Consider the following 134,160-nt stretch of genomic DNA (forward strand, 5'->3'; position numbering starts at 1 on the left):
ACGATCACGTCCCTCGATCTGCTCACTATGCCCCTACTTATACATCCCAAAATGCCATTGGCCTTCTTGGCAACAAGGGCACACTGCTGACTCATATCCAGCTTCTCGTCCACTGTCACCCCTAGGTCCTTTTCCGCAGAACTGCTGCCTAGCCATTCGGTCCCTAGTCTGTAGCGGTTCATTGGATTCTTCCATCCTAAGTGCAGGACCCTGCACTTATCCTTATTGAACCTCATCAGATTTCTTTTGGCCCAATCCTCCAATTTGTCTAGGTCCTTCTGTATCCTATCCCTCCCCTCCAGCGTATCTACCACTCCTCCTAGTTTAGTATCATCCGCAAATTTGCTGAGAGTGCAATCCACACCATCCTCCAGATCATTTATGAAGATCCGTAAATGAGAGTGCAATCCACATCATCCTCTAGATCATTTATGAAGATTCCATAGTGGGGGGCCCAAAACTGGACACAGTACTCCAGATATTGTCACACCCCAATGGCCCCCTCTCTCAGGGGGTCCCCTGGGAGAGGCAGATCAGCATTGTATATTGCTAATGCTGTTGCAAGCTTTGCAAGGCATTTTGGGAAGGGTCAAAGGTGTAAGTGTGGAGTGAAAAATTCCTTTGCAGGCTGTGAGAGGCTAAAGGGGGAAGGAGGAAGAGAGCAGAGAACGGGTTAACTCAACACTGCAGCTAGCAGGCTCAGTCCAAAGTTAAGATGCTGGCCCCAGTTCTAGGTCATGGAGCCCAAGAAAAGACTGCCTCTGTATTCATATCTTAGCCAACCCCAGCCAGCCGTAAGAAAAGGAGAACTAAGATGAGCAGGACTGCAAAAATTACAAAAATGAACAAGATGGTGAAGGCCAGTAGAAGGGGTTGGGGGGAAACAAAGTTTCACTTTCCTGGAGCCAATGTGTTTTGGGAAAGCTGAGGAGACCACAGAGACCCAGTTTGGACTGGTACAAGGAGCACAGGGAACAGAGGTTGCTGAACAAAACACCCGCAAAAGAATCCAGGACTTAAAAACTCTTCTAAGAGCCAAGGCAAATCGGAGATCAACAGCAGATCCTGGACGACCTGTGCACACAGAACAGAACTCCCATCCACTCCTCCCCCTCTTCTTCTTACATTACACCCAAGCCTGGCCAGCCTCGGGTAGTGCGGGTGTGAGTATGAAAGTAGGTTAGGGCTTGAGGCACTCACGCTTTCTTCCTTGCTCTGAGTGACGTGGGGAATGCCCCCACCAGCACTCTCCACTGTTATTTTATTATTTTATTAATAAAGCTTTAAAACTTAGACACTTGGTGTGTTCTGTCATCTCCTCCACCAACGATCCCGTGGCCTCAGCCTGATCACCTGACGCCTCAGGCAGATTAGTAACAGAAATCTGTCACAATATGTCCTCACCAGTGCCAAATAGAGGGAAATAATCACTTCTCTCGAACTTCTGGCAGTGGTCCTACTAATGAAGCCCAATATGCCATTAGCCTTCTCCCTCAGCACCCTCGGATGCATGGACTTGTGCATGTCCAGTTTTTCTAAATAGTCCTTAACCTGTTCTTTCACCACTAAGGGCTGCTCACCTCCTCCCCATACTGTGCTGCCCCGTGCAGCAGTCTGGAAACTGACCTTGTCTGTAAAAAGAAAAGGAGTACTTGTGGCACCTTAGAGACTAACCAATTTATTAGAGCATCAGCTTTCGTGAGCTACAGCTCACTTCATCAGATGCATATCGTGGAAACTGCAGCAGACTTTATATATACACAGAGAATATGAACCAATACCTTGTCTGTGAAGACTGAGGGAAAAAAAGCATTGAGTACTTCAACTTTTTCCACATCATCTGTCACTAGGTTGCCTCCCCCATTCAGTAAGGGTCCCACACTTTCCCTGACCTTCTTCTTGTTGCTAACATACCTGTAAAAATCCTTCTTGTTCCCCTCACATCCCGTGCTAGCTGCAACTCCAGTTGTGCTTTGGCCTTCCTGATTACACCCCTCCATGCTCGAGCAATATATTTATACTCCTCCCTAGTCATCTGTCCAAGTTTCCACTTCTTGTAAGCTTCCTTTTTGTGTTTAAGCTCACCGAAGATTTCGCTGTTAAGCCAAGCTGGTTGCCTGCCATATTTGCTATTCTTTCTGCACATTGGGATGGTTTGCATTCTCTGACATTGACTGTAGTGTAGACAAGGCCTTAGACAGATCTATAGAACCAGCTACCAAAGACAGCTTTACAATACGCTCTCATTTAGTAGCCAGCCTATATACTGTTAGGAGAACAGAAGTGGTTCTTCCGCTAATCCTGGTGCAAAACCCTTCTAGAATCCAACCCCCTCGATCTAACAATGTTAATAAAATGTTATTACAATCTCAAGCAAAGGAAGAGAGAGCTTTCCTGTCAGTGTAGTTAATCTACCTGCACGAGAGGCAGTAACTCTGTTGGTGGAAGAAGCCCTCCCACTGACATAGGGCTGTTTACATTGGCGCTTTGGTCGGTAGAACTGCGTTGCTTGTGGGTGTAGATTTCCCTGAGTGACATACTTATACTGAAATAATTCTGTAGTGTAGACCAGGGCCAAGTGTTCTTTGCTAACCTCTCAAAAGACACCCCTAATCTATCTGATTGGCTTAGCATTGATAGATTTTTTTTTAGTCTCACTTTTATAGTAAATGTAAGGGAGTTGTGAAAATCTAAGACTTCTAGTAAGGGGTCGCCCCCTTGACAAGGCTGAAAACCACTGGGCGAGAAGCACAGTTCAAACACGGAGTCTGAAGACCTGATCCATACAGGGATTTCTAAGAAGTGAGTCCAGACTGCGAGTAGTAGTAGAAGAGAGATCCACATTTCCACCTGCTTATCTAAGCATTGCCCTGTCATCCATTATGTGAGACAGACTTCAGGTAGAAGAGTCATTGCCATTTGATGCCAGCTGGTTCCCATGAATAGTTCTGCCAGTTACAGGCCGGTCTGTGCTACACAGTTAGGTTGGCTTAAGTGCATGGTGCAGGGATGAGAAACATTTCAAGTCCTGTGCAATGTAGTTAAACCAACCTAAGCCCTAGTGTAGATGCAGCTAGTGTTGGTAGAAGAAGTCTGTCATCCTAGCTATCCCCTCTCAGAGAGGTGGATTTACTCTGCTGATGGAAGAACCACTTCCATCACGGTAGTGTCCACACTAGTGCTGCAGCTGTGCTGCTGTAGCATTTCTAGTGTAGACACAGGCCAGGTCTACACTTTGATATAACTACGCCGCTCAGGGGTGTGAAAAATCCACGCTGCTGAGTGACCTAGCTATACCGAGCTTACCCCTCTGAGTTGACAGTGCCATGTTGGAGGGAGAGTTTCTCCCACCAATATACACACAGCCTCTCACGGAGGTGGAGTAACTAAGCCGATGGGAGAGCTCTCTCCCATCAGCTTAGAGCATCTTCATCAAAGCGCACAGCTGTATCAGCTGCCCATAGCCTCAGGCTCACTCAGCCTTGGTCATTTCACGGAATCAGAGACTTAAAGATCTGTTAGCTCATCTCACTCCCCACTGGGCCTGGGCAGAACTGGCCCTGGAGGACATTTGCTGGTGCTGTTCTTGGAGGATTGGATCATTTCATTCCAAGTGCATCTTTCTCCAGATTTGATATCGCCCCTCCAGATCCCTGTGCACTATTTCTCTGGACTCGCTGGCATTCTCAACACCTCCCAATTTAGTATTGTCTATGAATTTCATTAACGTGCTATTTATTTTCTTTTCCACATCATTTATGTAGATGCTAAATAAGACTGAACAGAACACCGGTCCCTACAAAGCCCTCCCACTACATCTAGACATGGACATACATCAGAACCCTTTGTTTGCGCTCCTTCAAATGGTTTTTCAATCCATATCCTCTTTGCCAAGCCAAACTGAATTATTTTTGTGAGTAAGATTTCATGCGAAACTGTTTCCCATGCTTTGCCGTAATCCAAATAGATTACCTCTCCAGCATTTCCTCCATTGAATTTTCAGCTCTGTGCAATCAAATCCATTTGGCAGAATGTGTTCTTTATTGCTCCACATTTGGATAAGGTTGCCTGACACTTTGCATAATAGGGCCCTGTTTTCAGTCACTTATAACTACCAAATTGTAACCATTTGGGCTGAAATTGTCCATACCAGGTGTCAGCCTTCAGCTGAATGTTTCTGGAAAGTTTCAGCTCAAGTGGTTTAGCCATTTCCAAACATGAGGTTAGGGAAAGAACACATTGTTTTGCCCATGGTAAAAAAAATACTCACAACTGTTGCCGGCACCCAGTGCTGAGAGGCTGAACAAGAGCTTGAGTGGTTCATTACCCGGTGTGCTACACCCAATAATCACAACGGGGTGGAGAAGCAGAAAAGTTTATTTGAAGCTTCAAATAGGTACAGGGAGATTTGAATCTCATATCCTGTACACAGAGCAGGAAGTTACACAGGCTTTTATACATCCTTTTTCCCAGCATACTTATCCAATAGCAAGCTGCCCCAAGTATCCTTATAGCCAGCCAATCCAGTTCCCAGCTAGTTCCCTGGTTCTCTGTATCATTTATTAAACTATACATAAAGCTGCTTTATTCAGCATTGTTCTTCCATATCTGTCCTGTGTGGCCTTGCTTAGTTTCAGGCAGTCTGACTCTGCAACATATTGTTGCAGATTCTCAGCATAACTGCTGTGTGTGCCTCCAGGCGGGGGGGGCCAAGGACACTTGGGCCTAGTACGCAGAGCTGCTGCGAGTGCATCCAGGCGGGAGGGGGGGCCAAGGACACCTGGGCCTAGTGCGAGGGGGCTTCTTCGACACTCGTGGTCTTCCATCCCCTCGAGTTACCTAGTGGCCATGCCCCAGTGTCCCCAACACAACTGTTTTATCGATAAGCTCTAGTGCCTCCATGTTTTAGAGCAAGAACTTGAAATTTGGCAGGAGGGGTCTGCATGGGCAACCTTAATTCTGGCATTTCCTAACTTTTGGGTGCCGGACTTTGCAGACTTAAGGTTATTTTCACACATGTTTTGTGGGTGTAAGAGATCCTTATGCTGTGTATTGTGGGGCACTGCAGAGACACAACTCTGGTTGAAGAGCTGGCTGTCTAATGTCCATGGTACCATCATCTTGGAGAGTTTTAGTGATTTGATTTTTACTGTTTATCCCACTATTTTACTAGGGATAGAAATTTGCCTTAAGTGATTGCTAGGATCACCATGTGTTCTCTTCTTGAGGAGCAGCTCCCTTTCTGCTTCTTTCCACGCTTCTAACACATCCCCACTTCTACAAGACTTTTCAGAAACCAGTCAGAAAGTCAGTAAATCAATTGTTTAATCGCTTTAATAGGCTCCAATACACTGAGGGGATCCAGTGGCTAATGAGCTGGTCTAGGATTCAGGTTCTAGTCCTGGCTGTGGGCAAGTCACTTTGCCTCTGGGTGTTTGTTTTCCCTTTGACTTGCGTCTGTTTAGACTGGAAGCTCTGTGGGGCAGGGACTGAACCTTTGCAGTATTCAGCACAATGGGCCTTGATCTGCATCAGGCTCTCTTGGTGCCAGCTAATAATGGTATGTATGTCAATTAGCCTGCGGCTGATTCACCTATGCCCAAAGGTTCCCTGCCCTTCATTAACAGCTGTTCTGACAAGGTCTCCATACCTCCGAATCCTCCAGCTCCGTTTTTAGCTGGCTCAGTGAGCTCGGGTAGCTAGACTCGCTCTAGTTCCGCTCAGGCTAGTGTGCTACATGTAGCAGGGTGGATGTTAGGGCACAGGTAGCAGCTCAGGCTAGTCATGCAAGTCCGAGCCCACCTGACACTCTGGTCAGACCTTGACTGGCTAGCCCAAGCCACCATCCCTGCTGCACCATCCACACTGTTATTTTTAGCAGGCTGGCTTGAGCGGAGCAAGTGTGTGTCCATGGGCAGCGGGTATAATAGGCCAGGGGAGGCTAAGCCTCAAACAGCTAGGCCATGGCCCTGCCCAGGCTCCGCCCCGAGGCCCTGCTCCCACATCCTGCTCTTCCCCCATGGCCCCGCCCACACTGCTTCTCTTCCCACCCTTGCTCCGCCTCTCCCCTGAAGCCAGCAGGGGCTCGGGGCTTGGGCTAGCCAGCAGGGTGGTGGCAGCCGGCAGACTGGGATTTGGAGATGCTGGGGCGGGTGGGCAGGCCGACGCTCAGGCCAACTGGTGGGCTGGGGCTTGGGCCGGCTGGCAGGCCAGGACTTGGGGCGTTTCAGGGGTGTGTGTGTGTGTGTGACCCAGGACTCGGAGGAGCCCTGGCTTTGCTGCCCTAACTGCAGTGGGGGGCTTGGGGCTCCTCTGGCTCCAGGAGGTGAAGGTGGGTGTGGAAGGGGTGGGGTAGAGGCAGGGCAGGGGGCTAGGTGGTTTCGGTGCCGCCCATGTGTGTATCTTTCTACCCAGGCTGGGAGGCATGCTCCCAGCTGCAGTGTAGGCATAAAAGCGGCAAAGAGTCCTGTGGCACCTTATAGACTAACAGACGTATTGGAGCATAAGCTTTTGTGGGTGAATACCCACTTCATCAGATGCATGTAGTGGAAATTTCCAGAGGCAGGTATAAATATGCAAGCAAGAATCAGGCTAGGGCAAACAGGAGGTTAGCTCAATCAGGGAGGATGAGGCCCTCTTCTAGCAGTTGAGGTGTGAACATCAAGGGAGGAGAAACTGCTTTTGTAGTGGGCTAGCCATTCACAGTCTTTGTTTAATCCTGATGTAAGTGGGGGAATAGTACCGTTATTGTGGGGAACTTTCCTGGCTTCTGCACTACCCCAGTGAAGTGGGCTAGCGAAAGGATCTGAGTCGTCACTCCCACTTCCTTTACCCAGTGGCCTCCCTGTCCTTGAGGACTCCCCTTCCACTCTCCTGTCTGGCAGAATTCTCGTAACCCCAACAAGGCTGGGCCCAGGATTCCTGGGGGGCTCGACCTCCAACCCTGCTGTGGTCACCTAGGACAGGGGCTCGGGTGTCCCCACTCTGGGGTACTCTCTCTGCCCTGGGCACTTCTCTGACCCCATGACCATTACATACAAGTTAAAGCAAATGTAAGTTATTTAATCAACAATTAATTTTAAAAAGAATAAGGGGAAATGGGAAAGGTTAAAGGAAACACATCAACCCACTCTGTGGCAGGGAACATCACAAACAGAGTCTCTGAAACGTCAGAGCAGTTCATAGTCTGTTCCTTGTAAGTCCCAGGCCCCTTCTCAGGCCCTGGCTGTACTGCAGGGATGCTGTGTGTTGGACACTTGCTCTGTTGGTGGCCACCCGCTCTCAGGCTCTAAGTGGTAGGACCCTTCTTCCCAGTGTTGCCCCCGCCCTGTCGGGGTTATGATCCAAACCTGGCCTGCAGAGCCTCTTGGCTGAGGCATCTCCCTGTGCTGGGCCCACTGCCCAGGGTCCCCCTCGCTCTCCCCAGCTGCTCACCGCACCCAGCTCTGGACTGCTCCGGCTCCACCACTCTGTCTCAGCGCTGCTGCTGCTCTGCCTCCAGCTCCCTGGGCTGCTTCTTTGGCCCCTCTGCCTCTGGTTGCTGCAGCTCTGCTCCCAGGACAGGTCTGCTTTGAAGGCTGCTTCTGTGACTCTGCTCCCAGCACTGACCTGCTTCCTGGGCTGCTTTTCTGGCCCCTCTGGCTCTGGTTGCTGCAGCTCTGCTCCTAGGACAAGTCTGCTCTCTCTGTGTCTTTGGCTTTGGGGCGGCAGCTCTGCTCCCAGGACAGGGTCTGCTCTCTCTGGGCTGCTTTTCTGGTCCCTCGGGATCTGGCACAGCTCTGCTCCCCAGCTCAGCTTGGGCCCCTGCTTTCTCCTTAGCTCGGCCCCACTCTGTCTGACCCAGGCAAAACCAGCTCACACGGAGGACAGGACCTCCCTGGCCTCCTGACTCCCTGATTAGCCTGCCCGCCCTGTCATTCAGGCTGACCTGGAGCATTGGCCTCTCCCCATTGTTCCTGGGGACTGTCAGTCTCAGGGTCCTGATTCCCCATCGACCCTTCCCCATTTTAATACTGGGAGCTAGCAACTAAAACACTCCCCCTGAATGTTAGTAAGGGGGCAACAGTCCCCTTACACGGAGCTGATGGGGTCAAATTTGCAAATGAACTGAAGCTCAACAGTTTCTCTTTGAAGTCTGGCCCTGAAGTTTTTTTGCTGCAGGATGGCTACCTTTAAATCTGCTATTGTGTGTCCAGCGAGGTTGAAGTGTTCTCCTACAGGTTTTTGTATATTGCCATTCCTAATATCTGAAGGTGGTGATTTGTGTCCATTTATCCTTTTATGTAGGGACTGTCCAGTTTGGCTGATGTACATAGCAGAGGGGCATTGCTGGCACATGATGGCATATATTACATTGGTGGACGTGCAGGTGAATGAACCGGTGATGGTGTGGCTGATCTGGTTAGGTCCTGTGATGGTGTTGCTTGTGTAGATATGTGGGCAGAGTTGGCACCGTGGTTTGTTGCATGGATTGATTCCTGAGTTAGAGTTACTATGGTGTAGTGTGTTGTTGCTGGTGAGAATATGTTTCAGGCTGGCGAATTGTCTGTGGGTGAGGACTGGCCTGCCTCCCAAGGCCTGTGAAAGTGAGGAATCATTGTCCAGGATGGGTTGTAGATCACTGATGATGTAAACATACTCAGAGTGCCCCATTGCCTCATCACCCACCCACAAACACACACACCTTCCAAACATTTGGGGGAGGCAGAGTGGCTGGAGTCTCTGCATCTCTGGTAGCTGGGCTGGAAGACTCTTGTGGTGGGGACTGGGAAGTTGAAAAATTCTCTTTTGAGCCCCCTGCAATGGGAACTTCTCTTGAATCCCTTTCCATAAAACATGTGGCACTTCTGAAGTTTCATCCTGGATTTGGATCTCAAAAATTTTTTAAAAAAAGAAGAAAAAGTTTTGCAGAAAAAGATTTTCATTTTCCAGCCAGGTCTAGTGCTATCGAAGCCATTAGCCCTTGGATTCTGGCTGGGAAACTGCACCTCTCAGTGGCTCTGCAGGTCCCCATCTTTCTCTGACTCCTTCTGCTTCTAGGCCTTAGGGTGGTGAAAAACCCCAGCACTGACCACCCCCCACTGCCCCAGCCTGGGAGAGGGGAAGATTTACTGCAAAACATACCGTGTCCTGGCATGGGGCCCCCCCAACGACAGGGGGCCCCAAGGCTGGGCACTCAGGCAGCCCGCTCTGCAGGGGGGGATTAGGGGGCAGAAGCTGTGGCGGCAGGAGAGCAGGGAGGGAAGCTCACCTGCAGCCTCAGGGGACCAGGCGGGAGGTATGGATGGCAGCGAGTGCTGTGAATGTGGGCCAGAAGATGCAGGAGGCACACAGGGTGGCTGCACAGCCGGCTGGAGAGAAGCAGTGCTTTGAAGGGGAAACTTTTGTGCCATGGCTGGGCACAGCCCATGGTGGGGCCGGCGGGCAGGGGGGGCCAGCTGGGGGATGGGACTGGCCACAGGAGCCTGCGCAAAGTCCGCAGGCGGAGGGGCTAGCCAGGGGAGGTGAGCAGAGACGAGCACACAGAGGCAGCAGGGCGCTAAGGTGACCACTGATGGAACCGTGCCCGCCTCTCACCTTCAGGTGGGTGTTCAGTACTGTTCTCATTCACCCCTGCCAGGGCAGCCCAAGAGAGCAGAATGCAATTCTTCATGCAGTCAAATGTCTGAACGTAAGAAAATACCTAATGTGGAAAGGACACAACAAAAGTAATTGATTCCATGCTTAGCAGTGCAGAACAGGGGCTGCTTGCCCCACAGCCTGACCTATGTGGAGTTTCTCCAGAGAACAGAGTGCATCCTTCCTATGAGTAAACTGATTGTCTTAGTGCTTGTCTACACGGGCACTTTACAGCGCTGCAACTTTCTCGCTCAGGGTGTGAAACCTCCCCTCCCCCGAGCACAGCAAGTTTCAGCGCTGTAAAGCGCCAGTCTAGACAGCACACCAGCACTGGTAGCTACGCCACTCGTGAAGGTGGTTTTTTCCGTGCACTGGGAGCTCTCCCAGCGCTCTGCCATGACTACACAAGCTGTGGATTCGCTAGATACAATTGAAAGTGCCTCTTTTCAAAATATTACTTATGATGACTTAACTGATGATTGTTGTAAGAAAAAGTATAAAAATAATTTTTTTTCAAATTGAATAAGTTTCTTCAGAGGAAGTTAACTTTTATTTTTCCATTCATGCATCATCTATACTTTTTATTTTTACACATTTTTCATGTTAGCATAATGCAAATACAAGCTTTAATCTAGACCAGAAGTTCTTAAACTGTGGTCTGAGAACTCCATTCAGGTGGACCGTGGAAAGGTCATGATGATTTTTTTATAAAGCGCTCTTATCTTTACAATAGTTAGCTAACGGTACAAACAATATTTGGAAAGATCATTAAGTGGTCTGCCAAGATCCTCAGCACTTTTCAAGTGGTCTGTGAAAAAAAAGACTACAAAAACAATCAAGGTGCCTCACTTTATTTTCATTACTTATAAAATAGGAGGAGGATGAAGAAAAAAAGAATGAAAAATAGGGGGTGGGGGAGATAAGAGAGAATGTTCTTTTTCTTGGCTGGGTCCCGGGGCGGGGGGGGGAATGAAGCTGAGCACAGGGCCCCACTAACTCTAAATTTGCTGCTGCCTGGGAAGGGGGTGAAGAGGTTCCCCTGGAGCTGCCCCCTGATGTAGGAGAGGCAGTTGAAAAAGGACAGGCAGAGCAGCAGGAGCAGAATTGGTCCTCTTGCATGGGGAAGATGATGGCTGTTGCAGGTGAAATACCAAAAGGACACCACCACAGCTAAGAGATTCCATCAGCCACGTCTCCTGGGCATAGTCAGGATTTGAGAAAAACAGGCTGGTACCCCAGATCTGACATGGGATACATAGGGCACTGGGGTGTGAGGCAGTGTTAAGGTTGTTGAGGGAATCTGCACTTTACATGACCAGCTTGTCTTTTCTCCTGGCTTCCAGGCATAGTGGGATCAGATGGGAACTCCTTGGGGGCAGGGATGGTCTTTTCGCTACATATAACCAGGAAACTGCCCCTGTCCCAAAGCACTTACAATGCAACCTCTGCCCCCTTGAAAGCCTGGGGATGGATAAGCATTAACGGACCTGGATGTGGTATGTCCTGGTCTGCCAAACAACTGGTGTGGGCAGGTGTTGGTTTGTGGGTGGGGCTTGGAAGAGTCCGCCTGCTCCCCCTACAGGTCAATTCCTGCATGTGTGTACAGCACCTGGCATAATGTGGTGGGGGGTCGATCTTGAGGGGAGCTATTGCAATACAATTAATAATGATCACACCCCAGTGTTCCTCCCCTGTGTTATTCCAGTTCTGGGCCAGTGTCAGTCAGGGAAACAGGTGAGGTTCTCCAAGGGTAACGCAGTGGAATCTGGCCCTGCATTTGCCCCTGGTGTTATTGAGATGCACTCTGAAGCATGAATTCCTTAACGGACTAAGGGTGTATCTCTACTGCCCTCAGCGGTGCGACTGCAGCTCAGAGAGACACACATGCACCAGAGTGGTGAGGCTGCAGATGCAGTGCTCTTAGGGTGACCACAGCTGTTAGATGGAAACAAGGGAAAAGCACACAAAACAGAAGAGACAAAGCTTTTATTTGAAGGGAAACTCCCTTTCCCATAGCATTTGACTCTCTAGCCTGGGGTTCTCCTGCCCTCTGCCATACAATGCAATTACCATGAGCTTCAATAAAAAGAACAGGAGGACTTGTGGCACCTTAGAGACTAACCAATTTATTTGAGCATGAGCTTTCGTGAGCTACAGCTCACTTCATCGGATGCATGCCGTGGAAACTGTAGCAGACTTTATATATACACAGAGAATATGAAACAATACCTCCTCCCACCCCACTGTCCTGCTGGTAATAGCTTATCTAAAGTGATCATCAGGTTGGGCCATTTCCAGCACAAATCCAGGTTTTCTCACCCTCCACCCCCCCCACACAAATTCACTCTCCTGCTGGTGATAGCCCATCCAAAGTGACAACTCTTTGCACAATGTGCATGATAATCAAGTTGGGCCATTTCCTGCACAAATCCAGGTTCTCTCACCCCCTCACCCCCCTCCCAAAAACCACACACACAAACTCACTATCCTGCTGGTAATAGCTCATCCAAAGTGACCATTCTCCCTACAATGTGCATGATAATCAAGGTGGGCCATTTCCAGCACAAATCCAGGTTTTCTCACACACACCCCCCCACCCCCATACACATACAAACTCACTCTCCTGCTGGTAATAGCTCATCCAAACTGACCACTCTCCAAGTTTAAATCCAAGTTAAACCAGAACATCTGGGGGGGGGGGGGGGGTAGGAAAAAACAAGGGGAAATAGGCTACCTTGCATAATGACTTAGCCACTCCCAGTCTCTATTTAAGCCTAAATTAATAGTATCCAATTTGCAAATGAATTCCAATTCAGCAGTTTCTCGCTGGAGTCTGGATTTGAAGTTTTTTTGTTTTAAGATAGGTCGAAACAGCAGACTGGACTTCTACATAGAGTGCTTCCGCTGACGTGCACGGGCTGAAATTGTGGAAAAGCAGCGTCACTTGCCCCATAACCTCAGCCATGCGGAACGCAATGCCATCCACAGCCTCAGAAACAACTCTGACATCATAATCAAAAAGGCTGACAAAGGAGGTGCTGTCGTCATCATGAATAGGTCGGAATATGAACAAGAGGCTGCTCGGCAGCTCTCCAACACGAGTTTCTACAAGCCATTACCCTGTGATCCCACTGAGAGTTACCAAAAGCAACTACAGCATTTGCTCAAGAAACTTCCTGAAAAAGCACAAGATTAAATCCGCACAGACACACCCCTGGAACCCCGACCTGGGATATTCTATCTACTACCCAAGATCCATAAACCTGGAAATCCTGGGCGCCCCATCATCTCAGGCATTGGCACCCTGACAGCAGGATTGTCTGGCTATGTAGACTCCCTCCTCAGGCCCTACGCTACCAGCACTCCCAGCTACCTTTGAGACACCACTGACTTCCTGAGGAAACTTCAATCCATCGGTGATCTTCCTGATAACACCATCCTGGCCACTATGGATGTAGAAGCCCTCTACACCAACATTCCACACAAAGATGGACTACAAGCCGTCAGGAACACTATCCCCGATAATGTCACGGCTAACCTGGTGGCTGAACTTTGTGACTTTGTCCTTACCCATAACTATTTCACATTTGGGAACAATGTATACCTTCAGATCAGCGGCACTGCTATGGGTACCCGCATGGCCCCACAGTATGCCAACATTTTTATGGCTGATTTAGAACAACGCTTCCTCAGCTCTCGTCCCCTAAAGCCCCTACTCTACTTGCGCTATATTGATGACATCTTCATCATCTGGACCCATGGAAAAGAAGCCCTTGAGGAATTCCACCATGATTTCAACAATTTCCATCCCACCACCAACCTCAGCCTGGTCCAGTCCACACAAGAGATCCACTTCCTGGACACTACAGTGCTAATAAACAATGGTCACATAAACACCACCCTATACCGGAAACCTACTGACCGCTATTCCTACCTGCATGCCTCCAGCTTTCACCCTGACCACACCACATGATCCATCGTCTACAGCCAAGCTCTGCGATACAACCGCATTTGCTCCAACCCCTCAGACAGAGACAAACACCTACAAGATCTCTGTCAAGCTTTCTTACAACTACAGTACCCACCTGCAGAAGTAAAGAAACAGATTGATAGAGCCAGAAGAGTTCCCAGAAGTTACCTACTACAGGACAGGCCTAACAAAGAAAATAACAGAACACCACTAGCCGTCACCTTCAGCCCCCAACTAAAACCCCTCCAACGCATTATTAAGGATCTACAACCTATCCTAAAGGATGACCCAACACTCTCACAAATCTTGGGAGACAGGCCAGTCCTTGCCTACAGACAGCCCCGCAACCTGAAGCAAATACTCACCAACAACCACATACCACACAACAGAACCACTAACCCAGGAACTTATCCTTGCAACAAAGCCCATTGCCAATTGTGCCCACATATCTATTCAGGGGACACCATCACAGGGCCTAATAACATCAGCCACACTATCAGAGGCTCGTTCACCTGCACATCCACCAATGTGATATATGCCATCATGTGCCAGCAATGCCCCTCTGCCATGTACATTGGTCAAACTGGACAGTCTCTACGTAAAAGAATAAATGGACACAAATCAGATGTCAAGAATTATAACATTCATAAACCAGTCGGAGAACACTTCAATCTCTCTGATCACGCAATCACAGACATGAAGGTCGCTATCTTAAAACAAAAAAACTTCAAATCCAGACTCCAGCGAGAAACTGCTGAATTGGAATTCATTTGCTCAGTGGTTTGAGCATTGGCCTGCTAAACCCAGGGTTGTGAGTTCAATCCTTGAGGGGGCCATTTAGGGATCTGGGGCAAAAATTGGGGATTGGTCCTGCTTTAAGCAGGGGGTTGGACTAGATGACCTCCTGAGGTCCCTTCCAACCCTGATATTCTGTGATTTGCAAATTGGATACTATTAATTTAGGCTTAAATAGAGACTGGGAGTGGCTAAGTCATTATGCAAGGTAGCCTATTTCCCCTTGTTTTTTCCTACCCCCCCCCCCAGATGTTCTGGTTTAACTTGGATTTAAACTTGGAGAGTGGTCAGTTTGGATGAGCTATTACCAGCAGGAGAGTGAGTTTGTGTGTGTATGGGGGTGGGGGTGTGTGTGAGAAAACCTGGATTTGTGCTGGAAATGGCCCACCTTGATTATCATGCACATTGTAGGGAGAGTGGTCACTTTGGATGAGCTATTACCAGCAGGAGAGTGAGTTTGTGTGTGTGGTTTTTGGGAGGGGGGTGAGGGGGTGAGAGAACCTGGATTTGTGCAGGAAATGGCCCAACTTGATTATCATGCACATTGTGCAAAGAGTTGTCACTTTGGATGGGCTATCACCAGCAGGAGAGTGAATTTGTGTGGGGGGGTGGAGGGTGAGAAAACCTGGATTTGTGCTGGAAATGGCCCAACCTGATGATCACTTTAGATAAGCTATTACCAGCAGGACAGTGGGGTGGGAGGAGGTATTGTTTCATATTCTCTGTGTGTATATAAAGTCTGCTGCAGTTTCCACGGTATGCATCCGATGAAGTGAGCTGTAGCTCTCGAAAGCTCATGCTCAAATAAATTGGTTAGTCTCTAAGGTGCCACAAGTCCTCCTTTTCTTATTGCGAAGACAGACTAACACGGCTGTTACTCTGAAACCTGTAATGAGCTTCAATGTAATCTTTAAACTGGCACTTAGTATCAGTTGTAATCCATTTCAATGCACCTTGACATAAGGGACGGGTGGTCACCCTAAGTGCTCTTCTCCTCCTGCTCCCATCAGCAATCCACCCCATCCTTACAGGAGGGGAGGAGGAGCAGAAAGAGCCTGGTAACTCAGGGCAACCCGGCCCCCTCCTCCCCTCCTGTGTGCTGAGGATGACTCCTTTGCTCCCCCCCCCCCCGCAACAGCTTGGCTGGGGGGGAGGGTGAAGAGCCTGTGTAGCTGGCCCCCCTTGCCTGGAGGGGGCAAAGGGGACCCCGCTGCATCCCTTCAGGTCTGGGAATGGGGGGTGAAGAGCCCCTGGAGGAGCAGAGTTGGGGTTGGGGGCAGTGAGCTGATTGTGGTGGGGGCTGGGTGGAGGCAGGGTTAATTGCTGGGCAGGGGCCAGGCAGATGTGGGGGGGGGGTGAGAGCTCCTGCAGCAGGGGCCATAACCCCCCCACCCAGTATGTTTGGGAACAAGGGCAGCACTAGTCGTCGGGCCAGGGTGTTCAGTGAGCAAAAGACACACAAAACCCCATGAGACAGTCTTACCCCTCCGCCCCTCAGTCTCATGATGTTTTTTGCCAATCTCCTGATTCTTTTGCTCTGATTCATGATTTTTGCTCATTTGAGGCTGGCAATGCTGTATGTTCCTCGGTGCCCCAGGCAGCCCCCTCACCAGGGCTGTACGGCTTCCAAGCTGCACTAGCGGCTGGCTGGGGTCCCCCTCCCTATGGCTTCTGACCAATGAGGCGCACAAGAAAGCCCCACGCCTGGTGATGCAGAGGGGCTCCCTGTCCCTGTGTGGGCCTGGGGTAGCTCAGCTTGGAACCCCTAGATCACCAGGGAAAGCTTAGAGTGCCGGGGAAGGACTCATGCCTTGTGGGGGGCAGCAGTGGGGGCAGGCCCTGGATTGCACTGGGTAGCGCCCAGCTTGGGAATCCCCCAATCCCTGCACTTTCCATCTAGCCTCCTGCGTGGGGAGGAGGGTGGAGCCTGTCATTCTACCAGATACAGGAGCTGTCACATGCAGTTTCTGGGAGAGAGACCGGCTGGAGCTGGGCAGGGAAGGGGAGCCGGGGCCAGGGCCCAGGGAAGGAGCAAAGGGGCAGGTGGGAGCTGGGTGAACAGCCGGAGCCAGGTGTGTGGGGCAGGCACGGGGGCTCGGCTGGAGCAGAGTACAGAGGAAGGAACTGGCAGAAGACTGTGGGGCGAGAAGGGAGGAAGTGGGAGACAGTGTCAGGGCTCAACAGGACCTGAGGGACTAGGCTGATCTGGTGCACAGGGAGGGCGCAGGGGGAGCTGGGCGTGCAGGGGGAGCTGGGAGCGCAGAGGGAGCTGAGCGTGCAGAGGGATCTGCGTGCCAGGGCCATCACTGAGGCCAGGTGCCTTGATTACACTTGGTGGATCCCATCAGAGAAGGAGCAGAGGCAGGGACATAAAAGAGGAGCTGGACTGATCCCCTGTCCTCCGTGGACTGACCCCCAGAAGCAGGGGGAGAAGCAGCTCCCTGCTCCAGAGATGCGGAGAACATGGCAGCCCTTTGGGGTCTGGCGGCTGCTGCTCCTGCTGGTAGCGATCCCACTCACACCGGTAAGTGCAGTGCCAAGGCCGCAAAATCTCCCTCCTGCTCCCACCCCAGGCCAGTGCTCCCGGCCGAGGATCCTGGCCGCAGGAGGCAGGGGAGGGCCTGTGATGGGTGGGAGGGGCAGCACCTACGCTGGCAGACGGAGTTGCGTTAGCCACCCACTCTCAGCACTGAGTGGTGTGGTGCCACAGGGCAGCCAGTGCCAGATTGGCTTCCATTTCTGTGCCTACCAGTCCCCAGGGCTTAATTTGTGCCAGGGCCTGGCAGTTCATAGCCCCAGCACCTCTGGGCCTGGCAGTTCAGAGCCCTGGCACCCCTTTCAGTCCCTCTTGCTGTCCCACAGGGGTTCTTCAGGCTGTTTCCTCCCCAGAGCAGCACTTAAAAGTGGATGAGCAAGGAGAGCAGGGCTCGCCCTGGGGCTCCCCAGTGGGATGGGAGAGGTCTGCATGCCCTGGGGCAGTTCCCCAAGAGCCCTCTGCCAGGCGGGGCCTGCCCCGCTCTCTGATTCAGTTGCCCACTGTCCCCTCCCTGGGCATTCTGGAGCAGGTTGCAGTGATGGGCTAGCTGGGAAGTCTCTGAAATACCAGCTCAGCAGCAGGTTTGGAGCCGGACAGGCAAAGAGACACTTTCAGTTTCGCCCTGCAGTGCGCAGAGAGTCTTCTCTTTCAAGGAACAAAAGACTTCCCCCTCCCCTGCCCCACCCCACTAGAGAGGTGATGAGCCCGGAGCTGGGCTTGCCAGGGCTAGGTGCGCGCCGGGGGCTCTGAGCCAAGGCTGCCCCTTTGTGCGCTGGCTAATGTGATGATGGTGAAGTGAGGCGGAATTCACTGGATGGAAACAAACCTACCGCTAACGTCTCAGGCAGGGGCTGCCAGCAACGTCCCAGTGAGCTCGGGAGCCGCTGGCCCCTGGGCCCAAGGGAGGGGGTGGAAGGAGTGGGGCAGTGAGTAGCAGCTGGCACTGCCAGGCTCCTACAGAAAGCCTGTACTGGCAGCTGCTTCTGCCCTCTCTGGAGGCAAGCCCTCTGCTCCTGCCTGAATTACTCCTGACCCTCCCCAGGGACTTCGGGAGTCATAACTTGAGACTCCTTTGACCCCATCTCTCATCTGATCCCCATCCTGGAAGTACCTGGGCATCTTGTAGACTGTAATGTATTTAGCCTCACCCTCCCATCCCCACCCCGGGGGCCAGCAAGGGTGTTCTCCCCATTGCATAGATGGGAACTAAGGCCCAGAGACACCAAAGCAGGTAGGCTCTGAACTCCCACCTAATTAGGCACCTAATTACCTTTGGCTCTGGGCCAGAGTGACTTGGCCAAGGTCATGCAGGGAGTCTGTTGCAGAGTGGGAAACTGAACACGGGTCTCCTGAGCCCTAGGCTAGCAGCGAAATCCCAGCTTCTTCTGTCCTGTCTGTCCCTGCCTCCCTCCCAGGCAGAGGTACTTGAGTTCACCTGAGCAAAGGACAGCCTCTCCTGTCTCACCCCCCAACCCCGTCAACCTCCATAGCCCTGCCTGGAGGAGGAGCAAACTGGGAGGAGAAGGTTCAGCACAGGCATCCTGCACACCAGAGGGGCGCTGGATGACCGGCTCCACATCAGCCCAGCTCTGCCTGCCAACCCTCCCCACTTCGCCCTTTGGGATGGCCCCCAGGCAGCACCTGCCCGCCCTCCCCCATAGGGGCACAGGATGGGGAAGCACCATGGACCCCCATCCTGCTGGCAGCATCCACCCAGGTCCAGCGCAAAGGACACTACGATTCCAGGGCTGGCCAGGAGAGGGGGATGCTGCAGCAACGGGCATGACTAGCTCTCTATTCTCAGCTTGGTTTGGGCTCCTCAGGCCTTGGGCAGACTCCCCTGGGAGCCAGGACCTGCTTTACTTTTCACACAGTCCCCCTGCTCCTGGGGCCAAGTCCCCCTTGGCCTAAAGCCCCTGCAAGCTGCTGTGGTGGTGGAGAGAGGAACGCCCCTGGGCGAGGGGGGTCCCCCACCTTCCTGTCCCCACCTACTCCCAGGCCCCAGCGCAGGGGGCTGTCAGAGTGGATGGAGCAGGGTAGGAAGAGGGCGTGGGGAGACACACTGCAATCCGGAGAGTCTCTGCTCCTCAGTGTCCATTGGGGCCCTGGGAAGCAGCACATCAGCAAGAGCTGCCCTGACATGCTCTAATGGCACCAGAGCCCGCGTTAGACCCCAAAGGGGCGGCATGAAGGTGCCCCCTTAGCCTCCTCCCCAGACGCCCTGTGAACTGGGGCCCCTGCGTGTGTCAGCACCACAGCTGCCTGCTTTAGGCACAGCCTCACGGTAACCGTGCTGAGCCGAACCATGCTGTAGCCCAGCCCAGCCAGTGCTAATGGGCAGGGTTGTTACCTGCAGGGCCAGGTCTGGAGACCATGGGCCACCTGGAATCTCTGTTACAGGGGCCAACGTGTGGAGCAGGAAGGGCCTTTCTTGGCTCCTGGCTCTGCCTGGCTATTGCTGCTGCTTCATTCCTCAGCGCTGACCCCGACTCTCACGGTGTCCCCATCCCGGAGCCCATAAGGGAGGGCAGGGTCCCAGGCTGGGAACACAGTCAGGTGGTGTGTTGAACGTCTGAACCCTAACCCTGAACCTAGTGCCCCTGGCAACCAGGGACTCCCCTGCCCCCAATTCCCTGGTGCTTCGCCTGCACATTCATCCCCCCAGGGAGCAGACCCTGCCCATCACACTGTAGTGAAGCTGTCTGTGGGGTGCAGATGGGCTCCAGGGGCAGACTGCACCCCCACCCCTTGCCTAGAGATACAGGCACTGCCAAGGGGGGGCCTGGAGTGGAATGGAAGAGGGGGAGAGGAGAGCACTGAATGGAGCCTGCTGTCTCCAAATGGGGCAGATTCTGCAGTGGGGTCAGTGTCTGAATGTGGGGCTCAGGTGTCCTATCTGGGTGCCTGGCGCAGCAGCTAGGAGACCAAACAGCCTGATGGGGCTGTCCCATGTGCCGCTGCAGAGGTGCTCCCTGGCAACCCCATGTGCCTGCTGTGCCCCTTTAGAGCAGGTGGGGAGGAGTGCGGGGGCAGAATCATGGCTCCCCCCCAGCTATGCCAGTCAGCACAGCTGTGGTGTTCTGCTTCGCTGCAACTCTATGTCCCCAGCACACAACTAACACCAGAAGGAAGGCACAGGGAGGGAGCCATGCCATGGAGGCCTGTCTCTGAGGTGCAGTGTCTTACCCATCATGCTTTGCTCAGGGCTGTGACTAAAGGCCCAAGCTAGCTCTTGGGTACCCAAGGCCACTAGACCTGAAAGCAGTCTCTGAGTTCAGGAAAGTCCAATGTGAAGTGCTGTCAGGTCCTCTTAACCCTAACCGTGAAACCTAAGGTCTCTTTGACTCCAACACTAATCCAGCTGGAGTTACTTTAAAATGACCCGAACCCGAACTTTCTCAGTAACCGTAACTCTGCCTCCAGCCAATAACTCTGCTGCCATCCTCACCCTGACCTTTATGTTTTAGTAACAGAGCTGCAGAGGTGACTCACAGTTATGCATGGCTGATGCTGAGAGCTGGGATCACCTCTCTTAGGGTGATTCCCCTGCTCTCCTTTGGCGAGAGAGAATTCAGCCCCTATGCCAAACTATCGCTGTCAGGATGAGGAACCCCAGGAGCAATCACAACAGCGGTTGCTGCCAGCCCTGAGAAATGTGTGCTTGCAACAGCCGCATGTCTAGACTGCACAGCAGAACACGGAGAGCACTAACACATTCCTGGAGGGAGGGCAGTTGTATTGCATTTGCAAATTCCAGCTTGGTTTCCGCACCTGACAATCCCAGCATTAGAGACAGAGAATGTCGCCCCCCCCCCCCCCCACCGCAAAGGGACACTTGCTGAATTACCCCAGGGCAAACTCAGCAGCAGCTCCTTCCCGGAAATGACAGTTGAGAGCAATTGCTAATAGAAAGAGAGAACAATCTTCCGAAGCAAGGCCACTGGGTGCTCGCTGCCTCTAAGACTTGGAGCAGTCGCAGCAGGACGTGTGCATGTAGGTCAAGCAGATGCCATGGTGCTGTACAATGTGGGGAGTCCTTCTAGGGCTGGATCCCACGGGGTGCTCAGCAGCCCCTGGCGGTGCTGAGAAGTCTCAGCTCCCATTGGTTTAGGTGCAAACTGCGGGAGCTCAGCACTGTGCAGGATCAGGCCCGCGATAAGGAAGACCCCCACCTGACTTTCCCCCTCTCTGGAGTCTCTGCACAGCTGGGTTGAGATGAGATCAGAGTGACAGCTCAGCCCAAGCCCCATAGGTCACGTTGTGAGAGCCTGTCGGCTGTCTGCTCAACGTGCTGACACAGGGCTCTGAGCAGGCTCTGAAGCTCTGGAGACAACTTCCATCCCCATGAACAGAGATGGAAAATGCTGAGCTAGTGAAGGATCCAGCCACATATTTTGAACACACCCATCACCATGATGTCTGGGAGCAAACAATTTCACCTGTGCAAACCTCCCAGAAGTCCACAGGGCTTAACTTAATTCTTTATAAGCAAGGCTGGGTTACCTTCCTGATCACTGTAGTCTAATCCCAAAGGACACGTTGCAAGGTGTGGTTCAGCATGATTCAGAGGATCATTGAACTCAACCATTTCCCCTGCCCCCCAAACATTAAACCATGGTTGAGGTTCCATGAACCAGTCCAGCCTCCCGTTCACACATGCAGACCACTGAACCTGAGCATTCACCCACTAGCATACAAAGACCCTGTGACCAAAAGATAGCTATCCACTGCGACTAAACTGTAGCTTCCTCTCAGAACCATGCGCAAGCACTTTATGCCAGCCTCTCAGTCACGCGGAGTTGTGAGAATCTGGTTTTTCACACAGCTGTGCACAAAATTCACCAGTTCCTTCCAGACTACTGGGATCTAGCAAGAGACTCGGAATCTGCCCTGACATGCACACAAAGCACGATACTACCCGCTGCTTCCAGCAGGCAAACAGAAAGGCAGGTTGAGAGCACAGCTGCACCCAGAATATGCAGCACCTGCCTAGTGGGTTTGAACTCCTCGTCCTTGAGTCCTAGGGAGACTGTGTGCTCCCAGAAGCCACCAAGGGAGTACATGAGAGTTCCTGAGAGTGCCCAGCTTTGTACCATAGAAACATGTCCAAACTACAGTATTTTCCTACTGAGCAAAATAATTCCAGGCACTGATAATTAGACAAATATAATGAACATTGACTTAAACAGACCTCTCACACCAGATCATAAAATGACAGCTTTTCTATAAAAGCAGGAATTGTATGTGCCATAATGAACGAGGCAACTGGATGCCACAGAACAAATAATGTACTCAGACTGTAAGCTCTATGCAGAAGGACTGTCTCTTGGTTTGTATTTGGACAGCACCTCACACAATGGCATCCTAGTCCATGGTGATACAACTAATCATGTAGTCAGCTATCCATATTTGCCATGCTAAAAAGGCACATAGTATAAATGCCTGGTCCAACTCCCATTAAAGTCAGCAGAAAGAGGCTTATTATTGATTTAGGTGGAAGCTGGATCTGCCCATAAAATACTAGAGCAGGGGCAGAGTTAAGGTTGTTTGGACGCTGCTCAGAGAGATGGTGTCTCTGTGTGAACTGGAGGCTAGACTGGTGTCAAAACTGTTGATGGAACCTTATGATATCCTTAGTCTTTAATGTTTGAGGGAGTTCATGGCTGTGCTCAGTGGCCCCATATGTCTGCTCCAGAACTGCACACAGCAACCATAACTGTAGCTAAGTTTTTGCATGAGAATTGCCTTTGTTGTTTGTAAAGTAGCATGCCAGGTGCCTCTTGTTTTGAGTGTGTGTGTCTGCAGGAAGCTTGAGCACTGGCTAATGCTTTCTGCGTCGGGGTGCAGAGGTTTTCCTAGAGCAGCTATGATGGTTTAACCCAGGGGTTCCCAAGCCTTTTCTTTCTGAGCCACCCCCACCTCCCAACCATGCTATAAAAACTCCACGGCCCAGCTGTGCCATAACAACTGTTTCTCTGCATATGAAAGCCAGGGATGGCATTAGGGGGTAGAAAGCAGGGCAGTTGCCCAGGGCCTCATGCCACAGGGGGCACTGTGAAACTAAGTTGCTCAGGCTTTGGCTTCAGCCCCAGGTGGTGGGGCTTGGTGCCCCAGGCAGCAGTCCCATGCAGCTGGACTTCAGCTTCCTGCCCTGGGCCCTAGTGAGTCTAACACTGGCCATGCTTGGTGAACCCCCTGAAATCTGCTCACCGCCTCCTAGGGGGCCCCAGACCCTTGGTTGAGAACCATTGGTTTAACCAACTCCTCAGCTCCTCAGTCTCCAGTCCTGGCTCCTTAGCTCTGTCTGCCTCCAGGCCCCAGCCAGTCTCCTTTTTCACTGGCTGCAGCCCACCATAGCTGTACACTCCATTCTCCTCCCTTTGCGAAGGTCTATGGGAGGGAGTCCTGCGCAGCCCGGCTTTCTAAAGTCCCCAAGCAGGTTTCCCTTGTGATGGACCTTAGCCATTCCATGTGGTCAAAAGTGCCTCCACATCAGAACTTCACTGTCTCTGGCTCTGTCCAAACCCCCAGTTCAGCAGCCCCCTTGTCCCAATGACCTCAGCTCCCAGCTCCTGGAATGCTGAGATAGTGATTCAGTGTCCCTGGATACCGCCTGCTGGGAAACGTTTGGAATGTCTGAAATGCTGTACGAAAACCTGCTTAGCAGGATTCAAAGAGGGATTGGACATGTCTATGGATCCCTGAGCTCTCCTGTGTTATCGCAGTTAGTGCTAGCACAGAGCATCCGCAGGGAGCTAAAGACTCCTGCTCTAAGATCTCATAGAATCATAGAAATGTCAGGCTGGAAGGCACTTTGAGAGGTCAAGTCCAGCCCCCAGTGCTGTGGCAGAACCAGCTAAACCTCAACCATCCCTGACAGGGATTTGCCCAGCTTGCTTCCAATAGTTGGGAGTACACTATCTCCCTTGGTGGTCCTAGTTACAACGTTTTCCCTAATAGCTAACCTACACCTCCCTTTCTGCATTATGTCTTGTCCTACCTTCAGTGGAGATGGAGAACAATTGATCACCATCCTACTTATAACAGCCCTTAACACATTGGCAGACTGTTATCAGGTCCCTCCTCAGTCTTCTTTTCTCAGGACAAAACATGCCCAGTTTTCTCAACCTTTCCTCAGAGGTCAGGTTTGCTAAACCTTTGATCATTTTTGTTGCTCTCCTCTGAACTCTCTCCAATTTGTCCACATCTTTCCTAAAGCGTAGTGCCCAGAACTGGATGCAGTACTCCAGCTGGGGCCTCACCAGTGCCGAGTAGAGTGGCAGAATTACCTTCTGTGTCTTACATACAACACTCCTGTTAATACATCTCAGAATTGTATTCGTCTTTTTTGCAGCTGTATCACTTTGACGACTTGCATTCAGTTTGTGGTCCACCACAAGCCCCTGACCCTCTCCAGCACTACTACCACCTACTCAGTTATTCCCCAGTTTGCTGTTGTGCATGTGGTTTTTCCTTACTAAGTCAAGTACTTTCCCCTTGTCTTTATTGAATTTCATCTGGCTGAATTCAGACCAATTCTCCAATTTGTCAAGGTCATTTTGAATTCTAAACCTGTCCTCCAAAGTGCTTGCGACCCCTCCCAGCTTGGTGTCATCTGCAGATTTTATAAGCATATTCTCCACTCCATTATCCAAGTCATTAATGAAAATATTAAATAGTACCGGACTGACCTGTCAGGGACTGACACCCCCACCCCGGGACCCCATTAGATACACCCTCCCAATTTGACAGCAAACCATTGGTAACTACTCTTTGAGTACTTGTGGCACCTTAGAGACGAACCAATTTATTTGAGCATAAGCTTTCGTGAGCTACAGCTCACTTCATCGGATGCATACTGTGGAAACTGCAGAAGACGTTATATACACAGAGACCATGAAACAATACCTCCTCCCACCCCACTCTCCTGCTGGTAATAGCTTATCTAAAGTGATCACTCTCCTTAATTACCAGCAGGAGAGTGGGGTGGGAGGAGGTATTGTTTCATGGTCTCTGTGTATATAATGTCTTCTGCAGTTTCCATGGTATGCATCCGATGAAGTGAGCTGTAGCTCATGAAAACTTATGCTCAAATAAATTGGTTCATCTCTAAGGTGCCACAAGTACTCCTTTTCTTTTTGCAAATACAGACTAACACGGCTGTTACTCTGAAAACTACTCTTTGAGTATGTTCTTTCAACCAGTTGGGCACCCACCTTATAGTAATTTCATCGAGAGCACATCTCCCTAGTTTACTTATGAGACCGTCATGCGGAACTGTGTCAAAAGCGGCACTAAAATCAAGGTATATCACGGCTACTGCTTCCCCCCCACACACTAGGTCATTGATCCTATCAAAGAAGGAAATTAAGTTGGTTTGACAAATCTATGCTGGGTGTTCCTTATAACTGTATTATCCTCCAGGTTCTTACAAATTGATTGTTTAATAATTTGCTCCATGTTTGCGCTTCTCTAGTCTTCTGAGACCTCTCCCATCCTCCAGGACTTCTCAAAGATAATTGCTAAAGGCTCCGAGATTTGCTTTGGCTAGTTTCTGAAGTAACCTAGGATTAATTTCATCAGGTCCTGCTGACTTGAATACATCCCACTTATCCAAATATTCTTTAACCTGTTCTTTATGTATTTTGGCTTGCATTCCTTCCCCTTGGTTGTCAATATTAATTTTTAATAAATATATTTGTGAGTCTCTAAGGTGCCACAAATACTCCTGTTCTTTTTGCGGATACAGACTAACACAGCTGCTACTCTGAAACCTGTCAATATTAATTGTGTTGAGTATCTGGTCACAATTAACTTTTTAGTGAAGCCTGAAGCAGAATAGGCATTAAGCACCTCAGCCTTCTTGATGTCAATTATTAGTTTTCCTAAGTAGAGGACCTACATTTTCCTTTGTCTTTCTCTTGCTCCTAATGTATTTAAAGAACCTCTTCTTGTTGCCTTTTATGTTCCTGGCTGGGTGTAATTCATTTTGTGCCTTAGCCTGTCTGATTTTGTCCCTACATACTGGTGCTGTTCTTTTATACCCCTCCTTATCAATTTGGCCATGTTTCCACTTTTTGCACAGTTTCCTTTTTCATTTTAAAAGTCATTAATGAAATTTCTAATTGTTTCTAATTGTTAGGGATTATGATGAGATCTTCCTGGGGGCAGATTATCCCACATGTGCTAGGGAGGGATCTCCAACGCCTTTCTCTGAACCATCTGCTGCTGGTGCTGTCAAGAGACAGCATACTGGACTGGGTGGACTTCGGCTCAGATCCAGTCTTGCAATGCACATGTTCCTGTGTAAAACTCAAAAGAAATGAATACTACTTGAAGAGGTGAAATAATTGACCTTATTGACCGCCTGTCCTGCCGTGTGAGTGGCTAATGGCTAGGCCAACACACTAGCTATAGAAACAGAACAGGAGAAAGTCAAATGGAGTCACACTGCAGAACCAATTAGCAGATGTCCATATGGCCTTAGACCATCTTCCTTTCAGTTTCTGCTGAGTGCAAGGGCTAATTCACTATCTATCTATCTATCTATCTATCTATCTATCTATCTATCTATCTATCTATCTATCTATCTATCTATCTATCTATCTATCATCTCAAGTACTTCTATTATTACTGTTACCATAGTATCTGAGTGCCTCATGCTCTGTACCATATTGACCCTCAATTTGAGGCATGGCAGGGCTAATCTGGGCACTCAGTTTGAGACACCTAAGGACTGATTTCCGAAGCACTGAACCCTGGCCTCTCTGACATCATGGGAGCTGTGGATGCTTTAGTGCCTCTGAAACACTGGGCCTGAGGTGTCTTGGTTGAGGGGGCAGAATTCTTGGACATTTTTCAAACATTGGCCTTACTCTTTTTGAACCTCAGTTCTCCCACTGTAAAAATAGATGGGGAAAAATCAGGGCAATCATATTAATAAAGATGCAAGTGCCCAAGGAGGTTGAATGGGCATTTCCTATCTTCTGCGTGCTTAACTTCGCAACCTGCCTACTGTTCTCTCCTTTGGCGCAGAGCAGATTTTGTGAATTGCTTTGGGAGGCTTAGGGATGTGGGAGGCTATGTAACTGTACAATCTCATTAAAGGTTTATAACCTTCCTGTCCTTTAAAAATATGTACCAGCAATGGACTTTCCTGGAATGATCCTGAAATCCAAATGTGTCTGAGCGTTCTCTCCCAGATGTCTCGCTATCCTGTACATTCAGCACTTGTCCAGATGACAGAGGCTGAAACTTTAATGAATCCCCTGTGCCTGCACTGCAGAGACACTTTCCCACTGGTTTGTCTTGGAATAAGAGAAAGGTTTTGCCTTCCTACAACCACGCAGGTGTCTCCTCTTCAAATCTGTTAAAATGGACAGGACCAAGAACTAGGAAATCTATTGCAGGGAACAACCCTGTCCTGGCTGACAGAGGAGTGCAAGAGACATGTCCTAATAGTTTTTTCTGTCTCTAATACATTTTGTTCTCTTGTTCTGTTTCAAATACTTTGCTGTCTGTCCATCCCCCGCACCCCCGTCCCCCCGGTAAGGGGCTCAAATGGCTCCATATTGAAAGCACAGTTCGTCTGTATGGCACCATGGATCTCAGAGGAGACTTCTTAAACACAGTGCTGATAATAGCTCACCTTAATTGATCACTCTCGTTATAGTGTGCATGGCAACACCCATTTTTTCATGTTCTCTGTGTATATATATATCTTCCTACTGTATTTTCCACTGCATGTATTCAGTGAAGTGGGTTTTAGCCCACGAAAGCTTATGCTCAAATAAATTTGTTAGTCTCAAGGTGCCACAAGGACTCCTCGTTCTTTTTGCTGATACAGACTAACACGGCTACCACTCTGAAACCTGTCAGAGAGGATTGTAAATGATGATTGCCATTTTTGCCATGTTTGTTAACAGTATTCACCAGGCAAAAACCGTAAAGCGTATGACAAAATCAGGGCTAACAGGTGCACCGCGAGGACTGCCTGGGGCTGGGGCTAGCGGAAATATGACACACAGGAATATTTTGTCCTTGAACAGAAGGCACAGGTGTGTTAAGAGTGAAAGCCCTTTAACACCCTGTGTTCTGGTGTCTGTGCATTTCCTCTTGAAGGTGCAGACGACCCACCCGGAGTGCTCCATCATTCTGCATTTACAGGAACGAGAGGCTGAGTGTCTGGAAACAATCAGGAGTGAAAACCAAAGCAACGAGTCTCCAGAGCCTTCCAGCTGGAAAGGTGAGTGAGTTCCAGCACCACTGGGCATTCCTGAAGCCTCTCTGACAGGGGCGAGGTCTCTAGTGGAGAAGGGAGGGACTTGATTCCAATGCTTAACAAATGCTTGGGGAAAAGAAAGCCTCAGTGAAAGTTTCACCAACACTGGCCCCTGGGTGAAGATTTGCAGTATACGTTGGAAACTCCAACAAAGCCTCCAGAAAAGCAGGGTGAAACAGACTTGACATTCCAGATATTTTAAAGTAAAAGAACCAAGGATCTTATAGTGCTGATTTTTAACTCCTTAAACTTCAACAAGGACAAGTGCAGAGTCCTGCACTTAGGACAGAAGAATCCAATGCACCGCTACAGACTAGGGACCAAATGGCTCGGCAGCAGTTCTGTAGAAAAGGGCCTAGGGGTTACAGTGGACGAGAAGCTGAATATGAGTCAACGGTGTGCCCTTGTTGCCAAGAAGGCCAATGGCATTTTGGGATGTATAAGTAGGGGCATTGCCAGCAGATCGAGGGACGTGATCGTTTTCCTCTATTCCCCACATTGGTGAGGCCTCATCTGGAGTACTGTGTCCAGTTTTGGGCACCACAGTACAAGAAGGATGTGGAAAAATTGGAAAGAGTCCAGCGGAGGGCAACAAAAATGATTAGGGGACTGGAACACGAGTTATGAGGAGAGGCTGAGGGAACTGGGGATGTTTAGTCTGCAAAAGAGAAGAGTGAGGGGCGATTTGATAGCTGCTTTCAACGACCTGAAAGGGGGTTCCAAAGAGGATGGCTCTAGACTGTTCTCAGTGGTAGCAGATGACAGAACAAGGACTAATGGTCTCAAGTTGCAGTGGGGGAGATTTAGGTTGGATATTAGGAAAAAAGGGTGGTGAAACACTGGAATGCGTTACTTAGGGAGCTGGTGGAATCTCCTTCCTTTGAAGTTTTTAAGGTCAGGCTTGACAAAGCCCTGGCTGGGATGATTTAATTGGCGATCGGTCCTGCTTTGAGCAGGGGGTTGGACTAGATGACCTCCTGAGGTCCCTTCCAACCTTGATATTCTGTGATTCTATGATTCTTAGGAGAAAGAAAGCATTTATTTGCTCTTGGATTTGGGTTCAAGTGTTCATGTTCTGCTTTTTAAACAAACACTGCAAACCAGGCGGTAGGAGGCAGTAAAAGCATCTGTCTGTCTACTGCAGAGAGGGTAGGGTGCATAGACAGGTGCCCTTTAACCTCCAGACCATGGGCGGCAGGTGAAGCTTCCACTCCGGGAGGCTAGCTTCCCATCCCACCTCTTCCACCCATGGCCCCGCCCCACCCCAGGCTCCACCCCTTTCCCCACTTGGCCCCCTCTCCGCTCACTGTGTGCGTCCCTCCTCTCCGCCCAGGGCTGATTGTTCCAGCATTTGTTTGCTAGCAAGGATTAAAACATGAACAGCTGTACTAGTATATTGGGCTGGTTACATTATTTATAGTTTTCAGAGTAGCAGCCTGTTAGTCTGTATCCTCAAAAAGAAAAGGAGGACTTATGGCACCTTAGAGACTAACAAATTTATTTGAGCATAAGCTTTCGTGAGCTACAGCTCACTTCATCGGATGCATGCCGTGGAAAATACAGGGGGGAGATTTTATATACACAGAGAACATGAAACAATGGGTGTTACCATACACACTGTAATGAGAGTGATCAGGTAAGGTAAAAAGAAAAGGAGGACTAGTGGCACCTTAGAGGCTAACCAATTTATTTGAGCATAAGCTTTCGTGAGCTACAGTTTCATCGGATGAAGTGAGCTGTAGCTCACGAAAGCTCATGCTCATATAAATTGGTTCATCTCTAAGGTGCCACAAGTCCTCCTGTTCTTTTTGCGAATACAGACTAACACGGCTGCTACTCTGAAACAGGTAAGGTAAGCTATTACCAGCAGGAGAGAAAAAAAGCCAACACCTTTTGGAGTGATAATCAAGGTGGGCCATTTCCAGCAGTTGAAAAGAACGTGTGAGGAACAGTAGGAGGGGGGGAATAAACATGGGGAAATAGTTTTACTTTGTGTACCCATCCACTCCCAGTCTCTATTCAAGCCTAAGTTAATGGTGTCCAGTTTGCAAATTAATGGTAATGTGTGCATTGCAAACCTGCCTGGTGTGTGCTACTATGTTCACCTTCATCCCCAATGGGCAGCCAGGCCAGTGACCCTCAGGGCAGCGGGGCCCCACTCCCTCCCCGCCCCGCTCACCCAGGCAACCCAAACACAACAGTCCCAACCTGCGCTCTGGCTGGATGCCTGCACGCACGCACCACCTGCCCCTTCAGTGCTCACACTCGCCATTGCCTCGGGCGAGCCCTTCCCGGAAGGGAGCTGCTGCCTTGGGGCAGATGGGAGGTGAGTGGGGCCCAAAGCCGGGGCATGCATTGACCCTGGGGCGGGGATGTCCAGAGCCATTATGGGGGGTTAGGGATAGTACCACGCAGGGATCTGTCCACTCCATGTGTGTGAGAGTGGGGAGCTGTGTCTCCTCCTGCTGGGTGTTTGGGGGAGCTTTGGTTCCCCTCTGGTCTGTGGGGTGTGCTCTGCTCCTAACCTGTCACTCTAGCTGCCCCCCCCCACTGTTTTTGTGTAGGGGGCTCTGTCCCTGGCCATCCCCCCATCAGTGTGTCTGTTCAGAGAGGGCTCTATCCCAGCCCCTCAGTGGATGTGTAGATTGGAGGAAGGATTTTCTCTGTGACTGCTCCCTCCAGTGTGGTTTTTATGGGGGTGGAGTGCTGGAGAGGAGCAGCCAGGCAGTGGCGGGCTGAGAACGCTGAGCTTTTATATGCGCCATACAGGTTCCAGGGCGGCTGAGGAGGTGGTGTCTGCTACTCAGCTTCCCAGGATCATCAGCAATCTCCCTGGGGAATCCAAGGGACCCGGGAAGCTGAGTAGCAGATACTGCCTCTTCAGCAGCCCGGGAACCTGCATGGCGCATGATAAATAAGCAAAATCTTCCGGCAGAAGCCCACTCCCAGGAGGGAGGGGAAGAGGCGGGGCCACCATGGCCCAGGGGTCTGGCGGCAGGGTCAGTGGTGGCTGCACCAGGGCAGGCTTAGCCCCTCCTGGCCTATTATACCCACCGCCCATGCCCCGGACCCCAGCTCTGTTCCTTGCTCTGGGGACAAGATCTGGCATGTCTGCAGTCCCTTCTCACCAATCCTTCCTCGCACTGGAGCACGGATGCTCACACTTTCTTGGCCTGGGGCGCTAGTCACGGTGACAGTGTCTCAGGGTGGTGCTAACCCAGAGGGGATTTTACTCACGTCAAGGCATATTCTCATCCCACCCCATCCCTGTGGTTCCGAGCGCCTTGCAGTTGTGCACTACGTGACATGACTAACCTCTGTCCCATGTAGTTCGTCCCCTCCCCATGTGGATAGCAGGAGGGAGGTGGAGTGGGTCGTTCTGGTAGGCCTTTGTTTCAATGTGTCCATGCTGCTGTACGTGTGTCAGAGAAGGCCGGTCAGAGAGGCGTGGCTGGTGTTCAGACCAGGAGGTGGGGAGGTTTCTCTCCTCTGGGAGTTCATTCCAGAGTCTTGGGCTGGCCCCCGAGAGCATTCAAGCTTCCCCCTTGGGGCAGAAAGTTCTGTGGGACCAAAGTAGCAGAGCTATCCTGTGCTGTCTTCATCCCAGAGCTCTCAGCTCTTGTGGATATGCTGGTCCCAGGCCCTGTAGCGCCTTGAAGGTAGGGACTGAGACCTTGAACTTGACTTGCTGTTCTGTGGGAAGCTGATGTAAGAAGCACAGGATTGAGATAGCCCATGTGGCTGAGGAGACGCACTGCAGGACTCTGTGCTAGCTGGAGGATGGCATGGGGACCAAGGGGGAGAAAATACATTTGGGAGGAGGACAATCAAGAGGAACATTGGACTGTGAACAAGCCGATATGAGCAAGAGCCTCACAATCTACTCTGTTACTAGTATTACAACAGCTGCAGCTGAGCCCAGGGCCCTATTGTGCCAGGCGCTGCATGGGGTGAGACGCAGGCCCTGCTCCGGCGAGCTCACGGTCTGAACCAACAAAGAGCGGGAGGAGAGCCAGAGACAAAGCAACTTGCAGCAGGTCACCCAGCAGCAAAGCCAGGCTGAGAACGCGAGTCTCTGCAGTACTGCCCCGTGCACCAGATCACACGGCCCCTAGCGAGCAGTGTGAACTCAACCAGCAGAAGCCCCAGCCCTGCAAACTAACCCAGGCCAAAGGCTGCAGAACATTTTAGGCTCAGAAATGGGGAAGTGGGGGGTCTGTCCTGGGGTTGCACAGAGAATAAGGGTGAGATCTGAAAGAGAAATTCCTAAAATGACCTCACTGGCTTCTCCAGAAAGGGCCCTGAAGTTCCTCTATTATGAGCTGGATAAAAATTAGATACATTCCTCAGTGTCAGCAAGAGCTCTGGCCTTTTTCCTCTGGGTTTCCACATGGCGGATTCTCTACCCCCAGACAGAGCCTCATTTGGCTCCGACCTCCCCCGCCTTCCTTTGTCATCAGTGGGGTGGTTGAGCTCCTCCAGTTCCTGCCCTCAGGGAGGGAGAGTCACGCGGGTGACGGCCTTGTACAATGGGTGTACAGAAGAGGAAAATCGTGGTCTGGTGTGAATGTCAGAAAGTTGCCTGCTGAGCCAGAAACGGCCAGACTGCTTGGGGCCTCTCTGAGTGAGCCCAGCCTATGCCTAGAGCGAAGAAGGTGAAAGGCCAAAAGGAAATGCAGCCTCCTGAATCCATCTGGAGCTGACAAGAATCCAAAATATGATCCACTGTTTAGGCAGATTTATTCCTAACCTGTCAGCAGCGCTGCGGCCTGTGAATGACCTCCTGGGGCCGTGTACTCCAGCACAGCTCATTGCAGGGAGACAGCTGAGGACACAGATTCCCAGCTCAGACCACAAGCGCTTCCCTGTGGGTCATATTAAAACCATGTCCTGCAGCCTGGCACAGCCCTACACCACATCCCACAGCCTGACATTGATCGACACTACGTCCTGCTGGCTGACTGACCCTTACGCCATATCCCGCAGGTCAACACAGCCTCATGCCATGTCCCAAAGCTTGACACAGCCCTACGCCACGCTATGCAGCCTGACACCGACCGACGCCACGTCCTGCAGGCCGACTCAGCCTTATGCCGTGTCCCAGAGGCCTACTCAGCCTTACGCCATGTCCCAAAGCCTGACACAGCCCTACGCCATGTCCCGCAGGCTGACACTGACTGATTGACGCCACATCCCGCAGGTCACCACAGCCCTACGTCACGTCCCGCAGGCTGACACAACCCTGCACCACGTCCCGCAGCCTGACTCCGATCGACACCATGTGCTGCTGACTGACTGAGCCTTATGCCACATTCCGCAGGCCGACACAGCCCTACGCCATGTTCCATGGGCTGACACAACCCTGCACTATGTCCCGCAGCCTGACATAGCCCTACGCCACATCCTGCGGGCCGACTCAGCCCTATGACACGTCCTGAAGGCTAACACAGCCCTACGACACGTCCTGCAGCCTGACACAGCCTTACACCATGTCCTGCAGCCTGACACAGCCCTACGCCACGTCCTGCAGGCCAACTCAGCCCTATGCCACGTCCTGCAGGCCAACTCAGCCTTACACCATGTCCCGCAGCCTGACACAGCCCTACGCCACGTCCTGCAGGCCAACTCAGCCCTATGCCACATCCTGCAGGCCAACTCAGCCTTACGCCATGTCCCACAGGCCGACACAGCCCCATGCCACATCCCACAAGCTGACCAAAGAGGGAATGTTGTCTCCAAAGGGCACTTCCCTGAAAGCAGTGAGACCAGGGCACTGTCCTGAGCTGCATACTGGTGAGAGATGGTGGATGATGCTTCCCCTCATACAGAGCTATTTAAGGTTGCCAGGGTCCGGTTTTCAACCAGAATGCCTGGTTGAAAAGGGACCCTGGCAGCTCTGGTCAGCACTGGACCAGTCCAGTCAGTGGCGCAGCACGGCTAAGGCAGGCTCCCTGCCTGCCGTGACTCCACACAGCTCCTAGAAGCAGCGGCATGTTCCCTTGCACTCCGAAGGGGCAGCCAGGGGGCTCTGCACCATGGCTAATGGGAGTTGCTGGGGTGGTGCCTATGGACAGGGCAGTGTGCAGAACCACCTGGCTGCGCCTCGCGTAGGAGCCAGAGAAGGGACATGCTTCTGCTTCCAGGAGCTGCTTGAGGTAAACGCCACCCGGAGCCTGCACCCCTCACCCCCTCCCGTGCCCCAGCCCCCTGCCCAAGCCTTGATCCCCCTCCCACCCTCTGAATCCCTCAATCCCACCCTTCAGCACCCCAAAACCCTCATCCCCAGCCCCACCCCAGAGCCCACACCCCCAGCCAGCGTCCTCACCCCCTCCCATACCCAAAGCCCCTGAGCCAGCCCAGTGAGAATGAGCAAGTGAGTGAGGATGGAGAGAGCGAGCGACAGAGAGGTGGGGAGAGGAGTAAGCAGGGGGTGGGGCCTCAGATAAGGGACAGGGCAGGGGCCGGGCCTTGGAGGAGGGGTGTGGCAAGGGTGTTCAGTTTTGTGCGAGTAGACAGTTGGCAACTCTAGAGCTAATTCCAGATGTCAGAGATGAGAACCATTGAGACCGAGCCACAGGAACATTCAGGAAAGAGAGGAGACACCTGCCCTTCATCCTGGGCTTAGGAGATGGTGCTGGGCAGCTCTCTGTTCCTGGTTCAACATCACCCAGAGGCTTGAATGGTTCACAGGGGCTAGTGGCGCCCAGCTCAGCCTGTCCATGTACCCTGCTAGGCCTGCTGCAGGGGCTGAGGGGGGTTGCCTCCTTGGTTCTAGCTTTGACCCCCCCAGCACAGACCAGTGTAGCCTCAGGCCTGTGACCCAGATGCCATGGTCTCTGGGCCTTGCTGCAGCCAGGAAATAGCTGAGGTGCAGAGTTGCCCCAGCCATGCCTCCTCCTGCCTCCAAGCTGCCCCCGCCTTCCTCTGGCCAAGCTGCCATCTGCCCCAGGATGCCCCCGTTGTGTGTGGGGTTTCTGCAGGGCCTGCACAGAGCTGGAGGGGCATTTACTGGGGGGCTGAGTGGCTGCTTTGTGTCCCCTTGGCCCTGGCGGAAGGGGGCTGCAGCGCAGCCGTGGGTGGAGAGCAGCAGCAGCTGTGCAGGCAGCATCTGGGGAGACAGGGTGCCTTTGTTTGTCACTAGGTGAGTGAAGCCGAGTTAACTCCACTCGGATAAGCCTGCTGTAATTGATGCTCCGGTGCCTGTTTTTGTGTCGAGGGAGAGGGGGCTCCCAGAGTCTGCTCTGCAAATGGCAAAGAGGGGGAATCTAGAAACACAAAGAGTGCCTAGTATAAATAGCTCATGCTAGTCCCCTCCCCCACTGCACCCCCAAGGGCTCACCCTGGGATCACCCTGGATGGAAAGGGGAGAATAGCCCAGCTGGGGGTGGCTTCCTTGGGGGCTCCGCTCCCTAACAAAGCTCCAGGGGTGCTGTGTCCTGGGTTAGTTCCTCTGTCATGGATGCTTGGCACTGCCGCGGCCAATCCCGTTTGGCTCAGTGAGGGGTCCATCCCCTGATTGCCTCACCAGGCTGACAGATGAGGGCAGCGCCTTGGGGGAGTATTGCCAGGCTCTGCTCAGCAGTGTCTGGGTGCCTGCCATGACTGGCCTATGCAGCTCACCCACAAGCTTCGTGCTCAGCACTGTGCCTTGCCTCGCGGACACAATCTGTCTATGTAATGGGGCCGGCTGGGTGGGAGCGTGTGGTGCTGATGCAGGCACTGGGATCTTAGTGATTTCTGACCCCTGCTAATGGAGTGGGCATTAGTGAGGGGCCCCCAGAGTGGAGAGGGCTAACCGGGCAAAGGGCCCACCCTTCCCCGAGTCTCGTATCACTGAATGACACATGCTCACACATGCATGCATGTATGCTTACACACAAGTGCACACGCATGCATATACAGAAACACGTGAACATAAGTGCATGCACACATGACACACAGACACAGACACACAGTGTTTGTCTGAGTTCATTGTCTCCTCTCCTTCCTTAACCATCCTCCCATCACTCACAGAACAAAGACCAGGCTTATTACGGCAACAAACCTGTCAGCCTTCGCTTACTTGCCCACTGCCTTCATTGCTCCCTGGTGCTCTCCCCTCCCAGCTGTGCAGGCTCTTGGTGGCCGAAGGAAGTGCTGCAGCCGCTTGAAGGGCAGTGATGTCATGGAGAAGGGTCCTAGACAGATGGAGGGGAATTCCTAGGCTCTGTCAGAGCTGCCCCCCTCCCCACCGGATCCTGCTGAACCCTCCCTGCCCAGATTGCCAGTTGCAGGGCTTATGACCCTTCCGAGAAGCAGTGTATCTGCCTTTGGCACAGACCGGATTGCATCCAATGGCAGGAGCTCAGAAATCACCATCCCTGGCCAGAGCCAAGGCCCAGCCACTCAGGCTCCTGTGCCCAACAGCGCCCACAGCTGGATGTGATGGGATCCCCAGGGTGCAGCCTAGGATGGTGGGACTGTTGTGCCCCCTAAACTCTCCAGCCTGGCTGTCTCTCACAGTGCCTTGCTAGTGACCAGCAGCAAACCCCTCCAGGCACTGTGATCAGTCAGCACATCTGCATGTGGAGCCCCACACCCAGCTACATTGCATGAATGCTCCCAGAGCCACTCATGAATCACACAGAGAAAGGTACCAGCCAAATCCCCGCAGCTCCCAGCACTGTACCTCAGGAATACACCATCTTGCACTGCTCAAGACAAGCAATGCAGATTTATTAAGTGGTTCATCACTTCATCAAAGGAAAGTGGATATGCACCAGCCTTTGCAAACCTGAGCAGATTTACCGCACACTTCAGGCAAACTCACTGGTAAAGATAAACAGTTAAACAAATGTATTGACTACAAAAGATAGATTTTAAGTGATTATAAGTGATAGGCAAAAAGTCAGAATGGTTACCAAAATAAAATAAAGTAAAATATATACCTTTATTCCATGTGCTTGGAGAACACAAATCTAGGCATATCTGGTGGGCATTGCTGAGTCCCCAGGCAAGGTTGAGCAATTCCCTGGGTGTGACCCTATGCAGGTGAGTCATTGAATTGTAGCTCCCTTGCTGGACAATGGCTGTTAATGGTTGTTCAACACCTGCCTGGACGTTGGTTATTCCCCTGGCTATTGTCTTTGGGGAGCTAGTATCTGGGTGCTTCCCAAACCCACAGCATATTTTAGTGACAACCATATAACACAATCTCATAACTTCATATGCATGAATGATACACATATTTAGATGGAACAGTGGGTTTCAGTAGATCATAACCTGTTCTGTGATACCTTACAAGGCATGCTTTGTATGCAATATCACAGTCATATGCAAATGATGAAGATGGAGGTCAAAGGGTGCTTCCCTGGGATGTAGAGTGTCACACAGGGTACAACAGAGGAGGGTGCAAAGACCAAATGGCCCTGGGTGAGCAGACTCTTTCCCCCTCTCCAAATGCCATGGGGCACCCATGATGCTCTGCTCTCCACACACAGCTCAAAGTGTGGCCACTGCCAGCTGGGGAGTCTCTTTGCCAAGTTGTGCTGCCTCCTTCTGGGGTTATGCAGACACTGGTTGGAATAGGGAAAGGAATGCACAGATTGCCCTGTTACTCCCCATTCCCTGCTGCTGCACGGCAAGTCACCCCCCACCATCACAGGCCAAGGAAGGATTTTGGTGGGAGGGTAACCCTTGTAGCAAATTTCTGGTGCAAACCCTCTGCCTGCCATTAACAAGCTGCTGATCCATGCTGCAGAGCTCAGTGTACAACACATGTCTGGCCCTTCATTTTCACTTTTTATTTTCTTTAAAATTTCCTGGGAATTTATCAGTGTTTACTACAAAAATTAAAATACAGGTGAAAATTGGCGCAAACAATTAACTGAGCAGTTTTCTGGGTAAATAGCATTCGCTTTTTCCCAAACTTAAAAAAACCCGCTTATATTCTGAAATATAGTCAGATCCACATTTTCATTTTTGACCCATGTTAGCATGAAAATCAGTTCACTGACTTTTATTTGCTTAACTGTGGATCACCATCCGTGATCTCTGGAGCCAGTATGTGGTGGGCATGTATTGACAACTGTACCTAGACCAGCCTCGAGTCATTCCAGTATGTCTGACTTGAATCTCTGCTCAGGAAGGAGAGGTTCCTGAGCTGCCATCTCTCCTTCCAGAGCTGGGAGCTGGGTCTGAGGAGTTCTGGCATGTCGAACATTTGGGTGAAAATTGAATGAATAATGGCTTTTGTAAAACCTGGGACTTTTTTTGGTAAAAATCAGTAAAAACCGAAAATGAAGCACCTTAAAGAGATGTTACCAACCTCCTCCTGCTTGCCAAGGTCCCAGTGTTGTTAGGAAGAGCTCTGTGCAAAGGGGGCCTTTGTTGAGGCCGCTGGATGCAGAGAGACACCGTGGCTCTCTCTAGCCCCTAGGTGGACTGACAGCCTGCACTTCCCAGTCTCACAACACTGGGCTCCCTAAATCCTGGCCTGAGGGGGTGGGCTGCTGACAGTACAGCAGCAGGTCACCTCTGGATGCCCCTTTAGGTTGATTTAACTGTGCCCGTCTCTCCACTCCCAAATTCCAGAGCTTTCATGGCATGTGCTGAACCGTGAACTCACTGGAGGAATCAGACAGGGGGTGGATCTGACTGATTAAGAAGGGAAAAGCATCCCAACAAAACAGCTCAGGCTGGCTTGGTGGGAAAGGGGGTCAGGAACACAGCCAGTTTAGCCCTGAGCCAGGTGAGCAAGGGGCTAGGAAAGGCCCTTGCCAGCTGCCTGGAACAGGTGTGATGGGGGAGTGCAGGCAGGGCAGAGCTGGTGGGAAGCACTCCAGCGAGGGTAGGAGGTGAAAGCATGTCTGTGGCAGGGACTCTCATAATCAAGGCCATGTCATAGTCGAGAGATGGTATCGTGCACACTGTCCATTCAAAATCATGCAGGTCTTCTCGCCCCACTTGCTTACTGTCATGTGGCCCCATGCCCTTTCCCATAACATGCTGCCATGAACCAACAGTCTCAAGTGAGGATGCCACGTACTTGCACTGTTTTGCAGCTGGAAACAAGGAGAAGCCAGCACCAGGTGGCCAGCCACATAACACTAACACTGATAGAGAGAGTTGCACAGCTGTTTGCTCCCCAGGTATTAATCACTTACTTTGGGATAATTGATAAACAAAAGTGATTTTTATTAAGTATAAAAAGTAGGATTTAAGTAGTTCGAAGTAATAACAGACAGAACAAAGTAAGTCACCAAGTGAAATAAAACAAAACACACAAATCTAAGCCTAATACATTAAGAAACTGAATACAGGTAAATATCACCCTCAGAAATGTTCCAATAAGCTTCTTTCACAGACTAGACTCCTTGGTAGTCTGGGCCCAATACTTTCCCCTGGTACAATCCTTGTTAGTTCCAGCAGGCACCTTAGGTGAAAAGCAAGGGATTCCACATGACTGGGCCTTCTAAAGCCTCATCCACCTCATCCCCCTGGTCCGGTGGTCTATAGCAGACACCCACAGGAGTGATGTAGTGGTGGGAGTCTGCTATAGACCACCGGACCAGGGGGATGAGGTGGATGAGGCTTTCTTCCGGCAGCTCGCGGAAGCTACTAGATCGCATGCCCTGGTTCTCATGGGTGACTTTAATTTTCCTGATATCTGCTGGGAGAGCAATACAGCGGTGCATAGACAATCCAGGAAGTTTTTGGAAAGCGTAGGGGACAATTTCCTGGTGCAAGTGCTAGAGGAGCCAACTAGGGGGGGAGCTTTTCTTGACCTGCTGCTCACAAACCGGGAAGAATTAGTAGGGGAAGCAAAAGTGGATGGGAATCTGGGAGGCAGTGACCATGAGTTGGTTGAGTTCAGGATCCTGACACAGGGAAGAAAGGTAAGCAGCAGGATACGGACCCTGGATTTCAGGAAAGCAGACTTCGACTCCCTCAGGGAATGGATGGGTAGGATCCCCTGGGGGACTAACATGAAGGTGAAAGGAGGCCAGGAGAGCTGGCTGTATTTCAAGGAATCCCTGTTGAGGTTACAAGGACAAACCATCCCGATGTGTCGAAAGAATAGTAAATATGGCAGGCGACCAGCTTGGCTTAATGGTGAAATCCTAGCGGATCTTAAGCATAAAAAAGAAGCTTACAAGAAGTGGAAGGTTGGACATATGACCAGGGAAGAGTATAAAAATATTGCTCGGGCATGTAGGAATGAAATTAGGAGGGCCAAATCGCACCTGGAGCTGCAGCTAGCGAGAGATGTTAAGAGTAACAAGAAGGGTTTCTTCAGGTATGTTGGCAACAAGAAGAAAGCCAAGGAAAGTGTGGGCCCCTTAATGAATGAGGGAGGCAACCTAGTGACAGAGGATGTGGAAAAAGCTAATGTACTCCTTGCTTTTTTTGCCTCTGTCTTCACGAACAAGGTCAGCTCCCAGACTGCTGCGCTGGGCATCACAACATGGGGAATAGATGGCCAGCCCCCTGTGGAGAAAGAGGTGGTTAGGGACTATTTAGAAAAGCTGGACGTGCACAAGTCCATGGGGCCGGACGAGTTGCATCCGAGAGTGCTAAAGGAACTGGCGGCTGTGATTGCAGAGCCATTGGCCATTATCTTTGAAAACTCGTGGCGAACGGGAGAAGTCCCGGATGACTGGAAAAAGGCTAATGTAGTGCCAATCTTTAAAAAAGGGAAGAAGGAGGATCCTGGGAACTACAGGCCAGTCAGCCTCACTTCAGTCCCTGGAAAAATCATGGAGCAGGTCCTCAAAGAATCAATCCTGAAGCACTTACATGAGAGGAAAGTGATCAGGAACAGTCAGCATGGATTCACCAAGGGAAGGTCATGCCTGACTAATCTAATCGCCTTCTATGATGAGATTACTGGTTCTGTGGATGAAGGGAAAGCAGTGGATGTATTGTATCTTGACTTTAGCAAAGCTTTTGACACGGTCTCCCACAGTATTCTTGTCAGCAAGTTAAGGAAGTATGGGCTGGATGAATGCACTATAAGGTGGGTAGAAAGTTGGCTAGATTGTCGGGCTCAACGGGTAGTGATCAATGGCTCCATGTCTAGTTGGCAGCCGGTATCAAGTGGAGTGCCCCAGAGGTCGGTCCTCAGGCTGGTTTTGTTCAATATCTTCTTAAATGATCTGGAGGATGGTGTGGATTGCACTCTCAGCAAATTTCCGGATGATACTAAACTGGGAGGAGTGGTTGATACGCTGGAGGGCAGGGATAGGATACAGAGGGACCTAGACAAATTGGAGGATTGGGCCAAAAGAAATCTGATGAGATTCAATAAGGATAAGTGCAGGGTCCTGCACTTAGGACGGAAGAACCCAATGCACAGCTACAGACTAGGGACCGAATGGCTAGGCAGCAGTTCTGCGGAAAAGGACCTAGGGGTGACAGTGGACGAGAAGCTGGATATGAGTCAGCAGTGTGCCCTTGTTGCCAAGAAGGCCAATGGCATTTTGGGATGTATAAGTAGGGGCATAGTGAGCAGATCGAGGGATGTGATCGTCCCCCTCTATTCGACATTGGTGAGGCCTCATCTGGAGTACTGTGTCCAGTTTTGGGTCCCACACTACAAGAAGGATGTGGATAAATTGGAAAGAGTCCAGCGAAGGGCAACAAAAATGATTAGGGGTCTGGAACACATGACATATGAGGAGAGGCTGAGAGAACTGGGATTGTTTAGTCTGCGGAAGAGAAGAATGAGGGGGGTTTTGATAGCTGCTTTCAACTACCTGAGAGGTGGTTCCAGAGAGGATGGTTCTAGGCTATTCTCAGTGGTAGAAGAGGACAGGACAAGGAGTAATAGTCTCAAGTTGCAGTGGGGGAGGTTTAGGTTGGATATTAGGAAAAACTTTTTCACTAGGAGGGTGGTGAAACACTGGAATGCGTTGCCTAGGGAGGTGGTGGAATCTCCTTCCTTAGAAGTTTTTAAGGTCAGGCTTGACAAAGCCCTGGCTGGGATGATTTAATTGGGGGTGGGTCCTGCTTTTGAGCAGGGGGTTGGACTAGATGACCTACTGAGGTCCCTTCCAACCCTGATATTCTATGATTCTATGATTCTTTGTTTTGTTCTATCCCCTTTGATAGCTTTGGCACAAGGCAGGAATCCTTTGTGTCTCTCTCTGCGTCCCGTCCCCCCCCTTCTAAATGAAAAGACACCAGATTTAAGATGGATTCCAGTATCAGGTGACATGGTCACATGTCACTGTAAGACCTCATTCAGGTAAACAGCCATTTACAGTCAATTGTCCTAGTCAATGGGAGTCATCAAGATTCTACACCACCGTTAATGGCCCACACTTTGCATAATTACAATAGGACTTCAGAGTTATATTTTATATTTCTAGTTTCAGATACAAGAACGATACATTCATACAAATAGGATGAATATATTCAGTAGATTATAAGATTTGTAATGATACCTTACAAGAGACCTTACAAGGCCTACATGGCCTACCAAACCATTTCATAAGGCTCACAGCCTGCTTCAACACAATATACTAACAGCTGATTCATTAGCATTTTTTCATCATGTTTACATTTTAGTTTACACAAGTGTGTTAATAGGTTGTTTCTCTGTACAGTATTGTCTATCTAAATACAGATGAAATAAGCGGAACTTAAAATAGATATCAATACAGGTGACTTTAAGTATTAAAGTATGTAGAATCTGTTTGCTACATGTATGCATAACACAAGGTTATGCTTAGATTTATGAGGCTTTCCTGTGTAATAAGGTTGGGCAACACACATGTATAGGAATAGGGTAATATCACTTTAAATAGATTGTGAGCCCTCTTGTGGTGCTCACAGTGTTCTGTGGATTTTAGAAGCCTCCGGAAACCAGTTGCATCCTGCTGCTCTAGGTAGCTAGGCCTGCCATGTTTGCGTAGGGTTAGTAAACACGAGAGTTGGCTTAGGATAATGATACCTCCTTTATGAAGCACTTTGAGGGCTACTAATGAAATGTGCTAGATAAGTGCTAGGTTTTATTATTATTGTTATGATTATTGTTATTATTTTTGATGGAAAATACAGTTTTCACAAAATCAAAATTTTCTTCAGAAAAATTTCAGTTTTGCTGAACTTTTTTGATTTTCCTTTGGCAAAATCCAAATATACCATTTTGGTTTAGGTTGGCCCAAATTGAAACATTTCAGTTTGTTGAACTAAATCAAACCATTTAGTTTCGAGCCAGTTTGATATTAATCTGTCTGCATGAGCTATCACGGTACCTCATGGGAGTAGTAGTTTGGGCTTCCTGTCTGGACTACATCTCCCATGATGCACCAAAGTCTCCCCTCTGATAAAGTGACAGAAGTGCATCATGGGAGTCCCATAACTTTGGTGCATCATGGGGGATGTAGTCTGGCCAGGGAGCGGGGCCCATATGACTAACTGCAATATATCAAACAGATGCAGTTTAATGTTGAACTGACTTGTAACAAAAAATTTTAGACAGACAAGGTGGGTGAGGAGTATCTTGTATTGGACCAACCAGTTGGTGAGAGAGACAAACTTTTGAGCCACACAGAGTCCTTCTTCAAGTCTGGGAAAGGTACTCAGAGTGTTACAGCTAAATGCAAGGTGGAACAGATTGTTTAGCATAAGTAGTTAGCAGACATTGTAAGGGCCCATTCAAGGTAGAGTGGTCCATTAACACCTCTGCAGACCTAGGACAAAAAGAGGGGGTTAGTGGGTTACAGATTGTTGTAATAAGCCATAAACTGTAATGCTGGGATGCTGTAATGCTTTTCCAGCCCCAAACCCCAAGAAGAGCTCTGTATGGCTGAAAGCTTGTCCCTCTCACCAATGGAAGTTGGTCCAATAAAAGATGTGACCTCACCCACCTTATATCTCCCTAATATCTGGGGACTGACACAACTACAACTATACTGCGTACAACAATTTTTTTGTCATTTATGAATTTAAATTTTTCTGAGCAATTTGTTCCATGGAAAGTTTTACTGTTTCATTTTTGCCCTGATCTGGGACCAAAAAACTGTTTAAATATCAGAGTTTCTCCCAGGACAGAGACTTTGCTTTTCACAGAGCTCTGGTACATATGGTTATGTGGAACCCAGCTGTACACTGTGATTTCTTCGCATTATTTATCTGGTGTAAAGAGCATGAGACACAACACATTGTCAGTGGGAACCATGGTATCAAACAAATAGGACAGAATTATTCTTAGCGCCAATCAAATGGGACCAAACCCAACCAACACAGAGGACCTATAGGAAAGTGAATGTGATCTTGGAGGAATCTTGTAGCTTAGCTGTTGGGAGGGAACCCTATTTGACTGTATGACTTGCCTTCCCTTTGCAAACAGGAAGCTGTTTTCCACTCCAGAGCTATGGTCTAGCAGAATACACGTAACAGTGGCAGGTACAAACTCCTCAGTTCTAGTCCTGGCTCTGCCACTGAGTTGTTGTGTGGTGTTAGGACAGTCACTTAACTGCTGGGTCTCAGTGCCTCCATCGGCATGATGCGGGATAACAATACTTGTCTATTGCACTGGGTGGGCTATGGGGTGATTGCCAAGGGCTGCATGACCCTGACTTAGCCGATCCAGCTGTTGTCAGACTTCAAGAAAAGAAATGACTGATCCTTTGAGCAGAATGTATTCACGTTGGCTTTAGGGGATCTGTATTTTGTCTGGCTTCCTATGGAGCTAGTAATCCTCATTGCATAGGTGAATGACCCAGTCTGCTGCACACCCCCTGCGCTGCGTGCATCCTAATTCCCACAGGGGGTTGCACAGACGAGGAAGGAGCCAGGGGGATCAAATCTTTAAAGACTAGCTTGCTTCAGTGCAGCTGCTCTCTTCTTATAGAGCAACTGCACCCCCGCTCGCAGAGATGGGCAGGCACCATGCAGATTCTGAGGCTGCTGCAGCCTCACCTGCCTTTGGCTTTCACTTTGAACGACAGCATGTTGACGCAGTAATGTTTTTATTTCTAACACCTAACTGAGGATCTGGTGTGAAATTTCTCCTTTACTGACTGCAGTGAGTCGACCCAGGACTGGGGAGAAGGGAGGTGTGGTTGGGTAACCTCTCTGCAGGTGGGGGTCCTGAGTTCTGATGAGGGAGGCCATGGGGTGTCAACTGATGAGGAGACCCCTTTCTCTTTTGGGGATGACTTGCCCTGGTGCCCACCAAATGATGGCTACACTCTCCAGATGCCACCTGATGACTTGCTCATTTCCACCCCCAACGCTAACGTTGTTCTTGGTTTTCCCAGGCTGCCTGAGGGAGTGGGATGGCGTCAGCTGCTGGCCGGCGGTGTCAGTTGGCCAGTCCCAAGCAGTGACCTGTCAAGAGATCCTTCAAGTATTCAAGAAATCTCAAGGTGTAGTGCTGGCACCCCACAGCCCTCTAGTAAAGGGGCCGGTATCCCTCAAAGCCACCGCGCTGGGGGCTCTGTGCTCGGGTAGCTGGTTCCTCACTCCCACCTCTTGCTGGGAATGGAGACTAGAGCTGGGGGGTGAATCGTTTTCAGCAAATAGTAAATTTGCACAAAAATGCATTTCACGGGACTCTGAAACTTTTCCCAAATTCGGGAGGAATTCGGTGAATAGAAAAAAAAGGAAGAATATTTTTGAAAAGCCGAAAAGCTTCGCTTTGGCCATTTCAGTTTCTGATTGAATGAAACATTTCAATCAGTGATTTGCTCAGTTCTAGCGGAGGCTGCTCCTATGGCCCTTGGGGAGGGCAGCGTCTCAGGAATCACCCCACCCCTTATTCAACAGAGACACAGCCTGAGTGCCCCTTCAGCATCTGTCACCCATCCAACAGTCAGGTGCCTCCTCCCCTTTAGGCTCTGGCAGATTCTGGCTTGCGGCGCCATGTAGAGCAGGCCCACAGGCTGCTTCTGGCACCAGTCCCCCAGCCCTGAGCCTCTGCAGCTGCACATGCACCCCTGTCTTTTTCTCCAGCACCCCTCTTTTCCTGGGCTGGAAGAAGAAGTGGGATCTCTAATCCTGCCAGCTCCCTAACTAGCCAGGCCTTTCCCACTGCTGATACCTGGAAAGGGGTTGTCTAGCCACCCAGCAGCCTACTCACAGGGGCTGCCCTAGAGAAGGAGAGGGCTTCTCCCATGGGTAGTCCCTCTGTCTGCCTGCAGGTGGAGTGACCCTTCTGGACAGAGTCAGAGAGAGAGAGAGGGCACCAGGCTTATAACAGGGTCAGCAGAGGCTGTCATGGGATTCAGAGTAACAGCCGTGTTAGTCTGTCTTCACAAAAAGAAAAGGAGTACTTGTGGCACCTTAGAGACTAACCAATTTATTTGAGCATGAGCTTTCATGAGCTACAGCTCACTTCATCGGATGCATACCGTGGAAACTGCAGAAGACATTATATACACACAGAGACCATGAAACAATACCTCCTCCCACCCCACTGTCCTGCTGGTAATAGCTTATCTAAAGTGATCATCAAGTTGAGCCATTTCCAGCACAAATCCAGGTTTTCTCACCCTCCGCCCCCCCCCCCCCCCCCCACACACACACAAACTCACTCTCCTGCTGGTAATAGCTCATCCAAAGTGACAACTCTCTTCACAATGTGTATGATAATCAAGGTGGGCCATTTCGAGCAACAAATCCAGGTTTTCTCACCCCCCCCCCCCCCAGACGTTCTGGTTAAACTTGGATTTAAACTTAGAGAGTGGTCAGTTTGGATGAGCTATTGCCAGCAGGAGAGTGAGTTTGTGTGTGTGTTTCCGGGGGGGGAGGGTGAGAAAGCCTGGATTTGTGCTGGAAATGGCCCACCTTGATTATCATGCACATTGTAGGGAGAGTGGTCACTTTGGATAAGCTATTACCAGCAGGAGAGTGAGTTTGTGTGTGTGGTTTTTGGAGGGGGGTGAGGGGGTGAGAGAACCTGGATTTGTGCAGGAAATGGCCCACCTTGATTATCATACACATTGTGAAGAGAGTGGTCACTTTGGATGGGTTATTACCAGCAGGAGAGTGAGTTTGTGTGTGGGGGGGTGGAGGGTGAGAAAACCTGGATTTGTGCTGGAAATGGCCCAACTTGATGATCACTTTAGATAAGCTATTACCAGCAGGACAGTGGGGTGGGAGGAGGTATTGTTTCATGGTCTCTGTGTGTATATAATGTCTTCTGCAGTTTCCACGATATGCATCCGATGAAGTGAGCTGTAGCTCACGAAAGCTCATGCTCAAATAAATTGGTTAGTCTTTAAGGTGCCACAAGTACTCCTTTTCTTTTTGTCATGGGATTGAGTCACCCCTTGGAGTAAATTCATGCACACTCTAGCCCTGAACACGCTAGGGTGCTGTGCACCGTTAGTAGCTGGACACTTGCAGTGGACAGTGGAGAGGCTGCCAGTTGCGCTGGGCCCTGGCAGTGCCAGCCTAGTTCCCCACACCTTTCTGGGCAGCCCTCTCAAATTCCAGCCCGCCTTAAAGGGGCAGGGGCCAGGGCAGAAGGAGGTCATTCCAAATACCATCATCACAGTGAGTTGGGGGCAGGAAGGTCTGATGTAAAGGCCACCAGAGAGCAGTGCAATGCTCTCAGCCTGGTGCAATGCACATATCTCCTGACATGTGCAGTGTGGCTTTCTGGCTCTGGGCAGCTGCACTGATGGGCAGTAGTGCCCTGGGCATGCACCTTAAAATAGTTACCTGTAGGCAGCAGTGGGGCGTAGTGGAGGGAATGTTGGCCTGGGACACAGCAAGCTTGAGTTCTATTCCTGGCTCTGCTGCTAGGTGAATCATGTCCCTGCTCTGTGCCTCAGTTTCCCCGTCTGTAAAATGAGGATAATGATGGTGACCTCCTTGGCAAAGTGCTGTGAGATCTACTGCTGACAAGTGCTAGATATGAACCGGATATTATTATTATTTCGAAGCTGTTCTTTCCTGGTAGCAAAGCAGGAGTCCCTTATTGGGCTTTGACTGCAGCCAAGCTAGGTTCTGAGTGCACTCATTTCAGCATTGTCAGAGCACAAAGAAAACTGACCAGCCACAGGGGCAAATAAGTATAATTTACTAATGCTCTGGGGCTTTGATAAACATTTGCCTTGGGTCATAGTGTAGGCCTGGGACAGGTCAGCTGAGACGGAGACTTGCTGAGAATCTTACCAGCAACTGAGGCTGTGATGACATGATCTTTGGGATGTATATATGTGATATGATGTATGTTGGGGCTAATCCATAGACAGTACACGGAGGGCTGTGTGATGACCTCCAATCTAGTTCTTTGTGCTGGGTGGGATTCCCAAAAGCTCTCGGCACTGGCTTTACTGCTCCCAGTGCCACCAGCTGGAGCAGGGTTAGGCCAGTGCTGAGTGGTCTGGGACCTGGCATGAGTGGCGTCGAGTCCCCTCCACATCCCTCTTCTCCAGTTACAGCAGGGTTGTCAGTGCCAGGCATCCAGGATGGGGCCCCCAGCTTCAAGCCTCAGGGCATGGCTGAGAACCAGAAACTGACATCGGAGCCCCTTAGAACAGAAACACTACAGTGCAGCCTGGGAGCTGGGGCAGAGGGTTGGGGGCTGGGGCAGGATCTGGGGTGCTGGCAAGGAGGTTGGGGGTTGAGGTCCTTGTAAGAGCTTCACTTTGTTGATGCAGTGTTGATACGCAAGAACTGCACAGAGTCTGGCTGGAGCAGCCCCAGCCCTCCGTACTACGCCTGTGAGCTGGATGGCAGCAATAAGGACACAGAAGCCAAGGCAAGTGCAGCAAGACTGTGCCAGGGAATGGGGCAGGGGCTGGTCTCCCCATTGCAAGGCTCTGCTGGGGAGTGGGGCGGGGGCTGGTATCCCCATTGCAAGGCTCTGCTGGGGAGTGGAACGGGGGCTGGTATCCCCATTGCAAGGCACTGCTTGAGAGTGGGAGGGTGTCTGGTATCCCCATTGCAAGGCTCTGCTGGGGAGTGGAATGGGGGCTGGTATCCCCATTGCAAGGCACTGCTTGAGAGTGGGAGGGGGGCTGGTATCCCCATTGCAAGGCTCTGCTGGGGAGTGGGGCAGGGGCTGGTCTCCCCATTGCAAGGCTCTGCTGAGGAGTGGAACGGGGGCTGGTATCCCCATTGCAAGGCACTGCTTGAGAGTGGGAGGGGGGCTGGTATCCACATTTCAAGGCATTGCTGGGGAGTCAGGTGGGGACTGGTATCCCCATTGCAAGGCTGCGCAGGGGACTCTGGGGTTTGCCACTTAATGGAAGAGTTGTTTAAAAATGAACCAGCCTAGATTTAATTAAACACTGATGAGGGCCCACATCTGCACCAAACTGAACTCCACTAACTGGGGCAGGCTGGGTCCCCTGGGGCTGGTGGGCAGGTTGTCGGGGGCTCTAGGGAGTAGGCTGGGTCCCCTGGGGCCAGTGGGTGGTTAGCCGGGGTCTCTCTGGGGCAGGCCGGGTCCCCTGGGGCTGGTGGGCAGGTTGTCAGGGGCTCTAAGGAGCAGGCTGGGTCCCCTGGGGCTCATGGGCGGTTTCTGGGGGCTCTAGGGGGCAGGCCTGGTCCCCTAGGGCTGGTGGGCAGTATGCCGAGGTGTCTAGGGGGCAGGTCGGTCCCTTGGGGCCCTCATGGATGGTGGCATGAACACCACAGGACCCAAAGTCTGTCAGCAGCATGTCCTCCCCCACCCCACATTTCCACCCCACTGAGGGTCCAGAGGGTCGGTGGTGCTCCCAGCTGTGCGGCCATACTCTAGTGCCCGCACAGCTTCCTGGCACTGCCGTGCTGACCTGCTAGCTCAGCTGTGCCTTTCTCTTCCAGGGGGCCTACTTTGCCACCGTGAAGGTGCTTTATACCTGCGGCTACTCCACCTCCCTGGCTGCTCTGCTCCTGGCCATCGGCATCTTCTCCTGCTTCAGGTAGGGCTGTGGCCCCGACAGCTCCGTGCGCTGCGGGAGGGCAGGAGGTAGCTGAGCCCCTTGCCTGCTGCCAGGCCAGATCTAGGTCCCAATTGCTCACAGCCACTGGCGTCCAGGGGTTTGCCATGAAGTGACGGAAGCCAACTAGAGCAGGGGATACAGCAGGCGGATTTGAGCCAGTGGGAGCGTGGGGAGAATGTGGGAGGTGGAGGAGACCCTTACTAATGGGAGGAAACAGGAGTGCTTACTGGCAAAGTGGAATCTGCCCCCCCATTCGACCCACCAACACACAGATACAGAGTGGGGACATTGAGTCTGCAGGCTGCTGATTCCAGGTGTCAGTGGCTTGGTTGCAGTCATAGGTTGCTCCCAGTAGCAGGGGAAGCTTCCTAAACGTGGGGGGGGGGCTACTGTTGCCCGAACTGTGGCCCCACCCCTGCACTGCCCCTTCCTCCCTGCTCACTCCTCTCTGCCCCCTTACAGCCGGTAAAAAAAGGTTTTAAAAGTGGTGGGGCCATGGCCTCCTGCCCCCGCTCTGTTCCGATGCCCTGGTTGCTCCCGTCTGCTGCAGGCTCAGGGACCATCTACACTGGAGCTGGGGGGATAATCTCTACCTTGGGGAGACATACACATGCTAGCTTTGACTGAGTTAGCATGTTACAAATAGCAGCATGGCCACGGCGGTGTAAACAATGCCCTGGGCTAACTGCTCCAGTCCATGCTCCTCCAAGACCCTAGGTATGATCAGCCCTTCCTCTCTATACAAAGTCCAAGATGCATTTGCTACAAAGGGCCCCATTCTCCACTGATCTGCCCTTGGAGCTGTCATTCACCCCAGTGTGAAGTGCAGGTGAACTCCAGCGTTCTGATCTGGCAGCTTTTCTCACTTGTCTCCATGATGGCAGGAGGTGCAGGTAGGGTAGACAGGGACACATTTCACTTAAATGCTATTTGAACAACAATAAATCCCCAAATAACACTGCCCAGCTTAGACAGGCCAGTCTACAGAAGTGGAATCTGGAACATTTGTTTCTTCTTCAGTGTCATGTGAGTAGCTCCTGTTGCCACCTCCTGCAAACCCAGCTGATGTTACCCTGACACTGCCAAGCGTCAGTCACTCACATCACGTCAGAGATGAAAGAAATTCATGTTTTTCTTCTCAGTTCTAGCTGAAGAAGTGAAGCCCCTCTGCAAAATGGCCTCTAGGGGAACAGGTGTGACCTGAATTCTGCAATCTTTATGGGCAATGTTTCATAGAATCATAGACTATCAGGGTTGGAAGGGACCTCAGGAGGTCATCTAGTCCAACCCACTGCTCAAAGCAGGACCAGTCCCCAATTTTTGCCCCAGATCCCTAATGGCCCCCTTAAGGATTGAACTCACAACTCTGGGTTTAACAAGCCAATGCTCAAACCACTGAGCTATCCTCCCCCCCACCAATGTTTGAATGATTCTGTACTCACAGTGCTCTGTCTGTTGTAGTTGTGGGCTAACAGACATTGCCCTGGCAATGAGGGGCGATCAACAGGTTATCTCAAGTGCTTATATACAAATGCACAAAGCCTTGGAAACAAGCAGGGAGAACTGGAGGTCCTGGTGATGTCAAGGAACTATGACGTGATCGGAATAACAGAGACTTGGTGGGATAACTCACATGACTGGAGTACTGTCATGGATGGTTATAAACTGTTCAGGAAGGACAGGCAGGGCAGAAAAGGTGGGGGAGTAGCACTGTATGTAAGGGAGCAGTATGACTGCTCAGAGCTCCGGTACGAAACTGCAGAAAAACCTGAGTGTCTCTGGATTAAGTTTAGAAGTGTGTGCAACAAGAGTGATGTAGTGGTGGGAGTCTGCTATAGACCACCGGACCAGGAGGATGAGGTGGATGAGGCTTTCTTCCGGCAGCTCACGGAAGCTACTAGATCGCATGCCCTGATTCTCATGGGTGACTTTAATTTTCCTGATATCTGCTGGGAGAGCAATACAGCGGTGCATAGACAATCCAGGAAGTTTTTGGAAAGCGTAGGGGACAATTTCCTGGCGCAAGTGCTAGAGGAGCCAACTAGGGGGGGCGCTTTTCTTGACCTGCTGCTCACAAACCGGGTAGAATTAGTGGGGGAAGCAAAAGTGGATGGGAATCTGGGAGGCAGTGACCATGAGTTGGTTGAGTTCAGGATCCTGACGCAGGGAAGAAAGGTAAGCAGCAGGATACGGACCCTGGACTTCAGGAAAGCAGACTTCGACTCCCTCAGGGAACGGATGGCCAGGATCCCCTGGGGGACTAACTTGAAGGGGAAAGGAGTCCAGGAGAGCTGGCTGTATTTCAAGGAATCCCTGTTGAGGTTACAGGGACAAACCATCCCGATGAGTAGAAAGAATAGTAAATATGGCAGGCGACCAGCTTGGCTTAATGGTGAAATCCTAGCGGATCTTAAACATAAAAAAGAAGCTTACAAGAAGTGGAAGGTTGGACATATGACCAGGGAAGAGTATAAAAATATTGCTCGGGCATGTAGGAATGTTATCAGGAGGGCCAAATCGCACCTGGAGCTGCAGCTAGCCAGAGATGTCAAGAGTAACAAGAAGGGTTTCTTCAGGTATGTTGGCAACAAGAAGAAAGCCAAGGAATGTGTGGGCCCCTTACTGAATGAGGGAGGCAACCTAGTGACAGAGGATGTGGAAAAAGCTAATGTACTCAATGCTTTTTTTGCCTCTGTTTTCACTAACAAGGTCAGCTCCCAGACTGCTGCGCTGGGCATCACAAAATGCGGAAGAGATGGCCAGCCCTCTGTGGAGATAGAGGCGGTTAGGGACTATTTAGAAAAGCTGGACGTGCACAAGTCCATGGGGCCGGACGAGTTGCATCCGAGAGTGCTGAAGGAATTGGCGGCTGTGATTGCAGAGCCACTGGCCATTATCTTTGAAAACTCGTGGCGAACCGGGGAAGTCCCGGATGACTGGAAAAAGGCTAATGTAGTGCCAATCTTTAAAAAAGGGAGGAAGGAAGATCCTGGGAACTACAGGCCAGTCAGCCTCACCTCAGTCCCTGGAAAAATCATGGAGCAGGTCCTTAAAGAATCAATCCTGAAGCACTTGCATGAGAGGAAAGTGATCAGGAACAGCCAGCATGGATTCACCAAGGGAAGGTCATGCCTGACTAATCTAATCGCCTTTTATGATGAGATTACTGGTTCTGTGGATGAAGGGAAAGCAGTGGATGTATTGTTTCTTGACTTTAGCAAAGCTTTTGACACGGTCTCCCATAGTATTCTTGTCAGCAAGTTAAGGAAGTATGGGCTGGATGAATGCACTATAAGGTGGGTAGAAAGCTGGCTAGATTGTCGGGCTCAACGGGTAGTGATCAATGGCTCCATGTCTAGTTGGCAGCTGGTATCAAGTGGAGTGCCCCAAGGGTCGGTCCTGGGGCCGGTTTTATTCAATATCTTCATAAATGATCTGGAGGATGGTGTGGATTGCACTCTCAGCAAATTTGCGGATGATACTAAACTGGGAGGAGTGGTAGATACGCTGGAGGGGAGGGATAGGATACAGAAGGACCTAGACCAATTGGAAGATTGGGCCAAAAGGAATCTGATGAGGTTCAATAAGGATAAGTGCAGGGTCCTGCACTTAGGATGGAAGAACCCAATGCACAGCTACAGACTAGGGACCGAATGGCTAGGCAGCAGTTCTGCGGAAAAGGACCTAGGGGTGACAGTGGACGAGAAGCTGGATATGAGTCAGCAGTGTGCCCTTGTTGCCAAGAAGGCCAATGACATTTTGGGATGTATAAGTAGGGGCATAGCGAGCAGATCGAGGGACGTGATCGTTCCCCTCTATTCGACATTGATGAGGCCTCATCTGGAGTACTGTGTCCAGTTTTGGGCCCCACACTTCAAGAAGGGTGTGGATAAATTGGAGAGAGTCCAGCGAAGGGCAACAAAAATGATTAGGGGACTGGAACACATGAGTTATGAGGAGAGGCTGAGGGAGCTGGGATTGTTTAGCCTGCAGAAGAGAAGAATGAGGGGGGATTTGATAGCTGCTTTCAACTACCTGAAAGGGGGTTCCAAAGAGGATGGCTCTACACTGTTCTCAATGGTAGCAGATGACAGAACGAGGAGTAATGGTCTCAAGTTGCAGTGGGGGAGGTTTAGATTGGATATTAGGAAAAACTTTTTCACTAAGAGGGTGGTGAAACACTGGAATGCGTTACCTAGGGAGGTGGTAGAATCTCCTTCCTTAGAGGTTTTTAAGGTCAGGCTTGACAAAGCCCTGGCTGGGATGATTTAACTGGGAATTGGTCCTGCTTTGAGCAGGGGGTTGGACTAGATGACCTTCTGGGGTCCCTTCCAACCCTGATATTCTATGATTCTATGATTCTATGATTCCTGTAGCTAATTAGCAACCAGAGCTATTCAGTGTTGGGGCCTTGCCCGGATACAGCTGCCCTCTTGCTATAAAGGCTGAGAGTTCAAGCCCCCTGGGTATAGATCTAAAAATTAACTTAGCAATTTTCCCCCTCTCAACTTGCTTATACGGTGGAATCATTAATGGCATCTAGCACTTATGCCCCAAGTATTCCCCAGGTGAAAAAGCTAAAGGAGGAGAAGGCTGGGTGATTTCTGAGAAGCAACCTTGACAGACAAGGGCAAGCCAGGGAAACAGGATACAGTTTGAGGGACTGCCTAGGAATCTGGGGTGTGGCAGGTTGAATCAGACCAGTGTCCATCTAGGCCAAGGTCCTGTCTTTAACAGGGCTAGAAGCGGCTGCTTGAGAGGAAGGTAAAAGGTGGGATAACCTGCCCCTAGGAAAAGTCTCCTCCTCACCCCTTGTAAGGAGCAGCAGGTCAAGAAAATGGGATTGCAGAGTCCTTGGCAGCAGCCATCTCCACGCCAGCACCTAACGGCTGTGGCAGTGGACGCACTTGGCAGGGGGCTGACTAACATGACATTCCTGGTTGCTGATTGGCCTGGACATACTATTTAAGCCTGGGGAGGGTACAGGAAGTTTGTCTGTGCAACTAGGTGGATCCCCAGCTAGTTGCTGCTACAGACCTAGCTTCCTCACTCTGGTTCCTGACCCTGGCTTTTCCCTCCTGGCTCTGATACCTAGTTTCTGATTCGGCTTTGTGTCCTGCTTCTGACTTCTGGTTAGTGACCTCGCCTTTACCACCTGGCCCTGACTCTTGGCTCCTGACTTGGCCTCAACTCCAGATTCTGTTCCTGATCCCACAGAGACCCACAATTCTGATTACTGATGTCTGACTCTGGCTCTCGCTGTGAGGCCGGCGGCCCATGACCTGGCTCTGACAGCTTGCACAGACCATCTAAACGCAGCCCATGCAATGCCCTGGTGAGGGAAGAAGGCGTTTCGGTGCCCAGACGAGCCGAAGGGTCTCTGGATATGCCGGAGTGGATTGTTGAAATATAGGCAGAAAATCAGGCTCCACGTGCTCGTGCAGATGTTGTCAGAAAATCAAATCTGGCGTGACCAGGTAACCTATGTGCAGGAGGGAAATGCTTCATTCCAAACTTGGGGCACGAGCCTGTTCCCGGAACAAGGCCCCACCATGCCTTTGCCTGAACGGTTTGACAGGGACCAGCGGAAGTTCAGAGGTGTCATGAACCAGTGCCGCTTCCTCTTCATCTTTTGCCCTCAGGCCTTCCCCGCTGAACAGGCCAAGGTGGGAATGGTGATAAGACTGCTGTTGGGATAGGCCTTAGACTGGGCCTCTCCCTTTCTGGAGCAGGGCAGCAAAGCAATTGTCTTCCTAAGAGCCTTCTCTACCATCCTTAACAAGCTCCATCTCACCCATTCAGAAACTCCATTCAGAAACTCCAGCAAGGGTCAGAGCCGGCCGCCACATATGCCATTTGATTCCCTCAGCTTACTGAATGTACAGAGTTGTATGAGGCAGCCCAGCTGTGCCAGTTCAGGGCAGGGCTGAGCGAAGAGATCAAACACGTGTTGGCTCAGGTGAAGGCTGCCATGGACTTAACTGCGTTCATGGACTTGATTCTTCACATTGATAACTGTCTGCATGAGTGAAGAGAGAAGAGCGGTCCCACTCCAACACCTCCAGACCAGAATCCTGAGGCTACGCAAGTGGGCCTGACCCAAAGGTGGCTGACTGTCACATCGGAACCGTTCTCAACAATCTATTCTGTTACTATGGTAAGGTGCGCCGCACACTTGCTTCAAGTCCCTTAAGAACCCTTACTCAGCAGGGGTCAGGAACAAATGAGCCCAGGCCCCGTAGGCGGGCTAGACCTAGGCAAAACCTCAGAGCTACCCCTTGGAATGCCCCCCAAACCCTGCCTGGGACCTGTCCCAGGTTACTAAGACTCTCACCACACCACTAGCTGCCAGTTCAGCTGTACATCCCAGACAAGGCCCAGAGAATTCTCCCACAGTGGGCCATCATTGACTTCGGTGCTCCTCACAGCTTCATGAATGCAGAGATGGCCTGGGCTCTGCGAATTCTTGTCCCAACAGAAACCACACCTGGTTTTGCGGTGACAATAGATGGGACCCTCCTGTCCTCAGGACCAGTGACTCAGGAGACCATGTCACTGTGACTAGAGGCTGTGTGTGATACAGAGGATCCAAGAAGTATTGCAGTTCAGTATAATTCATTCCCCTCATTTCCCTTTGATCTTTGGCATAACCTGGCTGGCACGTCACAATCCACGCATCCATTGGTGAGACCAAAAGGTTATCTTCTCTTCCACGTACTGCAGGCAGGTCTGTCTGTGCACTGTGGACCACAAATCCCTGGACCCTGGGTCTCACTGCCAGACAACAGCAACTCAAGCATTGTCTGGACCCCATGCCGCAGCCATCAGCCAGAGTATATGCTCCTCAGAGATGACCCTCCATGTTCCCAAAAAATATCAAGACTATGCCAACATCTTTGAAAAAAGAAATGCAGATGCACAGCCCCCATATTGAGACTGTAACTGTCCTATAGACTTGCAGCCCAGAGCCAAAGTTCCATATGGCTGGATCTCTGCGATGTTAGAGCTGGAACTCATAGTCCTCTGTTGGTATATCCAGGAGAACCTTGTTAAGGGATTCAACTGTCACTCAACATCTCCTGCCAGAGCTCCTGTTCTTTCTGTAAAGAAGAGAGATGGGTCCCTTTCCCAGGTATCTGGCTCGTAGGTCTTGCCCACATGCTTAAGGTCTAACTGATTGCCATATTTGGGATCAGGAAGGAATTTTTCCCTGGGTCAGATTGGCAGAGAGCCTGAGAGTTTTTCACTTTCCTCCACAAAATGGGGCATGGGTCACTTGCAGGTTTAAACTAGTGTAAATGGTGGATTCTCTGTAACTTGTAGTCTTTAAACTATGATTTGAGGACTTTGGTAACTCATCCAGAGGTTAGGGGTTTATTACAGCAGTGGGTAGGTGAGGTTCTTTGGCCTGCAAAGTGCAGGAGGTCAGACTACATAATCATGATCATCTCTTCTGACCTTAAGGTCTATGAGTCTCTGTTTAGACTACCAAGCGCTAAACCAAGTGATGGTTTGGGACTGATAACCTCTGCCACTAATCCTGGAACTGTTGGACCACGTCTGATCTGCTCAGGTGTTCACCAAACAGAATTTTTGAGGGGCCTACAATTTAGTACACATCCAAGCAAGGGACAAGTGGAAGACAACCTTCCAAACATGCCATGGACACTTTGAATATTCAGTCATGCCATTTGGCCTCCCTAATGCCCCAGCTACATTTCAGCACTTCATTAACAACATATTCAAGGATATTCTAGACCAGAGGTAGACAAACTATGGCCCGCAGGCCACATCCTGCCTGTGGGACCCTCCTGCCCAGCCCCGGAGCTCCTAGCCTGGGAGGCTAGTCCCCGGCCCCTCCCCTGCTGTTCCCCCTCCACTGCAGCCTCAGCTCACAGCACCGCCGGCACAATGCTCTGGTGGCGGTGCTGCGAGCTCTTGCCAGGCTGCGGCTCTGCAGCTGCACGGTGGCATGGCTGGCTCCAGCTGGGTGGCACGGCTGCCTGTCCTGGTGCTCTGGGCGGTGCGGCTGTAGCGGTGCCAGCCTCTGGTGCTCCAGGCAGCATGGTAAGGGGGCAGGGAGCAGGGGTAGTTGGATAGAGGGCAGGGGAGTTTGGGGTGGTGGTCAGGGCTGTGGATAGGGGTTGGGCCGGTCAGAGGGTGGGGAACAGTCAGGAAGGAGGGGGGGTTGGATGGGGCAATGAGGGGCAGGGGTTCTGGGGGCGGTCAGGGAGAAAGGGTGGTTGGATGGGGCAAGGGTCCCAGGGGGGCAGTCAGGAGTGAGAGGAGGGGTTGGATGGGGTTGCGGTGGGCAGACAGGGGTGGGGGGTCTAGGGGCTGTCTGGGGACAGGGAGGGATGGATAGGGCAGGGGTCCCGGGGGGACTGTCAGGGGGCAAGAAGCAGGGGGGGTCAGATAGGGGGCGGGGGCCGGGCCATGCCTGGTTATTTGGGGAGGCACAGACTCCCCTACCTGGCCCTCAACAATTTTGGAAACCCGATTTGGTCCTCAGGCCAAAAAGTTTGCCCACCCCTGTTCTAGACCAAGAGCCTAGTGGTAGCCTACCTGGATGATATCCTCATCTTTTCAGAGGACTAAAACAGACTGACCAGCACATCTGTGGCTTTGTGGATATGGGGGAAGCAGTGGATGTGATATATCTTGACTTCAGCAAAGCTTTTGACACGGTTTTCCACAGTATTCCTGCCAGAAAGTTAAAGAAGTATGGGTCGGATGAATGGACTATAACTGGGATCGGCAGCCTTTCAGAAGTGGTGTACCAAGTCTTCACTTATTCACCCTAATTTAAGGTTTCACGTGCCAGTCATACATTTTAACATTTTTAGGGGGTCTCTCTCTATAAGTCTATAATATACAACTAAACTATTGATGTATGTAAAGTCAATAAGCTTTTTAAAATATTTAAGAAGCTTCATTTAAAATTAAATTAAAATGCAGATCTTATCAGTTTAATGTGATCCTTGCCCTTGCTTTTCCTTGCTGAGTTTTCCAATGTCTGGCACGTATTTGGATACTTTAAGCTCGGCACACAGGCTTCTGAGTGATCAATTGTTAACTGGCTCTGAGAGGGACGGAGGACAGATTTCATGTGTGAAAATACGGTATGTGGATCCAAATGCTGAAAGCATTTCAAACCAATTTTCTTCAAACAGTTAAATTTCACTGGCAGGGATGTCCAGCAGGTCAGAATAGAGGCCTCATGATCTCTCTCGGTAGGTTCAAGTGCACTCCACAGATCTCCAAACTTTGATGCCCACAATTCTGAGCTTTTTAACTGAATGAGCTGCATTTCGAAATCTTCAACACCCATCCACTGATATACAGACAAATCCAAGTCGCTTTCATTGAACTTTTCAGGTTTAATTAGAAAAGAAAGCACTGGGCCAAATCGCTGGAAATCTTGAAATCTGTCAGAAAATTCTGATTCCAGTTCTTGCGTGTACATTCCAATCTCATTGACACTGACAGTGCAACGTGTTGATAGCTCTTTTATGTGTTGGATGTAGTGGAAAGTCGAAGTTCGAATATCCCGAGAAAAAACTGCTAAACAACAAATGCCTTCCAGGCTTCATAAAGATCCAGAACCGTTTGCCCTGCACCCTGGAGACAGAGGTTGAGTTCGGTTAGGTGAGTGGTGATGTCAGTTAGAAACATGAGCTTACACAGCCATTTGTCATCATCCAGTTCGGTGTAGTTTTGTCCTTTTTCCAACAAAAAGGCCTTGATTGTATCAAAACAGTTTACAAAGCGCATCAAAACCTTGCCATGACTTAGCCACCGAATGTTGTTGTAAAGTGGAATGAAGTGAGTTTTTTACCCATGAAAGCTTACACCCAGATAAATCTGTTAGTCTTTAAGGTGCCACCAGACTCCTTGTTGTTATAAGCACTGCCCATCTCTTCTAGCTGTGCTTGAAACTGTCTGAGTCAAAGCAGACCGAGCAACAAGGAAATTCACAATTCACACCACTATATTCATCACATTATTAAGCTCTGAATTAGAAATTTTAGCACACAGGTTTTCTTGATGGATGATACAGTGAAATTTGACCATCAGGCGGCCAATTTGATCTTCAAGTAATGTTACAAATCCCTTCTGTTTTCCAGCCATGGAACACAAAATATTTTTCTGTTGTCAACTCCTTGTTCTTCAAAATGGTTTACAAAAGTTTCCGCTATATCTTCCCCCTTTGTTGTGCCATGCACGGGTTTTAGGCAACAAAGTTCCTCTTAGATTTCATCGGAAGCACAATATCTTGCATCAACTGCCAAACATGGAATGTTGTTTATATCCATGCTCTCATAAACTGCAATGCTAAACACTGCTGTATCTTTGAATGCAGTCGTCTGCTTTTCATTAATGTTTTCTGCCATTTCGCTTATGCGTCTCTCAACTCTTCTGGCAGAGACAGGAAGTTCTTTTATTCTAGATACGATCGTATCTTTATTTGGCAAATCATTGAACAAAACCTCCAAACTGCTGAGAAAAATTTCTTTTATATATTCCCCATCTGTAAACTGCTTTCTGTTTTTTGCAATGCACTGTGCAATCTTGCAACTTCCTTCTGTAGCTTGATTTTTACTTACACTTAAACATTTAAAAACACTGCTTTGCTTCGCATATCCTGCTACTGCCTTTTTGATCGATTCAGTCTTGTCTGCTTCATCAAGAAAGGTTTTCTCATGCTTCGTTTGAAAATGTTGTCGAACACTTGATGTGCAACAAACAACACTTTCACAACAGAAAGCACAAACAGCACAGTCCTTCTCTTGGATAAATCCAAATGTGTCTGTCCAAGAAGGCTGAAATGAACGGACATCTAACTTTGCTTTCTTAGGAACTGAGATTTTGTCAATTGTTTCCCTCAACTCTCAGTGGGGAAAAAAAAGGGCGACAGAGGGCATGCACAAGGTCAAAAGCAGTGCGCTGTTCCACGTGGCCTGATATAAGCATCAAATCAGGATTTAAAAATATCCTAGTGGCGCTGAAACAATTTTTAAGGGGGAGGTGTTGCTGAGCTGCACCCCCTCTTGACCCTGTCTGCACCCCTCACTGCCCCAGACCGGGGCCAGTGGGCCACAGCTGGGGGAAGCTGCAGAGTGCCAGGCCGAGGCCAGGAGCAGAGCCCCGAGCCAGCGACTGGGACCCTAGGCCGGCAGTGGAGCCCCCGGGACCAGTGGCTGGGACCGGCAGCGGGCTAAGCGGGGCCGGCGGATGGAACCCCGGCTGGCAGGGGGTTGGTGGCCAGTGCCCCAGGCCAGCAGCAGAGCTGGCTGGTGGCCAGGACCAGGGCAGTGTGAGTGCCACTGAAAATCAGCTCACATGCCACCTTTGGCACGCGTGCCATAGGTTGCTGACCCCTGGACTATAAGGTAGATAGAAAGCTGGCTAGATTGTCAGACTTAATGGGTAGTGATCAATGGCTTAATGTCTAGTTGGCAGCCAGTATCAAGCAGAGTGCCCCAGGGGTTGGTCCTGGGGACGGTTTGGTCAACTTCTTTATCAATGATCTGGATGATGGGATGAATTCCACCCTCAGCAAGTTCGCAGTTGACACTAAGTTGGTGGGAGAGGTAGATATGATGGAGGGTAGGGATAGGGTCCAGAGCGACCTAGACAAATTGGAGGATTGGGCCAAAAGAAATCTGACGAGGTTCAACAAGGACAAGTGCAGAGTCCTGCACTTAGGATGGAAGAATCCCATGCACCGCTACAGACTGGGGACTGACTGGCTAAGCAGCAGTTCACAGAAAAGGACCTGGTGATTACAGTAGATGAGAAGCTGGATATGAGTCAGGAGTGTGCCCTTCTTGCCAAGAAGGCTAACGGCATATTGGGCTGTATTAGTAGGAGCATTGCCAGCAGATCGAGGGAAGTGATTATTCCCCTCTATTTGGCACTGGTGAGGCTACACCTGGAGTATTGCGTCCAGTTTTGGTCCCACCACTACAGAAGGGATGTGGACAAATTGGAGAGAGTCCAGCGGAGGGCAACAAAAATGATCAGGGGGCTGGGGAACATGACTTAAGAGGAGACACTGAGGGACCTGGGGTTATTTAGGCTACAGAAGAGAAGAGTAAGGGGGGATTTGATAGCAGCCTTCAACTACCTAAAGGGGCGGTTCCAAAGAGGATGGAGCTCGGCTGTTCTCAGTGGTGGCAGAGGACAGAACAAGAATAAGAATGGTCTTAAATTGCAGTGGGGGAAGTCTCGGTTGGATATTAGGAAACTATTTCACTAGGAGGGTGGTGAAGCACTGGAATGGGCTACCTAGGGAGGTTGTGGAATCTCCATTCTTAGAGGTTTTTAAGGCCTGGCTTGATAAAGCCTGGCTGGGACGATTTTGTTGGTGTTGGTCCTGCTTTGAGCAGGGGATTGGACTAGATGACCTCCTGAGGCCCCTTCTAACCCTAATATTCTATTATTCTAGGATTCTATGATCTGGGCCATACCAGAGAGGCTCCAGCAACATGTCCTGTACACCAAAGCTGAAACGTACTCAAAAATCATGGAGCAGATCCTCAAGGAATCAATTCTGAAGCACTTAGAGGAGAGGAAAGGGATCAGGAACAGTCAGCATGGATTCACCAAGGGCAAGTCATGCCTGACTAATCTAATTGCCTTCTATGACGAGATAACTGGCTCTGTGGATGAGGGGAAAGCAGTGGACGTATTGTATCTTGACTTTAGCAAAGCTTTTGACACGGTCTCCCACAGTATTCTTGCCAGTAAGATAAAGAAGTATGGATCGGGTGAATGGACGATAAGGTGGATAGAAAGTTGGCTAGATTGTCGGGCTCAACGGGTAGTGATCAATGGCTCGATGTCTAGTTGGCAGCCGGTATCAAGTGGAGTGCCCCAAGGGTCGGTCCTCAGGCTGGTTTTGTTCAATAACTTCATTAATCATCTGGAGGATGGTGTGGATTGCACCCTCAGCAAGTTTGCAGAGGACACTAAACTGGGAGGAGAGGTAGGTACGCTGGAGGGTAGGCATAGGATACAGAGGGCCCTAGACAAATTAGAGGATTGGGCCAAAAGAAATCTGATGAGGTTCAACAAGGACAAGTGCAGAGTCCTGCATTTAGGACGGAAGAATCCCATGCACCGCTACAGACTAGGGACCGAATGGCTCGGCAGCAGTTCTGCAGAAAAGGACCTAGGGGCTACAGTGGACAAGAAGCTGGATATGAGTCAACAGTGTGCCCTTGTTGCCAAGAAGGCCAATGGCATTTTGGGATGTATAAGTAGGGGTATTGCCAGCAGATTGAGGGACGTGATCGTTCCCCTCTATTCGACATTGGTGAGGCCTCATCTGGAGTACTGTGTCCAGTTTTGGGCCCCACACTACAAGAAGAATGTGGAAAAATTAGAAAGAGTCCGGCGAAGGGCAACAAAAATGATTAGGGGACTGGAACACATGAGTTATGAGGAGAGGCTGAGGGAACTGGGGATGTTTAGTCTGCAGAAGAGAAGAATGAGGGGGCATTTGATAGCTGCTTTCAACTACCTGAAAGGGGGTTCCAAAGAGAATGGATCTAGACTGTTCTCAGTGGTAGCAGATGACAGAATGAGGAGTAATGGTCTCAAGTTGCAGTGGGGAAGGTTTGGGTTGGATATTAGGAAAAACTTTTTCACTAGGAGGGTGGTGAAACACTGGAATGGGTTACCTAGGGAGGTGGTGGAATCTCCTTCCTTTGAGGTTTTTAAGGTCAGGCTTGACAAAGCCCTGGCTGGGATGATTTAGTTGGGGATTGGTCCTGCTTTGAGCAGGGGGTTGGACTAGATGACCTTCTGAGGTCCCTTCTAACCCTGATATTCTATGATTCTATGATTTGACTAGACCTCCCTGGTGTTCCTAGGTACATCCTCTCCACAGAGGGTATCCAATAGATCCCCAAAACAGAGAGATTGTCCATGACTGGGTGCCCCCATGGAGTGTCAGAGGTATGATGATTCACAGGCTTCACAACCTTCTATCGGTGCTTTCTCAGACTTCTTGAGGCACATACCACCCCTTATAGCCCTCTTCTAAATGCCCACCAAGTTCACCTGGACATCTGAGGCTCAGCTCTCTTTCTAGTGATTCAAAGCTCCTTTCATTGAGGGTCCCACAGTGGTACACCTAGAACTACCCTGCTCATTTGTAGTACAAGCTGATGCATCCAATGTGGCTTCTGAGGCAGCACTCTCCCAGAGCCACAGGCCCCAACACCTACTGCATCCATTTGCCTACTATTCTCTGAATCATAGAATTATAGAATATCAGGGTTGGAAGGGACCACAGGAGGTCATCTAGTCCAACCCCCTGCTCAAAGCAGGACCGATCCCCAATTAAAACATCCCAGCCAGGGCTTTGTCAAGCCTGACCTTAAAAACTTCAAAGGAAGGAGATTCCACCAGCTCCCTAGGTAACGCATTCCAGTGTTTCACCACCCTTTTTTCCTAATATCCAACCTAAATCTCCCCCACTGCAACTTGAGACCATTAGTCCTTGTTCTGTCATCTGCTACCACTGAGAACAGTCTAGAGCCATCCTCTTTGGAACCCCCTTTCAGGTAGTTGAAAGCAGCTATCAAATGCCCCCTCATTCTTCTCTTCCGCAGACTAAACATCCCCAGTTCCCTCAGCCTCTCCTCATAACTCATGTGTTCCAGTCCCCTAATCATTTTTGTTGCCCTCCGCTGGACTCTTTCTAATTTTTCCACATCCTTCTTGTAGTGTGGAGCCCAAAACTGGACACAGGACTCCAGATGAGGCCTCACCAGTGTTGAATAGAGGGGAACGATCACGTCCCTCAATCTGCTGGCAATACCCCTACTTATACATCCCAAAATGCCATTGGCCTTCTTGGCAACAAGGGCACACTGTTGACTCATATCCAGCTTCTCGTCCACTGTAACCCCTAGGTCCTTTTCTGCAGAACTGCTGCCGAGCCATTCGGTCCCTAGTCTGTAGCGGTGCATTGGATTCTTCTGTCCTAAATGCAGGACTCTGCACTTGTCCTTTTTGAACCTCATCAGATTTCTTTTGGCCCAATCCTCTAATTTGTCTAGGGCCCTCTGTATCCTATGCCTACCCTCCAGCGTACCTACCTCTCCTCCCAGTTTAGTGTCCTCTGCAAACTTGCTGAGGGTGCAATCCCCACCATCCTCCAGATGATTAATGAAGTTATTGAACAAAACCAGCCTGAGGACCGACCCTTGGGGCACTCCACTTGATACCGGCTGCCAACTAGACATCGAGCCATTGATCACTACCCGTTGAGCCTGACAATCTAGCCAACTTTCTATCCACCTTATCGTCCATTCATCCGATCCATACTTCTTTAACTTACTGGCAAGAATACTGTGGGAGACAGTGTCAAAAGCTTTGCTAAAGTCAAGGAACAACATGTCCACTGCTTTCCCCTCATCCACAGAGCCAGTTATCTCGTCATAGAAGGCAATTAGATTAGTCAGGCATGACTTGCCCTTGGTGAATCCATGCTGACTGTTCCTGATCCCTTTCCTCTCCTCTAAGTGCTTCAGAATTGATTCCTTGAGGACCTGCTCCATGATTTTTCCAGGGACTAATGTGAGGCTGAGTGGCCTGTAGTTCCCAGGATCCTCCTTCTTCCCTTTTTTAAAGATGGGCACTACATTAGCCTTTTTCCAGTCGTCTGGGACTTCCCCCAATGGCCATGAGTTTTCTAAGATAATGAAGCTGTCCTCCCGGAAAAAAATACAAGATTCTCAACAAAGAACTACTCACAATCAGGTTCAGGTTTGAGGAGTGGTGCCACTACCTTGAGGGGGATGGGAGAGGGGGGCAGTATCCAATACAGGTATACACAGACCACAAGAACCTTGAATATTTATACAAGACCAAAGCCCTGAACCAAAGACAGCTCTGTTGGGCACTATTCTTTTCCCATTTTGATTTCACCACCACGTATCAATTAGAAACCAAGAATGGCAAAGTGGGTGTCCTATTGCGCAAGGGGGAGTACTGCAAGGAGGAAGAAATCCCTACCTGGGGAAAAGTCCCTCCTCCTGAAACCCCGTAACTTCCTCAGTGCTGCAATGCAACAGCATCTCCTTACTCTGATCTGGCTGGCTTCTGAAAGTGACCTGCTGGCTCAGAAGGTTGCAGCATCCCCAGAGCAACCCGGAAGTAATACCAAGAGACTGCATACCATGATAGATGGAATAAGATATGTTAGCTGCTGCATCTACATCCTGTAAAGGTGCCCCTGGTTAGAAGTGTTCCAGATATGCCATGATGCCCCCAGTGTGCCATTCCAGTCTCTCTAAAACCTTATGTCTAACCTCTCGCCTCTTTTGCTGGCCCAGGAGGTAGACGAATATTTGGACCAATGTCAACTCCTGCGATATACATGTTCATGCCAAAGTTCTGTGCATAAAACCTTTCAGCACCCTTATGCTCCTAGAAACCCCCTTTCAACCCTAGAGAACAACCACCATGGACTTTATCAAAGAACTCCCTGAATTGAATGGATATATCACTATGCTCATGGAAATAGACCTGTTGACACTTCATCCCTTGCACCCAACTGCCCAGAGCCACAGCTCAACTTTTGTTTGCACATGTCTTTCATCCCTGACCACATAACATCTGACAGAGGTTCCCAGTTCATCTCCAGGTTTTGGTGTGAGATTCTCCAACTATTAAACATCCGTATCTGCATGTCATCTGTGTACCACACCCAGCCAAACAGAGTAAACCAAGTGCTGGAGTGTTGTTTCAGTCCACTATCTTCCCGTATGCCAAGTTCGCATATAACAATACTGACCATGTTTCCACAAGTCAAAGCCCCTTTTTCACCAGTTAGGGATTTCATCCCATACTCCCAACTGCCTCCCACACCTCAGCAGCCTGTGATATGGTCCAGCAAATCCACCGTCTCCAGGAAGAACTCAAGGAATACCTGGCAGAGGCAAAGGAAGCCTACAAGTGATAGGAAGATCACCAGAGACAGGCAGACACAGAACTCAAGGTAGGCCAGGAGATTTGATTATCCACCAAACATCTTCACACCGACCATTTCATAAAGGAGATCACTGATATCTCAGACTGTTTCAGATTTGCCAACTAATTTACTCCATCACTGTTAAACTCCGCTTGCTGAGTCTGCTCAAAATACACCCTGTTTTCCATATCTCCCTTTTGAAACCATTCAACAAAAACCTGCTTCCCAGCCAAACACATCCCCCCTCTCCCTGGGCCATAAGGAATACCTAGCCTGGGTCATTCAGCGCTCCAAGATGAAGTGGGGTAAATCATGGTATCTTGTGGACTGGGATGGGTACAGTCCTGAGGAGCAGTCCTGGGAACTGGCTCAACATGTACATGTCATAGAAGCATTTCACAAAAGTCCAGCAATTCCCCAGGGCAGCCATGATGTAAGGAGCAGCAAACCTGGGTCTGCAGATTCTCCAGGGAACAACCACTTCCATGCTAGCATCAACAGCTGTGGTAGTGGAAGCACTTGGCAGGTCATGAGCCTTAGTGGCCCACACCCTAGGACATGCCACCCATGGTGGGCCTAACTGACAGGCCATTCCTGATTGGCCCATACATACTACTTAAGCCTGGGGTGGCTACAGGAAATTTGTCTGTGCAAATAGGTGGTTCCCCAACTAGCTGCTGGTACAGACCCTGCTTCCGTGCACTGCTTCTGGTTCCTGACCTGGCCTTTTCCCTCCTGGCTCTGCCGCCTGCTTTCTGACCCAGCTTTGTCTCCTGCTTCTGACTGTGACCTCAGCCTTATCTCCCGGCCCCGACTCTCGACTCCTGACTTGGCCTTGGCTCCTGAGACTGGCCACTGGTTCCTAACCTCAGATTGACCACTACTCCAATTCCTGAAGTCTGGCTCTGGCTCTATAGAATCATAGAATCATAGAATATCAGGGTTGGAAGGGACCCCAGAAGGTCATCTAGTCCAACCCCCTGCTCAAAGCAGGACCAATTCCCAGTTAAATCATCCCAGCCAGGGCTTTGTCAAGCCTGACCTTAAAAACCTCTAAGGAAGGAGATTCTACCACCTCCCTAGGTAACGCATTCCAGTGTTTCACCACCCTCTTAGTGAAAAAGTTTTTCCTAATATCCAATCTAAACCTCCCCCACTGCAACTTGAGACCATTACTCCTCGTTCTGTCATCTGCTACCATTGAGAACAGTCTAGAGCCATCCTCTTTGGAACCCCCTTTCAGGTAGTTGAAAGCAGCTATCAAATCCCCCCTCATTCTTCTCTTCTGCAGGCTAAACAATCCCAGCTCCCTCAGCCTCTCCTCATAACTCATGTGTTCCAGTCCCCTAATCATTTTTGTTGCCCTTCGCTGGACTCTCTCCAATTTATCCACATCCTTCTTGAAGTGTGGGGCCCAAAACTGGACACAGTACTCCAGATGAGGCCTCACCAATGTCGAATGGCTCTAGCTACTAGGCTGGCCGCCTACGACCCAGCTCTGACGTCCCTTCAGTCAGAGGCTGGACAGTGCTCTGGAGAAGGAAGGTTTACATCCCTCCCCAAGCTTCTAGGTGCTCCGTCCTCGCTGACAGAGCGGTGGGAGTTCTCCCTATCTCTGACCGTCCAGTGCTCTTGGAACCCTACTAAAGCTCTTGTCCTCAGAAAACGCACTTGTGCTCTGTCCCCCCGCCATCCCCAAACTATGCGCTCCACATGCACAGGACACCAAGAGCAGGGCTGCAGGGGAAGTGAGTGGAGACAGGGTATGGCCATCAGAGCACAGGACCAAGATGGAGTATCACGCGAAACAGCCCCAGGCAGCATCATGGTGCCAAGAACCAGGGGCCGGCATGCAGTCGATGCTCCAATGGTGACATTCCTATGGACCATCACTTGGTTCCACTGTATTGGCTGGGTACTCCGCCATCAGCCACTTGAGCCTGGTTGTAGCCCAGCACTGCTCAGCCTGGGAAGAGCATGGCACAGAGCTCTGTTGTGTGCACTGAGGAGCTGATTGGGTCTAATTCGCCTCAGGGAGTGGAACAGAGATTGTTCACTGTGCCCCGGGCTCAGCAATAACAACCATCTCCTTTGCTCTCACTGGATCCAATTCCACCCTGCGGTAAGTGGGGCGACAACTTTTGCAGTCAGTAGAGATGCACTTGCTTAGACAAGGTCTGCAGGCTTCAGCTGGGCACCTGCAAGGATCAGGAAGGATTCCTCCCTCCCCATCCCATGCACAATGGGCCAGATACGTTTGGGTTCTTTTGGCCTTCCTCTGGAGAATTGGGGATTGGCCACAGCTGGCGACAGGACACCAGACGGGGTGGGCCAGTACTCTGAGATGGTTCAGAAAATCCTTTGCCTAGATGCCTAGCTGGGTCGTGCTCACATGATCAGGGGCAAACTGAGCTGCTAGATCTGAAGTCAGGAGGAATTTTCCCCAGAGCAGAATGGAGGGATATTCGGGGAGAGAGGGGAAAGGGTACCTTCCTCTGGAGCCTGGGGCATGGATTGACTGCAGGGATCATCAGATATATCTCACCTAGTCCATTCCCAGGTCTCTGCTGGTGCTGCACAACTGCTCACTGTTGTGAGGACTGAAATGCTTTAGTCTAGCTAATGTCATTGAGCTCAGAACATGGGGAACAAAGTGAAATGTAACGGCCTGTGCTATGCAGGGGGTCGCACTGGATGATCTAATGGTCCCCTCTGGCCTTAAACTCTATGAAGTAATGGCCCTCGGTGTTGTATCCATCTCAATCACATTTCATGTCAAATTCATCCCTGGGGCAGCTTCACAAGCTGCTGTGGGCTGTGTTGAATTGGGCCCTTAGGGTTGAAGGCTGTGGCAAGCCTGCCACCTGTTTGCCACAAAGAATGCAGAGCCAGCCCCAAATCACTGGGATCCTCTTCTTTCTGTAGGAAGCTTCACTGCACCAGGAATTCCATCCACATCCACTTCTTCACCTCCTTCATAATGCGGGGAGCTGCCGTGTTCATCAAAGACTCCGTGCTCTTCGCGGATGAGTCCATCAATCACTGCACCATGTCAACGGTAAGAGGGTGCTCAGCAGATGGGGTTGGCTCCTTCCAGGGCCAGAGCTGGCATGGTGCTCCCACATCAACCTGCTGGTAAACAGGTGCAGAGAAGAGCCCATGTGAACCTTTTCCTCTCTCCCTCGCTAGGTGAACTGCAAAGCGGCCATTGCCTTCTTCCAGTACTCAGTGCTGGCCAACTTCTACTGGCTCCTCGTGGAGGGGATGTACCTGCAAACACTGCTGCTGTTCACCTTCACCTCTGACAAGAGGTATTTCTGGTGGTACACCCTCATCGGCTGGGGTGAGTAAAGCGAATGCTCATGAAATGCACTAAACCCGGGATGTCCATAGCGAGGACCATTAAAGAAGGACCAAAGGTTCTAGGAATCTTCCCAGAGCAGCCCATTAGCTGACAATTGTACACCAAAGCAGAGCTGAAACTTTTTTGTACAAAACTTTTATTCAGGGGAGAGAAAAAAATGCAGATTTGGCAATGCCAAAATGTCTTGTGAATTTGAGTCATTTTTGGTTCAGCCTGAAATGTTTTCCCTGACTTTTTTTTTTAATTTCCCATGAGCCAAAAAAAATCTGTTGTTTGCCTGCTTCTCTACCAAAGGTGGCTCCTGCCACTGAATCTTTGTCACATGCCTTGTTAGACTGGTTCCACTGAAGGAAGCAGAGCAAGGGATGGGCCAGTGACTAGGGGGCTAGTCTGAGACTCCAGAGAGCTGGGTTCAACTCCTTGCTGTGTCTCTGCATTGTGTGGTCTCTTTGGGTCTTAGTTCCCCACCTGTGTATAAGGATAATAGCCTTGCCTCATAGGGGACTTGTGAGGTGTATGTATAAAAACTCTGTTAATTAGGGGGGCATGTAATTATCTAAATAGAACAACTGGTGTTATGTCATTGGTTTCCATCGAGCCAGGGTTTCTCCCTGGATCTTTGGAGCAAAGATATTTGTAAACCGTCTAGCAACTGGGACCCCTGGATGCTGCCATAATGTATGAGTTCTCTTCTGGAGACAGCCCACCTTTCTTTAGGTTGACTGTTTTTTCACAGGGTGGGCTAGGTGTGGGCCAAACCCACTGGCTGGAGCTGGTGGGGGAAAATGGCGGGGGGAAACAGTTTCACAAAAATATTTGAAATGCTGAAGTTGGTTTTGCTGCAGGGAGTCTAAAATGGGCCCACTTTTTGTTTTTCATGACATTTTTGTATTGACATTTTGATAGAAATTGTTATTGAAATATTTCGCTTGTTAAAGAATTGATAAATGAAAAATGTCCATGATGATTTTGAAAAAAGCGTAGACAAAGAAGTCACTAAAATTGTCATGCAAACCAGACAGCATTGCTAATGGTGACAATCTATCACAAAGAATTTGGTAAAAGGCTGTTTTTTCAATGAAAAAAACCTTTTGTTCTAAAACCTTCAAGCCCCACTCCTGACCCAGCACAACAAAGGACCCAGGTGCTGCTGGAGGGGATGTAGTACATCAAGGGCCTGTGTATAGGGCAGGGTCACAGCGGGGGTCAGGACAGATGAAAATACTGCAGATTTTTCAGCCACCAACCATCTGAAGATCTCAACATGCTTCACAAAAGAAGATCAGAGTAGATGGATGGGTGTGTGTGGGGATGGATGGGGCAGGCGAGCGTATGGGGATAGGTAGATGAATCCCATGTTCAGCATCATGGACAGAGGAGCATGCAACTGCTAACAGGAGAAGATGCAGCTGCTGGGATCAGAGCCAGGAGCTGTGTGCAGGGCCAGGGTTAGGTGCCTCATACTGGATCAGGTGGAAGGACAAGCACAGAATGGTTCAGCAATGAGTCACAGGACAAGTCAGTGGGACAACCCCTCCGCTCCTAAGTCCCAGCTTCTTGCTCTAACCACTGGACCATGCTGTCATGTCTGAGTCCTTTCATGTATCGCTGCCTTTTTTGATTGGGTGGTGGCTGCCTGGCATCGTGAACCTCTTCTGCCAGCTCCCCAGTGGTCGGCACAGCCATCAGCAGGAAGAGTGTACCTCCACGTCATCCTGCCCACGCATGCCCCACCATGTCCCATGCCTCCACACCAAGAGGCTCAAGCTTTGAGCAGTGTGGGAAGCATTCCCTGAGCAACAAGTTCCCTGACACCAGGTCTGCGGTGGGCAGAGGGGGGCGGGAGAGCCTCTCTCCCAATGGAGATGGAAGTGCTGTGAATTTGTCAGGATCTGTTATCCGTGCTGGGTTGGGGGGCGTGTGGCATGGCAGCTCCCTGCTCAGTCATGGTAGGACTCCGCCACCTGTGGGAGAACAACTGGCCTCTTTCCTTGCAGGCGTACCTCTGCTCTTTGTGAGCTTGTGGATCTTCGCCCGGCTACAATACGACAACCATGGGTAAGAACCGCCCAGCGCCCAGCCCCTTTATCTAGGGGCATCATTGAAACCTGTGCGTCCCAAATGAGCTCAGGTCCCGTGGGGCATGACTGGAGCCAGATGAGCGACATGGAGCCTCCAGGTCTAGAGAGCAGCCATTACACACCCCAGGGGTGGGGGTGCACTGCTCCAACAGCTAATCCAGGGGGGTTTCCTGCTCTGACAGCTAAAAACTGATTTCTGTTGTCAAGAGGAATGTCCCCCAAGACCCCCCCCCCCCAGCCTGATCCAGCATTTCAGAGACCATGCCAAGGCTTCTAAGTCCTGTGCATGAGATCCTGGTCTCGCTGGGCAACCTACCAGCCTAGATCCAAGATCTGGGGCTAGTCCAAGTACTCTAATGTAGGCATTGCTTGGACATAGCTCAGGCTAGAGCTTGGGCTCCGACACCTCCCCGCACCTCCAAGGCTTTGGAGCCTGAGCCACAGCATCTAGACAACTGTTTTTAGAGCACTAATGTGAACCTGTGGGCCCGGGCTGGGACGCTTGCTGCTAGGTGCATTGTAGACCACTGAAGCCAATGAGGGCTTTGTTAACAGACTTCAATGGGGCCAGCATTTCACCCTGGGCTCCTGCCACCCCAGCGCGACCATGGATCCTGGGGGCTGCCCAAACTGACCAGCAGAATGAAGGAAGGGAGGAGAGAGGGACAACGCTTTATTAGTCTCTATTTTCTGTTCTGGTGGTGCCCACAGGCCCCAGTCAGGATCAGGCCCCATCATGATGCGCACTGTACACACAGGCATACTAGGGACAGCGTCCCAGCCTCGAAGCGTTGCAAAGCTTTGTAGTTAGAACATGGGCACTCATTTAAACTTGCTGGGCTGGTTTTTCATGTAATCTCAGCCCCTTTATGCCGTGCTGGCCATGTGAGAATGAATTAAAGTACCAGCGCAGTGTCAAGGGGCTTCCCTGAAAAGAAGACCCTGGCCTGTACAGCAGGGATAACGCTGGTCTACCTCGCGGGGTGATTGTGGGGATCCACTAATGACTTTTGAGAAGAAGGGCGCTTGAGATGGACTAATAGCTATTCCGCTATAGCAGTGCCCGTCAGATTCCCTGTGTAGACAAGCCCTAAGCAGTACTGCTAATGGACTGGCCCCATATTACTTTCCCAGGGGGCTGGGCTGCCTTTTCACACCTGAACCTTTGGTTTTATGGTGAAAAAATTGGCAACGTGAAAATGACGTGACTCTCCCGGCAGTTTAGCTAGATGGTCATGCCCACTCCTCAGCCCATTGCCAGTGGTGGCCATGCCTACCTCCCTGACCCTTCCCCCACTCATTTCAGACCCAGCCCCTCCCTTTCTACCACTTTGTGACAGCTCATCTCGCCATGTTTCATGTTTCTTGCCTCTCTAACATTCCTAGTTGTCCTGGGTCGGGCTTGGAGGGACTTTCCCAAGTGTTGACAGTGTCATCATGAGTGGAGCCCTCTCTTCCTCCTCCCACCTCCGCCAAATCATGAAATTGGCTAAAAAATAGTGAGGTTTTTAAAAAAGATTCACTTGTGTGTTTTGTTCTGTCTGAGTTTTGAACTCCCCCCTCCCCTCCCGTGTGTGTGACAATTACTCCACCACCAACTCACAAACGGATAGCGTGCAAGGCAATTGTGGCTCCCACTGCAGGAGGTCTCACTGTAGGGCCCAACACAGATCTCACTGTGCCGGCACTACATGCGGGCACATGCGCACACACAGACACAGACAGTCCCTGCCCTGAAGAGCTTACAGACTTGTGCAAAACATGGCGGCGACTTTGCAGCATGATGGATAAGGCTGAGAGTTGTCAGACTCATACAGGGGCCACCAAACAGCCATTAGCTGGGAACGGCTGCTAACCATTACTGAGCTGGACTGGATTCGGGCTGGCGACTGACAGCTGAAAGGCTCTGTAGCTCGTTAGCAGCACCCCGAGGCATCCAGAACAGCGTGAGTGTCAATATTAGCTCCAAAATCACATGGAGGCTGGAGCTGTTCGCGTGAACCCCTGCCGCAGGGAGCAAAAGCACAATGAGTTGGTAATGCTTCTGTGCTTTCCCTGCTCTCTCCTAGGTGTTGGGATGACTATGCCAGTCTGTACTGGTGGGTGATCAAGGCCCCCATTCTCTTTGCCATCTTCGTGAGTATGCCGCAGGGTGTTTCGCTTTGTAAACGCGCAGGTTGCCAGGCGAGTGCCGTGAGAAGGGATGGGCAGCCTGCCTGGGAGGCTGGGATACCTGCAGGGAGATGGAGGAGTCCAGCCTGTGGGTTTTGGGAATGTTGTCGGGTGGTCAGTTCTATTTCGAGGCTGAGACAAACCTTCTCTTCCTTTTGCAAGATGAACTTCCTCATATTCCTGAATGTGATCCGAATGTTAGTGCAGAAGATTCGATCCCCTGACGTTGGCAAAAACTACAAGCAGCAGTATATGTAAGCAAAGCGTTAACACTCTCTGCTCCAGTAGTCTGGGCCCCTTTCCCAGGCCGGATAAACCACTTGACTCAGTGACCATGTCAATGGTCTGGTCCCAGGAAATTTGATCCTTTCTCCTGCATAGCACTTAGGCCTGGCTTGGCCAGCCAGGGTCCTTCCCAAGGATTCACATTTCACCAGGCCAGTGGCTGTTATGCTTGGGTGCTATACAGGGTGTGATTGATGTGGGGTTGGGGTGTCATATGGGGTGTGATTGTATGACACCCCAACCCCATGTCAGAGCTTTCCAAAGCTTGCAGAGTAGAGCCAGATCCCTAGTTTGTATCAGTATTGACTACAGTGGAGAGGCACCAATTTATATATCTGTCCCCAATCATTTACTGTCATGGATTCAGGACCAGAATAGAAAATGCCAAGTGAGAGTAACCACAGTAGGTGCTATCCAAAGAGGGAGGCTTTGTGATGGGGTCTGTCATCAGCTCATAAAACCAGGTGCTTTGTCAGGACCCCCATAGATCCCCAGTGCTGCCTGGAAACTTTGGGCCACAAGGTCTTAAAAAACCTGCCCTAATGCCACATGAAGATTAGATAGTTAAATCACCAACTCTCATAGACTCATAAGACTGGAAGTGACCTCGAGAGGTCAACTAGTCCAGTCCCCTGCACTCATGGCAGGACTAAGGATTATCTAGACCATCCCTGACAGGTGTTTGTCTAACCTGCTCTTAAAAATCTCCAATGATGGAGATTCCACAACCTCCCTTGGCAATTTATTCAAGTGCTTAACCACCCTGACAGTCAGGAAGGTTTTCCTAATGTCGAACCTAAACCTCCCTTTCTGCAATTTAAGCCCATTCCTTCTTGTCCTATCCTCAGAGGTTAAGAAGAACAATTCTTCTTCCTCCTCCTTGTAACAACCTTTTATGTACTTGAAAATGGTTATCATGTGCCCTCTCCACCTTCTCTTTTCCAGAATAAACAAACCCAATTTTTTCAATCTTCCTGCAAAGGTCATGTTTTCTAGACCTTTAATCATTTTAGTCACCTTCTCTGGACTCTCTCCAATTTGTCCACATCCTTCCTGAAATGTGGTGCCCAGAACTAGACACAACACTCCAGTTGAGGCCTAATCAGCCTGAAAGGGCCCGATCCTGCATCCTTTACTCATGCAAGTAAAACGTGAAATGAGACTGCTCACATGAGAGAGTTGTAGGCCCCAAGTGGCCCCTGTAGCTGTAACATTTTCTACACTGTATTCAATACAGAATTTCCCAGAATTGTAAGCTATAATTTTGCTAAATCAAACCCAAACAAGGAAAGGCCCCATGGAGGACTGCAAATAGCTTATGTCCATGCCAGGTGTCATGCTCGAGCTCTCTGCTGGAGCTGTGTCAAGAAGCTGTAGTTAGAATATTGATACGGTACATTTTCCCCTCACTGTCTTTCTCCAAGTGTCTCCTTAAAACATCTCCCTTGGGAACCCATTTGACCCTCCTCATCCCTTGACATAAATGGTGTCAAACCCATTTAGAAAATGCAGAACCACCATGAGCTGAGTTAAGCAAGTGCACACCCTGATGGCAGTTACTATCGCCCTTCCTTCAGCCTCAGACCCTACTGTCCGTATGGGTCCATTTACACAGAGTTTTGGAGTAAGCCTCCTGATCTGGGTCAACAGACTTGGGCTAGTGGGGCTCATACTAGCACTCTGAAAACAGCTTTAGAGACGTGCTTTGAAGTTGTGGCTGGGGCTGGAGCTCGGGCGCTGAAGCTTAGGGAGAGGGGTGGCTAAGTTGTTCCAATGTTTAATTATCCTCCTGTTAAGAAAATTGCACCATATGTCCAGTCTGGAATTGTCTAGCTTCAGCTTCCAGCCCCTGGAGCTTGCTCTGCCTTTGTCTCCTAGATTCAAGGACTTTTGACTTTCAGAAACTCACTATAGACCATCATCAAGTCACCTCTTAAGCTTCTCTTGGGTAAATGAAACAGACTGGGTGCTTCAGTCTTTTCCAGACCTAGAATCATCCTTGAAACTTTTGTTTGAACCTTTTCCCATTTACTAACAACCCCAGGTATGGGCATGGGCTTAAGTGCCTTTCTGAATTGGGGCCCAAAAGCCAGTCAGATTTGTAAAAGAATTGTGTGTTTTTGATAAAAGCGTGAAATTTGCCATAACCTTAGCGCATGACCTAATAAAGATCATAGAATATCAGGGTTGGAAGAGACCTCAGGAGGTCATCCAGTCCAACCCCTGCTCAAAGCAGGATCAATCCCCAATTTTTGCCTCATATCCCTAAATAGCACCCTCAAGGATTGAGCTCACAAGCCTGGGTTTAGCAGGCCAAAGCTCAAACCACTGAGCTATCCCTCCCAGATAGCAAGTCATCACCAACTCATGCCATGCCATGTTGGCTGTGGCAGCCATTTTAAATTCAGAATTCATTTTTTTCCCTACTGCTGTTTTTTTCTGATAGTGATCGTTTATTGAATTAAACCATTCCAGTGGGGTTTTATTTTTGGACATTTATACTCCTGTTGTCTTAGGTATCCTGAAAATGAAAGCAATGAATTGCAATGGCTTGAGATTATTAGTTCTTGATATTTTAGTACATACCCTGTAGCACATCACCAGGGAATATTTACTAAAATATTAATCATATAGAAAAATAACACAGAACATTTACGAGTTTCTGTTCACAAACTGAAAGTTACATTTCTCCTTGCCAATAACAATATTCTCTATTGATCTCGGTCTATCAGGATATTGCTGTGTCTCAAAGGTTGAAAAGGCAGTGTACGTAAACAGGCAGCCTAAAACAAAATAAGAAACAAGAAAGTCTCTTTCACAGTCTTCCGTATGTTCAAACATCACACTCCCCACCACAAGGGCACAGGGCAGCCAGCTCAGTGCTGCCTTGCCATGCTTGCACCTTGCTTGGCACCCCATTTTGCAGCCCCATTTTAGGAGTTCACGACAATAATCATGTGCTTCTGGGAGGGTTGTCCACAGTGGGCTCCATCCCTCAGTGCCCCCAGGCCATCTCCATTCCTTGGGGGAGGGGAGTTCAGGAGTCTGACCCCAGCAGCGTCCTGCTTGGTATGCAGCTCTCTCACTGCTGAACCAGAGCAGGTTTGGTCAGTGGAGGGATTCCATAGCTCTGCCCTTGTCTCAGCAGCGTTTGTGCCACTTGTCCTGTCATGCAGAGGCACCACAGGGCACTGCAGCAGAGACATTGTTCCGTCCGCTGTGGATTGTGGTGCAGCAGACAAACCCATGAAAGCAGGGGACAGACGCCTGCCAGGGTTCCTATGGAGATTTCTTTCCTCTTCCAGCAAAAGCAGATGCTGTGTCACAACCGGTATCATCATGAAACACTGGGAATGCCTTTGACTTGCTTAGGCCGAGTGAAGAAGCTGTCTCATGGGCAGGTACAAGTCCAATCCACAGTGCAGGGATCTGAGGTCTTTGCACATATGTGACAGCAAGGACTATGCCATCGGTGTCAACTGTGCATATGAGAACTGGAATACCTCTTTGACTGAATACAGGAGCAGCATTCTGCTTTTTGCTCCCTCGTGGTTGCCTGGGGAAAGGCTGGTCTTGTCACAGGCAGGGCTGCGGTGTACATAGAATCATAGAATATCAGGGTTGGAAGGGACCTCAGGTCATCTAGTCCAACCCCCTGCTCAAAGCAGGCCCAATCCCCAATTAAATCATCCCAGCCAGGGCTTTGTCAAGCCTGACCTTAAAAACTTCTAAGGAAGGAGATTCTACCACCTCCCTAGGTAACGCATTCCAGTGTTTCACCACCCTCTTAGTGAAAAAGTTTTTCCTAATATCCAACCTAAACCTCCCCCACTGCAACTTGAGACCATTACTCCCTGTCCTGTCCTCTTCTACCACTCAGAATAGTCTAGAACCATCCTCTCTGGAACCACCTCTCAGGTAGTTGAAAGCAGCTATCAAATCCCCATCTTGACCATCCGTGGCGATTAGCTCTTTACCTTCTACTGCTAACTGTGTAATAGACTATGCAAGGAAGCAGCAGATTCATTTTTATTTTCATCAATGCGCAGAAACTCTTGCCAGTTTTAGTGGTAGAGGGATGCAAGGCTTGGTGCTCCTCTTGACTCCCTTCTGATCTTGCTTCTGATCTGGACCTTGAGACTATGTGGAATGCAAACATCCCACCCTCCTGCAACACTGCAGTTGTGTCTTGAAGTAGGGAATAAAAATGTTCATAGCATCGTCATCAAATGTGTTGCTAGCAATGGGCTTCAACATCTTCACAAGAGCTGCCCCATCAAAAACTATGGCATCTACTGCCGGAGGCGTACCTTGCAGCTGAACTTAGCCCTTCCAGAATAGCCATCAGGTCAGACTGCTTGCCAATGTGTAGTTTGCCCATCTAAGACAATGAAAGGGAGCATGCCTGATTCTCACACTGAGAAATATCCCGGTGACCATCATGTGTTTGGCAAGGTATGTACAGGTCAGAAAAGGGGAGCAGTCATTTGTCAAGGAGGAAAACTGCAATTTGGTCTTGAGGTCTCCCTTGCTGGGGGCTGCCGAACAAGGGCAGTTTGTTTCGCTTGCTAGCCTCTGATGACGGCTTTGTTTTGTCTTGCGATCTCTGTTACAAACATGGTGTTCCGCTGCGGCCTGATTTTCCAACCTTCATAACACAATCACAACAGGGTCTGCAATATCTCTGGTGGCCAGTTTAACTAAGTCTACACTCTCTTCTGAGAAAGGGTTGCCCATGTCCTCTGTGACCTCAACAAGTGCCTTGACATGTCATGCAAGAGAAACCGAGGCACCTTTCACCTTCTCATGCTGCTTTGTGTTAGACTTTTTCAGGGGGCTCCTTTCTCCACTGTGGCTTCAAATTCTCCTCTCAACCTGGCCACCTCTGGTCCTGCTATTGTCCAGCACCAAAGGGCTTCTGGACTTTGTGTTAGACCAACAGCTCCATCAACCTCTTTGATTGTGGCATTATTTGCTCATGAGCCTGGTCAAGTGCGATTGCAGAGAAAACATGCTGTGTCTTGGGAACCTGACAGGCTCCTTCTTAGCTGTGTCAGGATATCTCGGAGGTGAACAGGCGCCCAACGAGCATAATTGGTACGATCTAATGCAAAGACCCAAGGTGAGAGTCCCTTGTCCCTCACAGTACTCCAGATGAGGCCTCACCAATGTCGAATAGAGGGGAACGATCACGTCCCTCGATCTGCTCGCTATGCCCCTACTTATACATCCCAAAATGCCATTGGCCTTCTTGGCAACAAGGGCACACTGCTGACTCATATCCAGCTTCTCGTCCACTGTCACCCCTAGGTCCTTTTCCGCAGAACTGCTGCCGAGCCATTCGGTCCCTAGTCTGTAGCTGTGCATGGGATTCTTCCATCCTAAGTGCAGGACCCTGCACTTATCCTTATTGAACCTCATCAGATTTCTTTTGGCCCAATCCTCCAATTTGTCTAGGTCCTTCTGTATCCTATCCCTCCCCTCCAGCGTATCTACCACTCCTCCCAGTTTAGTATCATCCGCAAATTTGCTGAGAGTGCAATCCACACCATTTTCCAGATCATTTATGAAGATATTGAACAAAACCGGCCCCAGGACCGACCCTTGGGGCACTCCACTTGATACCGGCTGCCAACTAGACATCGAGCCATTGATCACTACCCGTTGAGCCCGACAATCTAGCCAGCTTTCTACCCACCTTATAGTGCATTCATCCAGCCCATACTTCCTTAAATTGCTGACAAGAATACTGTGGGAGACCGTGTCAAAAGCTTTGCTAAAGTCAAGATACAATACATCCACTGCTTTCCCTTCATCCACAGAACCAGTAATCTCATCATAGAAGGCGATTAGATTAGTCAGGCATGACCTTCCCTTGGTGAATCCATGCTGACTGTTCCTGATCACTTTCCTCTCATGCAAGTGCTTCAGGATTGATTCTTTGAGGACCTGCTCCATGATTTTTCCAGGGACTGAGGTGAGGCTGACTGGCCTGTAGTTCCCTGGATCCTCCTTCTTTCCTTTTTTAAAGATTGGCACTACATTAGCCTTTTTCCAGTCATCCGGGACTTCCCCCCTTCATATAATAATCTCATATACACACATTTTTCATTAATTATATGTATTGAATTTATTATTATTATTATTATTATTAGCCAGGTTACTGGGGGGGGTTTCAGTGTGAAAAATTGTGTGCTATTTTATGGGTTGAATGACTGAATAACATAATACCCTCCCCCACCCCACACCAATGTCCATCACTAAGTCCGGTAATTTTGTTACGTGTCTGTCATGCAACATGGTGGTTGTTAGGGGGCTTATTCCTTCACCCACTTACTTCCCTGGTCCTTCTCGCATGAACAGAGAGCAACAATACCCGAAGTCCAAAGGTGCAAACAATTCGATGTTTATTGGGGTGAACTTCCAGCAAGCATGATTCCAGTTTCCTTCCTTAGTGTCCCCCTTCCCAGCTCTTACACCACAGAGCCTTACACCTGTGTCCCTGTTCCCATTCCTGCCCTTAGCCAAACATGATTCCAATTTCCCCAGCCCCATTACCTGTTCCCATTTCCCCCTTTAGCAAAACATGATTCCAATTTCCCCACCCCCATTCCCTGTTCCCATTTCCCCTCCCCACACCCACCCCCTCACTTCCTGATTGACTGCAGACTATATAGTAAAACTTGAATTCTGCTTTGCTATACCAATCATTTTCCTGAAATTTAACTAACCAATCCTAACATATTGTAACATGATTATGTAACCAATTATATCCCAACACCTTAATTAGTTTACACCCAGCAAAATTAATTATACAGCGGACAGGAACAATCACAGAACCAGACAGAGATTATACAGACAAACAATAGCAAAGTGGGAACTATAATGACAAAACAGTACAGAAGTGAGGTTTTCACATCCCAGCTATTAATAAGTGAGTTCTTGCCAGACAGGATGCTATTAAATTAAGTTTCCTTTTACATTTTCTAGGCACTTCCCTTTCTCTGGAGGCGATAGGCATTATCAGGACAGGAGTGTATTCCTAACAGCCCAATAGCACCTTATTTCAGTGTGACTAGTTTGAAATGTGAGGAGGTGACCATTCACTTCCCAGCTTATGGCTGCCTCTGCAGCTTAGCCAAAGGCCTTAGCCTAAGCACAGGGCCTCAGACTGTCACAGTGAGAGAAGGCCCTTACACCGGCAGACAGTGATTTTGATTCTTTCTTTTATACCTCTAGAACTAGCCAAGTGATAAGAATACACCTAAATTCTTCGAGTACAGGCCTTTACCAACAGGCCTGAATATCTATATTCTAACAGTGGTGCCCTGTTCTTCACGGGGATATGGGGTCCAGGGCGGCCTGGGGGGTTAGCGGGGGGCCTGACACTGGCAGCAGCAAGTGACCCAGCCCCAGCCCACTCCGCTCCACCCTGCCGGCTCCCGGCATTGCTCAGGGGCTGGGGCTTGGAGGATGAGATGGAGTGGGGGGGTGGGGGGTGGGAAGAGGCGGGGCATGGTGTGGCCAGATTGCTTGCTGCTGCCAGCACCAGGCCCCCCGCTAGCACCCCAGGCCACCCTGGACTCTCTGTCCCCCTGAAGCGCGGGGCCGCCCAAAGCGCAGGGCCCGGAGCAGTGCCCCAATCCGTCCTATGGATGGGACGGCTCTGCTTGGGCATCACCAGAAATTATACAAACCTGCCGCCCATGGCTACGACGATGATCAAAGTCCTCCCCCAAACACACCTTCCAAGATCCATGGGTCCTACACATGCCCATCACATGTGGTGTACCTCATCCAGTGCACTAAATGTCCCAGCAACAACACTGTGGTGAAATCAGACAATCACTACGCTCTCAAACAAACTCACAGAGGAAAATGATTGACAAAAACATCCTTTCACATGTGGGTGAGCACTTCACAGAAAGCGATCACTTTGTGTTTGACCTCTCAGGCCTCATCCTCAAAGGAGACCTGCACAACCTTCAGAAGACAAGTGTGGGAGCTTAAATTCATAACTGTGCTAGACACTAAAAATCATGGACTAAATAGAGACACTGGATTTATGGCTTATTACAACACTAACCCACTAACACGACCTCCCCTCAACATTTCATTTTTTCTCTCTCCTTTTCCCCCTATGACTGGAGGTGTGTTAACAGGCCACTTCACCTTGAATGGGCCCTTGAAATGTGTTAACTACTTATGCTAAACAATCTGTTCCACCTTGTATTTAACTGTGACACTCGGAGAGTCTTTTCCAGACCTGAAGAAGAGCTCTGTTTGGCTTGAAAGCTTGTCTCTCTCGCCAACTGAAGTTGGTGGAATAAAAGATATCACCTCCCCCACCTTGTCTCTCTAATATCCTGGGACCAACATGGCTCCAACTAGTGGGTCACTTTTCCTGATCCCTCCCCAAGTGACACTTGTTCTGCAACAGACCTAGTGCGGTGTCATTTAAACGGATGTAGAAAGGCCAGATGCACTATTCAGTTTTAATACTTTCCCAGTAGCTCCATTTCCTGGGAGGGGAGAGCATTTTTAATTCACTAACAGTGCGAACCCAGTGATTCTTGTATAACCAGAACCTGTCACTTTGATTCTTCCCAGGAGACTGGCAAAATCCACACTGCTTCTCATCCCCCTCTTTGGGGTTCACTACGTGGTGTTCGCCCTCTTCCCGGAGCATATTGGCGTTGAAGCAAGACTCTATTTTGAACTGGTTCTTGGCTCCTATCAGGTATGAGAGTGAGGGAGCAGCTGGCGCAGAGAGGAGTAATAACAGAAGCCCCAGCTGTGAACCTGGGCCCAGATTCTCTCTCCCTGTACCACCCAGGTGCAGCCCTTGCACCCTGTGCCCTGCCCACACATCAAAACAGGGCACGGAGGGGGTTGCCACAGGCTGACAGAGGCAGAAAATGGGCTCTTATTTTTTTATTTTAAAAAAGAGAACAACTACAAAATAAGGGGGGGAAATACAGTCGAAGGAGACGTCTGACTGTCCATGAACGCAAACGGAGCGTCACCCTTTCGCAGCATGTCAAACTAACAGCCAGGGTGTGATTGTAACCAGCTCAGTACTACCCTGATTCCCTCCCCCGATGCAATTACCCAGAATCCCCAGGCGCAGTCCCTATCTTACCAAGGAACAGAATGTATCATTGCTGTGAGGGCTGCAAACCAGCCAGATAAACTCCATGTGGCTCCTATGAATAGCTAGGCCCCAACAGCAGCAACCACCTTCTTTAGATAAACATCCACAGAGTATTTGTAACAGCATAAATAAAATGGGAGGAGTCTAGCCCTTGGGCTTTCCAGGAGGGTGGAGAAATGCAGCAACATGTTTGTTTTGTGAAACTTCTTCCCCTGCTGTTGTATTTCAGGGGTTCCTGGTGGCTCTGCTGTACTGCTTCCTGAATGGGGAGGTGAGTGATTTCCCTTCAGCACACGTGTGCACACATGCATGCACAAACACGTGCACGTGTGCACACAAATTCACTTGTGAACACATGCATGTGCACACAGATACATGCAGTGCACACACGTATACCCATACACACAAGGATGTGCATACGCACCGCATTGGCTCAGGGTTCCTTTTCTAATTAACTTCCCCAGTGCGGTGTCTAGCACTGGGATTGTGTCCTTATTACCACATCCCTCCTCGGCTCCAGCCTAGCCAGCTGGTGCCATCTGTAGCTGTTAAAGGGGGCTCCCTGAGTGCTGAGGGAGGGGGTTTCTGACACTGGGAGGCTAAATCAGTTGAACTGATGATGTAAAAAGCCACCTTTCATTGGCCTGTAGATATGAGACCCTGCATCCCTGTGGACCCTTCCCTGTGAGGCTCTCAAAGCCCTTTGCCAAACCTGAATGAGTCCTAGGGGGAGGGGTCTGGGTGCTGGCCTCCATTTCCTATGGGTTGAAGTGAAGCTCAAAGTGGGGAAGGCCCAGCTTCTCCCAGCGCTGTTCCAAGGTGATTCTCTGCTGGGCTGTTCCAGGTGCAGGCTGAGATCCGGAGGAACTGGGGCAAATGGCAGTCGTCCATGGAGAGCAACGTCTTCAACCTGGTGACCCAAGACTTTACAGCCTGAGAAGGGAAAGGGCTGGTGATAAACAGCTTCCCAAAGCCTGACCGCTATTCCACGCCCCGCAGCAGCAGCCCCAGTGGGGAGTAGGGCAGCGCCTTGCATTCCACTTTGCCACCCAGTTTGTTTCTGCTTCCTTGGCCAAACATACAGAGGTGGGGACTGAGGGAAAAGACCTTGTAGATCGACTCTAGCCCCTCCCCAGAGATTTTTGCAGGGTCGTACTCTGCATTCGATTCTTCAGGGCTTGTCCAGCTTTGTGTTCAATGTCCCAAGAAACAGACCTTCCTCCCCTTCCCTCTGGGAAATGACCCCACAGCAAAGATTTTGCACTTGGGAAAAGTTTCCAGAGATTCAGGCTGTATTCTCCATTCATTGCCTTCCTCCTAGTTATAAGCCATGCACTGCTCTAACTCACTCCTCTTCCTCCCTGCCATGGGCCCCCACCCTGCTCTCAGCTGTTGTGACTCACGTCCCCCACACACATCCAATCCACCAGTCTCCTTCGCAGGTGGGTTGCCCTTCTTGTAAATACTTAGGGGTTTTCTCCATCTTTCTGGTCCTGAGCTGCATGGGATGCAGCAACACCTGGCACAGCCTGCCCAGGGCCAGATGTCGGCATCACCTGGCATGGCCTGCCCAGGCCATATAGAGAAGGCAATTGTATTCCTGCACCGTGATGTGCTACCTGCCCTGAAGGCTTCTCTTTTGCTGCCATCGTGTGTTTGTTCTTTACACTCGCTCCCAGGGCATTTCAGCCTGGTTACCTGGCAGGTTTTTCTCCTCCCCCCAAGATGCTTTTTTTAGGGTGGCTTTGCATGTTTCCAAGCTGAATCTTATTTTCTGTGATTCCTGTTCCTCTCCCTGGTGCTCACAGCTCCTCCTGGCCTAGTGCCATCTGCAGAGTTCGTCAGCATGTGGCTTTCTCCCACTGCCCAGCTCAGTAATGAAGATGTTGGATGAGGCCAGTCCTTGCACAACACACATTCCCAGCTCCATGCCTTGCTGTTTACCCCTGGCCAACACTTCATTTGATACTTCCCCCTTTGGCTTTGGTTCTTTTAGCCCTGTCCCCACCCACAGAACAGGATACCCACACCCAGCAGTTGGAATCAGAGTGGACAGGGTTCGCTCCTGTGTGAGAAGCCAGCATTAGGGCGAGGACCAGCTTCAGTCCCACTTTTTTAGGCTTTTAATGATGTCTTGGCTTCATACAGGCCCTGTGCACGGGGTGAATTTCACATTATAGCAGGATTTGGTGAGACACTGACCTGGGCTCTCCCCACCACAGAAAATCTGACCCTGTGTCAAGCCATCATCATCACCAGTCTTCCTACACCATTGGGGTGTAGGTAGCCTTTATTTTTATTTAAAGGTAACTTTAGTGCTGTTCTATTACACCATCGAGGGCTTGGCTCTGGCAGCTACAGTTCAACAGACTAACAAATTAGAGACTAATTTGAGCCACTAAGGGGCCTCTAAGGGGCCACAAGGACTCCTTGTTGTTTTTACAGTTCAGCAGAGCTCTCTCTGCCTGTTTTAGCTCTAGAGCTCATAGGAACACATGAAGCCATAAGCAAGTAACAGACAATCATAAGAAGGTCTATTATCTTGTATCCATTTTATTAATGTTACCAACACAGTTATGAGTATCACAGCATATACAATGCCTAGATCTATCCAGGCACCAGTTCTAACTGCAGCCAGACTCGCATCCTCCTAGACAGCATTAGGGTCAGGTGGGTCTCTCATGGATTGATCATCAGTACAGGGATGCTTCCTGCTGGAGTTTGCCCATAGGAAGCTCAATTTTCCTGCTCTGAGCATCCCCTTTTTATAATGTGATTCTCCCTATACTTACATTCTGCACATGTACATGCAAGTGTCACCCCTCTTTTTCCTTATTGGTCTGATGTTCTCTAGAAACAGACAGGACCGCAATTTCTATAGTACATGTAGGTTCTCTTTATTCTCATTGGCATTGACACATGTGGGCCTCTACCACATTTTTATGATTTAAAATTAATCTTCCAGCTAATTTTTTGCAATGTTACCCCTTGGTGCCTCTTTTCCCATCATCTCAGTGCATCGGGTTATTCTTCAGTCACTTAATTTTGTCAGCATTTCTTAGCTCCAGGGCCTAAAATAGCTAAGCTAAAATCTTGCAGGCCTCAGCCTACAGGTCTTACATTTCAGCCTTTCTTCCTTAGCTATCTAATCCCTGATTCCCTCTAACTACTGTTCAAGCTTATACTTCTACCACCCTACAACTTAACTCAATTTACCATACAATGCTTATATGTAACATGACATGGTAATTAATCATAACATCACCCAATAACTGGATGATAAACTAAAATCATTGGCTGCAAGGGGCATCAAGCAGGAGTTAAACTGTGCCAGTTGTTCCTATTCTGAGCTCATTTTATATGCCGATGTAATAAAGCTGCTTCAGACATTACTGTGTTACGGCGTGTGCCTCTAGCATCAACCGCTCTTGTCTCTTGCTCTAGGGGTGCCAAAGAAATGCCTGTTTAGGTAACCTGGACTACTGGGCATTCTGAAAAGATGTCCCAGATATGTCCTGTGTCAAGGGCTGCACTAAAATCCAGAGCCCTTCACCTACCAACACTCTGACTGTCTCTCACTTTGGCTCTCTAATATCCTGGGACCAACACGGCTACAACAACATTGCAAAGCCCCGGTCAGGTTTATCCAGCAAGACTTGTCCTTTGTGAGACCACTCCGCTGGCTTCCCTAATCCCTGAGCTGTTTACTGATTTCTTCTCTCCTGGGTTATGAAACTGTTTAATTTTATGGCCCACTCAGAAGAGCCCCCACAGCCCAGGCATTCAGAGCGCTGTCCTGGAGGGAGCCAAAAGCAACAACAAAGTCTGGCCTTTGAGCAACACAGTGAAGTGGCCACTAGCCAGTGATTTTCAGTTCCTCTGGTTTTTTTCCTGTTGCTGCCCAGACTGTGATAAAATCAGTGCTTGCCAACATACCACTTCCCAAGGGTCCCCAGCCTGCTGGAGAATTGCATCCTCCCCACACACACATGCACTCTCTCTCCCCTCACATTTGTTTAATGGGGATAACAGCCCTGTCCTGTCTTGCTGGGGTATGGAAGAGGGGCAAGTAAATATCTAACATAGGGTATGTCTACACTACGAAATTAGGTCGAATTTATAGAAGTCGGTTTTGTAGAAAGCGTTTTTATACAGTCGATTGTGTGTGTCCCCACACAAATGCTCTAAGTGCATGTAGTCGGCGGAGTGTGTCCACAGTACTGAGGCAACCGTCGACTTCCAGAGCGTTGCACTGTGGGTAGCTATCCCACAGTTCCCACAGTCTCCGCTGCCCATTGGAATTGTGGGTTAAGATCCCAGTGCCTGACGGGGCTAAAACATTGTTGCGGGTGGTTCTGGGTAAATATCGTCAGGCCCCCGTTCCCTCCCTCCCCCCATTAAAGCAAGGGCAGACAATCATTTTGCGTCTTTTTTCTTGAGTTACTTGTGCAGACGCCATACCACGGCAAGCATGGAGCCCACTCAGATCACTTTGGCAATTAGGAGCACATTAAACACCACACACATTATCCAGCAGTATATGCAGCACCAGAACCTGGCAAAGCGAAACCGGGCGAGTAGGCGACGTCAGTGTGGTGACGAGAGTGATGAGGACATGGACACAGACTTCTCTCAAAGCACGGGCCCTGGCAATGTGGGCATCATGGTGCTAATGGGGAAGGTTCATGGTGTGGAACGCCGATTCTGGGCCCAGGAAACAAGCACAGACTGGTGGGACCGCATAGTGTTGCAGGTCTGGGACGATTCCCAGTGGCTGCGAAACTTTCGCATGCATAAGGGCACTTTCATGGAACTTTGTGACTTGCTTTCCCCTGCCCTGAGGCACAAGAATACCAAGATGAGAGCAGCTCTCACAGTTGAGAAGCAAGTGGCAATAGCTGTGTGGAAGCTTGCAACGCCAGACAGCTACCCGTTAGTCGGGAATCAATTTGGAGTGGGCAAATCTACTGTGGGGGCTGCTGTGATGCAAGTAGCCAACGCAATCAAAGATCTGTTGATATCAAGGGTAATGACCCTGGGAAATGTGCAGGTCATAGTGGATGGCTTTGTTGCAATGGGATTCCCTAACTGTGGTGGGGCCATAGACGGAACCCATATCCCTATCTTGGCACCGGAGCACCAAGCCGGCGAGTACATAAACAGCAAGGGGTACTTTTCAATAGTGCTGCAAGCACTGGTGGCTCACAAGGGACGTTTCACCAACATCAACGTGGGATGGCCGGGAAAGGTACATGACACTCACATCTTCAGGAACTCTGGTCTGTTTCAAAAGCTGCAGGAAGGGACTTTATTCCCAGACCAGAAAATAACCGTTGGGGATGTTGAAATGCCTATAGTTCATAGAATCATAGAATCATAGAATATCAGGGTTGGAAGGGACCTCAGGAGGTCATCTAGTCCAACCCCCTGCTCAAAAGCAGGACCCATACCCAATTAAATCATCCCAGCCAGGGCTTTGTCAAGCCTGACCTTAAAAACTTCTAAGGAAGGAGATTCCACCACCTCCCTAGGCAACGCATTCCAGTGTTTCACCACCCTCCTAGTGAAAAAGTTTTTCCTAATATCCAACCTAAACCTCCCCCACTGCAACTTGAGACCATTACTCCTTGTCCTGTCCTCTTCCACCACTGAGAATAGTCTAGAACCATCCTCTCTGGAACTACCTCTCAGGTAGTTGAAAGCAGCTATCAAATCCCCCCTCATTCTTCTCTTCTGCAGACTAAACAATCCCAGTTCCCTCAGCCTCTCCTCATAAGTCATGTGTTCCAGACCCCTAATCATTTTTGTTGCCCTTCGCTGGACTCTCTCCAATTTATCCACATCCTTCTTGTAGTGTGGGGCCCAAAACTCGACACAGTACTCCAGATGAGGCCTCACCAATGTCGAATAGAGGGGGACGATCACGTTCCTCGATCTGCTCGCTATGCCCCTTCTTATACATCCCAAAATGCCATTGGCCTTCTTGGCAACAAGGGCACACTGCTGGCTCATATCCAGCTTCTCGTCCACTGTCACCCCTAGGTCCTTTTCCGCAGAACTGCTGCCTAGCCATTCGGTCCCTAGTCTGTAGCTGTGCATTGGGTTCTTCCGTCCTAAGTGCAGGACCCTGCACTTATCCTTATTGAACCTCATCAGATTTCTTTTGGCCCAATCCTCCAATTTGTCTAGGTCCCTCTGTATCCTATCCCTGCCCTCCAGCGTATCTACCACTCCTCCCAGTTTAGTATCATCCGCAAATTTGCTGAGAGTGCAATCCACACCATCCTCCAGATCATTTATGAAGATATTGAACAAAACCGGCCCCAGGACCGACCCCTGGGGCACTCCACTTGACACCAGCTGCCAACTAGACATGGAGCCATTGATCACTACCCGTGAGCCTGACAATCTAGCCAACTTTCTACACACCTTATAGTGCATTCCTCCAGCCCATACTTCCTTAACTTGCTGACAAGAATACTGTGGGAGACCGTGTCAAAAGCTTTGCTAAAGTCAAGAAACAATACATCCACTGCTTTCCCTTCATCCACAGAACCAGTAATCTCATCATAGAAGGCGATTAGATTAGTCAGGCATGACCTTCCCTTGGTGAATCCATGCTGACTGTTCCTGATCACTTTCCTCTCATGTAAGTGCTTCAGGATTGATTCTTTGAGGACCTGCTCCATGATTTTTCCGGGGACTAAAGTGAGGCTTACTGGCCTGTAGTTCCCAGGATCCTCCTTCTTCCCTTTTTTAAAGATTGGCACTACATTAGCCTTTTTCCAGTCATCCGGGACTTCCCCCGTTCGCCACGAGTTTTCAAAGATAATGGCCAATGGCTCTGCAATCACAGCCACCAGTTCCTTTAGCACTCTCGGATGCAACTCATCCGGCCCCATGGACTTGTGCACGTCCGGTTTTTCTAAATAGTCCCTAACCACCTCTTTCTCCACAGAGGGCTGGCCATCTATTCCCCATGTTTTGATGCCCAGCGCAGCAGTCTGGGAGCTGACCTTGTTCGTGAAGACAGAGGCAAAAAAAGCATTGAGTACATTAGCTTTTTCCACATCCTCTGCCACTAGGTTGCCTCCCTCATTCATTAAGGGGCCCACACATTCCTTGGCTTTCTTCTTGTTGCCAACATACCTGAAGAAACCCTTCTTGTTACTCTTAACAGCTCTCGCTAGCTGCAGCTCCAGGTGCGATTTGGCCCTCCTAATTTCATTCCTACATGCCCGAGCAATATTTTTATACTCTTCCCTGGTCATATGTCCAACCTTCCACTTCTTGTAAGCTTCTTTTTTATGCTTAAGATCTGCTAGGATTTCACCGTTAAGTTATCCTTGGGGTCCTAGCCTACCCCTTAATGCCATGGCTCATGAAGCCAGACACAAGCAGCCTGGACAGTAGTCAGGAGCTGTTCAACTACAGGCTCAGCAAGTGCAGAATGGTGGTAGAATGTGCATTTGGATGTTTAAAAGCGCACTGCCGCAGTTTACTGACTCGGTTAGACCTCAGCGAAACCAGTATTCCCACTGTTATTACTGCTTGCTGTGCGCTCCACAATATGTGTGAGACTAAGGGGAGACATTTATGGCGGGGTGGGAAGTTGAGGCAAATCGCCTGGCTACTGGTTATGCATAGCCAGACACCAGGGCAGTTAGAAGAGCACAGGAGGGTGCGGTGCACATCAGAGAAGCTGTGAAAACCAGTTTCATGACTGGCCAGGCTATGGAGTGAAAGTTGCACTACAAGGTGGGTAGAAAGCTGGCTAGATTGTCGGGCTCAACGGGTAGTGATCAATGGCTCCATATCTAGTTGGCAGCCGGTATCAAGTGGAGTACCCCAAGGGTCGGTCCTGGGGCCGGTTTTGTTCAATATCTTCATAAATGATCTGGAGGACGGTGTGGATTGCACTCTCAGCAAATTTGCGGATGATACTAAACTGGGAGGAGTGGTAGATACGTTGGAGGGGAGGGATAGGATACAGAAAGACCTAGACAAATTGGAGGATTGGGCCAAAAGAAATCTGATGAAGTTCAATAAGGATAAGTGCAGGGTCCTGCACTTAGGACGGAAGAACCCAATGCACAGCTACAGACTAGGGACCGAATGGCTAGGCAGCAGTTCTGCGGAAAAGGACCTAGGGGTGACAGTGGACGAGAAGCTGGATATGAGCCAGCAGTGTGCCCTTGTTGCCAAGAAGGCCAATGGCATTTTGGGATGTATAAGTAGGGGCATAGCGAGCAGATCGAGGGACGTGATCGTTCCCCTCTATTCGACATTGGTGAGGCCTCATCTGGAGTACTGTGTCCAGTTTTGGGCCCCACACTACAAGAAGGATGTGGATAAATTGGAGAGAGTCCAGCGAAGGGCAACAAAAATGATTAGGGGACTGGAACACATGAGTTATGAGGAGAGGCTGAGGGAGCTGGGATTGTTTAGCCTGCAGAAGAGAAGAATGAGGGGGAACTTGATAGCTGCTTTCAACTACCTGAAAGGGGGTTCCAAAGAGGATGGCTCTAGACTGTTCTCAATGGTAGCAGATGACAGAACGAGGAGTAATGGTCTCAAGTTGCAGTGGGGAAGGTTTAGACTGGATATTAGGAAAAACTTTTTCACTAAGAGGGTGGTGAAACACTGGAATGCGTTGCCTAGGGAGGTGGTAGAATCTCCTTCCTTAGAGGTTTTTAAGGTCAGGCTTGACAAAGCCCTGGCTGGGATGATTTAACTGGGAATTGGTCCTGCTTTGAGCAGGGGGTTGGACTAGATGACCTTCTGGGGTCCCTTCCAACCCTGATATTCTATGATTCTATGATTCTGTTTGTTTCTCCTTGATGAAACCCCCCGCCCCTTGGTTCACTCTACTTCCCTGTAAGCTAAACACCCTCCCCTCCTCCCTTCGATCACTGCTTGCAGAGGCAATAAAGTCATTGTTGCTTCACATTCATGCATTCTTTATTAATTCATCACACAAATAGGGGGATAACTACCAAGGTAGCCCAGGAGGGGTGGTGGAGGAGAGAAGCACCAGGAGGGGTGGTGGAGGAGGGAAGGACAGGGCCACACAGCACTTTAAAAGTTTAAAACTTTAAAACTTATTGAATGCTAGCCTTCTGTTGCTTGGGCAATCCTCTGGGGTAGAGTAGCTGGGTGGCCGGAGGCCCCCCTCACCGCGTTCTTGGGCGTCTGGGTGAGGAGGCTATGGAACTTGGGGAGGAGGGCGGTTGGTTACACAGGGGCTGTAGTGGCGGTCTGTGCTCCTACTGCCTTTCCTGCAGCTCAACCATACGCTGGAGCATATTAGTTTGATCCTCCAGCACCCTCAGCATTGAATCCTGCCTCCTCTCATCACACTGCCGCCATCTTTCAGCTTCAGCCCTCTCTTCAGCCCGCCACTTATTCTTTTCAGCCTGCCACCTCTCCTCCCAGTCATTTTGTGCTTTCCTGCACTCTGACATTGTCTGCCTCCACGCATTCGTCAGTGTGGGAGGACAGCATGAGCTCAGAGAACATTTCATCGCGAGTGTGTTTTTTTCGCCTTCTAACCTTCGCTAGCCTCTGGGAAGGAGAAGATCCTGTGATCCTTGAAACACATGCAGCTGGTGGAGGAAAAAAAAGGGACAGTGGTATTTAAAAAGACACATTTTTAAATACCACCGGGAAATACTGACCGGGAAAACCGAGAAGTCTGCTGCTTGCCAGGGGCTAAGATTCGCGATGTGACGGAGAGACTGCCGAGACTCATCAAGCCCTCGGATCGCTACCCCTTCCTGCTTCTCCACGTGGGCACCAATGATACTGCCAAGAATGACCTTGAGCGGATCACTGCGGACTATGTGGCTCTAGGAAGAAGAATAAAGGAGTTGGAGGCGCAAGTGGTGTTCTCGTCCATCCTCCCCGTGGAAGGAAAAGGCCTAGGTAGGGAGCATCGAATCGTGGAAGTCAACGAATGGCTACGCAGGTGGTGTCGGAGAGAAGGCTTTGGTTTCTTTGACCATGGGATGGTGTTCCATGAAGGAGGAGTGCTGGGCAGAGACGGGCTCCATCTTACAAAGAGAGGGAAGAGCATCTTTGCCAGCAGGCTGGCTAACCTAGTGAGGAGGGCTTTAAACTAGGTTCACCGGGGGAAGGAGACCAAAGCCCAGAGGTAAGTCGGAAAGCAGGATACCGGGAGGAAGCACAGGCAGGAATGTCTGTGAGGGGAGGGCTCCTGCCTCATACTGGCAATGAGGGGCGATCAACAGGTTATCTCAAGTGCTTATATACAAATGCACAAAGCCTTGGAAACAAGCAGGGAGAACTGGAGGTCCTGGTGATGTCAAGGAACTATGACGTGATCGGAATAACAGAGACTTGGTGGGATAACTCACATGACTGGAGTACTGTCATGGATGGTTATAAACTGTTCAGGAAGGACAGGCAGGGCAGAAAAGGTGGGGGAGTAGCACTGTATGTAAGGGAGCAGTATGACTGCTCAGAGCTCCGGTACGAAACTGCAGAAAAACCTGAGTGTCTCTGGATTAAGTTTAGAAGTGTGTGCAACAAGAGTGATGTAGTGGTGGGAGTCTGCTATAGACCACCGGACCAGGGGGATGAGGTGGATGAGGCTTTCTTCTGGCAGCTCACGGAAGCTACTAGATCGCATGCCCTGATTCTCATGGGTGACTTTAATTTTCCTGATATCTGCTGGGAGAGCAATACAGCGGTGCATAGACAATCCAGGAAGTTTTTGGAAAGCGTAGGGGACAATTTCCTGGCGCAAGTGCTAGAGGAGCCAACTAGGGGGGGCGCTTTTCTTGACCTGCTGCTCACAAACCGGGTAGAATTAGTGGGGGAAGCAAAAGTGGATGGGAATCTGGGAGGCAGTGACCATGAGTTGGTTGAGTTCAGGATCCTGACGCAGGGAAGAAAGGTAAGCAGCAGGATACGGACCCTGGACTTCAGGAAAGCAGACTTCGACTCCCTCAGGGAACGGATGGCCAGGATCCCCTGGGGGACTAACTTGAAGGGGAAAGGAGTCCAGGAGAGCTGGCTGTATTTCAAGGAATCCCTGTTGAGGTTACAGGGACAAACCATCCCGATGAGTAGAAAGAATAGTAAATATGGCAGGCGACCAGCTTGGCTTAATGGTGAAATCCTAGCGGATCTTAAACATAAAAAAGAAGCTTACAAGAAGTGGAAGGTTGGACATATGACCAGGGAAGAGTATAAAAATATTGCTCGGGCATGTAGGAATGTTATCAGGAGGGCCAAATCGCACCTGGAGCTGCAGCTAGCCAGAGATGTCAAGAGTAACAAGAAGGGTTTCTTCAGGTATGTTGGCAACAAGAAGAAAGCCAAGGAATGTGTGGGCCCCTTACTGAATGAGGGAGGCAACCTAGTGACAGAGGATGTGGAAAAAGCTAATGTACTCAATGCTTTTTTTGCCTCTGTTTTCACTAACAAGGTCAGCTCCCAGACTGCTGCACTGGGCATCACAAAATGCGGAACAGATGGCCAGCCCTCTGTGGAGATAGAGGCGGTTAGGGACTATTTAGAAAAGCTGGACGTGCACAAGTCCATGGGGCCGGACGAGTTGCATCCGAGAGTGCTGAAGGAATTGGCGGCTGTGATTGCAGAGCCACTGGCCATTATCTTTGAAAACTCGTGGCGAACCGGGGAAGTCCCGGATGACTGGAAAAAGGCTAATGTAGTGCCAATCTTTAAAAAAGGGAAGAAGGAAGATCCTGGGAACTACAGGCCAGTCAGCCTCACCTCAGTCCCTGGAAAAATCATGGAGCAGGTCCTCAAAGAATCAATCCTGAAGCACTTGCATGAGAGGAAAGTGATCAGGAACAGCCAGCATGGATTCACCAAGGGAAGGTCATGCCTGACTAATCTAATCGCCTTCTATGATGAGATTACTGGTTCTGTGGATGAAGGGAAAGCAGTGGATGTATTGTTTCTTGACTTTAGCAAAGCTTTTGACACGGTTTCCCACAGTATTCTTGTCAGCAAGTTAAGGAAGTATGGGCTGGAGGAATGCACTATAAGGTGGGTAGAAAGCTGGCTAGATTGTCGGGCTCAACGGGTAGTGATCAATGGCTCCATGTCTAGTTGGCAGCCGGTATCAAGTGGAGTGCCCCAAGGGTCGGTCCTGGGGCCGGTTTTATTCAATATCTTCATAAATGATCTGGAGGATGGTGTGGATTGCACTCTCAGCAAATTTGCGGATGATACTAAACTGGGAGGAGTGGTAGATACGCTGGAGGGGAGGGATAGGATACAGAAGGACCTAGACCAATTGGAAGATTGGGCCAAAAGGAATCTGATGAGGTTCAATGAGGATAAGTGCAGGGTCCTGCACTTAGGACGGAAGAACCCAATGCACAGCTACAGACTAGGGACCGAATGGCTAGGCAGCAGTTCTGCGGAAAAGGACCTAGGGGTGACAGTGGACGAGAAGCTGGATATGAGCCAGCAGTGTGCCCTTGTTGCCAAGAAGGCCAATGGCATTTTGGGATGTATAAGTAGGGGCATAGCGAGCAGATCGAGGGACGTGATCGTTCCCCTCTATTCGACATTGGTGAGGCCTCATCTGGAGTACTGTGTCCAGTTTTGGGCCCCACACTTCAAGAAGGATGTGGATAAATTGGAGAGAGTCCAGCGAAGGGCAACAAAAATGATTAGGGGACTGGAACACATGAGTTATGAGGAGAGGCTGAGGGAGCTGGGATTGTTTAGCCTGCAGAAGAGAAGAATGAGGGGGGATTTGATAGCTGCTTTCAACTACCTGAAAGGGGGTTCCAAAGAGGATGGCTCTAGACTGTTCTCAATGGTAGCAGATGACAGAACGAGGAGTAATGGTCTCAAGTTGCAGTGGGGGAGGTTTAGATTGGATATTAGGAAAAACTTTTTCACTCAGAGGGTGGTGAAACACTGGAATGCGTTACCTAGGGAGGTGGTAGAATCTCCTTCCTTAGAGGTTTTTAAGGTCAGGCTTGACAAAGCCCTGGCTGGGATGATTTAACTGGGAATTGGTCCTGCTTTGAGCAGGGGGTTGGACTAGATGACCTTCTGGGGTCCCTTCCAACCCTGATATTCTATGATTCTATGATTCTATGATTTTATAGAACAATGGGTACACTCTTTCACAGGGGGTACAATGGGTACACTCACACGGTGGGTACATGGTGGGTACACAATGGGTACACTCTTTTCACGAGCTTGCTGTTAACATTACATACATAGCACATGTCTTTCGTTCCAAGGTCACATTTTGCCTCCCCCCAGTGCTTGGCTAGCCCCTCCCCCCTCTCCCCCTTCCCATGGCTAACAGTGGGGAACATTTCTGTTCAGCAAACACAGGAAAACAGCCCAGCAGGAAAGGGCACCTCTGAATGTCCCCTTAAGAAAAGCACCCTATTTCAACCAGGTGACCATGAATGATATCACTCTCCTAAGGATAACACAGAGAGATAAAGAACGGATGTTGTTTGAACGCCAGAAAACATGCACTGCAATGCTTTATTCTACAATGATTCCCAAGTACGTGCTACTGGCCTGGAGTGGTAAAGTGTCCTACCATGGTGGATGGATTAAGGCTGCCATCCCCAGAAACCTTTTGCAAAGGCTTTGGGAATATATCCAGGAGAGCCACGAATGCCAGGGCAAATTAATCATTAAACATGCTTGCCTTTAAACCATGTGTAGTATTTTAAAAGGTACACTCAGCAGAGGTCCCTTCTACGCCTGGCGGGTCCGGGAGGCAGCCTTGGGTGGGTTCGGGGGGTACTGGCTCCAGGTCCAGGGTGAGAAACAGTTCCTAGCTGTCGGGAAAACCAGTTTCTCCGCTTGCTTGCTGTGAGCTACCTACAACCTCATCATCATCATCTTCCTCATCCCCAAAACCTGCTTCCGTGTTGCCTCCATCTCCATTGAAGGAGTCAAACAAGACGGTTGGGGTAGTGGTGGCTGAACCCCCTAAAATGGCATGCAGCTCATCATAGAAGCGGCATGTTTTGGGCTCTGACCCAGAGCGGCCGTTCGCCTCTCTGGTTTTCTGGTAGGCTTGCCTCAGCTCCTTAAGTTTCATGTGGCATTGCTTCGGGTCCCTGTTATGGCCTCTGTCCTTCATGCCCTGGAAGATTTTGACAAATGTTTTGGCATTTCGAAAACTGGAACGTAGTTCTGATAGCATGGATTCCTCTCCCCATACAGCGATCAGATCCCGTACCTCCTGTTCGGTCCATGCTGGAGCTCTTTTGCGATTCTGGGACTCCATCATGGTCACCTCTGCTGATGAGCTCTGCATGGTCACCTACAGCTTGCCACACTGGCCAAACAGTAAATTGAAATTCAAAAGTTCACGGGCCTTTTCCTGTCTACCTGGCCAGTGCATTTGAGTTGAGAGTGCTGTCCAGAGCGGTCACAATGGAGCACTCTGGGATAGCTCCCGGAGGCCAATACCGTCTAATTGCGTCCACAGTACCCCAAATTCAACCGGGCAAGGCCGATTTCAGAGCTAATCCCCTTGTCGGGGGTGGAGTAAGGAAATCAATTTTAAGAGCCCTTTAAGTCGAAAAAAGGGCTTCGTCATGTGGACAGGTGCAGGGTTAAATCAATTTAACGCTGTAAATTCGACCTCAACTCCTAGTGTAGACCAGGGCATAGATAGAGTATCAGAACCAGCTCCTGTGGCCCCTTGTAAGGGCATAGCCTGCCCCTTTTTAAGGCCTGGGGCTAGGCCAGCCCTGATCAATCAGCTTTCCACCAGTAGATCTCAAAGTGTTTTGCTGAAGATATCAGTTTCATTATCCCAAGTTTATAGCCAGGGAAACTGAGGCACACAGAGGGGAAGTGTCTTGCTAAAGGTCACCCAACAGGCCCATGGCAGAGCCAGGAACAGGACCCAGGTGTCCTGACTCCCAGTGCTGTGTGCTATACACTAGGCCACACTGCCTCCCTAGACAGATTAGCGCACTCCTGTGCACTCAGCAGGCCAGTGGCAGAGCTGGGATTAGAACCCAGGTCTCTGTACTTCAGCCCACTGCTCTCCCCACTAGGCAATACTGCCACACTCTGTAATCGTGGTCATAGCCCAGGTGACTAAAAGCTCTTCTCCTTCTGTAATTATTTGTGCACATAGGAGTGATTTCAATAAAAAGACCTACGTCCGTGCTGTGCTATGCCGGGGAATTTAGGGGCAGGGTGTCGGGAATGTCGGCTTCCATGCAGCCGTGTTAACTCGGCCACACTGCACAGACGTCGGCAGGTGTCAGCGTACGTTCCCCGACAATGGAACCACGTCACAAGGATGCAAAGGGGCCTGGCAGCAGCTGTTCTCATGCTCTTGGCAGGTGACCAAGCCCAGGTTCTGCAACACTGAGAGCACAGCCCTCTGCAGCTTGAGCTAACCCATGGAGCACCTGCCCAAGGATGGGGTGCACTCCCCATCTCTCGCCATCTTTAAGTCAAGGTGGGGTGTCATTCTTAGAGATACTCTGCAGCTCACAGGGAAGGTAAAGGCTGATGAGGAAGCTATTGGGGAAGGGTCTCTGGCCTGTGCTCTTTATAGGAACTCAGACTTGATGACCTAACAGTCCTTTCTGGCCTTAATGTGTCTGGCTAACGGGCTAAGTGCCATTCCTAGGAGCTGTGGACAGTTCTAGCCCCCTTGGCCTGGGCACAGAGGAAGGACACAACACACACAGGCAAGTGGGTGGTTAATCCCTTGTGGGAGGCCCTAATGGAATGTGTGCACTGGAGCAAGGAGGGTAATTTTCAGACACAAGCAGTGGGACAGGCTAGTCTCTCAGGTGCAGACCCAAGGAGTGTACATGGGGTGGCAACACTGCTACTTTTCACAGACTAGGGCCCGCAGAGCTAGCGTGAGTTCATCCACCCCTCCCGATCCAGTGCAGACAGACCCTTACTCCGCATTGCTTGGCCTGCTGTGTGCTTCTAGTCCCAGTGGTGTCCTGGTTCTTGCAGCGACAGAGGGTTGGGGCCCCAGGGCCCTGCAGGTTACTTTGGGTGGCCCGGCCTCTCCTTGATGCACATTGGGCCCAATCCACAGATGAACGGGAAGGAGTCTGGGCCATGGTCCTGCCTCAGTTAATCTTCTGTGGAGCTCTTTGCCCTGACCAGTCTGGCCTGACTCCCTGAGTTCTCGCCTACGCCAGGCTGCTTCTGGGCTGTTCTCCCTGCGGGGGGGCAGCTCCCAGGGTGGTGTTGTTCAAGGCCCTGGTACAGACAAGGCTCAGGCATCAGCATTAGATGATTTGGTGGTACAAGCACCTGAGCCACCTCCTGGTGCTGCCTCATTGGCAAGTATATGCTGTAGCCTCCTGGCTACACGAGGCCCTTCCACCGCTTGGGCTGCGTCTCTAGTGCGGGGAGCGGCGCAGGGCTTTGCTGAGAGCCTGCGGGTGGCACTGTGAGCCTGTAGCAGTCCAGCCAGTGCTGACACTGGATACAGCGGCATGGGCTGTGGAATGAGCAGCAGCCCCAGAGCAGCGGGCATTGGAGACAGGCTCAGCTGAAGTGGAGGGCCCTGTCTGATCCCACAGTAGCGCTGGCTGCTGCCCTCTTCTTGCTGTCCTGAGCAGTCAATGAGTGTTTCTTCTGGGGACTTGAGAGCACCTGTGGAGGAAGGGGGGAGGGCTCTGCTGCTCTCAGCAGCGCCTGGCACCCGGGCCCACCTGGCATTGAGGGAGAGCTCGGGGACCCAGGGTTTCCCCACTTGTCACCCCAGAGACCTGACTGCTAGGGGGTTAATGAGCAGACTGGGATGGGGGATAAGCCAAAGGTCCTGCTCACAGGCCAGCTTTTATATGAGCCAGAAAAGTCCAGTGCTTTCCCTGCTGCTTCTTCCACCCCTCCCCCTTGTTTGCTCCCATCTCCAGTCACCTGCTGCTGACTGGTGATGTGCCACTAGCCATTTCAGCACCCAGCTGCCCCGTGGAGCTCACAGCTGGGACACAGGGAGCCAGCAAGTCTGTTCTGCGTGCCCAGACGTCCCGCTACGGAGCCTGCGCAGGGCACTCACTGGGCCTGGTGCTGTGTGTGCCCAGCTGCTAAGAGTCTGCCGTGCGACGAGCAATGACACGGGAGTTGGGGAGAGTTGTGCAAACGCCTCACTCCCAGATCCTGGCATGGGATGATCCTGCCCGCTGTGTCCGTGGGATCCAGCAGGGCTAGCATCATTCAGCATAGCCTCCTTTCGCTGGGTCCTAGCCTGGCTCACAGCAATGCATGCAGGACTACGGCAGCATTTGGAGCACAAAGGAGGGATCTCTTCCGAATTGCCTTTGCTAGACCCTTCACCAGGGCTCATCAATGTCCCTGTGGTGCAGCTGATACTCTCTGCAGGACGTGTATACTCAGGGAACCCAGCCAGGCCTCCATTCCTAGTTCTAGACCAAGCAGGTTGGTAAGGCAAAGTTAAGGCTGGGAATAGGCAGGAACGCCAAGGTCCAGCCAGTCCAGTGGCCTGTCTCTGAAGTGGCCAACACCAGCTGCTGCAAGGACAAAGCAGAAAATCTGCAGTAGCCAATGTGGGATAATCCGCCCCCCAGAATAAGTCTCGTCTTGGTCCCTAATACTTAGACACTGATTTAAAGCCTGAACCACAGCGTTTTCCCTCCTTTCCAATGCTTCTTGTTAGCATCAACTGTTGCCCTCTGGCTAGTCCTGTGAGCCATATAAAGGTCCAGTCCCACTTTGGCTCTTGTGATGCTTTTTTGTCATCCTGTGGCAGGGAGTTCCACAGTCTAAGTATACAGGGAAAAAGCCTTCCACAAACATTATCAACAAAATAACGGTTAGAAAGCCAGGCAATTCTAAGGTCGGGGTGAGGCCAAAGCTGTGGATTTCATTGCAGCAAGGAGGCTCCCGGCAGGGTAAGGCAGGGTGGAAGAAGCAAGTTCAGACATACCCAGGCAGGGGCTAATGGGAGGCCAGACACCAGTAGCACAGGGTGCCTTTGGAAAGGACAAGGAGCTTTGTGTCTCCACTATATATAAGGGCCAGTCTCTTCCAGGGGTTCTTTGGGAAGACAGTACAGACCAGCTGTAAGCTGCAAGGCACAGTTTGGGGGAGACAGCCTGAAATCTGTCATCCTGGAATCTTCTTAATTCAACACCTCGGTCAATGCAGCTATAATGTGAGTGACTGATGCTCCAGAGAGGAGCGTGTGCTGCTCTGAGGGACAAGACAGGGCCTGCCTTTGGGAGAAGTAGGAGAGCAAACAAGGTTCACTGCCCTTAGGAGATGGGAAGGGAAAGACGGCTGTTCTCCTCGGAGGGGTATTTGGGACCTATCTTCTCCCTCTCTGCTCCACCCCCCTCTGTCCCTCGGCTGCACCCCCACCTGTCTTGGTGGAGATGTGAGCCCTCCTTGCCGCATGGTGCTCAGGCCTGGGGGCAAAGAATTGCCTGGAGTGGACATGACTACTCTAATGGATCAGAGTGACGCGTCTGCACCATAGAATCATAGAATATCAGGGTTGGAAGGGACCTCAGGAGGTCATCTAGTCCAACCCCCTGCTCAAAGCAGGACCAATCCCCAATTTTTGCCCCAGATCCCTAAATGGCCCCCTCAAGGATTGAACTCACAACCCTGGGTTTAGCAGGCCAATGCTCAAACCACTGAGCTATCCCTCCCCCCAAGGGATAGTTTATTGACAGAAACTAAACTCAAAATAAACCTGCAATTTCCTGAGCACAATACAACCAGTTACCCTCTGATCAGAGCACCACCAGGTGTTTCCTGCCTGGAGTGAGTCTCATAGCCCCCTTGCAGGTTTCTCTGCGGGTGCTTATGTGCTGACTCTGCTCTGGCCCCCTCAATCCCCACTTCCACGTAGTCCCCTGTTGCTGTTTGTAGGGGAAGCACCTGACCCCTCTCAGGTATGCCTCTTCAACAGTCAGGCCAGGCTGGCCCCAGGCTCAGGAAAGGGCAAGTCAAGTTACACTGAGGTACCTGGGGAAGCCCCTATCAGGTGCATTCACAGCCTGTAGCCTGGGCCTGCTGTATCCTCCCATTGGCCCCTCTCATTGTGGCTGGTTGGGCAGCGTACTCACAGCAGCTCTCGCCAGCAGCTAGTCAGGATCCCAGTCAAGTCCTGAAGCCAGCCCTCACCCCCACAGGCAGTCAGCTCCGTGGGCAGCTAGAGAGACACCTGGAGGCCAGGCAGCGCTGGGAGCAGCCACCCCACAAGAACCTCACCTGTGCTGCGGGAAGATCCGGGTGACCTAGTGTCTGGGCTTCTCCTGAGTGAGAGCCCTGCTGTCCCCTCTGCATCCTGTTAGAGTTAGACACCCCAGCATATCCAGGGAAGGTTTTCCAGTCATAGAATCATAGAATATCAGGGTTGGAAGGGACCTCAGGAGGTCATCTAGTCCAACCCCCAGCTCAAAGCAGGACCAATCCCCAATTTTTGCCCCAATCCCTAAATGGCCCTCTCAAGGATTGAACTCACAACCCTGGGTTTAGCAAGCCAATGCTCAAACCACTGAGCTATCCCTCCCCTCAAAAAAAGGGCGATCGGCTGGAGCCCCCTGTGAGTGCGGGGCGTCTGGTGGCCCTGGCTGCCGGCTCGGGCTGGGGGTCGGGGCGGATGGTGGGTGCCTGGACGCAGTGAAGGCGGGAGATTCCCCCAGCCCGCGGGCTCATGGACGCCCCAAACTTTCTGCCTTTAACACCGCTCAGCCCCTGTGTCCCTGGAACTGCAGAGGCTGCCCCGCTGCACCCAGCCCAAGAGCTGCAGGCGGCGGCGCTGCTCCCCAGAAACCTGGGCGCGTGGATTGCTGGCTTTCTACAGACTCATCCTGCTGCAGTTCTCCGCCGGGACTCTGCCCCCGGGAGGAGCTGTCAGGGCCACCCGGCCTTGCTCCCAGTCCTGTGTTCTCGGGACCTTTCCCCACTGACAAGGATGGGAGCCATATAACTGGATCCCTGCTCGTTGTACTGAGAGTAGAACTTAGCCCTTCATTTTTCAGGAGATGCGTGCAGGTCTTTGCAATGGGAATATTCTCTGCCTGGCAGAGGGGAGGGGAGTGCAGGGCTAAGGTGGAGCTCGCTGTGTGCCAAGGGACCCTGGGGGCTGTACTAAATAACTTGCTTTGCGTTGGGAAGCTGTGTATTCCTATCCCAGTCTGAGTCACAGGAGCTGTCACCAGACCAGTCACAAAGCTGCAATTGGTACTGTAACCCACACACCTTCTGGGTGTGGTGTTGTGTCCCACCTAGTAGTGCCAAGACCACTTAGAGAGAGAGAGATTAATGAGTCTGCTCTACAGCCTTAGCTAACAGCTGGTTGGCTTTAGGCTCATATGGTAGAGGCACATGCACTAAGCTCCAGAGGACCCAGGTTTGATCCCAAAGACCGGGGTCTGTCAGTGTTACAGTAGCACCCCGCTCTCAGATTGCATAGGCCTGTAACACATGCGCATGTGTAGCATGGGGCAGCAAAGATCAAACCTGGGCTCAGCACAGCCCCTAATCTGAGCCAGGGGAAGTGCCGTGGGGAAGTGGAAACCGCTTCAAAGACTGAAAGGTGAGATCCATGTGGCTTCCTTTGCTCTGGTTCAGATTGGCCATTCCAGCCAAAGTAGCCTTGGTCTACGCAGAGCTATCCTGAGCCCCCAGTGAGGACCCTGGAGACACCCTGTGCTCTTGGGGAGGAAAGCAAGCAGGCCATGAGGGAAGGAGGAACCCAATATTCCCCATTCACATTTCAGCCTGTGTGGTGCTGAGCTTGTCCTGTTGTGGCATGGGCCTCTCTTCAATCCAGCGCACGCTAGTGGCCTGCACCTCTTGGTGGTGAGCATGAGGAGGAGCCGGGCACTGGTGAGTAGAGCTGCCTAGTGAGTGACAGTCCCACTTCACAGCAACTTTTGAGGTTCTGACATTTGTTTTTGGTTTGCTGTGGAACAAGCCCCAAACCTTCTGTGACAACCAAATTGTGTCCGAATGTTACTTTTCAGCTCAAATCCTGAGCTTGAGGAGTCTGTGTGTTCACAGTCTGGCTATAGCTCACTGGACTGTGGGAAAACCATGTTCGGGTCCTAGCCCAGCTTGATTCAAACCACAGTGTTTCATTCCAGATTCCTCTGAGTCAGGAAGAGCAGGGAGTGCTACCCAGGCCTCTCTAAACAGTCCTGATTTTTAAAATTTCTAGCAAAAAATTAGGAACGGCCATACTGGGTCAGACCAATGGTCCATCTAGCTCAGTATCCTGCCTTCCGAGAGTGGCCAATGCCAGGTGCTGCAGAGCGAATGAACAGAACATGGATATCCCAGTCCTGGGAAGGAGGCAGTCACAAACAGCACACAGGCAATACCCACTTGGTGGAACTCAGCTCAGCACCAGTGCTTAGATCCCAGAGAGCCACTCTGCATCAAGAATTGACTTTGTGAAAGACCAAGGCAGAGGGCTGCTCCCACAGCTCCCTATACTCGAACCTCATGTAACAAAGCTAATGGTAACACAGCATGTCTTCCCAAAACTGAACATTTGCTCACATGTGAAGAAGAATATGCAGAAAGCTGTGTAACAGTGCTGCCTGGTGCCACCTGCCCTAACTACAGATAAGAGAAGGTGGTTTGTGTCTTTGAAAAGCTGGGATACGTGGATGAGGTGCTCAGCTTTGTATTCTTTTTCTTTCTGGTGTGTGGCAAAACCTGTTTTGCCCCAACAAGCTACACGAGTGTCTCTGTAGGGAAACCAAGGGTGGGAAGCTGGAGCCCCACTGGCAAGTTTTAAATCAAATTTTGAAAAGATCTGATCCAATTCAAACAGGAGTCACTTTGGGGGTGTTCAGCCGCCTGTGTTATACAGGAGATCGGACTAGGGGGTCACAGTGCTCCCTTCTGGCTTTATGCGCCTCCATACCAGGTGGATACATCCGCAAGCAGGTGCCTGGGGTGGAGTTTCCTTCCAGTGTGCGGGGTTGTCTCACACATTTACCATTCGACTGGCATTGCCGTCTTCACTGTCCCTCCCCTGGGCTTACACCCAGTTTTAATTTGTGGCTTTTGATGATTTCTGCTGTTCTGAGGCAGTGTCTTTCTCCCTTGGCCAGGAGAGTCAAGAGCGTCTCTGGGTTTCTGTCTCCCTGGATTGGATACACTGACCATCCCTCTCCAGTTGCACTCCGAGGCTCTGCCCTTGCTTTGCACACTTAACCCTGGAGTGGTAACTGCCCAGCCAACAGTTCTGCTTGAGGACCTGTAGCCATCCAGGCTGGCATAGTTTGTGACTTGTTCTTCAGAGGATTTCATCCTGTGGTGGGGGAGGGGTGGGCTGCTTGCACTCTTGTTCAGGGGGGTTGTGGGTGGCTGGAGGCTGCTGGGAGGCGAGGAGGTCTGTGCTTTGGGCAGAGTTCAGCTTGTGCGGCTCTCCAGCAGTCTAGTGCCTTCCCCTTCCACTGTAGGGTTTTCATTGCTTCCGGGGGCACTTACTGAGGCACATCCATTTATGGGGCTTGCAACATAGGACCTGAGTTTGTTCTGGGCCAGGATGCTCATGCTTTCCTGGTTTCCCCAGAGGGCTGGGTGCTGCGGCATGACTGTCCTTGACAACAGACAGCTTCTTTCAGGAGCAATGAGAGGAGAATTGGCCCCTGGGAGCCATTCAGTGCTAGACCTGGATCCGAGCAGAGCTGGTACATTCTCAATCTACAGCCTGACCCTCCAGCCACGAGTAGGTATTATTTCTATACAGGTAGCAGCTAGGAACCCATGTTCCAGCCCCACATTGTGCCAGGCGCTGTCCAAACACACAACGAAAAGTTGGTTCCTGCCCCAAAGAGCTGACAATTGGCGTGTACAACAAGAGAGGGCAGACGGACACACATGGACAGATGGGGCAGGACAAGGAGGCAATGAGACAGTATTGGTCGGCATAAAGGGCAGTGGTTTCAGAACACCCCCTACCTAACAGTTGTCTCGTCTTACTGCCCTGCCTGTTTGCATGTCATTTCTCTTCAGGTTAGAACAGCTGGAGTGTGATGGCCTTGGTTTGCCCCACTCCTGTTTGGTAGCAATTTGTGGGATCCCTGATGTGCCAGACTCAGTCAGGAGGGCAACTAGGCCATCCTTTTTGGGAAAAAAAACTTTCTCCCCCTGAAAAGCACATATTTAGGTCAACTGTAATAGTTTATGCCACATTCATTTTTTGCCCCCCCAAAAAGAAAGAAGAAACAATCAAAATGAAACATTTTTGTCTTCGATTTGAAACTACCCTTCGCTTCAAAATTTGACTTCCATTTTATTTAATTTTTAAAAAGAAGACGGTATCAAACTGAAACTCAGAACAAGCCTTTTGGTTTGGGCTGAAGTGAATTTTGTTGTTTCGTTTAACTGAAAAATGAAAAGAAAATGTCATTTTGGCACAGCTGGAACTGGATTATTTTCTATGGTTTGGCAACTCCTGCACCAAAAAACCAGCTGCTGCCCAGCTCGAGTCTGAAGCGCCCTCGCCGGCCAGCAGATCCTGCCCCTTGTTCTGCCCTGAGCTCAGGAGCTGCCTGGCTGGATCAGCCTTTCGCTGGGACTCAATTAGTGAGCTGCTCCCAATTCTGCTCCCCATGGATCACTTGGGAGCCGCTGGGCATTGTGTGTGTGTCCCAGGGAGCCTGTCCCCGCTGTCCAGCACCCTGCAGTGGGGCTGCAGAGCCAGAGGAACTGCCTCCCACTTGATTGGCTGCCCGGAGGACGAATGCCGAAGCCGAGAGAGACCGATGTTACCTGAAGAACCCCTCAGGTCCTCAGGTTTCACTCGTGACCATCTGACAGCAGCAGCAGCTGTCCTGCCAGCAAGCACCAGCTGAGCCAAAGCCACTCACACTCTCGGAGTCGAAGGAGAGTGAAAATCTGACCCTAAAAGCTCTTTCCTTGGGACACTGCTTTTTCCATCAAAAAGTAAGTATCTGATTAAGACCTGGGCTGCTGCCAGGCAGCCGGTCAGTGTCTCGGAGCTTTTTCTCCCTAGAGTAGCACAGATCGGTGTTTGGTACAAACTAACAAGCCCCCACTCTCCCTGTGCTTTGCCTAAATGACAGCGCAGCCTGAGTGCTCTCGCTACCCTGCTCTTGGTAACTTAGCACTGCGACGTCCCCGGGGTCTCGTAAGGAGCCGACAGTGTCTGAAGAAAGACCGCTCGGTTGTGCTTCTCCTGACGTCAGGTGACCCTCACTCCAGACTTGGTCAGTCATGTTAGGAAAAGGGGAGAAAGTCCCCGTGGAGAGTGGCAATAAACAGAAAGTAAATACTGAGTTACGTGGACTAACCAATCCCAGTTGTCCCAGTAGGACACAGACCCTAGTGACTGCAAATTGGCTGTTCCAATGAAGGAACTGTATTGCTGGCAGGGGAGACTGCGGGTGGGGGCAGAAATTACACTTCTATTCCATCTTCCTTCTGCTGAAGCACACAGCTTAAAACACAGCTTTAAAGTCAGAAATCCCCTGGCTCCTGGCTTCTCCTCCTCAGGTTCTAAATATAAACTTTGGCCGGTCCAAGCCGGAGGTTGCATGAAAGGTCTTCAGGCTGCCCTGGGTAGAGAGCATTTGCTGCGTCTCCTTTTGTGGAAGAGATCCCTTGGCCCTCTTCTGTGCTGAAGTTGGGCCCCGTGGAAAAGTGCAGGGGGAAGGTAGCGAGGAGGGAACAATTTCTGCGCTGTTGCGAAATGGCATAAGGTGACGTGCAAGGAGAAGACGCCATTTGAAGCCATTGCGAATCCTCTCCTATTTCCCAGCAAAAGATTTCCTGAGACTGCACTGTGTGGTGTGTACACAGGCAGCTGATCCTTCCCTGGGCCATGGGTCCTGGCCAATGTTCCCTCTAATTTTTGACAAGCCGTGTGTGCAAAAAATTTCTTCTGTGCAAATTGTTGTGCTTCTGTGCAAATTTTTGTGCGCGTGGTGTTTCGCCGTGTGCGTGGGGTTTAGGATCTGTGTGCGCACGCACATGCGCACAGCTTAGAGGGAATAGTGGTCCTGGTGCAGGAGACGGGGAGAAGGGAAATGAAGAACTGGAGTGAGGAGGGGGAAGGGGGAAAAAGAGAGAGGATGACTGAGAAAGGCAAGATGGAAGGGGATGAAAGAGGGAAACCCAGAGGGGAGGGGGACCGGGAACAAACCACAGATTGGTTAGATTCTGCATAGGACTCACTCACACCTGATGACAATTTTCACGTGCCTGCTGCATACACAAGGGGCCATGCAGCTACCGACTACGCAAGCAGTAATGCACATACTGTATATGTAGGGGGCTATGAATCCACCTCAGGTGCAAGGTTTGATGCACCTGTTGTATACATAAGAGGCCCAACGCCTGTTGTGCATGCAAAGGGCTGGGCACCTGTTTTATGCAGAAGGGGCCATGCACCTGCTGTGTATGTAAGGGGTATGCACTGGCTTTATACACAACGGGCCGTGCACCTGCTGTATATGCAAGCGGTATGCACTGGCTTTATACACAACGGGCCGTGCACCTGCTGTGTATGCAAGTGGTGATGCACCGGCTTTATACACAACGGGCCATGTACCTGCTGCATATGCAAGGGGCCAGGAACCTGCTGCATCCCTTTGGGATGCCGTTGCCTTGTTCCATAAGACCTTTCTCCACTCTCCTTTGGAAGCCAGCCTTTAACTTCAGTTGTGGCCTTGCGGTCAATTCCCCCAATGGCAGTTGTTTTAACTCCCACCCGGTGGGGCTGAGGACCAGAAAAAGGTCTGCAAATAAATACACTAAATGCATGAACGAAGTGCAGTCCTGTCTTTGCCCGGGGCCCGACCCTGATGGAGAAGGAGTCAGTTCAGGAATAGATCAGACCCTCAGTGTACAAGATGTTTAAAACCTGGCTGGAGAAATCCCTGGAGGGGACAACCCTGCACTGATGCCCAGAGAATGAACTGGATCATCTTAGTTGGGGATTGGTCCTGCTTTGAGCAGGGGGTTGGACTAGATGACCTCCTGAGGTCCCTTCCAACCCTGATATTCTATGATTCTATGATCTTCTCCATCTCTGATGTATACTGTGACCGGGGAGAGGGTGCAGTGAAACCAGTAGGAGTTAGGCGTCTAAATACTTGTGTGGATCTGGGACTGGGTGCCTCAGGTGGCCCATTGGGACTGTGCAGGGCATGGACCAGCCTCTGGGGGGATTCCCCGAGCAGGAGCAGCAGCTTTTATACTGCTCCCTGGCCGGTAGCCCTGGGGAAGGGGTGTGCTGCGGATGTGGCTGAGGATACGAGGTGTGAATTGGGCGTGCGAGGAAGAGAGGCTGGAGCAAGCCATGCCCTGGCAGTTCTAAGCTATCCTGCAGCCCATGAGGGGCAGCTGCGGTATGTTAGAGCAGCTGAGGGGGCTGCTCTGCCTTATGCCAGGGGTTGCACTGCAGCAGGAGCAGCTCAGAACAGCGGGTGATTTGTTGTAGGAAGATCCTACCTGCCCTCACCCTTCTGAGCTAGCTAATACAGAGTGGACCTCGAGCCCATTGGTGAGAGTGGGGGGGTTAGCGGGCTGGGCAGATGCTGAGCTGAGGTCAGCCATGGAGCAACGTGTTGTCTAGCCAGGGCCTGGGGCAGCCTGCTGCATGGGCAATATTTGGAAGACAGATGGGGGCAGTGTGGGGTACCGATGCCCTGTGCAGTGGATGGGGAGGGCGCTGTGGGCATAGGCTCCCATCTCAAGTTGGCCAGTGGCTTCCCAGCCTCTAGGGCAGTGTGCAGAGCATTTTTCAGGGTGGATCTGTGGCGCCTCATTGAAAATTAGGTGGAGAGAGTGGCCAGGTGGAGGGACTCAGGCTCCCCTTAAGTGATGGGAGATTAACTGATGAGCACTTCCTGACATGAGCATTGAACCCAGGTCACTGGAGATCCCAGGAGTGTGCTAGCAAAAGCAGGGCACTGCAGGCAAGGGCAGCGGAGCCTTCCCAAAAGTGGGAGGGCAGGCCCCCCACCCCTGGTGCCCCGCCCCACTCCTCCTCTTTCCCCTAGGCCCCACCCCTTTCCCCAAGACCATGACCCTTCCCTGAGGCCCCAGTCACAGCCAAGCCAGAGCAGAGCTGGGGAGCCTGCACGCCCCACCTGGAGTGGGGGGGGGGTTTGAAAGCACTCGGCCAGTGTCCCTGTCCCCAGGATCTCCCACCAGGGCAGGTGAAGGGACCCACGCTCCCCACAGCTGCCTGTGCGGCTCTTACTCTGACGCGGCTCCAGCCGGGGGCAGCATCTTGGAGCCGCAGCCCAGCCATGGTAAGAGCCGCACAGACAGCTGTGGGGAGCCGGCGCAGACCCTCCACCTGCCCTGGGGGGTGGGGGAGGCTGGGACATGGGCTGGGAGCTGCTCACGGGCCCTCCGCACCCTGGGCAGCTGAAGGGTCCGCAGAGCTCCTCACAACTGCCCAGGCTCCCTGACCGGGAGTCCACCAGCTGTTGGCCTGGCTGGAAGGTGGATCTTGGGGGGGAAGAGAAGGGGAAGGAAGCGGGATCCTGTGGCAAAAAGTCGATGGGCCAGGCCCCCTGGTCTCCACTGTTACAGCGTCCCTGGCTGCGGGCCATACCCCAGTGCGGTTGGTGATTGCACACCATCCTCCACCTCCCTCCTGCAGTTTCAGCTGGGTGTGGCACTCGGTGCTTTCTCAGAGTGTTGCCAGGTCATTGGGTCACCCAAAGGCGGCTGCATTTTCAGGTGGAGTGGTTTCTGCCTATGAAGTTTGCAAAGCACTTGGGGACCGTGTGGGTGGAAGGGGCTGGATCCTCGGGCAATATTAGCACTGCAAAGAGGCAACTGATGCCTGGGAAACAAAAGGCTGATGGAATTACGACTTCCCCCTTCAATGCACAGCCACTTATGTCATCCTAATTATGGAGGTGTGCATTTAGATTTCAATCCTACCAACATAACTGCCCTGCAACACCAACTTAATAACTCCACCTCCATGGGCGGCGTAGAGTCACAGTCGATGTAGATAGGCCAACACAGTCTCAGTTTAGTCACTGCCTTGCTTATGTCGACTGTTACTGGCTTCCATGAGCCTTCCCACAATGGCCCACGCTGTCAGTGCAATTGATAAAATGGCTCCTGGTGAGGACCCACACTGCTGAAACGGGAAGCAAAGTGTAGACATGCACAACTGTTGTAATTACTGCAGCAGCAGCATGCCAGTGTAAGGTCGACTTCATTTTGTAGTGTAGACATGACCTCGGTCTGAGCTGATCCGATCCCAACTGGGATGAAAACCAACCAGAGACACGAACCATTACTGCTGCAAAACAAAGAACTGTGGCCTCTATCTGGAGAGCTGGTGACAAGAGCTAATGAGGTCAGGGAGGCTGAGATGCCCTCAAGGCTTGGTCTGGAATTACACCATTGCCAGAACAGTGAAAAGGTACCTGAGTGTAACCCAGGATTCAGGAGGCACGGAAGGTGTGCAGAGGTCTGTAGGTGCCGTTCTGGTGCCTGGGGGAGACTCAACATGCTGAGCTCTACTGTGCACCTTGAGGTGGATGCTTTCATGGTCCCCCAGAATCTTATCTCTGGAGCTTCCTGGCTTGGGGAAAAATTGTTAGAGAACCTTCAGGAACCTCCCCCAAAAGTGCCAGCTCCTGCAAAGAACAATGGGGCTGGCTCTCTCCATCCCAACAGCTGGGGGGCAAAAATTGTCCTAAATCAATTGCAGCTTGGTGCCCGTTTGGATGGAGTGGAGGGTGTCTCTTCATCTGCTGGTGGGTACGAAACCATCAAACCTGAATAAAGTGTTGGACGTGATATACCTTGATTTTAGTCAGACTTTTGACACCATCCCACATGACATTCTCATAAGCAAACCAGGGAGATGTGATCTAGATGAAATTTCTATAAGGTGGGTGCACAACTGGTTGAAAGACCATACTCAAAGAGTAGTTATCAGTGGTTTGCTGTCAAACTGGGAGGGCGTATCTAGTGAGGTCAGTTCTGGGTCCAGTGCTGCTCAATATTTTCATTAATAACTTCAATGGAGTGGAGAGTATGCTTATAAAAGGAAAGGGTTGCAAGCACTTTGGAGGACAGGATTAGAATTCAGGACAACTGTGATACAATGGAGAATTGGTCTGAAATCAAGAAGATGAAATTCAATAAAGAGAAGTGCAAAGTACTGCACTTAGGAAGGAAACATCAGATGCACAACTACAAACTGGGGAATAACTGGCTACATGGTTGTACCATTGAAAAGGATCTGGGGGTTATAGTGGATCACAGAGTAAATATGAGTCAACAGTGTGATGCAGTTGCAAAAAAGGCTAATATCATTCTGGGGTGTATTAACAGGAATGTTATATGTATAAGACATAGGAGCTAATTGTTCTGCTTTACTCAGCCCTGGTGAGGCCTCAGCTGGATACTGCATCCAGTGCTGGGTGCCACGCTTTAGGAAAGATGTGGACAAATTGGAGAGAGAGTCCAGAGAAGAGCAACAGAAATGTTAAAGGTGTTAGAGGGATAACCGTGTTAGTCTGTATCAGCAAAAACAATAAGGAGTCCTTGTGGCACTTTAGAGACTAACAAATTTATTTGGGCATAAGCTTTGGTGGGCTATAACCCACTTCATCAGTTTAGAAAACCTGCCCTATGAGGAAATATTAAAACCACTGGGCATGTTTAGTCTTGAGAAAAGATAACAAAAGGGGGACCTGAGAACTGTCCTCAGTTAAGGGTTGTTACAAAGATGACATTGATCAATTGTTCTGCATTGCCACTGAAGGTAGGACAAGGAGTAATGGGCCTAATCTGCTGCAAGGGAGATTTAGATATTAGGAGAAACTTTGTGACTCTCAGGGTAGTTAAGTTCTGGAACAGACTTCCAAGGGAGGCTGTGCAATCCCCACTCCTGAAGGCGTTTAAGAACAGGTTGGACAAAAATCTGTCAGGGATGGTCTAGATTTACTTGGCCCTGCCTCAGCGCAGGGGGTTGGACTCACTGACCTCCCGAGATCCCTTCCAGCCCGACACTTCTGTGATTCTATAGAAACAAGCAAGAAAACTGAAAGCTGTCTGAAAGCCCAGCTCAATGCGCGGTCCAGAAATAATCCTGAGCCGGTATCTAATAGCGGCACTCAGAAATGGGCCTGCCAAACCAAACAAACAGCAACTCTGAGAGCGTAACCCAACCCTGAAGAGCAGCAAAATGGCCGCCCCCACCTCTGTCCTCTGCCCGGCTAACCCCGCGAGGCTGCTCTCCCTGTCAGACCTAGATCTCTCTGCCGTCGGTCCAACATGGAGGCAGGCAGTTTAATAGAGGGCATACCACACCTACATCCCCCAGCTTCCCACCTCTTATGTGAGGCCGCAGTACTGAGCAGCCCAGAGGGGACCCTGAGGCACAGGGGGAGTCACCCGATTGCTGCCCAGAGGGAAGCTGGCTCTGCACATGGAGGAGCAGCCCAAGGGGAGCCCTGCAGTTTTGGGGTGCGGGAGGGTAGTTCACCCTGTCCCTATGACCTGCCATTCAGTGACCCGGGTAGGGGTCTGGCACTGGTGAGGAAGGCGCTTGAGCTGCAGCACAAAAATTGAGGTTTTATCTAAGGCAAATCTTCAGAGCTCAGACTTGGAGGGAGCCCCATGGAAAAGAAAGAAGGAAAAGACCTGTCAGGCCTCTTGATCACCATCGAACACCTGGTAGGCCATCCCTCTGCAGCGTGTTTCCTAGTGCATTGGTTGGTCAGACTCAGCGCCCCACCTCCTAGGACTCCTACGACACTCCCCACACCAGGCCGCTGGCTCCCGGGAAGCCTTTCCTGCTTTTCTGGTTAAATCCTCCTGTACTGGGGCAGCTGCCCCACGCCCGCAGAACGGGATAAAATCAGCCCTGGAGAGGGCTGTGGCTAGGGAAAGGGAGTGAAAGAAGGAAACCTAGGCTGATTGGGGAAGCAGCCACAGCTGGAGCCAGCTCAGTTAGGGCCCAGCTGGCCCTGATAAGAGGGCTGTGGGCCAGAAGCTGAAGGAGTCTCACCCTAGCCCTGGAGTGGGAAGGGCTAGCTGCTTGGGAGCAAGGTACTGGGGGCAGTGCAGTGGCAAAGGGAGCTCCAGCCTGGAAAACCCCCAGTCTGCAGGCTTTGGTAAAGGCCTACAAAGGTACTGGGGCTACAGAGGTGCAGCCAGGAGATAGGCAAAGGCAGCAGGTCCAAACCCCCCTTGCCAGTGATGAGTGATTTACAGACTGGAGCCTGCCCCAGTGGGGATAGAGGGTTGGGGGTTCCCCTGGGAGGGGAGAGACAGAGTGGGCAGCATCCCAAGGTAAAGGGACACCAGGGTCCAGGAGGGACATGGGGGCCAGCGGCAGGCGAGACACCAGCCAGGAAGAGATGCTCCATATGCTGGAGAGCTAATTCCCGAGATAACCAGCAGGAGGCGCCACACCAGCGAGTTGTCACTTCATGACACCTCCCTTTTCAGGCTCATCCCATTTGTCTGAGGTATTTCCCCTGCAGCATCCTAAGTAATTCCTCTCCTCCTGGGGGTGAGCATCTGCCCAGTAGAGGGGGGTGCCAGCAGGGGTCTTTTCCTCCCCACCCAAGTAGCCCCTTAGTCAAGCTAGACATAGTCACCCTCCAGAGCTCATTCCCTTTGTCCTGAGGAGTCTGGCTGGTGTAGGGGGTATGTTGGGGGTGGAGAAAGGATGTGGCCAGAGCACTACTGTGCACCAGGTAGGCTCTGCTGGCAGATGGTCCCATAGGGTTAGTGTTACTACCTTGCTGTATTTGACCAGCCTGGCCAGGTTTTTATGGATTTGCCAGTTAAGAACATAAGAATGGCCATACTGGGTCAGACCAAAGGTCCACCTAGCCCAGGATCCTGTCTTCAGACAGTGGCCAATGCCAGGTGTCCCAGAGGGAATGAACAGAACAGGTAATCATCAAGTGATCCATCCCCTGTCACCCATTCCCAGCTTCTGGCAAACACAGGCTAGGGTCTCTTCCCATCCTGGCTAATAGCCATTGATGGACCTATCCTCCATGAACTTATCTAGTTCTTTTTTCAACCCTGTTATAGTCTTGGCCTTCAAAACATCCTCTGACAAGGAGTTCCACAGGTTGACTGTGCATTATATGAAGAAATACTTCCTTTTGTTTGTCTTAAACCTGCTGCCTGTACGTGTCATTTGGTGACCCCTAGTTCTCCTGTTATGAGAAGGAGTAAATAACACTTCCTTATTTATAAAATCATGACTGGTGTGGAGAAAGTAGACTTCTATCATATCCCCCCCCTTAGTGGGACTCTTCAGCTTGGAAAAGAGATGAGTTTTATTAATCTCTCCTCCTATGGTAGCCGTTCCATACCCCTAATAATTTTTGTTGCCCTTTTCTGGACCTATTCCAATTTTTGGAGATGGGGCGATCACGTCTGCACACAGTATCCAAGGTGTGGGCGTACCATGGATTTATATAGTGGCAATATATTTTCTGTCTTATTATCTCTCCCTTTTTTAACATTCTGGTTGCTTTTAGACAGCCGCTGTGTATTGAGTGGATGTTTTCAGAGAACTTTCCACAATGAAGCCAAGGTCTCTTTCTTGAGTGGTAACAGCTAATTTAGACCCATCATTGTATATTTATAGTTAGGATTGTTTTCCAATGTGCATTACTTTGCATTTATCAACATTGAATTTCATGTGCCATTTTGCTGCCCAGTCACCCAGTTTTGTGAGATCCCTTTGTAACTTTTTGCATTCTGCTTTGGATTTAACTATCTTGAGTATCATAGAATCATAGAATTCTATGACAGGTTTCAGAGTAGCAGCCGTGTTAGTCTGTATTCGCAAAAAGAAAAGGAGTACTTGTGGCACCTTAGAGACTAACCAATTTATTTGAGCATGAGCTTTCGTGAGCTACAGCTCACTTCATCGGATGCTATGATACTCAAGAGTAGTTGCCAGACAAATTTAATCTGCCAGGTTTTTTTTTTTACGTGGGTCTAAAGATTTGAATTATTGTCACACTGCACTAGGCTAGCTAATGTTCAAAGTGTCTGTGTCCAGCCAGAGATGCTTCAGTGTTCCTATTTCCTCAGGTTACATGATAACAGATCAAAACTGTTCAAATACTGCACCTGTGTGCCCACCAACATGCAAGCATGCTGCGCGGGCATGTGAGAGAGGGTTTGTGTCACACAAGAGTAAGGAGACTGGGATGTCCTCAATTTTATCTATATGTGTTATATCTCTAGATACTATACGTGACTGTTGGGGGGAGGTTGCGGAATTGCCTTGTTGTTGGGGGTTGGGGTTGCAGCGGGCTTGTCTTGTGGGGTGGGGGGCTGCTGCTTGGGTTTTTTGCATTTCAAAGGTGATAATCCTACATAGGGGCCGTAGCCAGCTGCTATGCTTTAGAGTAGTCCAGGGAGTTGCTCGCAGTGGACAATGGGCACAGCTTCAAATCAGGCCTGCAATGTCCTTTCCTTTTAACAGAGAGGGTCTGACCCACACCCAGCAGTGAGCTCTCTTCAAAGTCTGAGCTAATAAACAAGCTGAATGGTCTTGTTCCTGGAGCCCCCAGCCCAACCACGGAGGCCTTGTGTTGATTGTCGATCAACAGACCGATTTGGGCTGGTGCATTTCTGAGTCCAAGATATTAGTTGTTGTTACTGAGTCTGGAGCAAACAGCGCCATGTTGTGGGCAACAATTGGCTGCATCTGGAATCCTGTCTGCACACAGTGTCTTATGCTGCTTGGGAAGGCGTTCTGGACTAAATAGGGTGATAGGGAACCACGGATTAAAGGACCTCACCCTGGGACTCCTGCAGCCCTGCTGTAGGACCCAGCCACTATTTTTAGCTACAGTCAAGACCCCTGGGGGCTGTGACATTTGTGCTTTGGGCCACTTAAAGGAGAAGGGGAAATTCTGATGAGAACTCGTGCTAAATTCTATGTTTGTAAGGGGCTTGGGGCAGAGACCATCTTTCTGGTCTGTGTTTATGTGGCACAGTGGGGTCCTGGGTGCTATGGCAACACAAATAAATAATAATAGTCTTTTTTTAAGAAGCTAACTCAGGCCTCAACACACATCTTGGTGGATTTGGGGTCACCTGTCTACTGTCACAACTGTCCCCTTTGCTGGCAGGCACTGGGTGCTCAGAGTTAGAATTCGCTCAGAAGATCAAGGTGGCAATGAATGACCTCAGAGGAGAAGAGGGGCTGGCTTAACTGGCTTTAAGCTACCTTTCTAAAAAGGAATGCAGAAGCTAAGCGAATACAAAAAGGAGCTGGAGATTTTACAAACATCAGTCAGGGAATTCAGAGTTACATGCCCCATAACAACCAGAACTCTGCCCCCTTATGTGTATGCACCACAACTGGGGCTTTCTTGACATGATCACACACCACTGCATGCTGAGACAGACCTCTTGGCAAATAACACACCAGAACATAATGCAAAGGAACTGCACTGTTTTCTGTAACCTGGGATGCTCAGATTCTACCGAGCACTTAACTTGTGTGTAAAGTTAAGTGTGCACATCCATGTTTCCCTGCCTTGGGAACATGAAGCCTCTTGTAATATGTACAATGTCATGCTCTTGGCCATGATGACACCTAATAAGAGTGACCCCATACAATCTGGATTTTTTCCCCACACCATAATGACACCTGATGAGAGTAAACCCATAACGGAGCCTGTATCTATCTGTTCTGGCTGTGGAAAGGGATTTGCTGGCTCAGAAGCACAGGCTCTACTGCTCTCAAGGGCAGGAGGAAGCAGACCAGGTTTTTTGCTGGGAAGCAGGAAAGTGCATGCAACACCGTTTAACTCAGCTCCACAGCATGACTGATGCTGCCTGGAAGCATCCTGCATCCACAGAATATCAGGGCTGGAGGGGACCTCAGGAGGTCATCTAGTCCAACCCCCTGCTCAAAGCAGGACCAATCCCCAACTAAATCATCCCAGCCAGGGCTTTGTCAAGCCTGACTTTAAAAACTTCTAAGGAAGGAGATTCCACCACCTCCCTAGGTTCCTCACTGCGCAGCTTGGTCTCAGCCAGCCTTCAGACAAAGAACCAAAATATTCCGATGGGAGCTACAAGATAAAAATCATCGTGGTGGCAGAATCTGAATTCTGCGTTCAGTGTCATTGCAGGGTAAATAATAACAAATGTTGAGTTCTTTCCCTTTAACTTCAGGTCTCTGAGCCTCTAGGTCATTCGGGGGTCACAATTTCAAGCTTTTCTACATGGCCACCAGAGCTAGAAACTTACGTTTTTTTAAAAAAAAAGAGAAAGCTGAGATTCACATGATTCCAGGAGGTGGGGCTTTAAGTAAAACCCCAAATATCACAAGACTAATTATAAAATCATGAGAGATGGCAACGCTGCTGTCACTTTAGTTTCATGGTGATTTTTGATCTTGTCCCATGTTAATCGGCTTTCTTTTGCGGCTTTTGAAATGAGAATTATTTCTATTTGCAACCTAGACACTGAAAGCATTTGGGGCTCTTTTAGCTTGCGTAGGAGTTTCAGAATGCATTGGTGATGAATCCAAGGGTTTGGAGTTACACCAATGCAGACAGTTGGGAGGGCATCAGGAGACACTGCTTTGAAGGGTGAAGAGGTCTCAGATGTGATGTAGCAGGAAGTGCTGCCTGCATGGCATCTGCTCCTCTTTCCCTGACCATCCACAAGGGTTTGCAGGATGCTGATACACGTTGTCAGGATCTGCACTCTTATCATTCGCAAAAAGAAAAGGAGTACTTGTGGCACCTTAGAGACTAACCAATTTATTTGAGCATAAGCTTTCGTGAGCTACAGCTCACTTTGTCGTGGAAATGCATTCACTGAATGCATCCGATGAAGTGAGCTGTAGCTCACAATAAAGCTTATGCTCTAACAAATTTGTTAGTCTCTAAGGTGCCACAAGTACTCCTTTTCTTTTTATGTCCTACAAGTGTGAGACATGGGCAATGATTGTCTTTGCCCGTGTGCTCTTTTACCCTGCGTTCTGGATGAGCACTAGACATGATCCTTTTTTTATCTCCCAGGATAAAATTCCCAGTGGCCAGCAATAAGGTCATCTCCTTTCTCATCCTCTGGTAATCCTAGGAATCTTAGGTTCTTAGAACAGATTTTAGGACAGGAAGTGAAGAAGAATACTGTACCCAATTGAAATGGCAGGGGGAATTTAGTGTTGTTAGCCAGCTGGAATGTGGCCAGAGTTATGGGGCCAATTTTAGCCCTGGTGCAAGCAGCAGCAACCGCAGTGATGTTTTAGTTATGCCCAGGGCATATTGGCCAATATGGCAGAGACAGACCATAAACCACTGGAAGCTGTGTTACAGGAAGCATTGTGCAAAGCATCACTCAGACATCAGAGAATGATCTATAAATTGCACAAGTACTTGTTAAATGGGAAATGCAGGCCCAGCATGGAGTTTCTGGTAGCTGTCAGGAGTATCTATAAATAGCGAAGCGCCAGGCCAGCAGGAAGAGGAGTTTGACAAAACCACGGTTCAAGTACTAACCATTCCTGAAACAAAATCTGATGGCACTCTCCAACGTGAAACAGGGTGTTTACACCAGCTTGAGATGCTTACTCAAGATAAAAGGCCCTAGGAAGAGGCCAAACACCACGGTTGTCGAGCTGAAATTGCTGCATGTGCTGGGTTGTGTGCAGAGGATATTGTATCATAATATTGCACAGCATCAGGTTAGAGATGCTAAGCGTGATCTGCAGGGCCCCAACAGGCATGGTGAAGGCTAAAAACAGAGCCCGGGGGACCTGGCCTGGCCAGACAGAAACACTACAGATTTCACACATGGGTAGAAGGCAGTTGGTGTAGGAAACAGAATGCAAAGGAACCACTGAGACCACATGAGGGTCCTGCTCGCCCATCAACCTTGGCTGGCTTGGCACTATTAGAATTCTAAAAGGATTGTCTTTTACTTCCACAGGAGCGGTAGTGGGGTGTAGCGACCAGGGTGCTAGACTACCGCACAGGAGACATGGGTTCTAATCCTGCCTCTGATCTTCTATAAGTTGTCTTCCCTCCTCCTCTTTGCTTGTGTTATCTATTTAACAGTTAGCTCTTTGGGGCAGCAGCTATTTCTTGCTATTGCACCTGGCACAGTGGGGCCCTGATCTCTGTTGGAGCTAGGGGTACCAGACATCTGGGGTTTCCCAGACACTTCCTCTTTTTTGGTCTGCTGATCTCTGTCTGGGCGGATTTTTTCAAATACAACGAAATGTCCGGGATTTTTCCTTGTGGAGCAGACGCTGCAGATTGGAAAGAGCTGTCTCCGAGCTCCGACTGGTCCCTCCCCTGCATCCGCAGATGCCAGATCCAGCCCACCCCGCCAGGTAAGCGGAGCCACCAAGCACCTCTCAGCCGGGACACCTGCCCCACCGTGGGGTCTCAGAGCTCAGCAGGGTGGGGTGGCAGGGCCAGGCCCCAGCTCCCCACCCTGGAGGGTGGAGAGCTCCCTGGGAGGCATTAACTGATGGGCCTGTGCATCCTGGGACTGCACCACCCACTGTGACAAGGAGCGCGCCACTGTCCCCTACCTCAAGTGTGAGGCCGCAGGTACCCCCTCCTGCACCCCACAACTGTACCCCCTCCCAGTACTAACACACTCCCCCAGTACCCCCAAATACCCCCTCCCAGAACACACACACACACACCCATCCCCCTGACCGTGTCTTCTATTTGGGAACTTGAACTATGGTAACCCTACTTGGAGCCAATAACAGTCTACGTCCTGAATAATTCCTGGCCCTTGCTTAGCTCATCAGCTTCCAGTTTGGTACTGGGGCTAGTTCCTGTTCTTCCTGTTGGTTGGAGGAGCTGATCTCTGTCCCATGGCTCAGAGTTTAGCCGTTATATTGAGCAGTGCATGGTACCATTCTGGGGTGAGTGTGCTCTAGGGTTACCAACTTTGTACTTGCACAAAATTGAACATCCTTCCCCCACCCTTTCTCTGATGCCCTGCATCCCCCCACTTGTTGCTCACTTACCCCATCCTCACTCACTCTCTCATTTTCACCAGGCTGGCTCATGGGACTGGGATGAGGTAGGAGGTGAGGGCTCTGGCTAGGGGTGCGGGGTCAGGGTGGGGCCAGAAATGAGGAGTTCAGAGTGTGGGAGGGGGCTCTAGGCTGAGCGAGGTGGTTGGGATGCAAGAGGGGATGAGGGCTCTGACTGGGGATGGGACCAGGGATGAGGGGTTTGGGGTGCAGGAGGCAGCTCCGGGCTGTGGGGTGGAGCCGAGGGGTTTGGAGTATGGGAGGGGGCTCTGGGCTGAAGCAGGGGGTGAGTGCGGGGAGGTGAGGACTCGCTGGGAGTGTGGACTGTGGTGTGGGTCTGGGGATGAGGGATTTGGGATGCAGGAGGATGCTCTGGGCTGGCACTGAGGGGTTTGGAGGGTGGGGTGGATTAGGGCTGGGGCAGGGGGTTAGGGCCCAGGAGGGGGTCAGGGCCCAAGGCTCCGGGTGGTGCTTACCCGGAAGCAGCAGCATGTCCCCCTTCCAGCTCCTACGTGGAGGTGTGGCCAGGTGGCTCTGTGCACTGCCCTGTCTGCAGGCACCGCCCCTTCAGCTCCCATTGGCTGAGAATCATGGCCAATGGGAGCTGCGGGGGTGGCACTTGGGGCGGGGGCAGTGTGCAGAGCAGCCCAGCAGGTGCGTGAGGAGGTGCAGTAACTGTGTGTATCATAGAGAAGCCCGGTGGGTGTTCAAGGAGCTGCAGTGTGTGTATTGTAGGGCCATGCAGTGGGTGTGTAAAGAGGATACAGCGTGCGTATGTGCATCACAGGGCATCTGGGAGGATGTGCAGGCAGGCTGCAGAATGTGCGTACGATAGAACAGGGTTTCTGTTTTGCACACAATTGGCTTTTGCTGACCTTTTCTCCAGCTGCTGCCATGTCTCCGTTTCTAGGGTACCTGGCCTTTCAAATTAGCCCTCTGATTATATCCCTGAGAGGCACTAATTCACCCCGGAGGAGCTGTAAGTAATCTGGCAGTATCTCAGCAGATACAACGTGCAGGGAATGTGACCCATTCAACTTCAGGCCTGGCTGTGCTGGTTGTGGGCTGCTGTCTCCTCCATCCAGCCCGGGCTCACACCGCAGCTACAGGCTGTGGCTGACAGAGGAATAAGAAACAGCCTAGACCGTGATATGATGTGAACCATGCCTCCCTGCCTGGACCCGGCACTCACTATTAGCTGCAGCCCTGTTACTAGGGGGGCTGAGTTAGCTTAGATTGAATCATGGTACAAGTAGTACAAAAGTACTTGGGTAGAAAGAAGCGTATGGGCCAGATTCTGAGCTCCTTTACACCAGGGTCACTCCATTGACTTCAGTAGAGTTATTTCTGCTTTACACCAGCATATGTGTGCAGGATCAGAGGCTGCATTCATTCCCACTGACGGGACCTCACTGTGCATTCACTGATGCACCTATGCTCAAATACTTCGCTGTGTCCCATCTGGCATCCATTGGCCCCGCCACATTAATTCCAGTCAAGCTCTGCTGATTTACTCCTTTTCTAGTATATCATTTCCCCTCAGTCTGGTCTGTGCCTGCAGGTGCTAGGCCATTGCAAAGGTTCCTCTTTTGTCTTGTATGAAGAACGGTGCAAAGGACGGAGGGAGGTGGTTCTGGTTTGATGGCCATTCCAAAAAATGAGAACAACAGTTTCATTTTGGGTAGACCTGAAATGAACATTTTTCAGCTAACCAAAAGTTGAGAAAAACATTCATTTGGAGTTGAACTAAATGTTCAATCTTCAGTCTTATTTTAAAAATATATTAAGAAGGTTAAAAGACTTTGAAGTAAATTTCAAAATAAAAAGGCATTTTGAACTGAAAAATCAAAACATTTCAAAAGTGTCAAAATGAAAATTATGATTTTTTTTTTTTAAGAAAATAATTTTAAAGCGCTTTTCTTTCTACTGAACCAACTTGGTGAATTCAGCACAAATTCATGAAGCATTTTTGGTTGACCTAGGTCTGCATTTTTCAGCAAAAAAGAAGTTTCAGCTGAAAAATTCCACCCAGCTCTTCTGTCAGGGGAGAGGTTTCTTGGTGAGTGGGGGAGACTCAGGGATCCCCCGGGGCAGGTCTGGGGCATACAAAGGTGCTATTTTTACAATTAGCTTTTCAGGCCACTTTAACTGATCCTGCTGCAACCCTCCCTTGCTGTCATTGTGTAACTCAAATGACAGAAACACCAGCAAAACGGTCACTTGCCACCCATTTCATTAGCATTCATAGCTAGAGGGGGCTAGGAAATTCCCACAGAAATAATTTTCTAACAGATAAGGCAGTTTCTGCTGAAAATTTTTCAGTTTTCTGTCAGGAAAAACAAAATATTTCATTTGGCATCTATTCAGCATTAAACTGCATTGTCCTCTCATGGTGTCCTACCTTGTGGGCTGGGTTGCTTGTCTGCACTGCATCTCCCACAAATGATGCAATGCAGTCTTCCCTCTGCCCGAGGGGGGAGGGAGATCAAAGGGGGCGGGTCACATGGCTACAGATGCATCATGGGATATATAGTCTGATCAGGGAGTCTGGCCCACAGGAGAAAATGGGAGTGGCATAGGCAGGCTGGCCCTTTAAGGGAAGTTGGCTTTGGTCAATAACAGACCCACCTGGGAAGGAGTTAGGTGGTTTCAGCAAAAGTCTGGAAGAGCTCAGTTGGGGAGGAGGTGCGGAAGGAGGGTGGTACTGTGGGAGGCCTGAGTTCAATATCTAGGGGTTCCTTTTCAACAGTACAACACAGAACCGGCTCAAGCCCCCAACAGTAACCTGGGAAAATTACACACCACCCCTGGGTGCCTGTAAAAGGCAATACTTCCCCTCACTTGCAAGCACAGAGTAGGAGTGTAGAAAAGAAATGATACTTTTAATGAGAGGAGGAAAGTCACCTGACGTTAATTAGGGAAAATGCCACAAGCAGGATTCATAATCATAAAACTGTGAGAACCCACGTTAAAGCACTGCCTTAGCCCTAACGCAACCTGCTAACCCCCTCTTTGTCCTGTGACTGCAGCAGTGTTAATGGGCCACTCTCCCTTGAATGATCTTGAATGATGGTGTGGATTGCACTCTCAGCAAATTTGCGGATGATACTAAACTGGGAGGAGTGGTAGATACGCTGGAGGGGAGGGATAGGATACAGAAGGACTTAGACAAATTGGAGGATTGGGCCAAAAGAAATCTGATGAGGTTCAATAAGGATAAGTGCAGGGTCCTGCACTTAGGACGGAAGAACCCAATGCACAGCTACAGACTAGGGACCGAATGGCTAGGCAGCAGTTCTGCGGAAAAGGACCTAGGGGTGACAGTGGACGAGAAGCTGGATATGAGTCAGCAGTGTGCCCTTGTTGCCAAGAAGGCCAATGGCATTTTGGGATGTATAAGTAGGGGCATAGCGAGCAGATCGAGGGACGTGATCGTTCCCCTCTATTCGACATTGGTGAGGCCTCATCTGGAGTACTGTGTCCAGTTTTGGGCCCCACACTTCAAGAAGGATGTGGATAAATTGGAGAGAGTCCAGCGAAGGGCAACAAAAATGATTAGGGGTCTGGAACACATGAGTTATGAGGAGAGGCTGAGGGAGCTGGGATTGTTTAGCCTGCAGAAGAGAAGAATGAGGGGGGATTTGATAGCTGCTTTCAACTACCTGAAAGGGGGTTCCAAAGAGGATGGCTCTAGACTGTTCTCAATGGTAGCAGATGACAGAACGAGGAGTAATGGTCTCAAGTTGCAGTGGGGGAGGTTTAGATTGGATATTAGGAAAAACTTTTTCACTAAGAGGGTGGTGAAACACTGGAATGCGTTACCTAGGGAGGTGGTAGAATCTCCTTCCTTAGAGGTTTTTAAGGTCAGGCTTGACAAAGCCCTGGCTGGGATGATTTAACTGGGAATTGGTCCTGCTTCGAGCAGGGGGTTGGACTAGATGACCTTCTGGGGTCCCTTCCAACCCTGATATTCTATGATCCCTTACAATATGTGACAGGTTTTAGAGTAACAGCCACGTTAGTCTGTATTCGCAAAAAGAAAAGGAGGACTTGTGGCACCTTAGAGCAATTTATTTGAGCATGAGCTTTCGTGAACTACAGCTCACTTCATCGGATGCATACGGTGGAAAATACAGAAGATGTTTTTATGCACACTAACCATGGAAAAAATGGGTGTTTATCACTACAAAAGGTTTTCTCTCCCCCCACCCCACTCTCCTGCTGGTAATAGCTTATGTAAAGTGATCACTCTCCTTACAATGTCTATGATAATCAAGGTGGGCCATTTCCAGCACAAATCCAGGTTTTCTCCCTTGATTATCATAGACATTGTAAGGAGAGTGATCACTTTAGATAAGCTATTACCAGCAGGAGAGTAGGGTGGGGGGAGAGAAAAGAAAAGGAGGACTTGTGGCACCTTAGAGACTAACCAATTTATTTGAGCATGAGCTTTCGTGCATGCAATGCCTATGAGCAGTGTCTTGTTTCAACAAATGCATGTGGGTAGAGCTTATTTTGTGGGTAGGGCTTAGAGCTCCCACCTTCTCTCTCCCCCCACCCCCAGTCTGGCCTTGTTTCCAGATGAACCTTGGACTCAGGGGTAATCTGGGTTCGGCCTTGAGGATGGTAAAGCACAGGGGGATACGTTAGGGTGATGTGGCATAGTTACAGCCGCGCCCCCTCCGCGCCGGTCTGGTCAGGAGTCCTGGAGGGACAGTTGCTGTCTGTGAGGTCCCACTTGCGAGTGGACCTGCACTTTAATGATGGTGGTGGTGTGCCAGCGGTTGGCGCCCACTCTCTGCATAGCACAGGCGCGGGAATGCTGTGCTTCTCAGGCACTGAACGTTCCCCCTCGCTGTGACACTGTGTGGCTCAAAACCTTGCAGAAGGCTTGATGCTTGTCAGGGCATGGGCCGAATGCCTCAGAGTCTATATTACAATATGAGAGTGCTCTGAGCATGTCAGCTCAGTTTGGGTTAGCCTGGGCGAAGATGGACCAAGCCATGTTATAATCATACAATACGCTATGGTTACATGGGCCTAGAGACAAGCTACAGGCAGGCAATCAGGTACCAGCCTAAGCACCTGATGAGGGCAAGATACTGTTAGCTGCTATGACCACCAACCCAATATTTGCCATAAAGCACATTGTAAACTCTTAGGGGCAGGGGTTGTGTCTTTGTTCTGTTTGTACAGCGCCTAGCACAATGGTTCCTGGGCCATGAGTGGAGAACCCGAGTGCTACCACAATTCAAACAATCAGTAACATTTAGAGACAACTGAGGCACTAGCTGCTTACAAGTGTGGTTACATGTTGTAGTATAGACAGGACTTGCTTGTGTTAAAACCCCATAAAAACCCATGGTAGGTCTGTAAAAATACAGACCTACCATGCTGCCCCCTGAGGTGTGGGCAGTTTGAGTTCATAGTTCCTGGCTGACATGCTTTTCATCATTCAGGGTCCATGTTTTTAGTAGAAAGGGGCTGAACTGGACACTCAAATCTAGCCCTTGCTCCCCTGGCCTGCATCCAAATTGACCCCTGTACTTTTGAGTCCAAGTAGAATCCAAAACTGGATGTGGCCCACAATGGCAGGATTTCATGGGACTAGCCAGTCTCCTCAGATTTCCATCCTTTGGGGCCAGAATCTAAAGAGAAAAGTTCCCCAGAGCTCTGCACTGTGGAAATAGAATCATAGAAGATTAGGGTTGGAAGACATCCTAGAGGTCATCTAGTCCAACCCCCTGCTCAAAGCAGGACCAACCCCAGCTAAATCCTCCCAGCCAGGGCTTGGTTATGCTGGGGCTTAAAAACCTCTATAAAGAGGGAGATTCCACTACTTCCTTAGGTAACCCATTCCAGTGCTTCACCACCCTCACAGGGAAAGAGTTTTTTCCTAATATTCAACCTGGACCTCCCCATCAGCTGGGTCCTGAGTCTCTGCTGTGGGGGTTTTCATCGTGGTGTAAATGCAGCATCACAGGCCAGCTGCCCGAGCCAAGGGTCAAAATTCAGGAATCAGAGCCAAGGGTCAGATATAGTGAGGCAGGACCAGGGCCAAGCACCCACAGGCACTATCATGGCCACAGGCAAATGCTCGACCAGCCAGCCCCTGCTGCTGGCCTAAAAGCGCAGGGCTCCTGACCCCCTCAGCCTATGGGGTGTGGAGTAGGGGAGGGGAGGTTGGCCAATCAAGCAGCTCAGTTGGGGCCCAGCTGCACTCATTACACTGCCTGAGGGTTAACTTAGCAGGTAGGCGGGTGAACTGTGGATCCATACTCCTGTGAAGAAAGACACTAGGCCGGTGTCCTGCACACCTGGAGCCCACCATTTTCAAACCAGCTCGGTTACCCTAGGCAAGCAAATCAGTTGCCCAGTTTTTCTCAAGTGTGCTTGTCAGGGTTCCCTCCCCACTCTGAACTCTGGGGTACAGATGTGGGGACCCACATGAAAGACCTCCTAAGCTTATTTCTACCTGCTTAGGTTAAAAACTTTCCCAAGGCACAAATTCTTCCTTGTCCTTGGATGGTACTGCTACCACCACCAAGTGAGTTAGACAAAGATTCAGGAAAAGGACCACTTGGAGTTTCTGTTTTCCCAGAATATCCCCCCAAGTCCCTTCACCCCCTTTCCTGGGGAGGCTTGAGAATAATATACCAACCAAATAGTTAAACAAGGTGAGCACAGACCAGACCCTTGGGTTTTTAGTGTCCTAAAATCCAATCAGGTTCTTAAAAGCAGAACTTTATTATAAAGAAAAAAGTAAAAGAATTACCTCTGTAAAATCTGGATGGAAGGTAATTTTACAGGGTAATAAGATTTAAAACACAGAGGATTCCCGTCTTGGAAAAACTTTAAAGTTATAAAACACAGGAATAAACCTCCCTCTTAGCATAGGGAAAATGTACAAGCTAAAACAAAAGATAATCTAATGCATTTCCTTGCTTTCCTTACAATTTTTGTAATCTTAGATGCTTATTTCAGGTAGGGTTTAGGAGAGGTTTTTTTCCTGCCTGATCCTCTCTCTGTCCCGAGAGAGCACAACAAAGAGAGCACAAATAAAACCTCCCGCCACAGATTTGAAAGGATCTTCTTCCCTTATTGGTCCTTTTGGTCAGGTGCCAACCAGGTTATTTGAGCTTTTTAACCCTTTACGGGTAAAGGAGGGATTTTATGCTACCCTTAACTGTATGTTTATGACAGCGCTGCTCTGCACGGTGGGTGCTTGGGCTCCTGGTTCCAACTGTGGGTGGAAATCAGGCCACAAGGAACTCTGAATCCAGTGACCCTGCTGGGCCGGAGTCCACGTACCTGCCCAGCAGAGAACATCACCGTGCCAGAACACATGAATCGCTCCTGGGGCCCTGCCTCTGGGACTGATGGCCAGGAGGGAACAGCATGGCTAGGGAGCCATGGCACAGCCAGCAGGCTCCCGAGGGGAGATTTGAGCCTGTTCAACCAGTGGCAGAATACTGGAGGAGGGCAGGGCTCCTCTGCTGCAGATTTCCCTGTGGTGCCGGAGGAGAGCTGGAGAGGACACACTTGTGACTTCAGCTGCACCTGTTGCTACAGCCTCACTGCTCTCACCTATCCCAGATCAAACCCTTTGTGCCGGGGGTTATTTATAGGGGATGGTTTCATGCTCGGATCTGCCAGGGGGAGAGGTGGAGGGCCATCTGCTTTGAACTTGTACTAGGGGCAAGAGGCTGTTTGTTAGTTTTCGCTGGCAGCCCCCGATGTAACGTTTTGCGGAGAGCCTGTTTGGAGATGGCACAGCGTGGGGGAGACAAGCCACAGGCTGGTGACGTCCCGGCTCACCACAGCAGCTACACTGCGAGGTGAGGGTGGTGACGCCAAGGCAGCAATTCCTCCCCTCCACTTGGAGAGCACTTTGCTCAGAGCTGTCAGAGACACTGGGCTTGGCACTGAGCTGCTCCTGGGGCCAAGCGGGATGCCTGGCCAGGCAAGGCAAGAAGGGATTCAGCCACAAAGCCCCCAGCCCTGTGGGCAGCAGGCTCACCAGCCCTTCTCTCCAGGCAGAGAAGTGTCCACCTGCTCCCAGCCGATCTGGGAATCCTGCTGATTCTGGGGGTCTGCGGCACCCAGGAGGCCAGCAAGCTCCTGGGTGGGGCAGAGATCTGGGTTCTGGGCCTGATTCTGCTCTCACGCCCAAGGGTGTAATTCCATCCACGCCAGTGGACCTACACCAGCAGAGCTGAGATCAGAACCAGGCCCATACTGCAGAGGTAACGCACCCTCCCCCAGAGCTGCCTTCTTGGGCCACCATGCAGAGCAGGCACCCCCAGCCTACCAGAGGACCCCCCTTTTTAGGGGGTGCAGTGCTCCTCTCTTTCTTTGCCCTGCTCCTGGGGCTCTGAGCCCAGCCCCCACCTTCCAGCAGCGATGGGATCTGGAGCCTGCACAGATCTGAGTGAGAGGCGCCGGGACTCAGGGTGTGAAAAGCACCGGCTGGTTTCCGATGTCAGTGGGAAGCGATCTGTTGGCAGCTAATCCAGCCAAGGGGAGAGAGATTAACTGGCACGATAGATTCTGCCTAGAGAGCGGAAGCGAGCCGATTTCTGCCTGCGTGGAGCAGTAGGAGAGGGAGGGAGGAGGCGGTGGTATGTATGGACGGTGAAGCCCCCTGTAGCGAGGCACCCTGAGTTCTGTCTCCTCTTCGTGCCTCTTGCTCTCGCCCCTTCCTCGGAAGGAATGAGCCGAGTCATCACGCTGCTGAAACCTGACTCCTTCAGTGATCCCTGGCGGCAGCTGGAGGAGCAGCCAATCTCCAGCGTGGCGGGGCAGGGGACACTCTGTCTGGAAGCGGATCAGAGCGCCTCTCTAAAATTACAGCCCGTCCCAGGAGTCGTAGCCAGGCTCTGCCTGGGGGCAGGGGAACTATCACGGTGCCCAGGGGCAGCTCCCACCTGCAGGCTCTTGGGGAAGAAACAGAGCCATCCCAAGCATGCAGCGGCATGGGGCTGGCTGTGGGGTAGCAGGCCAGGGAGATGCTGGTTCTGCAGACATTTCAGAGGGAGCTCCAGGATAGCCCTTCCGTGCCCGCCAGGCCAGCAGCAGGAAAGTCAGGGCAAGGCAGGGAGCGGCTCCCTCGGCCAGCCATTGAATGTGTTGGTAACTTTTCTGTGCTGTGTGATTGCCAGGGGAACCATTTCTCTCCCCCACCCTCTCCCCAGCAGGAGGTAGGGCCTGGATGCCTGCTGAGCAGGCAGGCTGGTAAGGGAAGGGCTCAGAGAGGTACCAAGGGAGGAGGAGGAGGAGAAGCAGTCTCTCAGGGCTGGAGACACAGGAGGGAACCTAACCCAGCAGCCATGTGCTCCTTCTGACAAATGTACCAGAGCTAAGGCCCCAAGTCCAGCCCGTCCTTGGGACAGAATGATAGGAGCTGCTTGGAACTGCTGAGGAGTTAGACCAGCGGATTTGAACCCTGGCCTGAGCCATCCTGTCAGGCACCGTTATCGGTGGGCTGCCATGCAAGGGGGAGTTACAGCCGTGTGTGGGATGTGCAGCTCCGTTCTGCCTCAGCTGCAGACTTGCCCCTGGGGAGCAGATGCGGTGCTGAAATGCCTGGTGCTGTCAGAGGGAGGCGCTCTCGGGTTAGCTTAGCTTGTGGAAATGCCCCAGCTGCATGTCAGCCGACTTGGAGAGGCTTGAGGCTCCAGGCCTCAAGCATCCTCTCTTCTTGCAGCTGCAATTTCTGCCCCTGCCGCTCATTGCAGGCACTGATACCAGCACCGTTGTTAAATGCCCGGCTCTCCGCTCAGCGGGCACAAGAGGTAGCTGGAGGTCTGTTCTCTACCATCTGCACCTGCCCTTCACTGAGGGGGCAACTGCTGTTGCTGCTCAAAATGGAGGCCATTTCTGAGCCTGAGGGTAAAGTCTGTGTCATGGCCAAAGCCCATGGCTGGTCACCGAGGCATCTGTGCAAGGACAGCAGCTTTCTCCTCCCCAGCAGAACTCCCCATTTCTGGCAGGAGGCCAGAACTCTGGGGCTGGGGGATCAGGATTGCCAGGAAATCTGGCACAGCCAATAATGAAGCAAAAGAAGAGTGAAAATGATCCCTCTGACTGGCTCCTAGGGCCTCTCTCCTGGGGAGACCATGCAGCCTTGGGGTTACTGCAGCCATGGAGAGTCTGGGCTCTCTTCTGAGTCCCGGTGAGACTGCACGGTTCCCTCATGCCACTCAGTCAGGGAGACGATGCAGGAACCTGAGCGAGGGAGCTAAATGGGCATGAGCCAACCTTTAGTTACTGGGGTTAAGAATAACTTTTCCTGGGGGCAGGTTATCCCACCTTTCCTCTGCAGGATATGGTGCTGGCCACTCTCAGAGGTGGACAAATTTATTTGAGCATAAGCTTTTGTGAGCTACAGCTCACTTTATCGGATGCATTCAGTGAATGCATCCGATGAAGTGAGCTGTAGCTCACGAAAGCTTATGCTCAAATAAATGTGTTAGTCTCTAAGGTGCCAAAAGTACTCCTTTTCTTTTTGCAAATACAGACTAACACGGCTGCTACTCTCAGAGGTGGGATGCTGGACTCCATGGTCCTTGGTGTGAGCCAGCCTGTGAGTCCCTGTGTGCCTCCCTGAAAAGCTGGTGCTCTCTCTGGGCTGAGCTTCCCTGGGGAAATATGCCACACACACCTCTGCAGCCAGGGTGCGAGCTGGGTCCAAGGCAGGTGTGTTCAGTGACTGGGTCTCTAGGCATCCATCAGGCAAGCAAAGAGCATTTAGCATTCTGAGACTCTGCCTCTTTGGGTCCCGTTTCATTCCCTGGTGCTGTTTGGACCGTTCCTGATGCAGGAACCTGCAACGCAGCCTGGAGAAGCCAACCCTTCCCCCCTCTGCACCGGCCCTGGGGCTTGTCCTGGCTTTCCTTCATCCATTGACCAAACGCTTTCTTGGGGGCGCGCTCTCCATCTGCTCTGTGCAGGACATGTTGAGCATGTGCATGGGGAGGGCATGTTCTCCCCTGGGAGGTGTGTGAATTTCAGCCTTGGACCTTCGGATGGTTAATCTCCATGATTTTATCAATCCTAGCACTGTCGGATTGATAAAAGCAGGGGACACAATATAAGCTGCCCCGCCCCACGTGCACACACACAGGGCAGGTTCCAAGCAGAGCAATTTCCGAGTCGTACATCACACACACCAGGCAAAGGTCAGGGAGCAGAGAAGAAGGGAAATAACAGGAACCCTGTGAGAGGTGATTACAAAGGAGAATAGAATGGGGATGGGGACCAGGTCAGGAACAGAGGGAGGAGACAACTCTGCCTTTGGGTCAAAGGGGGAGAGCAAGAAGCATGTAGCAGGATCAAAGCAGGGCAGGTACAGAGGCGGGTAGGGTTGGTTTCTCCATGCTGCATCAGGATCAATTCAAACAGCAGCAGGGAATGAAAATGGGACACAAAGACGCAAATTCTCAAAACGTGAAATGGTCTTTGCTTGTCTAATGATTACAAAGAGCCCGTGATGTGCACTGCCTTGAGGAGAGGGGGGCTGGGTGATGACACAAGGGGTACAGTCAGAGAGAGGCTGACAGCTGTTTCCACTCTAACCCCAATCTCAGGATTAAGGGCAGCTGGATATATCTGACCGTAGGGACATCTGCAATCAGCCGCAGGAGTGGCCAAGATGCAGTGAGCAGGGCTCCAAAGGCTCCTTGCAAGAAAGAAAGGCCATTGATTGTTATTACAATATCCATGAAAGGCTGTCTGCAAACCTCACCAAATTACAGGCTCCATTCCTACCCTGGTCACCTCACCCAGCTCTGCAATGCAGCCACCTCTGGGGAGGGATGCAGCAGCACAATGGTACAAGTAACCCCAGAGAACATATCTTCAGGACAGGACATGGAGGAGAATAGAACAGCAGTTAAAGTGACAGGGGGGAATTCAGGTAGCTGGATGTGACCTCTCATGTTGGAATTTAGCCAGGACATGAGGTTTAATAACACCTCTGCTCAATCCATGTGTTTGATTGCGTCTGCATCGGTTATAGCGTATGCCATACACACAGGGAGGAGAGTACAGTACCAGCGGGTGTCAG

The 134,160-nt window shown here is 50.5% G+C and overlaps 1 pseudogene; it reads left to right on the plus strand.

Moving 5' to 3' along the window:
* The first annotated feature begins 16,835 nt into the window (after positions 1-16,835).
* On the plus strand, positions 16,836-85,052 carry LOC140903742 (vasoactive intestinal polypeptide receptor 1-like; annotated as a pseudogene).
* Positions 85,053-134,160: the final 49,108 nt, after the last annotated feature.

This window comes from Lepidochelys kempii, chromosome 27 (assembly GCF_965140265.1).
Source record: "Lepidochelys kempii isolate rLepKem1 chromosome 27, rLepKem1.hap2, whole genome shotgun sequence".
In the NCBI taxonomy this organism is placed as follows: Eukaryota; Metazoa; Chordata; order Testudines; family Cheloniidae; genus Lepidochelys; species Lepidochelys kempii.